This window comes from Marmota flaviventris, chromosome 3 (genome assembly GCF_047511675.1).
Source record: "Marmota flaviventris isolate mMarFla1 chromosome 3, mMarFla1.hap1, whole genome shotgun sequence".
In the NCBI taxonomy this organism is placed as follows: domain Eukaryota; kingdom Metazoa; phylum Chordata; class Mammalia; order Rodentia; family Sciuridae; genus Marmota; species Marmota flaviventris.
Window position 1 is genome coordinate 30,274,986 of NC_092500.1, and position 144,179 is coordinate 30,419,164.

At 37.9% G+C, this 144,179-nt stretch overlaps 2 protein-coding genes, 1 long non-coding RNA gene and 2 pseudogenes across 4 annotated transcripts; 2 read left to right on the plus strand and 3 right to left on the minus strand.

Moving 5' to 3' along the window:
* Positions 1 to 20,813: 20,813 nt before the first annotated feature.
* Positions 20,814 to 21,686, minus strand: LOC139705179 (uncharacterized). The gene is made up of 2 exons (XR_011707054.1): positions 21,255 to 21,686; positions 20,814 to 21,178 (listed from the first exon to the last, which is right to left on the minus strand). It is a non-coding gene; the product is annotated as an uncharacterized lncRNA (long non-coding RNA).
* Positions 21,687 to 21,700: 14 nt separating this feature from the next.
* Poc1b (POC1 centriolar protein B) lies at positions 21,701 to 107,524 on the plus strand. 2 transcript variants are annotated; one of them, XM_027955437.3, is made up of 12 exons: positions 21,701 to 21,799; positions 22,474 to 22,558; positions 43,518 to 43,689; positions 47,751 to 47,930; positions 62,820 to 62,927; positions 63,329 to 63,444; positions 64,945 to 65,078; positions 67,045 to 67,113; positions 67,889 to 68,041; positions 73,955 to 74,035; positions 102,063 to 102,281; positions 106,053 to 107,524. In XM_027955437.3, the coding sequence occupies exons 1-12, from the start codon at positions 21,785 to 21,787 to the stop codon at positions 106,155 to 106,157; spliced, it is 1,437 nt and encodes a 478-aa protein (XP_027811238.3). In that variant the 5' UTR covers positions 21,701 to 21,784; the 3' UTR covers positions 106,158 to 107,524. The 2 variants fall into 2 exon arrangements, with proteins under 2 accessions (XP_027811238.3, XP_027811313.3); XM_027955512.3 differs by lacking the exons at positions 21,701 to 21,799; positions 22,474 to 22,558 and adding an exon at positions 24,941 to 25,202.
* On the plus strand, positions 22,821 to 27,927 carry Galnt4 (polypeptide N-acetylgalactosaminyltransferase 4). The gene has a single exon (XM_027955335.3). It carries the CDS (start codon positions 23,138 to 23,140, stop codon positions 24,872 to 24,874), a length of 1,737 nt encoding a protein of 578 aa, XP_027811136.3. The 5' UTR covers positions 22,821 to 23,137; the 3' UTR covers positions 24,875 to 27,927.
* Positions 35,040 to 35,167, minus strand: LOC114088663 (U4 spliceosomal RNA; annotated as a pseudogene).
* On the minus strand, positions 55,208 to 56,288 carry LOC114088281 (nocturnin pseudogene; annotated as a pseudogene).
* Positions 107,525 to 144,179: the final 36,655 nt, after the last annotated feature.

Sequence of the window (144,179 nt, forward strand, 5' to 3'; positions counted from 1 at the left end):
AAGCTTGCTGAAGAACCATTTTAACATATGTGGGTGAGCTGTTGTTCTCGGTCCCCTCACCTTCCCAGCTCTATTTTCAGCACTTCTCTTCTCTGCATGGGCAGATGACTCAGACTTCTCCTTGCTTCCCGCCTTTCCCTCAAACTGCTTCTGATGTCATGGGGAATTTCCTGCAACCATCGATGGGAAAGAAGGAGACGCTGCCTGGTTCAAGGATGGGGCAACTCTGCCAGTCAGAGGGAAAATCTCCCTGTAGACAGAACCTTAGGCAACCTATCTGGTTGGCCATTTAACATGAAATGAGATCACCTGAGGTTTCCTGAAATACACAAGTGTGTATAGGCAGTGGCCAATGGCTGGTCAACTTATACATAACTTGGGAGATTGGTGCCAAGTTCACCTGAAGGGAAGTTATATGGTGCATTTCTAAGACAGGCTACAGTCTTTAAAGCTGGGTCCCATGTAAATGTCTCCCAGAGAACACTGCATAGAAGGCTAAATAAGGAGGTGGCCATGGCGACCTCTCCATGGGTTGCCAGTGAGTGTCCTTCCTTGGCTTCCGTGTCTTGAATATTTTTATCCCCTCAAAACTCATATGTTGAAATCTAATCACCAATGTGATATATTAGGAGGTGGGATCCTTGGGAAGTTATGAATAGAATTAGTGCTTTTATAAAATTAGCCCCAGAGAGATTGTCCCTTCTACCATGCAAGAACACAAGGCACCATCTATGAGCGATGGAAATAGTCTTTCTCCACACACAGAGTCTGATGGCACCTTGATCTTAGACTTCCTGGCCTCTAGAACTGTGAGAGATAAACTTTTGTTTATAAGCCACTTGGTTTGTGGTATTTTGTTACAGCAGTCCAAAGAGACTAAGACATTGGCCTTGTCTATGCTTGGGCAAATGGCCCATGTACAAAGAGGTCGTGGGAACCAGAATAGAAGCAGTATACTGGATCAAAAGCCTGGACTATTTTTCACCATGGCTGATCTAACCACCGCCACTGCTGAGTGCCCAAATTTTTAAAGTCAATACTGAGCCCTTATTTGGCACCATCTCCTAGGTACATCAGCCATTGAGGCCAATTATATTAGACTGCTTCATCATGAAAGGAGCAGTAATTTGTCTTCATGGGACTAAGTGCATATTCTGGAGAATAGCTTCCCTTTCCTGCCAGCAATATTATATGTGGTGGATTTCCTGCTTATTCACCCCATGGTATCACACACACATTTGCTACTGCTCAAGGAACTCATTCACAGCAGTAGTATTAGCTACACATCATGGAACTCATTGTCCTTACATCTCCTGGAAGCAGCTAGCTTGATGGAATGATGGAGTGACCCAGTGAAGGCTCACTTAGGGCACCTGCTGGGAAATAATCTCTTGAGAGGTTGGGCTGCTATCCTTGAAATGGTCAGATCAGGTGGCCAACACAAGGTACTGAATAGACAGCCGTAGGAGCCCAGGAGAGGACAAGAAGCTTCCCTCCCTATTTCCCTTAATAAGCCACATCAAGAATATTGCCCTCTTCCTGAAACATTGCATCTGGTAGACTTGAGATTCATCTGCCAAGTGGAGAGAAATGATTCCACTAGGAAACAGGAGAATATCCATGAAGCTTTCAGGCTATTCATGACATTGATTAAGAGCAGAGTATTGGTGTCTATATGACTGACAACCAGGTGACCTGGGATGGATATTCTTAGATGTGTTCTCTGCCCTTTCCTGTGTTCTCTGATGCATGCTCTGCGGCCTGGGACACCAACCTCTACAAAACCTGTGGTCTAAATTGCTTTTTCTTGTCTTCTGCAATGAGATCCTGGCAAGAGGACAGAGAGTAGAAAGAGGACAAGGCCAGAATTTTGATGCCCTCCTCCCCTCTCCTTCCTGCCTCTCCACGTTTAGGCAAAGGCTCCAACTGCTAGCCATGTTGGTTTCTTGGATAGTTCTTCAGGAACAGCACTCCCTCCCCTTGTCCCTGCAGACCTCCAGTTGTGAGGACTAATCCCTGAGTATATCCTCGGCTCTTTTTGGTTCCATTAACCCTGCCTACACCTCTGTAAATAATCCCCTCATGAGATTCTTTTCAGCTAAGCTCTTTTGAGGGTGCCATCTGTTTCCTGCTAAGACTTCAATGGATACAGGAGGGAAAATGGCTGGGAAAGAAGGGAGGGATGCTAGCTATTGTGAAGTGGGGAAAATCTTGAGGATATAAGGCTGGGTAATTTACAACAGACCTGAATGAGACACGGTTTTACAGGCTGAAATTGGCCAAGACAAAATAAATGATCTCTACTGGTCAGACATCATAATTATGTTTTAAAAAAAAACTACTGCCCCTAGTTCCTGTGGAACTGATTGGAATGCACCAAGATTAAGGATGCAGGACTTTCAGTGCTAAACCTGAGACAGTCCTGGGACCGGAATATTGGTTATTTCAATCTGTGACTATAATTAGGACCTCTGGGTCCTGTCTAGCTGCTGCTGCAGAAGGGACATTCTAGGTAAAAGAACACTGGTCTGGAACCATATGCCTCCTCTTCTTTATTCTCAGTCAATGGCAGACCTTACTTATCTCTCATGGAATTCTTTCTCGTTAGTTCTATAGGCAGTTTGAAAATCTCTCTTTACACAGTTAACAGGAATGATCTGCTAGGCATTCTTCTAAGAGCTTCACATTTTTAAAATTATCTATGTTTTAGGTACAAGGAAGCAGGGAATTAAATGACTTGAGTGAGTCTTCTTGGGTCACAAAGTAGCATACCACAGACCTAGGTCTTCAATCCACCTAGTCAGGCTTTCAGCCCCCTCACCTGTTCACCTTTGTATCCCTGGCACCCAGATCACAGCCTGGAAGGTAGTGAGTGCTTGGTCACTAAATATGTGCTTAAAATTATTACAAGAAGACAAATCCTGTCTTCCCAGTTTCTCCCTTTTCTGGTCTGTTTCCTTTTTTATGGACCCTGCCTAGGTTTTGTTAGGGCCTCTAAGCAAGCACAACCTTTGACCCACTGACTAAGCCAACAGCTTAAATCAGAGCAGAGAGCAGTCCTATGTAAGCGGGTTTAAGTCTAGGCTCTGTCAGTCTCTTTATAATACGCCTCAGAGTTGTGCTAAATGAGAGGTAAGAACCTTGGCCCATGGTAAATACTTAGGGTTAGCTTCGTTTACGTTGTTATTATTATAAAAACAAAAAACTGGTGTATATAAGTGCAGAGGCAAGTTCCCATTCCAGAAGGATCCCTTTACTCTTCCTGGTTCCATCCCCTAGCCAAGGGCTCTTTCCCTGAGTGGGGTTCACCAGCTGCCTGTTTTTCTTCTTTGGGGAAGGAAGGAGCGAAATCCTTGAGCGCCCTCTAGAGGTCAGAAATGCTCCTGACCTTCAAACCTTCCATGACCTCCCAAGACCCACAGGATATGTTCTGGCATCTTCTGTTTGTTCCTCCAAATGTTTGTCCCTCTTTCTGGGCTGTTTTCTGTTTATCACTCTGGATCCACTTTCCACATTTTTTCTACTCTGTTCTGGGCTCCAGGATGCTGACCTGTGGAGGCTGCATTGGTGAGCTCTTTCCCTCTCAATTCTTAAGAGTTTGATTTAAACCAGTAAAAGCCACCAGTACTAATCCAGAGGGAAGTTGGGATATTATTTCACCAAACTCCTTCCAGTCGGGCTACTAAGAGTAGGAAACCCCCCTCCACCCGGGAGGCCACATCTCATACCATGCAGAACCATGGGTTCTAAGATCCAGTTTCCTGGCGTTGGCTTTCCACATTGCCCCTTAAGAATGGAACTGGCTTCCTGCAATTCTCAGCACCTAGCTTCATTTCTCTTAATCCTGGCCACACCTTTGTAAATAGCCCCTTGATTAACCTCTCCTCAACTACCCTGTCTGCCTATGTTGCCTCATCCGGTTCCTGCCAGGTTCTACTGATACCCTGTTCAAACTCCTTGACTTAACAGTCTTATCTCTCCTCCACCTTCCAGTATCCTGTGCTCTAACAAACCAACTACTCACAGTTTCCACAGTATAATCACAGGATTATCTATGAAGTTTCCATCTGCAGGGCCTTACATGTTCCATGACCGATCCCTTTGCAACTCACCCTCAATGCAATATCAATCCTCTTTAGAGGCTTCAGGTTGAAGGTGGAGCTTGGTGGTAGAGCACTTGCCTATCACGTGCAAAACCCTGGGCTTGATCCTCAGCACCCACACAGGTAGGCTTCTGCTCAAAGCTCATGTCTTCTATCCAGTCCTTCCCAATCCTTGATAGACATTTTTTCCCCATTTCATTGACATCTATGTGATTTTATCCTATTAAGTAGCAGCCATGTGTTTGGGTTGGTTTTACCTTTTCTCTAAATGTCTATGGAGGATCTTGAGTAGTTTCATTATGTTCCATTGACTGGACTAATTAAAAATACAGGTCTAATTCAACCCCTATACAATGTTTCCTGGTCATAGGAATTTGCAGGTGTTCTTCTCAGCAAGAAACTGAGGATATATAGCAGCAAGGGCTATATTCAAACTGAATATGTTCTATGGTTCTCTCCCCTTCAAAAATAAGCAGGGAGCATATGTTTGCACCTACCACTGGCAGCCACTTTGCCCCAAGAAGAAAGTCAGTGAGAGGAAGGGACAAGCAAGGAGGGAGGTCAGAATAAAGAGGATCACTGGGAAACAGAGTTGTGCCCTGATCAAAGCTGTCATGCAAGTTTGAGATAAGTTCTTGGAATTATCAACTAAAAATATATGTAACACTGTTGGTGAATGAAAAAGCAACACTCATAGGGTACAATTAGAAAGAAACTTATTTTCTTCTGCCTATTCAAATTCACCTCCAGAGCTAGGACATTTTACCCTGCTACTGGATATAGTCTTGTTGGGGTACAAGCTCCATGCTCTCTCTGAGCTTTTGCTGATAATAAAAAAAGTCTTCAAATCACCTTTCATTAGAAAATTGTTTATTTCAGCAATTAAGGAATCCCTCTCAGTGTAAGTCAAGCTCCTGGAATTCTTTCAACATGAAAGCTTCTTCTCTCCCCCAGCTCCAGGCACAGGAAGCAACTGGTATGCTGCTTCCTGCTTGAAAGCCCTGTATGGATGTTTGAGTCCTTCCCATTAGAACTAGAGAACTGAGCACCTATTGTCTGAGGCCTCAGCAGAAATTGAGACAGAAGGGGCAAGAAGAGTTTCTCTGTAACATCCTAACCCACATAGGTACCTTACCCCTGCTTTAGAGATGGATCGTATGGAGAGGTTCAAGTACTGGTAGTGTTTTGATGCTGATGGCATCTATTCCTCTACTAAGCTATAAACATTGAAAGACTTTCTCTAAAACAGGGGTAAGGTACCTATGTGGGTTAGGATGTCCCCATCCCCACCCTCTCTCTCCACACTGAGTCAGCTAAACAAAACTGGAGAGTCATGGGCCAAATGCAACTGTTTAGGGAGGCAAATAACTAATTATATTGCTCACATTTCCATATGGAGTTGAAAAACCAGCCTCTACCTCAGAGCAAAGCCTGTCCTAATTGATCAGGGCACAACTCTGTCCAAGGAAGAGGGCGTGACCCTTGTCCTTGGAAAGATCCACAGAGCACTCCTTGACACATACCTACCCTGCTGAGTTGTTTATCTACAAATAACTGGAGAGATCTGCAGAGCCAGCTGTCCCTGACTCAGTCAGGCTAGGTGAGGACCCATAGCAACCCCCTAGCAACCACCAATCAGCATGAGACAGGGAAAATACCTGGGATGACAGATGACCCTCCCAGTAGTTTATGGTGGTTGATAACATGTTGGGAAACCATGTAGTTCAGCACATACACCCCTCGTGGCTTAAACCAATCAGTTCAAACAAATCCCTCTCTTGTACAACCCATCACCCCTACCCAACTTGCTTCCACCAGTGAATGTGCTAATCATCTTTTTAGAGTTGTTTTTTGATTTTCCTGTGGTGTGTGATGATTTGCTAAGAGATGCTATGATGTATGTGAAGTCCCTGCCTTCCCCAAAGAGTGTATAAAACTGCTGCAAACTCTGGGCTCGGGGCCTCTCAGCGTCACCAGCTGTTGTGTGTGCGCACGGAGGACCGAGCTAGCTCACAATAAACACTTCTTTGCTGCTTTCATCAATCTTGGTCTCTGGTGTTCTTTTGGGGGTCCCAAATTTGAGCATAACACTAGAAAGTTTGGAAAAAGGAATAATGTATGCTCATCTCAGCACCCCCTCCCCACCACCACCCTCTCTCTCCACATCTGTCTGCAAACAGGGAAGATCTGGTTTACTCTCTTAGCTGTAAGGTAAACTCTGCTTTTGTTGGGGCTGGACTGGGGAGGAGACTAGTTAATTCAGGAGCCTACTAGCAAGCTTATTTGATTGTTCACTTATTGAAAGTCCTTTATTGTTTCAACATTAATATCAAAGCTGATATTTTATCCCCAATCTGCTTGAAATCTATGTGATTCAAATGATTTTTCATTTGGATAGGAAAGAGTGGTCTTATTTTGAGGCTTACATGAACACCATCACAACTCACAAACATGATTTCCTGTTGAGAAACTGATGTGACTCCATTTTTGAAAAACCAGCCTGTACCTCAGAGCAGGGCCAAGGGTGTGTGTGGGGGGTGACCCTTGTTCTTGGAAAACCCATTCCTAGGCACATAGCTACCCTGCTGAGTCATTTGTCTGTACCAGATGGCCTTGACTCAGCAAATACAAGTTCCTGAAAAGACCAAAAGAATGCTTAAGACCTAATTTCAGACCTATCAGAGTGAGACAGGGAAAATATCTGAAATGCCAAGTGACCCTCCCAGTAGTTTCGGTGATTGATAACAAGATTAGGCAACCCTGCAAGTTTAGCATATTCACTCTTGCAACCCCTCAGGGCCTAACCAAACAGTTCAAATGTATCCACCACTTGAACTAACCAATCACCCTTACCCGACTTGTTCCCGCCAATGAATCTGCTAATCAATGTTAAGAGTTGTTGTTTGATATTCCCGCGGTGTGAAATGATTTGCTGTGTGATGTTGTGACACATAGAGTAACCCCTCAAAACCTATAAATCCTCACTGAACTAAGGGTTGGGGCTCACTCCTCGGGACCACTGAGTCAGAAACGGTTGTGAGTCCAGGCTCGAGCTTGCAATAAAGACTCTTGTGTGCTTGCATTGGGTTCGGCTCCTGGAGGTCTATTGGGGTCCCACAAATATGGCATTACACTGTCCCCTACCATGGCCCAAATAGTTTAAAGGGTCGTATTTGTTTGTTTGTTACAAAAAAAAGATAAGCTCATTTAAAGTTCATAAGCTCTTTTATAACATTGTAACTTAAAATTAGGGAGATTTTTAACTAAAGATCTGGATTTCCAATGTATCATGATCATTTCAATAATTTGCTAACACTAGGGCTGCATTTCTTGGTTTTTAAATAGTTTTTTGAGAAAAAGTAAAAAGTTTTATTGCTTTTCTAGCAAAGGAGAAACACAGAGGCTTCCTGTCCCGGAGGCTGTGAATCTGCCCACCAAGCAGGAACAGGGGGCTTTTAAAAAGGTGATTCAAAAGCTACATTCCACAAGTTCTCGGTCCTGAATTGTTAATTTGGAGAGATAGTCATTCTGAGATCTCCTGGTACCCTCCCCAAAGTCTGGATTACTTCCTTCCTATGGTGGGTGTGTAGTCAATGATAGATAACTCTGCATAAATAGGGAAGAAAGATGATCCTGTTTCCCCTGAGATTAGGGAGGGGGAAAGTTTGGGGAGGGGAAAAGAGAGAGAGAGAGGAAGAGAAAGAAATGTCCATTTTAAAAATAAATTGCTGTGGCAGAGCTGCAAGGGCTATATTTCAAGGCATAAAGTGTACCACCATCACATTTCCCTACTGTCAATTTCTACATTCCATTTCTATGGAAAATGGGTGATGACATCTCCAAGCTTTTTCCTGCTAAAAGAGAGCAAAGTTGGGGAAAGTAACCCAAAGTCTTTGAACTCTATCAGGTGGGGCATGGACAGTTAAGGGTATTCAGCGTCAGAGCAATCTAGAGGTTCACAGTGGCAGATGGCAGGTGATTGGACAAGGCATACATCAGGGATCATGCTAAGACAATAAAAACAAGACAACAAAGCATTTGGTTTTTCTTTTCTTTTTTGTGAACAATTAGCATAAAAGCAATTAGTATTTCATCTAATCTCTGAAAACTATAAAGACAGTCACTCATAATCATATCAGTAAAATAGGGCTGTGTTTCTTAAAGTAATAATTTCTAAGACTGACAAGCACCTGCCCCTTTAGATGAAGAAGGCACTTCCCTGCTTTGTCCCATTCCAATTAGCCATTATTTGCTGAATTTAGCAAATATAAATGCAAGATACCTAGTTTAAATTTGAAGTTCAGATAAACAGTGCTTTGTTATCATTTTTTAGTAAAAATATGTCCAGTAAAATTCATACAATTGAGTTAAGATACTGGTATTGTATATGAGAGTCCTACCTCACTAATTTTTGTTATCTACTTGGGCTTTGAATGTGGGTTTTCTACCTTTGTACCCATTTGTACTTATTTTTATATGTTCAATGTCTAATACACTTCTTGGCCCATTTGTGGAATGAATATATCAATGGAGCCTGAGGACTAAATATGTATTCCATACAGAATATCACTAGTTACACAAGATGAGTAAAAAGTAACAATTTCTTGCTGAGCACATCTTCAGCAAAGATTGCACATTTATGATTATTTGAGGGGCAGCCCTGAACTGGAATTGTGGAGCCTCAATTTGAAGTCTTGGGTCTATGGCTGACTTGCTGAATAGAGTTGTACAAGTCAAAAAGCCTTCTCCAACCTCTTGTTTCCTATGACTAACTGGAGGGAATTGAAATGCTTGTTCTCCAGGGAATTTACCAAAGCTAATGTTTTTTATTTAATAATCTTGTTCTGAATATTCATCATAGAAAAAGATTAGCATATGCAAAATTTGACAGTAGTATTAGCAGCTGGAAAAGTCAACTACTGATTATATAACTGATAATAAATTAGCTCATAGAGGAACAGGTTAATTTTCATATCCCCAGGCAATATTTCAAAAATTCCTGATCTAATTCAGAGAATGGAAGCCTTGAATTTTAGAAGAGTATGCAGTATGATACTTTTTGAGAAGTGCAAGATGGCATGGGGTACAGAATGGCGAGCCTGTCATCCCAGCACTCAGGATGCTGAGGCAGGAGGATCACTTGAGCCCAGGAGATCAAGACCAGCCTGGGCAACACAGCAAGATCCCATTTCAAAAAGAAGGAGAAGGAGGAGGAGAAGGAGGAGGAGGGGGAGGGGGAGGGGAGGGGGAGGGGGAGGAGGAGGGGGAGGGGGAGGAGGAGGAGGAGAAAGAAAGAAGAAGAAGAAAGAAAGAAAGAAAGAAAGGGAGGGAGGGAGGGAGGGAGGGAGGAAGGAGGGATAGGGAGAAAGAAGGACAGAAAAAGATGCCATCAAATATAAGCACTTTGATTTGATAACAGCTTCTTAGGAGAAAACTATACAAATGATCATATGCAATGCCTTCAAGAAACAAACAAACAAAAAAACCCACTATTTTTAAGAAGTATGTTTTCAGCTGGGTACAGTGACACACACCTATAATCCACGAGACTCAGGAAGCTAAAATAGAAGGATTGCAAATTTGAGACCAGCCTGGGCAGTTTAGCAAGATCCTGTCTCAAAATAAAAATTAAAAAGACCTTGAAGAATTGTAATGCAAAAAAAAAGTACATGTATAATGGCATAAATTGATGTGAACATACTTTATATACAGAGATACGAAAAATTATGCTCTATATGTGTAAGGCATTCCACTGTTGTCATGTATTAAAAAAAAAAAAAAGACCTTGGATGATGTGATTTAGTAGTAAAATGCCCATGGATTCAATCCCCAGTACCATTAATATATATATATATATATATATATATATATATATATATATATATATATGTGTGTGTGTGTGTGTGTGTGTGTGTGTGTGTGTTATAATGGAAAAAATCTTGGTATATGTGGTGAGTCGGAGAGAAGTGCCAATTACTTAAAACCTTATGGACACTGGGAGACCAACCCATGGTGAATCAACATTTATTGAGCATTTAACAAACGTTAACATATTTAACAATTTCAACAATATAACACATGTTAGCACAGTGCTTTCATCTAAATCAGGGAGTCTCGGCCTCTGCACTGTTGTCATCTGGGGTTGGACAGTTCCTTGCTGGGGAGCTGTCCTCTGCATCTCAGCATGGTTCAGCAGTATCAGTGATCTCTACCCACTGATGCCACAGCATCCATATCTCTAGTTGTGATAACCATGAATTTCTCTAGGCATTTCCAAATGTCCCAAGAGTTGGGGTGAGGTGAGGATTATTTCTAGTTAAGAACTCTGACCTGGATAATTCACAATACCCAGCAAAATAGAATCTCTGCAGGCTTCACTGTGTCAATACCACACTGTGGACTATGCAGGGAGATGCTTCCTTAGTCACTATTTTCTAATTTGCCTCCAGGGGACCCAACCAATGTAGCCTGTTCCCAGATGTCTCACTGGCTTGATCATAAAATAACTTCCGCTGCTTTTCCTGTGTCTCCTCTCTCCAAGAGACCCAGAGTGAGTCCCTTGGGCTGGGAAAGCCATGACATCAGAAGCCTGTTCTCTGACTGGCCTTCCTTCTCCTCCCTCTGATAAGAGTGTTTACCTAAACCTTAGGATGGGAGGCAGATGGAGGGATAAAGATATAACTTTTATTAAACATGATCTTCCAGGAAGGAGATTGTAATGATACCCATATTATCTCGATGGTGTTAAATTTATTTTAGGGAAGGAAATGGAATTTATTTTAGGGAAGGAAATGGAAATTTTCATGCTATTCTTCACGACTTTTCTTTTCTCAATTACTTACTCATCTAGACTTGAAAATGCACTTGTACAACAAACATAGCAAGTCCTTTATTAATCCCTTACATCTTGGTTGGAATGTTCCAATTCTGATCTTTAGTTATTTATCTGAGCCTGTGTGTTCTCAGCCTCTGAGTCAGGAATCAATGTGGCCACAGGGATAAAACACCCAGCAGCAGTATGCCAGAATCACCTGTGGTTCTTCTATGTTTCCTGGCTCCATTCCCCACCCCCACCCCAAAAAATAAAATAAAATAAAGATTATGACTCATCTCCTGCCTCATCCAGGGGTGAGTGGCCTCAACTGAGAACCAAAGGTTCAAGTATATTAATCTGAAAGTGTGTTGGCTTATAAAAATGGTTGAGGAACTGACAAACACCTTTCTTAATTTTTATGTAGGAGAGGTTTTGATATTGTCAAGTTAATAAAACACATTTATTTTTGCATACAATATTCAATGTAAATTGCTCCAAGCCTGTGTTAGAACATATAACTCACCAATTTCTCTTTGAAAGAGAATTTTACTTCTCTGCCAGACATGAGACTTTCTTTAGTTGACGAAACCTTAGAAAGCCACTGTGGGCACCACCTGCAGTCTTTTCCAGCTGCCAGTTTCCAAAAATGTTCTTGACAGTGACTTCCCTGTTTTCTGGAGTGAGGAAGGTAAGGACGTGGGAAGTGAGCCTCTAGCTGACCTACAATGGAGATGTGATATGAACCAAAAATAAACATTTTTATTTTAAGTCACTGAAATGTTTGGGTTTATTTGTCACAACAGCATAACTTAGGCCTTTGTGAGTGATGCAAAGAGTCAGAAATATCATTTAAATGTGTGAAACAGGACATGCCCAGCAATAACAGGGATGCATATTGAGTCAAACTGAACATTTTGGTTCACTAAGAGGTGTTTACACTTTTTAAAAATGTTTGAATACTTAAGTATCCAAACAAAACACATCTTGTGAGCTTGCTTCAGAACAGTGGGCTACCAATTAGTAATCAAGGATATAGAATAAAAATGTTTGTTTTTTACCAGAACCTGGGTATAATGACAATGATCCTGCTGTAAGATTATTGACTAAACTGCAGTGATTTTTATATTTAGTAAGATATCTAGGATGTCCAAGTTTGAAATATATTTCTAAAATACATCAGAAATGATTCCAATTTGTGGTTTTCCTTATATAGAAGAAACAAGTCTCAAAAGAACCTAGTTTCCTTCTGTGGAAATTCCAACTCTATTATACACAGTTAAGACTGAATTTTCAAAAACAACTCCCTAATATTTCTATGCAGAAACCTCTCTTCCTTTCATTTCTTCACGAAGTCACAAATTTGTATTGGGTCCTCACTATGTCTTAGATATTGTTCTGGCATCTACTGGATTTCTCAGTCCATTTTCTGTTGCTGATACTCTTACTACAGACTGAGGAATTAGAAAGAATAAAAGTTTATTTGGCTTTTAGTTCTGAAGGCTAGGAACTGTGGGTGGCTGCATTTGGCATCTTGTTGGTAGGAACCTGCAAAGCTCCTTAGCAGCACAAGGTGGAACATGGTGAGACGGAAATTTCTAGCTCAGCTCCCTCTTCTTCTGTAGAGCTAAGGCCTTCCTTATGGCCTCATTTAACCATAACTACCTGTCAAAGGCCCTACTCCAAATATTGTAGTTGAGTTAAATTTCTACCTTCTTAATACCTCACAATGGGGATTAAATTTCAATGAGAGTTTTAGTAAGGACATTCAAGCTATAGAGTGTATTAACAAGAAAATGCCTTTGAGAGAGCCTAATGAATGGGAGAAAATCTTTACCACATGCACCTCAGATAAAGCATTAATCTCCAGGATAAATAAAGAGTTCAAACAAACAAACAAGAAACAAATAAAATAATCAATAAATGGGCTAAGGAACTAAACAGACACTTCATAGAAGAAATACAATTGATCAACAAATATATGAAAAAATGTTCAACATCTCTAGCAATTAGAGAAATGCAAATCAAAACTACTCTAAGATTTCATCTCATTCTAGTCAGATGGCAATTATCAAGAATACAAGCAACAATAAATGTTGGTGAGGATGTGAGGGAAAAGGTACACTCGTATATTGCTGGTGGGACTGCAAATTGGTACAATCATATGGAAAGCAGTATGGAGAGTCCTCAGAAAACTGGAAATGGAAGCACCATTTGACCTAGCTGTTCCACTCTTTGGTTTATACCCAAATGACTTAAAAGCAGCATACTACAGTGATGCAGCCACATCAATGTTTATAGCAGCTCAACTCACAATAGCTAAACTATGGAAGCAACCTAGGTGCCTGTCAACAGATGAATGGACAAAGAAAATGTGGTACTTACACAAAATGGAACATTACTAAGCATTAAAGAAGAATAAAATTATGGCATTTGCTGGTAAACAGATGGAGCTGGAGAATATCATGCTAAGCGAGATAAACCAGTCCCCCCAAAACCAAAGGCTGAATATTTTCTCTGATATGTGGATACTAATTCACGATAAGGTGGGGGCATGGCTAGGGAAGAATAAAGGCACTTTGGATTAGGCAGAGGGGAATAAAGGGATGGGAGGAGTATGGGGGTAGAAAGGATAGTAGAATTAATCAGACATTAATGCCCTATGTGCATATATGACTACATGACTGGTGTGATCCTACATCATGTACAACCAGAAGAATGAGAAGTTGTATTCCATTTATGTATGATGTGTCAGAATGCATTCTACTGCCATGTATAATTAAATAGAACAAAATTTTTTAAAAGATAAAAAAATTAAAAAGAAGATAATGTCTTTGCCTTTATGAAGTTTATACCCCAATGATGATCTCTCACAAGTGACTCTCCATACTGCTTCTGACAGTAAGGCATATTTCCATGAGATTTACTGAAAGTTTCTTAGGCTTGTTACTGTAACAAATACCTGAAAAAATCAGCTCATAAAGAGAAAAGGGTTATTTTGGCTCACCAGTTTGGAAGTTCAGTCCTGTTGCTTTGGGGGCTGTGGCAAGGCAGCATATTATGGCTGGAAGTGCATAGTGGAGCAAACCTCTTACCTCATGGTCTGGAATTAAAGAGAGAGGAGACCAGGGATACTAGGTTTGAGGGCACCCTCCCAAGTGACTTAAGATGTTCTACTAGGCCCTAACTCTTAAGGTCCTCCCAATGGTGCCATGGGCTGGAAACAAAGCTATGAATACATGTGTCTCTGGGGGACATTATAGATCCAAACTATAGCCAGGAGTTTATACTCTGGTGTGAGATAGGTTGTTATTTGTGTTGGTTTCTTTAAAAAAAATTCTTCTTAAGTGTCAGAATCAGTGGTTCTTAATATAACTATCACCACTATCTAACTCCAGAATATTCTCTTCACCCCAACAAAGTACCTTTCTCATTAGTAGCCACTCCCCATTCTTTCCTTCCCCCAGTCTCAGACAAACAGTAATCTACTTTTTGTCTCTATGAATTTGCCTGTATTGAATATTGCATATGGAAGGAAACATACATTATGTCTGTTTTTTTTACTTAGCATAAGTTTTAAAGTTTCATCCGCATTGTACCATTCTTCATTCTTTTTATTATCAGATAATATTCCACTATATAGATGCACCAGACTTTGTTTATTCATAGTCATTTCATAGACTTTTGAGTTGTTTCCATTTTTGGCTACTTTGAGTAACACTGTTATGAACATTTATGTCCACATTTTTGTGTGGACTTATGTATTTAGTTATTATAGATACATACTTAGGAGTAGAATTGCTGGCTTAGATGGTAACTCTATTGTTTGAAAAATGTTTGAATACTTTAGTAGCCAACAAAAACATGTCTGTGGACTTATAGACTGTTCTGTAAAAAAGTTGAAAATAGAATGACCATAGGGTAATTTTATTTATTCCTAGGTAAAAGGTAACTGTAGCATTTTATATTCCTACCAGCAACTTAGAAGACTTTAGCTTCTTAACATCCTCATCAAATTATTATGATCTTTTTGATGATAGCTATTATAGTGGTTATGAAATAGTATCTTGTGGTTTTGATTTACATTTTCCTGGTGACTAATGATGTTGGGCATCTTTTTTGTATGTTTACTGAACCTTTATATATCTTCTTTGATGAAACAGCTATCCAAATCATTTTTGTCTATTTTTTTAGTTGAAAGGGACATGCATTTTAAGATAAATAAAGGTATAGTCTGATAGAGAATAAAATGGAAACTAATTTTAGAAAAGGAGTGAGAACTTGGTGAAGCAAATGAACTGAGTTATGCGAAGATTTTGAATATCACTGAAGATAAAGGGAATAGCAAGAGCTATAAAGAAAATTAATTGTGGGGCTGGGGCTGTAGCTCAGTGGCAGAGCACTTGCCTAGCATGGGTGAGGCCCTGGGTTTGATCCTCAGCACCACATAAAAATAAATAAAAATAAAGGCATTGTGTGTGTGTGTGTGTGTGTATAATTTTTTTAAAGGAAAATTAAATGTGGTAATGGAATAGGGAGTGGTTGAAAGGAGGAACCCCAGTATATAGGGTGGTCTAAGGAAGTCTCTTTGTGGACTGACATTTAGCAAAGACCTGCTAGCCATCATCAATTTCATTTTCACCACCATCTCTTTTATGCAGTCACTTGTAAAGTCCTAGGGTTGCTTCACATTAACTGATCTTCCAATGACAATCGTATGACTAGGAATCAAAGGGAAGACAGGCAAGTAAGCTTTCCTAGTAAGAAAAGAAAAGTTTCTAAAAGTGGAAGCCTTTTACAATTGCCAAAATACATGGAATTTGCTATGTAAACTGTGAATTACTATCATTTTATTTTTATGAGATAGTAATAGTCACAGCAACATTTTTCTAAAAAGGTTAAAAACTAAGCTCTAACCCTTAGAAGAGGAGTTACCAATTTTTTAGGATAGGTAAGATAACCATTTGCTAACAAGAATTATTGATTCAGGACCAAGGACAGCATCCTAGTTTTTTCTGCCCTCCCCCCATTTTAATTATTTCACACCTGCATAGATATCTCTTTCTTTACTTTTCTACTGCCACTGCTCCAATAATGCTAGACTCTTTCATTCCTCCAGTGTACTTCGTTGTACTGAGTTTGTCCCATAAATATCAGTTTTATTCATGTGCTATCGTCCCTTTCAATACCTCCCCTATTTTATGATAGTAAAATACACGTAACACTGCACTTACCATTTAACCATTTTATGAGTATACTTCCAAGACATTAAATATATTCACATTTTTACAACCACCACCATCTACTTACAAAATTTTTTCATCTTCACAATGAAGCTTCACAATGAAGCTTCATACCCATTAAGCAATAACCTTCATTCCCCCCATCCCCTGAAAAATACTATTCTAGTTTGTTTTTTTCTCCTCCCTGCTTTTGATTGGTATCCCAGGATGGTTCACCAGTAGCATAAGCATCTAGAACCGAGGTACTTGTACTTTTCATAACTTGTACTTGTTTTAAGTGCCAATCGTTGGATCCTTCTGAAACAGAAGTTCGGAGTAGAACCCAGAAATCTGTACTTTAATGGATTAAATACAATAATGTTGTTGCTATAGATACTTACATCATTCCTATGGACTTCCTGCTTTACATAGCTTAGTTTTTCCATTGATTGTTTTCATTGTTTCATGTAGTGAATCCTATCTCCCCAATTAGAATTCAAACTATTGGGGGCTGGGGTTGTGGCTCAGTGGTAGAGTACTTACCTAGCATGTGTGAGGCACCAAGTTCAATTCTCAGCACCACATATAAATAAAGATAAAAGTCCATAAACCACTAAAAAAATAAATAAAATAATTTAAACTATTGAGGACAATAATCATGTTTTTATTTCTTTTATAGGTCTTTTCAGTGAGTATGGAGTTTGCTATCAACACTGTAGGTCCTCAATCATTACAAAAAACATTTATTGTGCCTCTGCTGTAATCATAATCTGTCAGCGATTATTATGGCTGAAGAATGATACCAAAATGAATATATTGCACTTCTTGTCTTTGCCAATCTTTCTTCAATGAGAGCTGGTAGACACATAAGCATAACATAGATGTAATGCAGCAATACAAAATACTGCCAAGTAGAATACTAAGGAACACACTATAGGGACCCAAAGGAAGAAATATTAAGTTATGTTTTTATAATAGTGAAATATGTTCAAAGGAAGATAGTTTGAAGTAAGGGTATCTTTCCAAGTTCAGAGATAGGTTTCTTTGTGTGGTAGTTGGAGGGAGAGAGTAGCACAACATTCACAACTACAGGAACAGTTCTGGCAGTGCCTCCAAAGTATGGCTGTGCATTGTTAACTCTGATTGCTTAAGTACTGGCCCAGGGGAGATGTCTGGTTAGACAGGAATTAAGACTTGGTTTGAGGTATTTTAAAGTACACTTAAAGTGCATTTTAAAAGCACTTTAAATGCATGATATGTCCAGTGGTTCCCAAATATTGATGCATTTTATAATCATCTAGACATCTTGTTTAAAAACACAGGTTTCTAGTATTCACACCAGACTTTCTAAATCAAAATCTCTGGAGTGGGGCCCCCAAATCTGTAATTTTAGCAAGCTGCTCTAGTGATTCTTACATATTTGTTGACAGTAAGCAGGATAGACAGGCAGGGAGAGGTCTTGAAGCAAGAAAGCAAAGTAAAGGTTACTAAAATAATCTCAGACACAGAAGAAGAGTGCCTAAAGAGTGGCAAGAGCCACAAGAGCAGAAACATAGAAAGATTAAAAATGTACCATGAAGATTTAATCAATAGGATTTAGAGAAAGTTTTTTGGTTAAAATAAATCATGCCATTTGAAAAAATGTTATTGCTTTAATGATTCAAATCAATTCCCCTTCTGTGTACTTTTTTATACTTTGGAGCAATTGCACCAAGAAGAGAGTTCCATTTTTTATAACCAAGCTGCATAGTATGTTTAATCCAAGTGCCATACAATAATATGAACAGTAGGTGGCACTTTTGTGCTATGCCTGAATTTCTAATTGTAAAGACTACTAACCTGGGAAGGATCAGAGCTTAAAACTAGAAAGAGGATCCAGTAATTAAATTCAACTTCTGGTTTGAAGGAGGCCTGTAAAAGAGGGGCTAATTAAATGTCATTTTTCCTTATCTACTACATGACCTGCAATAATACCTTGTAGATTTTCAAATATTGATCTTGCCTATAGCTGTGCTCATATGAATGACAGGTTTGCAATTTTGTGAAGTCCCAAATAATTATTGTAGCAAGTGGAATTAAATTAATTCAAGTAAATTTGAGGTTAGAAAATACTTCAATTTTGATCACATTTCCAAATGTGCACTTCTGAGTTATTGCTGTTTGAAAACATGAGGAATGGCAGAAAAGAACAAAATCAAACATGAAAAAGAACTACAGGAGGAGAAAAAAAAATTGGAGTATTAAATGAGGACTGTGGAATGAAAATAAAGGATACATTCCTTTTATTTAAAAAAATATTATTAACACCTTGGCTAGTATACAAAACTTTTCATATTTACAATACACTTGCAATCATGCAAAAAGCACCATAAAAAAAAGAGTAGATTTGGGGGACAAATTGCTAAGTGTCTAAAATTGTCAATGCTGCCACTTCTTAGCTGTATGCTAAGTAACTTAATGTCTCTGCATATGAATTTTCTCACCTGTAAAATGAAAATTGTAATAACAGAACCTCTCCAGCGAGATAATTATGCAGATTAAATGTCAAAATGTATGAGATACTTAGAAAAGTATGTACCATGGACATCATAGGTATATGATAAACTTTTTAAGGTTAACTCTAAGTGATAGGACAATAAGTAATTCCTTCCTCCTCATCTGTTCAACTAAAAACATATGCTTTGCTTTGCTTTACTAATGAACTAAAAGACGATTTATTGTTATATACCACTGAGATCTTATGGTTGTTTGTTAGCATTATTGTAGCAGTAGATAACTGATATAACAGGGACTCAACAAAAAGCTGTTGAATAACTACAGTGGATATACAGATGTTTTACAATGAATATGTAAATATTCTTTCATATGTTCTATCTCTTCTTCATTATTTACTATCTTAAAAAGAAACATTTATTTTTTTTTAATTTAATAAAACATTTAGAGAAATACCTATACTTAAATTCCCCCCGCTCTTCTCTCTCTCTCTCTCAGATAATTTCAATTGTTTCTTCCTTTTTCTCTTACTTTGTTGTGCCCAGTGGTAAACATATCATGGCTGTGAGAAATCCTGAGGTCTTGATTACTCCTCAGTTTCCAGCATTGCTATTCTTTTATCATGGTGAAACATGCATGAAATATAACTTAACACTCTAATCATTTTAAGTGTATAATTTGCTAGCATTAAGCACACTTACAGTGTGCAAACATCTTCACTGTTTCAAAAATTTTATTATCCCAAACAGAAACCTACATCATTAAAAAAGTAACTCCTAATTCTTCTTTACTCCTAATCCTGGTAACCTCTATTCTATTTTTTTTTTTTTTTGCCTCTATGAAACCATATATTCTAGGGGAACTTATTAAATGGAATCATATATGTTCCTTGGTGTCTGGCTTATTTAACATGTTTTTAAGGTTCACCAATTGTGATAATATATATCAGAACTTCATTTTTATAGCTGAATAATATTCCCCATAAGTATATATCACATTTTGTTTACCCATTCATCTGTTGGATACTACTTAGCGATTTTTCCTTTGGTGTTATCATTTTAAAAGGCTGCCACAGACATTAGTTTACAAACTATTTGTTGGATCCCCTGCTTTGAATACTTATGGGATATACCTACCAGTGAAATTGCTGGATCATAAATAATTCTTTCACTGACTTTTTAATTGGGGGTTAAACCCAAGGGTTCTTTAATACTGAACTATATCCCCAGTTCTTTTTACATTTTTAAAATTTTGAGACAGGGTCTCACTAAGTCGCTGAAGCTGGTCAAACTTGTGATCTTTCTGCTTCAGTCTCCCAGTAGCTGGGATTACAGTTGTGCATAATATGATTAACTTTTTGAGGAACTTTCAAATTCAGTTTTCCACAGTTCTATGCTATTTTACATTCCTGACAGCGTCTAACCTTTTTAAGCATATCAGGTATTTTTTTTTTTTTAAACTAGACTGGAATAAGCAGCAATGCTTAGAGTCCTGCCAACTGACAGGTTGCTGATATCAAGTCACTTTTCTTTGCTTTTTTTCTTTTCTTCTTTTTCCTTTTTTTTTTTTTTTTTCTTCTTCTTCTTTTTTTTTTTTTTTGGTGCTGGTGATCAAACCCAGGGCCTTGTATATGCTACGCAAGTGTTCTCTGTATCAATGCTCTCGGCACATACCACATCATCTCTAAGATTAATGTTTCTTACCATTATAGCTGACACTAACACAGCAATCATCTAGGGAGCGTGTTACATGTGCAGAGCCCTAGATTTCACTCCATATATGCTCAATCAACATCTCTGACAATAGAGCCCCTATATCAGCATTACACATACTAAAATATGAGTGAGACTCATCAACCTGGACTGTTGAGTTTTTTAGGTCAGGGAAAATATTTCAGTCATACTTGTATCCCTCAAGGTTGAACATAACAGCAAATGTTTAACAAACATTCTTGAATTAAACTAGTACTGCATTGCAATCTAAAGCCATTTTCTACCTGTTTAATCGCTAAACTCAGTAACTACGCAACCAGTTAAGAGAACTGTAATTAAAGCATGTAGCATGCCTTTTGCTTACACAGAATATGTATCTTATCATGGTCTATCATGCCATTTTATTGCCAAGAATCTTTGTTCTATAATTTTCAGCTGTACCCTTCATCCTTTGAGGCAGGGTTTTTTAAAAAAAAAAAAGTATGTACTAAGAGCTATCTCCATATGGCCTATAAGATCAATATCTAAGAATAAAGTTTCAAATTTGCTAACATTGGTAACATTTTGTAACTGTGAACTGTGCCGACTTCATAATGTTGCTGAAGTACAAATGATACTATGTGTCAGAAAGCTTACTGTAGAAATTGTTATAGTTACTATGTGGTCTAGTAACTGGAACCAAAAACACGCTACTAAGTCTTTAAAGACTTTAAATATGTGTAATTTTATTATTCTAAACATACACAAACGAGCAGATGAGAATAGACACAAACAGCAGGAAAACATTTAAATGGATGAACATCACAGGTGTCCGGTTTCGGTATCTCTCGTAGGGCACTGCGGGTGGAGAAATGTGATTAAACAAATTCAAATCTGTCCTCCAGGGATTTAGATACTTGGACTATACTAATACCTAGCAAGCTGCTCCTCTTCATATCAAAGCTCCCTCTCCTGTCATAACAAGCTGTGGGGGAAGAGTTGGAAACCCGTGGGCGCGCGCGCGGTCTCTTTAACGTGTAATAGAACACTGATTGCATCGATAGAAGGCTCACAGCCCCTTTCCTTTTTCAGTCGCTCTCATTCCGGACCTGGTTACTATCCCCTTCCTAGCATCAAACCCGGGAGAACGCTAGCGTTAATAAACGTGGTTGGCTAATAAACGTTGGTTTTAGTGTGTGGCAGCACTCGGTCCCGGAGCGGCCCGCCCGGCGACAGGGCCCCCCCCCACCCCCGCAGTCCTCGGCGCGGACAGAGTCTCGGGGCTCGTCTGGCCACGCCTGGAGCGCGGGGTTTGATTGGGCCGCCGTTGTTGTAGTGACCGGGAGGCGCTGCCGCTCAAGGCAGACGGTTCCGGGCGCCGCACGGTCCCCCCCCTCCTCTCCTACCCCTTCCCCTCCCCCGATTCCCCACTCCGGCAGGAATCCGGAGCTAACTGCTACACCCATGGCCTCCGCTCCGGTAAGGACCGGCTGGCCGGCACTTCCCCCGAGTCGTCCCCGCGAGCTGCGGGGGCCAGGTCGGGAACGTGCCCACACCTGGCGGGAGATGGAGGCAGGTGTCAGCAGCCGGCTCTGCCGCTGGCCCCTCGCCCTGGGGCGTCGGCGTCTCGCTGCGGCTGGGCAGCGGGAATGCCGAGCTCCAGGGCGGGCTGCCGGACGCTCCTCCCCGCGTCCCCGAAGCTCTGGGCAGAGACCCGCCGGCCCATGGCCCCCTAGAATTCTCGGAGGGTCTCCGTGGAGCGCCTGCGTCAGAATCACCTGGGAGGTGTCGGAGAGCACTGGAGCCGGGGCGCCGACACGCACCTGCGGATTCCGCGCCGGAGGGCGGGGCCTGGGAACGCGCGTTTCGAATGAGCCTTCAGGTGGTCCTCCCTCGGATGCTCTCCAGTCTGGGAAGCGCGGATGGAGGATTTTGCCAGCTTTGCCGGGGCAGCCGGCGCCCAGCGTCTCCCGGTCGGGGTGCTGGGTGCCGCAGTCCGAGCGAAGGCTGCTGCCGAGCGTTCCTATTCTGCGGTCCGCCCTCTACGCGGCGGTTCCCGATCCGACCCCCCCGGGAGGGGCAGCCTAGGTTCCCCGACCCCCAGAGTTTCCGATTGACACGTGCTTTCTGAACTTGACAACTTTCCTTCCTAGGAGGACCCCGTTCTGGAGCGTTATTTTAAAGGCCACAAAGCTGCAATCACCTCTGTGAACTTCAGCCCCAACGGCAAACAACTTGGTAAGTTTTCTTTTCTTCTTTTTTTTTTTTTTCTTTTTTCTTTTCGTGATGAAACAACAGTTCAGTTGGCCATGAACTTTTCCCTTTGTCCAGACTGGCCCCCAGGAGAACCACTGAGAACCTGTATGGGGGATAAGAAGGGCCGGAGATTGGGGAGCCTGGGGCAGCAGGGGACTCTTTGGTCACCCCACCCGGGTCGGGCCAAGAGCCGCCTGCTGGCTGGGCCTAGCAGACGACTTTCGCAAAGTAACCACCAGGAGGAGTGAGTGGGAAGGGGAGGGGTTTGTCCTCGGCCCGGAGAGGGTGGGGTGTTGGCTGGAGAGTTTGTGAAAAGTTCTGAGAGCAGCAGGAGGAAGTGGGAAAGAAGAGTTGCGCTGTGCCGGAGGCTAAGGACCCAAGGGTCTCAGGTGGCCTCTGGGAAACTCTCGGTGGCTGGAAAGAAGCCGAGCGCCTGCATGAAAAGAAGGACCTGCTGGGAAACTCACCCCTACCTGAGCCGGGCATTCAAGTTGCGGGTTTCGCAGCGCTTCTGCGTGGTGGCTTGGTGGCCGGGTCTACGTCCTAGCCTGGAGGATCCGGATGGCTGTGAGGTGGACGTGGGCAGGCAAGAGCTGCCTGCTGCTGGCGCTCTTAACAGTGGCTTATATCCTGGTGGAGCTCTCGGTCACTACCTTCCACGCTTCCTCAGGAGCCGGCCTTGCCAGGCAACGGGGGTCTAGAAGGCACTCAAACTTTGCGGAAAAGACTGAGGATTTGTCTCGACCTCTTTATGAAAAGCCTCCTGCAGATTCCCATGCCCTTGGGGAGTGGGGAAGAGCCAGCAAACTCCAGCTCAATGAGGATGAACTGAAGAAGCAAGAAGAACTCATTGAGAGATATGCTATCAATATTTATCTCAGTGACAGGATCTCTCTGCATCGCCACATAGAGGATAAAAGAATGTATGAGTGTAAATCCAAGAAGTTCAACTATAGGAAGCTTCCCACCACTTCTGTTATCATCGCTTTCTATAATGAAGCCTGGTCGACTTTGCTTCGCACCATTCACAGTGTTTTAGAAACTTCCCCTGCAGTCCTTTTGAAGGAGATCATCTTGGTTGATGACTTGAGTGACAGAGTGTATTTGAAGGCACAACTTGAAACTTACATCAGCAAGCTTGATAGAGTTCGCTTGATTAGAACCAATAAGCGAGAGGGACTGGTTAGGGCACGCCTAATTGGGGCCACTTTTGCCACTGGGCAGGTCCTCACTTTCTTGGATTGTCACTGCGAGTGTAATTCTGGTTGGCTGGAACCACTTTTGGAAAGGATTGATACAGATGAAACAGCAATTGTTTGTCCTGTTATAGACACTATTGATTGGAATACTTTTGAATTCTATATGCAGACGGGGGAGCCCATGATTGGTGGGTTTGACTGGCGTTTAACTTTTCAGTGGCATTCTGTCCCCAAGCATGAAAGGGACAGGCGGCAATCAAGAATTGATCCCATCAGATCACCCACCATGGCCGGAGGACTATTTGCTGTCAGCAAGAAATATTTTCAGTACCTAGGAACATATGACACTGGAATGGAAGTGTGGGGAGGTGAAAACCTCGAGCTGTCATTTAGGGTGTGGCAGTGTGGTGGTAAATTGGAGATCCACCCGTGTTCTCACGTGGGCCATGTGTTCCCTAAGCGGGCACCATATGCTCGCCCCAATTTCCTACAGAATACTGCCCGGGCAGCGGAAGTGTGGATGGATGAATACAAAGAACATTTCTACAATCGAAACCCTCCAGCACGGAAAGAAGCTTATGGAGATATTTCTGAAAGAAAATTACTACGAGAACGACTTAGATGCAAGAGCTTTGACTGGTATTTGAAAAATGTGTTTTCTAATTTACACATACCAGAGGATAGAGCAGGGTGGCATGGGGCTATTCGCAGTATAGGCATCTCCTCGGAATGTTTAGATTATAATTCTCCTGACAACAATCCAACAGGTGCTAACCTTTCATTGTTTGGATGCCATGGTCAAGGAGGCAATCAATTCTTTGAATATACTTCAAACAAAGAAATACGGTTTAATTCTGTGACTGAGTTATGTGCCGAGGTTCCTGAGCAAAAAAACTATGTAGGAATGCAAAATTGTCCTAAAGATGGGTTCCCTGTTCCAGTAAACATTATTTGGCATTTTAAAGACGATGGAACCATTTTTCATCCACACTCAGGACTATGTCTTAGTGCTTATCGGACACCTGAGGGCCTACCTAAGGTACAAATGAGGACTTGTGATGCCCTAGATAATAATCAGCTTTGGCGTTTTGAAAAATAGAAGAGCACAACAGCACTTTTATCTTGAGCTGACAGTAGCCTCAGTGAAGATTGTATTTTATCAGAAGTCACCCAACAGACATCTGTGAGAGCACTAGAAATTCTGTGGCTCATTTTGGGGTATTACACTAAAACTGAGTACACAGAGTGCTGCTGTTTAATATTTCAAAGTGCCTTACTTATGAGTTGTTTTACTTAAGGGATTTGTCTATATGGTCTCTTCTCCTTAAATTGACTGTGAATTGAGATATACACAACACTTAAGTGCCAGACTTAACATTACAGAATGTAAAAGTCCAAGCAAAATTGGGTATGATTTATGTTGATGGGTAAGTTCACTGCACATTGCATTTTTTCCCCTAAAAACTCATAAATGTGCAGTTTGAGCTATTGCTATTTTGATTGCATAAAATTTTAATTTCTTTCAGCCAGCACGTTAAATTTTAGATTTTGTTTATTGTTTAAACTAATTTTCCTTTAGTCAAGTAGAAATCAAAGAAAGTTGATCATAAGAAGAAAAAGGTCTAGTTTAGATATATTGTCATTGGAAGAGGGCATCAGAATGTGAATTTGGAAGTCTTTTTAGCATACAGCATCTCAGAAAACTGTACCCACATCTGAATGAAAGGGGAGATATTTACATTCCACTATTTGTAAACTTGAGCTGTTGGACTTAACTGACCTATACCTCGAATCATTAGTTTTGTAAGCTGTCCTTTCTGTGAATTTATTTGTGAGTCTAGGGTGTTTTCTGATTGCACTTCCTTAAGTTATGAATGTACTAGAAAGGGACTCATTCAGAATACTGTGTTCCCCTTTGTTAATGCTTAATCATGTAAAGCAAACACAGTTGAGGCCTCTCTGAAATTAAACCCGAGTGTGTTTACTGAAATGTGTGAAACTGAAAGCAAGCCAGGTTCTGCAAAAGCCTCTACGATTTCTTGCTGATCTGAAAGTTTAAGAATTTGTCTTAAGATCACAGGTTAAAAAGACTGTCTTGGCAATTATGAATATTGCCTTCTCTCTCATTTTCAGTACCCAGCAGCCTGGCACTTAGGTATCTTTTAGTAAGTGAGTAAATGAGTGACCGAATGAATGAATGGCTCAGCCAACGCATGTAACTGTGATCAAGTCATTTAACACGCTTGGGCTTCAGTTTCCTCATCTGTGAGTACTGAACTGGAGCTTGATGATCCCTTCCAGCTCTGAGATGTTGATTGTATATTCTCCCTTTCTCAGACTCAGTCACTGTGCAATTTCTACAATACTTTTTATGTCTTCGCTTAACATAGGTAATGTTGAACAGTTGAGCAATGTTCAGTCCAGGAGTGAGCCTGGACAAAAGAAAAAATTTTTAAAGTGAACTGAACGCCCCTGAAAATAGTATATTTTTGTGGATGTAAAGTTGTTGTAGTTTGAGTTTGTAGTCATTTCATTTTGACAGTTGTTGAGCCAATTTTGTTTTTAAATCTTTTAAGGTCTAAATGTAATCTTTTACCTAATAACAAACATTTTCCAAACTAAATTACTTCAGAATTAAACATTCATTTGTAAAAGTATTTTTCATTGATTTTGTACCAGTGTTATATCTAGACATCACAGACAGAATTTAGAATTAAATCTAAATTTACTTCGCTTTGGCCTAGAATTATTAAAAAAAAAAAAAATGCATGATGTTCCATAGAGAATTAATCCACAATATTCATAGATGATGTTGTTTTTAGTGTTTGATGACTTGTCAAGTAGGAACTTTGCAAAATCTGAATTTAAGAAAATTATTTAGGATGAGCATATAAAAAATTATAATTGTTGTGTAATTGTGACTATTTTGTTTCTCTTTTGCCTGTTAAAGTGAAAATGTGTTGATAGTTTCTGTGCATTATCCATCAATCTTAAACTTAATCAAAAAATTGTCTAGATCCCATGTGCAATGTGTTCCACCTTGGGTTTAATTTAAGAAGAATTTATAATCTCTGAATTTTTCGAGTTTCTCCCTAAACCTACCCTCTCCCCTTGCCCAGTCTCTTTTTAAAAATAATTTTCTTTTTTTTAAACTTATTTAAAATTTTTTCTCTTTTTATTTTGTGTGGTTCTTTTTAGCATCCTATGATATGGGAGAACTAAAATGGTTATATTCTGGAAGTACTTATTGAAATTATTTTATTTCAGTATACTGATGCTCATATCAAAAGGGAGAAAGAGTATTTTACTTAATTCTTTGTTTACCTTTTACCCTAAATTGTTGAGTGTAACCAGTGATCTTTTGGTAGGAAAATTTGGGCTGATCCTTTATTTATACCAATAATTCAAAATAGTTAGCCTGTTCATTCCTCAAAATATTATATGTAACAGAGAAGTAAGACTTTGATTTTTTATATGTTGGCATGTTTCAATTTAATTCCAAAAATACACTCTAATACTACATATAAAATACATTTTGATTCCCTAATTCTAATTTATTGGTACCAAAGCATTCTCACTATAGAGAATTTAAGAGTTGACTTTTAAGTTAATTTACATACATAGTAATAGTATTATGAAACTACTTAGTGGGCAAGGAATTTCCACTTTAAATGTTCACTCTATTAGTGACCAATTCTAGGAATAGATTGGCTAAATAAGCTTTTTCAGCAGTCATTTTTATTTTTAAGAAAATGATAATGTAGTCCTTGGAAGGATCTCTGTAACTCAAAATAACTTGTTTGTAAAAGAAAATTTGTTTACTCACCCAGTAGTAGGCTTTTGCATATACATTTTTGTTAGTAAATCAGAATTTTCTAGGTTAAAGATAAGAGATTTATTTCTAAGTATAAAATCTTAGTTGTTTGGGGGACTCAATTATAATTAATAAAATATTTAGTTTTGACTTTTCTATTTGAATGGCTGTTTGAATAATATTTTTTGAATGAGCACAGATAATGTTGAAGTTCAGATTAATCTCTTTTGAACGATGAATTTTTTTTCTGTGTGATGAGAAGTTTTCATCCTTTTTTCCTTTGTTAAATGGTATTTGTAATGTTGATTAAGACATAAAATAAAACGTGTGCCTAATTATTTTTGCAAATGGATTCTGATGACTTTAGTTTATGATATTACTGCTCCTGTGTACACATTTATGATGACAAGAGAGGTAAGTTAAGCTGTTAGTTTTTTTACTTATCTGAAAATGCAGACAGAATATTAAAATTCAAGGTTCCTTTTTTTTTTTTTTTCCCAAGATGTCATTAACCAGTAAGTATTTTGAAGTGGTTTTAGTACTCTTATTGCATTAACTCTTCATGAACAAACTAGAAACAATCTAAAGATCTTTAAGACCCTGTGGGGCAACTGTATAAGGAAACAAATGGTAAATGGGCCCCTGGGCATAGGACCACTAATTTCTTCATCTCTCTCTCTTTTTTTTTTAACTTTAGAATGAGTTTTAATTCGTTTGTTTTTCTTACATGCATTTATAGGAGTACTAATTTCAAAACCCTGGTTTGAAAAGACAAATGTCTGCCTAAATCACATAACCTCACACTTTCCCTGTTCATAAGTACAATTCCCTTCGCCCAGTAGGATCTCTCTTTCTTTTTAGTGATTCCTGGCTAACACCTTTGCCTGTCCCTAGCGAGACAATAACTAAGAATGGCTGTTGTAAGAACTCTGCTTTTATCAGATGTCTTCATATTCTAGATATGTATAGGTACAATAAACATTTTCACTTTGTTTTTATACACTTAGAAGTATTGTAAGTAGGTGTGGTAACCCTGCTTTCTTACTAAGTGACTCTTGCAACCCTATGCAAATTACCTCTCTCTGTGTTTCAGTTCCATGAAAAAAGACTGGAAAATCAAAAGAGATAATCTATTTGTGGTGTTCATGGCTTAGCGGAGGGAGAAATAAAGAACAATTGCTAGTGGGAATGTTTTTTTTTTTTGTTGTTGTTGTTGTTTTAATGGGAGTCAATGACACTGTTCTGGAATTAGTGATAGTAGGTGCACAGCTTTGTGCAAAACACTGAACCAAAAATACTTTGTTTATTTTTGTAAAAATACTTTGTTATTTATTTATTTATTTATTTATTTATACTGGGGATTGAACTCAGAGGTACTTAATCACTGAGCTACCTCCCCAGTCCTTTTTAATTTTATTTAGAGACAGGGTCTTGCTGAGTTACTTAGGGCCTTGCTAAGTTGCCAAGGCTGGCTTTGAACATACAATTCTCCTGCCTGAGCCTCCCAAGCCACTGGAATTATAGGCATGTGCCACTGCACCTCGCTGAATTATATAGTTTACAAGGGTAAATTTGATGGTGTGCAAATTATATTTCAATTTTTAAAAATTCTTCAGGAAAATAAAAAAGATGCTGAGAAGTTTCTTGTGTCCCAAAAGAAATTTTTCTCTTCATGTTTTACTTTATTTATTGTTTTTCTTTTTTTGATTTACATTTTTCTACCAAGGATTGAACCCAGGGGGCACTTAACACCGAACCACATCCCAAGTCCTTTTTATTTTTTATTTTGAGATAGGTTCTCACTAAGTTGCTGAGGGTCTCACTAGGTTTATGAGGCTGGCTTTGAACTTGTGATCTTTCTGCCTCAGTCTCCCAAGTCGCTGGGATTATAGGCATGTGCCACCATGCGTGACTAGCATGTTTAGAACAGCCAGTGGGCTTTATTATTAATAATACTTGAATCAGTTTGTAGTTTTCAGAATTAAGAAAGTTTGATATGTGTGTGTACTCTTCAGCTTAGTTTTAAGTGGAGCATGGAATCAATTTATTGGAGTTTTTCCTAAAATTTCTCAGAAACTTCAGTCAAAATGTTTGGACAGGAGAGAGAATATTATAAAAGGTGAAGTGAGTTCCTGAATTGTGTAGTTGTTCATGACATAATGAAAGAATAGAGAAGTCTTTCTGATTTGCTAATAATTGGGTACACTTTTTTCCCTTGGTACCAAGCCCTCACCGAGAGATTAAGCACTGCAAGCTGGTGATGTCCTCCTCAGCTGTCTGGTCACTATTCTTGCTCATTTATTCACATTTATCTTATCCTTTTCAAAAGAGGTGAAGGGTTTTTTTTTTTTTTTTTTCTTCTCTATTTAGTTCTCCTTTACTAAGTTACTGCTACTGGGTACCAGACACTATTCTCTACTACTGGGTATACATACAGAGGTGAACAAAACAGATGTGCTTCCTAAAATGATATGTAGAGTTCATGGTTCAGTCATGCAGGCAAATATTAGCAAACAAATCTGTAAATCCATGTATTAAGTGCAATTTGATGGAACAAAAAAAAATCAAACAATCAAATGTTGTGAAGTAAAGAGAAAAAGGATGTATTGAGGAGTTAATACAGTGAAGACATACTTAAATGATTTAGGTCAAGGACTAATTCTCTGCAGAAGTTAGGTTTAACTGAAGACTTGAAGACTGAAGGAAGAGTAGCATAAGCAAAGACCAAGGGTAGAAAAGAGCTTATCCTAGATCAAGGAAGAAAAAGGATGCCAGAAAGATGCAGAGCCTGATGAAGGAAAAGAGAGATGAATTGCAGAGGCAGCTTGGGCAGGGCCACGGAGGCTGCAATGGGTTAAATGGTGGCCCTCCAAATGATGTATGCATATCCCAATCCCTGGGACCTGTGATGTGAGTTTATTTGGGAAAAATATTTATTTGGCACTTGTAATTAAGGATCTTGATGAGAGTATCCTGAATTATGTGGTAGACCCTAAATTCAATGGACAAGTGCTGTTAAAAGAGAACCACAGAGGAGATAAGGGAGGCCAAGTGAAGCCAGCCAGGAGATAGTGATGCAGCCACAGAGCCACCATTGCCTGGAGGCACCAGAAGCTGGAAGAGGGAGGGGAATCTACTCTAGGGCTGTTGGAGGGAGTGCCTCTCTGCTAACACCTTCACTTTGGACTTCCAGAGAAGAATAAATTTCTGTTGATTTAAACCTCTAAATTTGTTATGGCAGCTATAGGACACTGGGACATATTTGAGAATTTTATTCTGAGAGTTGTGGGAATTGTTGAAGTGTTTTAAGTAAGGGAATGACAGGATCTCATTTAGACCTCAGAAAGGGCACCCTGGCTACTATGTAGAGACTGAACTATTAGTAGAGAAATCTTCTAGGAACTTTATAGTAATATCAACAAGAGGTAACAGTGATTCATACTAGCTTGGTGGCCCTCAAATTAGAATAGTTGTCTTGGGGCAAGAGAGAAATTTGGGGGTTCTAAGCATTGTTGTAGTTTAGATATGAGGTGTCCCTCAAAAACTCATGTGAGACAATTCAAGAAAGATTAGAGGTGAAATGATTGTGTTACAAGAGTATTAAACTAATCAGTGCATTAATCCCCTCATAGGGATTACCTGGGTGGTAACTGTAGGCTGGTAGGGTGTGACTAGAAGAGGGAGGTTACTGAGGGTGTACCTATGGGGTATATATTTTGTCCCTGGTGAGTGAAACTCTCTCTGCTTCCAGATTGTCACATCCTGAACTACTTCCCCCCACCAGGCACTTCTGTCATGATGTTCTGCTTCACCTTAGGCCTTAGAGCAATGAAGCATGCAGTGTATGAACCTCTAAAATTGAGGTTCTCCTCTAAAATTGTTCTTTCAGGTCTTTTGATCATAGTGGTAAAAAAACTGACTAAAACAAGCATATAGATGGTATTTAAAGTCATGGGAAGGGATGAGATCACTCAAGAAAAAAATAGAACATTAACAGCAAATGGCCCATGTCTAAGTCCTAAATAGATACAACCTTCAGATCAGAAAAGGAGATAGCAAGAGAATCTAAAAAAATAATCAGATAGGAGGGAAAAACATTTCACAGGATCTTTGAAAGTCAAAGTCTAGAGTGGGGTAGAAATGCGGAAGAAATTAGTTATTAGAGAGTGGGGCAGGAAATTTATAGAGAATTGCACACACTTTGCCTTGTAGAAGATCTTTGCGAAATGACTGATTGTGAGTTTACAGTGTTTCCAATCTGTCAAATGAGAAGTGTTCAGCAAATTCTTATTGGAACAGTCTGTCTCAGAAAAAGTAGAGTGATTAGGATTTTGCCAGGGGAATTTGAAGAAGAGAAAATCAAGGGACTGAAGGTATGTGTAAGAGATGGGCTGTAAAGTCAATAGTGAGATGAATGAAGTTGGTGAGAAGGGAGCCTTGAAGGAGAATACAGGTCTTTGGATTGGAATTCTAGGTAATATAGAAGCTATGGAAAAGGAAAGCAAGTTGTAATTGGGAGTTTTGATTAGTGATTTGCAAAGTTTTGATTAGTGATTTGTTCAGGTGCTGCTGGTGACAAGGTAAGGTTGCTGAGTAGGCATGAAATAAAAGTCTCTGGAGAGATAATGTTTCTCTGTTCCAACTGTTCACCACCCCACCTTTTGCTCCTTGTCCTTCATGCCTCCCCCTAAAATACCCCTGATCACTGTAGCTACATTAGGTATTCCACTCCCACACAAAATTCTCATTATGACTTCCTGCTTTATCTTCCAGTTCCCTTGATACAATTTAAAAATTTAAATTGAATACTTCAAAGTAACTAAAAAAGAGGACTTTTAATGTTCCTAACACAAAGAAATAATATATTTGAGTTGATAGATATGCCAATGACCCTGATCTGATCATTGCACATTGTATACATGTCTGCAAGTATTTACAATTATATGTGTCAATTTTAAAAGTATATTTTGAAAAAATAAAATAAAATTATATATTTATAATTTATATTTATATATTTCCCTACTTATATATGATCTATTTGCCTGGTTCTCCACTTGAATCTTAGCTCCTCATTTGGAGATTTGATACTGAGCATTATGCCCTTCCCCCACATGTCAAAAAAGTCAGATATCTGTTGAAAGAACTAATAATGCTAGCAGATGGAACAGAGAGAAAGACTGTGAACTGAAGTAGGTGAAATGTGGAAGAGAAAATTATTGTTGCTTGAGAGAGGTTCAGGAAACTTGATGTCCCCAAGCAGAGTCAGAGTCAAGATGTGAATAGCTAAGAAAGAGGAGGAACTTTCAGAGAGGAATATGTTGGCTATAAGGGAGATCATCCACGTGGGGTTCCTCTGGTGCAGTGGTAGCTTTGGGGAAGAACAGAAAACATGCTAAGGGAATATGGGAGTGCAAGTTTGCACAATGATTATGACCACAGAGACAGAAAACTCAAACTTCTGTCCATAACTGGGGGAAATGGAGTGTGGAACATGGTGACCCCTGCCTCTCCTTGGCCTCTTGGAAAGTGTGGGATCTTGGGTTTCATAGGCTGGGGAGGGACATGATGAAAAGGAAGAAATGGGAGAAACAACTGTTTATGGAGATATGGTCATCACTTTTTATGGATGCGGAAATTGAAAATTTAGTAATTTGTCCAAAATTATATAGAATAACAAGTAGAGGTGGGTTATGATTCTAGAGTCTGATTCTAGAGTCATACTCTTCTCTTTCCCAGAGAGCCACATTCAAGTTTAAACAAACATTAAAAGATTTTCACATGGTTTGCAGAATCTGAGCTGGACTTTGAAAGTTTCCATTTAAAATATATAATTTTAATATTGACTTTGTCACTTTTTCCCCTTTTCTCCTTCAAGTTTCATCATCATTGACTCAATCTCTGCTTTACCATGTGGGATGTTTGTAGAAAGAATGATGGTAAAGAACAAGTCAATCTCTCCTTTTTTTCACTTAATAGCAGCAGAGTCAGATTTGGGATTTTAAAAGTTATTTTCCCTACTGTGAAACCATACTGAAAGTTTCCTGAAATTCTCTTTCTTTATGGTTCTTGAAGGTAGCCTATCTGTGTAATAGCTTTGTTGAGCTTCTGTTTTAGCTTTAATAATTACATTCAGGTGCTAAAGAAAATCACACAGTGAGAAGCAATCTCAAAGTATTTCAGTCAGATGTTGTGCTTCTATGACCAAAAGACCTGGCAAGAACAATCAGAGGAAAAGTTTATTTGGGGGCTCACAGTTTCAGAGGTCTCAGTCCATAAGTGACTGGCTCCATTCCTCAGGATTTGAGGTGGAGCTGAACATCAAGGCAGAAGGATGTGGTGGAGGGAAGCAGCTCACATGATGATCAGTTAGCAGAAAAAGACTCCACTCACCAGGTACCAAATGTAAACTCCAAAGGTTCACCCCCAATGCCATACCCTACCTGCCTTCAGTTACCACTCATTTCACTTTCAAGCCTTCTTACACTGTTTCACACAAGAGCTTTTAGGGGCTACCGCACATCCAAACCATAACACAGAGTGCAGTATTTCTCATATTTCAATGTGCATCAGAAGTAAGAAACTTGTCAAAAATTTATATTCCTGGTTTTCACTTGGAAGAATGTCTGACTTTCCTAGAAATGCACATTGTTAACAAGGTCCTCAGTAATTCTAGTTAAGATAATCCATAAATCCTCTGTACTTTGAGAAGTATTGGCTTCTTGGGTGAAAGCCCAGGCTTTGGAGTCTGATAGGAGTGGGTTGAAAGTTGAGCTCTACCACTCCCCATCTAAAGATACTTAACCTCACTAAGATCCTTTCTTTATCTATAAATAGGAATAATGATATTTACCTGCCTTGTTGTGAGGATTAAATAAAAGAATGCACATGAAGTATTTAAAAGTACCAGGCCTATAATAATAACTCAGTGAAGTTCTGTATGCGAGTCTGCAAAGACATGTGGAACTTGAATAAATTAAATTCATTTTCTCTAGATTGTCATTACTAAAGATTATTTTTAGAGTGCCCGCGGTTTCCTTTAATCCTACTTAACACTAGCAAGCTAATTATAAAGTTATTAGCTAGAAAGAAAACATGCATTTTATTTCCTCATTCAGGGTACATTAATTATAAATTAATGTCACCACTAAATTGTTATACAGTACATGGATAGCACAAACTAATTCTGACAGTATTAGAGTGTTAAAGTAGTTCAGATTGGAGTATTGTCATTTTATTGTGCAACCCTCTTTCTTAGTTCTATCTTGGTTTATAAAGGTGTTTGCCTGGGGATTACATTTTATTTTTCTTAAAGTGTTTATAGAGATCTCCTTTCCACTAATTTCCTTAGAATTCCTCATGTATTTGTCCCTGCAAAAGGCAGTCCAGCATCTCTTTTGTGACCCAAAGACCAGCAGGAAGCTGGAAATGCACCAGAAAGTATACGCCTCTAAACTAGAAAGCTGAGTTTAATTCCAGTAGTGGATTTTATAGTAGGATGTAATGGGAAAAGTTTTCAATTAGCAATAGTCATGCCTGGGATAAACCTCATTGGCTACGATACTGCCACTGCACAAAGCTTATAGTAGCACGTAATGGAAAAATAAAACATATAAGAAGACTTCTGATATCCTAGAAACACCCAAGGATTTCTCTCATATTTCTCTCATATTTCAATGTGCATCAGAAGTAAGAAGTTATGTGTGGTTCAGAGTCTGATTCTAGAGTCTGACGGTAGTGGAATTATCAGGATTCTATTGAATGAAAAGGCCTGAGAAGGAATATAATTCAAATTTGTGAAGTTACGTAAAGTACTTCATTATGGACATGAACCTTTTCAGCAAATTCTAATGTATATGCTCTTGGACTCAGCCCCAGCAATAATTCTTCTAGGAACTTGTCATAATGATATATTTATACATTGGAAATCACACTTGCACATTGCAGCATCATTTGTAAAAAGCTCAAGATTGCAAACAACCTAAGTAAGGCGAACTGGTTAAATAATTTAAGGCATAGCTATACCTAGAACACTATACAGCTATTAGGAGGAGTGAGTCAGATTTATGCCTCCAGCCATGGCAGTAATTGGTATATGAAACAACTGTAAAACTAGGCAAAATACATGAGACAGCTGTTTTCAGGCATTGAGCTTCAGAAAGTACAAAATGATGATCCTTGCAAGAAGACGAACATACCAGGTGAGTCTCTGGATCACCTTGACTTTTTTTTAGGGGGACACTTTTCCAGCAACACAGTAGAGAAAATAAAACTGAAGCAGTGACAGCCTAGCTGAGCTGAGGAGGCAGACTTCAGAGTTCTAGGACAACTGATGAGGCTGAAAATTGTGTGGCAGGATTCCTGAGAACCAGCCACAGAAGTATGTATGTGAGCACACACATGTATGCCCATGTGTGTAGGGAAGGAAGCCTTCACAGTCTTCAAATCACTCATCATCCCAGATGCTCTTAAAGGACCTACTACCTCTTTAACTCTCTCATGTTAGGCACCAAACCACAGCATGAGTTTTGGTAGGTACAAATCACTTAGTAGTAAAATGGTGTTATGTTTCTAGTTTCATTGAAAATTGTTATTAAAAAATACACATATGTAAAAGTACTTATATAGGGAGAAAATGATAAAGAAAATGGACAAAATGTAAAACATGGCAAAATCTAGGTAGGAATTGTGTGGAAGTTTTTTGTACTACCTTGTAATTTTTATTATGTATGCTTGAAATTATCAAAATTATCAAAATAAAAAATTTACCAAAAATAGAGGAAGAACAGAATAAGGGAGTTGTACTAACGAAACGTGATCTCCAAAATATAAGTGGCACTAAGCAGGCAGAGGGAGGGGAGAATTGAAAGGCTAAATACAAAAGAGCAAGTACAGTTTACTGTCATTTGTGTAAAAAGTACATAAGAATGGACACACCCATTCTTTTAAGCTCAGAGAGATTCCCAAGGAAATGGTAATGCCAAAATGGTAATGTGGGTTGCCTCTCAGGTGATGACCATGGAGTGGAAAGGGGTTTTATTAAGTACGCTTTTGTAATACTGGAGTTCTGTATCAGGTGCATGTTTTACCATTTGAAAAGACAAATTATTTAACAAAACTCACAGAAACTGAAGGCAGTACTATTTCTTTTTTAGAAAATAGTACTCCAGACAGAGCAAACTTCTAAGTAATTGCAGTTGGTTTCATTTAAATCAAGGAATGAGAGAGCTAGGGTTAACTAAATTTATTGCTATTCAAGATAACACAAAGCCACTAGGCTTTGGGGACAGCATGAATAGAATCATGGTTCTCATTAGTATGTTCTGTGTTGTCACTTCCAGCACCAAAGCAGTAGACCAGGAGAGCATGTGCTTTGTTCTTTCAGATGTCCTAATAAGGATTTTTTGAAATAATGCACTATTGTTTCAAGAATGTATAAGCATATACAAAGAAAATATAAAGTTTTTTTTTTTTTAGATTGGTAGGTTTTCTTGCTAATCTTTTTCTTAACTTCCTTCTTTTGACATTTTATCTCAAAATAGACCAGTTGGGTGATGAATGCTACAAGCTTTGACATTTTAAGTTATGTGGTAATGTTTATATAGGGTGTGGTTCCATGGAAACATGAAAGGAAATGCCACGTTGACACGGTACACCATTGACATAAGAAATCAAATACCTTTTATCATAATGGTATTGAGTTTGGTAGGGTAATTCTTTTATAAGAGAGAAGGTTAAGGAACTAAGTAGGAAAATTCAGCATTGGTCCTTCATAATTTTTAGTTAGAATGCTTCATGGAGTTCTTATATATTAGTAGTCTTTTTTTTTTTCCCCCTTCAGTGTTTCTGTAATTTAGAAGAAAATATAGTGTTCCCTGGGCTACACTTTTGTAACTGGGACATTTTTGTTTCAGGTGTATCATATTTAGTAGGTCTCTGAAATGCCACCTTACCTAAGTCTAATTCTATAGTTTGTCCTTTTAATTACCATACTGTACAGTCAAAACCTCTCTCTGAGCTCCAGGTGGGTATATCCATCTTCCTACTTGATGTTTCTACTTGTATGTCTGGTTGACATCTCAAACTCACTATGTCTAAAACTCTTGATTTTTACACCATCCCGCTTCATTCCAGACCCCTTTCTCTTCTGGCCCTTCCTATTTCATTAAATGGCTTTAGGATTTTTCTGGGTGTTCCTTCCAAAAGCCTGGCACTTTTGCTGCTTCTCTTTTTCTCTCCCTCACTACTAATTTGATAACAAGCCCCTAGACTCTACTTCTACAATGTGTCTTGCTTTTAACTACCTCTCCCATTTCTATGTCCTCAAACTTAGTTTGGACTCTATTATGATTTGGATATGTAGTGTCCCCCAAAAGCTCTTTTGTTACTGCAGTAATGTTTGGAGATGAAATGATTGGATTGTGAGAGCTGTAACCTGATCAGTATGTTCTAGTTCAAATGGACTACCTGGGTGCTAACTGTAGGCAGGTGGGGTGTGGCTGGAGGAGGTGGGTCAGGGGGGAGGAGGGGGGGCATGCCTTGGAAGGGTGCGTTTTCTCTGCAGCCGCCTCTCTTTTCTCTCTCTGCTTCCTGAACAGAACAGCTTCCCTCCACCATGCCCTTCCACTGTGATGTTCTGCCTTACCTTGGGCCCAGAGCAATGAAGTCAGCTCCCTATGGACTAAATCTCTGAAACTGTGAGCCAAAATAAACTTTTCTTCCTATAAGTAGTTCTCGTCAGGTATTTCTTACAGTCAGAGTAACACAAACCTGATTAACACAGATTGCTACCTTACACTGACTAGATTATTGTAAAACCTCTGAATTGATTTCCTCCTTCAGTTCTGTCTCCCTATTCTCACTATATTCTCCACATAATAGCTAGAGTGATCATTTTTATATCTTTTCTAACTCTTTTTTTGAAAAATAAATATGTGCCCAAAACTTGCACAAATCATAAGTATATAGCTGGATAAATTTTCACAGTGTGACATGCCCATTTAACAATACCTGAAACAAGAAAATAGCATTACCAATATTGCCATGCATTAGCTTTGTGTTACTATGATAAGCAACTTTTAAGGAGGATAAATTTATTTTGGCTCATAAGCTTCAGAGGTTTTCGTCCATGGTTGGTTGACCCTGTCACTTTCAGACTTGTGGTGAGGCAGCATTTCGTGGTGGGAACTGCTCACCTTGTGGCTGCTGGGAAGCAAAGAGAGACAGGAAGGGGTTGAGGTCCTAATATCTCCTCAAGGTCATATCCAGATAACCTAACTTTCTTCTCCTAGGCTCCACATCTTAAAAGTCCCACCACTGCACTATAGTACCACAGGCTGGTGCCCAAGCCTTTAACATGTGGGCCTTTAGGGGACACTTATCCAAACTGCAACATTATAGAAGTCCAAATAATCTCTATATTTACTTCTGACTTCATAGGTTAGTTTTGCTTCTTCTTAAACATCATGCAAATGAAATTTAATCATACGGGAGTTATACAGCATGAATGTAGGCAGTTTGTTTTGATGGACTAGTTTTGATCTGTTTTGAATAGTGCTGCCACCGATGTTATTGTGCATGCCTTTTGCCAAACATGAATTTCTGCTGCATATGTATCTAGAAATGTAACTGTTGAGTCATATGAGAGTACTAGTCATTCTGCATCCCCACCAAGGTTTGAGGATCACTTTCTCATTAAACTAGGAATAAAATAGCTACTTTTGATCTTTTTCACTGTGACCATTCTGAGTGAGCATGTAGCAATATATCATTGTGATCTTGTGTTTTATTGATCACTAGTGGAATTGAGCACCTTTTCATATGTTTATTGGCTGTTTGGATAGCCTCTTTTTATGAAGGCCTGTTTTAAGCCCTTTGCCTATTTTTCAATTGGATAATGTACTTTTTTGTAGATTGGTAGATTCTGTCTAACCACACTTTATTATATATGTTGGATGAATATATCATCTCTACTCTGTGGCTTTCTTTTTCACTTGGTTAGTAGTTCTTTCAATGAATAATTTTAGTTATTTTAGTATACTACAAATTGTTATTTTCTTCACTATGATTAGTAATTTTCATGTTCTTCTTAAGCAGTCTTTGCCTAATCTAAGGTCATGAAGATAACTTGTTCTCTTCTAAAATTTATTGTTTTACCTACCACATTTTTTTAAGAGACAGAGAGAGAGAGAGAGAGAAAGAACTTCAATATTTATTTTTCAGTTTTCGGCAGACAGAACATCTTTGTTTGTATGTGGTGCTGGGGATTGAACCCGGGCCGCACGCATGCCAGCTGAGCGCGCTACCACTTGAGCCACATCCCCAGCCCAACCTACCACATTTTGATCTATAATCTGCCTAGAGCTGATTTTTTGTATATAATATGCAAAGTTAAATTCTGTATGTAATTTTTATTTATAATATAAAGTCAAGATTCATTTTCTTCTTAAAATCTAGTTTACCCCACATGATTTTTTGAAAAGACTCTCTCTTCCTAATAACAGAATGAAAATATTTTCAAACCGTATCATACAATGGTTTCCCATTGCACTTAGAATAAAATAATTCACTTTCTCATTAAACTTAGAATAAAATAGCTACTTCCCTCCCACTATTCTCTCCCCTTCCTTTCCACCATGGTACTCTGGCCTCCTTACCATTCCTCATTCTCCCAAGTTCATTATTGTCTTCAGTTTTCCACATGGGATCATTCTTCATTTCACTCAGCTCTTGACAGAGATGTACTTTCCTTAGAAAGGACCACTTAAATCACCTCATCCACTATTCAAGACTAAATAATACATAAAAGTCCTCTGTATGTGTATGATATTAGCGATGTCTCCCATACTATATTGCGATTCTTTGCTTGTGTATATCTTGTTGCTGCATGATGCTTAAAACTCAGTAGGGCACTAAGCATGACACATATGATAACTCATTGTTTCCCTGTTTTGTCTACATTAGTCCCAGATAATTTAGACCCTGGTTTGAATATTTTATAATTTGGCTGAGCTATAATGGAACATCAACTTTTTGTGTTTTTTTTTAAAAGGTTGCTAAGTGGCATTGTAGTTTAAAATTTATAAATTCATGTTAACTGTTTACATGGAAATAAGTTTAAGCTAAGTCCATGTGAATTTTACATGTTGGCTAACAAACTTATAGGGCTTTAGTAGCCTTATAAAGCCAGGCCCTGTTTCTCCTCTAATAGTGATGCTAATTGTATTTCAAGTTTACAAAGTTATATCCTTTCTCAGCATTCTATAGACTTAGTGATTCTCATTGTCTGATTCCTATTATTGGGATTTTTGGGGGATTATATGCATATCATATATAGATCTGTCTTTCATTTGTTTATTTGCTCATTCCTTGCCTAAGGCATTTATTTTCACCATTGATCACATTCATTTTCCTTCTCATAAGAGCTTTTTAATTTTTTTAATACGTGTGTGTTTGTGTAGTTCAGAAACAAACCAATGCAGAATATATACATCATGTATTTTTAAAAATTTGTTCTAATTGGTTATACATGACAGAATGCATTTTGATACATCATACATAAATGGAGTTTAACTTCTCATTCTTCTGGTTGTACATGATGTAGAATGACACAGGTCATGTAATCATATATGCACATAGGGTAATAATGTCCTATTCATTCTACTATCATTCCTATCCCTATATCCCCTCCCTCTGTGTAGCCCAAAGTATCTAAAATTCTTCCCTAGCCTCCCCCCTCCCTTATTGTGAATTAGCATCTGCATATCAGTGAAAACATTTGGCCTTTGGTTCTTTGGGATTGGCTTATTGCGCTTAGCATGATATTCTCCAGTTCCTACCATTTACCAGCAACTGCCATAATTTCATTCTTCCTTAAGGCTTAGTAATATTCCACTGTGTATATATACCATAATTTCTTTATCTATTCATCCGTTGAAGGGCATCTAGGTTGGTTCCACAATTTAGCTATTGTGAATTGTGTTGCTATAAACATTGATGTTGCTGTGTCACTATAGTATGCTGATTTTAAGTCCTTTGGTTATAAACCAAGGAGTGAAATAGTGGGGTCAAATGGTGGTTCCATTCCAAGTTTTCTGAGGAATCTCCATATTGCTTTTCTTAGTGGTTGCACCAATTTGATGTCCCACCAGCAATGTATGAGTGTACTGTTTTCCCCACATTCTCACCAACATTTATTATTGCTTATGTTCTTGATAATTACCCTTCTGACTGGAGCGAGATGGAATCTCAGTGTAGTTTTTTTTTTTTAATTCCCATTTATTTATTTAAAACTTATACATTTATTAAAATGTTACATGTTCCATGCCCATCCTATGCTACTCAAGGGGATTAAACATATTACTTGCCAACATGAATAATAATAATAATAGTAATAATAATAAAAACCTGTACAAATGGAGAATCAAATCTAAATGGAATTCAGAACATCAAAAGAACACACCCAACTAAGAGCAGGAAGACATAGAACTTGATAAATTCTATGTTGAACAATTATGCTAAATGAGTGTTTTTTCTCTAGAAGATAAGGATTGGGCTAGAATTCAAGATTACTGCATTTTAAATCAAAATTTCAACTTGTTAGGGAAATTCATGGTTATAATTAGAGTATTAGCTTGATTTTGAAACATTTCAGTCTGGCCTGATTCAGAACTTTATTTTTTTTCTTTTTTTTTTATTCTATTTTTTTTATTAGTTTCACATGACAGTACAATGATCTTGACAATTCATATATTTGAATCAAATGGGGTATAATTTCTTATTTTTCTGATTGTACAGGTTGCAGAATCACATTGGTCATACAGTCACCCATATACATACAGCAATAATAATGTCTATTTTATTCTGCTGCCCTTCCTATCCCCCCTTCCCCTCCCCTCCCCTCCCATCACATCTCTCTACCCAATCTAATCAGTGTAGTTTTGATTTGCATTTCTCTAATTGCTAGAGATATTGAACATTTTTTCATATATTTGTTGATCAATTGTATTTCTTCTTCTGAATTTATTAGAGCTAATATCTGACACCTGATTCTTTATTAAATATGAAATGTCATAAAATTTCAGAGTAAAGAAGACTTTTAACATCACCTTGTCCAGATATAAAAGCTTTCTGGATTGATTGACAGAAATAGGATACAGTTGGTAGATTAAAGTATTGCATCTATGATTAATTTTTTAAACTGACAGTTGTTCTATGGGTAGGCAAGAATAGGTCCTTATTCTTAGGACAACACAAAACCATTGAGGAATCAAGGTGTCATTATTTACATAACTTACTCCCAAATAGTTCATGAAAAAATTTATATGGGTTTTTTTGTCTGTGTGTGCATGTAAGTGTTCATGTACAAGGAGAAAGGGAAAAAGTATAAGCCAAATGGGGTAAAAATTAACAGAAGTATTTGGATAAAGGGCTTTTTTTATGTTACTTGCTATTCTTGTAAACTGTGTGTGACATTATTTCCAAATAATTAGTTTTTTAAATTATCTCATCTCGCCCTCTCAGAAACAAAACAAAACAAACAAACAACAACAAAAACCATATGCAGCCCTCATCAGGAAGATCAGGTAGCTTCCCAGTTACTCAGAGGGTAAGAGACAGAGCTGACCCTCAGTATTGAGCACTCTGTTCTGTTGTGCTGTCTTCCTCTAGTAAATAGTTTCTAAGCTCTTATTTAATCCTGGGCACAGTTATTCTGTTGTGTGGTAACACAGGACACAGCCAGTTTTGCATAATCATGATGTAGCTTTGAGTATCTTTAAAAAATAATTTTGCTGTTACCTGGTCAGCTCTGCAGCCTGCCGCCCCACTGTTACCAGGACACCTTGTTATTAGATGTGCCTCCCATTGTAATGAGACCTGCCTATGTTTGCATTTTAACAAACAGTGGTTTTGTTCTTCTGTTTCTTGATAGTTACTGCTTCTTGGGATACGTTTCTCATGCTATGGAATTTGAAGCCGCAAGCTAGAGCTTTCAGATATGTGGGTCATAAGGATGTTGTAACCAGTGTGCAGTTTTCTCCCCTTGGAAACCTACTCGCATCTGCCTCAAGGGACAGAACCGTGAGACTTTGGATTCCTGATAAGTAAGAGAAACAAATGCTTGATATACTTTGGATTTAGGAATGTGAAAGAAGGCTGGAACCTGGCTGCTCCCAGTGCACTCTTTGGGAAGGCCTCCACTCCCAGCTACTTGCACTGAATCTGGTCACATACCAGGTGTGCTGCCCTGGTTGCAAAGTCAAACTATTTCATACAAGTTTTTCCTCTTTAGTTCATGTCTTCTTTTTGAAAATTGTTTCTAATATGGAAATATGCATAATATGTTTCAAGTGTTTTGCGGGGGATGGTGGTTGTTAGCAGTCTCTTTGTAACTCTGATGTAAGTTTTCGATTATCTCCCCAGAAAGCTACACATTAGCGTATGTCAGAAGTTCATGTTTTCTGAACTTCCTAACGCCCATTCATGAACCCTTCAGGGGCTCTTGAATCTCTGTGCCAGGACTATTCTTTAATCAGTATCATTTATTTTGGGGCTCCAGAATTTTTTAATTAAAAAACATTTCTAACAAAAGTGTCAATTGTGTTTGCTAAGGTCATATCCTGTTATGCCGAATCTCTCTGTAAGAAACTTTTCAAGCCATAGCTGATTGCCCAGTTATTTTAAACAATTATGAAGCCATGATTTTTTTTTAAGTTTCAAGTTTTTGAGTTTGAAAATTTTCAAAAATACAGGAAAAAATAAATAGCATAACTTTCCCACTATACTTATCAGCCAGCTTCAATAGTTATTTGCCAAGCTTGTTTCATCTCCCCCCACTTTATTTCTGAAGGATTTTTAGAACAAATCTCACACATCATATCACTTCCCTCCATAAATATGTTAGAGGGTAAGAATTTGAGGACTTTCCTTGACCCTTTTGTGGTAGAATTTGATTTGTAGCATGTGACTGAACAGGCCTAGGTATTACCAAATGAAGGAAAGCTCACAGGGCTTTCCCTTACCAGTGGGCACATTTTTCTGCCACCACCTAAGGGAAACACCATGCTGAGAAATCTGATGGTAGTAAAAACTACCAAAGAGAAGTGACATGATGCAATGATAATGTGGATGATACTGTAGAAGAGGGAGAGACTGGCTTGGAGTCCTAAAGGAGAAGCATGTTCCAAATCCTTAACTTTGGGGATTTAGGACTAGTTTAATTGTTGCTATTTGGTTTTTTTTGTTTTGTTTTGTTTTTGTTTGTTTGTTTGTTTTACTATGTTGGGGATTGAACCCAGGGCCTTATATACACCTTGCTCTACCACAGAGCTATATCCCTGATGCCTTTTCTTATTCTTCTTTATTTAAATCTCCAGTACAGCATAGCCTCAATTTCCTATTGCTGATTCAAGGAAAACTAAACAAACTGTATATAGATAAATGAGATAAAAGCACACTGAATCATTAGTTTGTAATACCTGATCTAAGTACAGATATTATGTTTGTGTAGATGTCTGGTTGCTCTTTCTAAATGATGTGTTGCAGTAGGGTTAGAGTAATGGTGGATCATGGCAACAAGAAGAAAGCTGATGTATCAGTGATCAGTTGTCTATATCTGCATAACAATCCCTAAAGCCTAGTAGCTTAATATACTAGAACTACCATTTCTCACAATTTCATTGGTTGTTGGGTGGTTCTTCTGCCCCATTTGGAGTATGTTGAGATTACTCACACAGCTTTGTTAACCTGGAAATAGGGTTAGGTGGGTCTAAGGCCTCCCTCATGGGCCTCAGGCCTTTGGGCTTGGTGCTGCTTTTGGCCTGGGTGCCTTGGGTTCTCCCCCTCCAGTAGGAGGACCTCAAATTTATTATAAATGACAGGTGAGTTTCTAGAGAATAAAGGGAGAAGCTGCAGACTTTTCAAGGTAGGCCTGAAGTACACAGTGTCACCTCTGCCCTATTCTCTTGCTCATAGTAAGTCATAACTCCAGCCCAGATTTACAGGGAGGAAAAACAGCTGTGATCACAGCACTTCTATCTTTGTTTCTCATTTGCCTACTGTTGAGACAAGATGCAGTGGTCAGGTCAGCCTGCAGCATAGAGGAGGGCCTTCAGAAAGAGGCCCTTCAAGAAGGACGGCCAGCAGATGGGCTGCTGGAGTAGGGGGAGATTTTGATGGTACTAGCTGGCCATCTCATGACTTCCCATCATTGCAGATGCCAAGTCTTGTCTTTGTTATCCCCAGGATTTATGCTTGAATTCAGGCCAAACTATACTTTCGATTTCTGTTCATGGAAATCTACTTGAGACTTCACTGAACTAGTCTCTGAATGCTCCCTCTTTTTTTTTTTTTTTTTTTTTTTCAGTTATAGATGGACACAATACCTTTATTTTATTTTATTTATTTTTATGTGGTGCTGAGGATTGAACCCAGGGCCTCACACATGTGAGACAAGCACACTACCACTGAGCCACAACCCCAGCCCTCCCTCCTAATTTTTGTTTATACTGATTTCAGTTACTCCTGATGGATTATCAGATGTTGGGTGATAGAGATTAATAATTAAGTCACCTTTGCCTTCTATAGGGCACTAGACAAGCAGGCCAGGTTAAATCTAAGAACCTTTAAGTATTGATTCTTCCCAGTGGAATTCAACAAAAGTATTGAGTTCTTTTCAATGTCCCACATTGTGCTAGGTGCTGGTCTTAAAGAGATAAATAGATCATCATTTTTGTCCTCAAAAAACCTACTGCTTAGTAAACAGAAACAGGTCGATTTTTTAGAAGTCTCCATATAGTGTAGGTATAATAGTTACAGCAGATGGGGAGCAACTGAACTTGTGCAGCTTGGTCAAGGAGGTCTGGGGACAGGGAACGAGTCTTGCCTGAGAAGGCGGAGGTGTGTTTGAAGCACTGTGACCATTCTGAGTACAAAGTTCAGTGCAATGGTAGGATGCCTTGCCAAAGAGCTCGGTGTTTCATTTTATGATGGAGGAAGCCAGTGACATGTTTACACAGGGATTTATTTGCTTGGAGTGGCACTTTTAGCAAGGTAATAAGCACAGTATGTAGGTGACTGGAGGAGGATAGAAGATTAGAGCAGAGAGGCCAGTTAAGAGGCTTTTGCAATAATCTAGATGAAGGGTGTTGAGGATATATATGTACCTGAAGGCAAGCAGGGCCAGGATAGAAAGCAGAGGGTATTCAGAGGATATTTAGGATGTGGTAATTAACAATAATATTTATTGACTTACTGGGTATAGAAGGAAGTGGGGAGTGGCAGGAGTTGAGAGTGACTTCCAGGCCTCTGGCTTGGAGATAGGCGGATGTTGCTCTAATCAGCCAAGGTAGAAAAATACAGGGTGAAGTTCAGACGATGGGACATCAGGGTGAACATTTGAAAATTCGAGACAGATGTATATGTCTGACTAAATTCTGTTGCCCGATCTTTTTCAAACAGTTATGAAAATATTCCCATCATGTATCATTAATACAAATATGATTTTCTTTTTTTATTGGTTGTTCAAAACATACAAAGCTCTTGACATATCATATTTCATACATTAGATTCAAATGGGTTATGAACTCCCATTTTTAACCCCAAATACAGATTGCAGAATCACATCGGTTACACATCCACATTTTTGATTTTCTAAAAGGAAAAATTGTTAAGTCCTGGATATAGTGTCATCTGAAGATGGCTTGAGAATTTAGGAACACTGACACAAAGTATTATTTCCCAAACCTATAACTCCAACACTATGTAGCCTGATCCTTTTTAACTATTTTTATGCTTCTTTTCAAATGCCTCAAAATACTTCTTCCATTTATTATCTTTTTGCCTCCCTAGACCAGAAGAAAAAATCTGAAATTTCAGAGTGTTGATGTAGATTTTTGCTGTTATCCTTTTGTTTTGCTCATGCATGTAAGATTGTTCCTACAAGGTAAGCAAGTCCTTAGGTATATACTGGGACTGCAAGTTGTGTTACCTCATCAATATTAGATAATATTTATGAAGAATACAGCACAACATTACTTTCTCATACTTCTGTTATGTTTTTTACAAGAGTTAATCTGTTATTATATGTTTCAAAGTCTATGCACCGATTAAATATTTATTATAATTAAGTTGAATGAGTTATTAATATTAAATGGTCTCTTTCTAGAAAAGGGAAATCTTCAGAATTTAGAGCTCATACAGCTCCAGTTAGAAGTGTGGACTTTTCATCTGATGGCCAGTTTCTAGTTACAGCTTCTGAAGATAAATCCATCAAAGTATGGAACATGTTCCGCCAGCGCTTCTTATATTCCTTGTACCGACATACACACTGGGTACGCTGTGCCAAGTAAGTACAAAAAGTTTCATATAAGACTTCCACTCCCCACCTTTTTCTGCTGCAGCCCATGTTTGCTTCTTAACCTTGAGAAAGAGGATTGAAGATATATTCATTCAGTCACTCAGCAAATATTTACTGTGTGACAGCTATGTGCTGAGACCAATAGAAAACAAAGCACTCAAAATCACTTGCTCTCTGGGGCTGGGGATTTGGCTCAAGCGGTAGCACACTCACCTGGCATGCGTGTGGCCTGGGTTCGATCCTCAGCACCACATACAAACAAAGATGTAAAGATGTTGTGTCCGCCGAAAACTAAAAAATAAATATTAAAAATTCTCTCTCTCTCTTTAAGAAAAAAAAATCACTTGCTCTCATGGAACTTCATTCTAGACAGACAATTAAAATATTAGGACAATAGACACTGTATGTCAGATGGTGGTAAATAATATAGAGGGAAACAGAGCTGGGATGGAAGTGGGTGTGAAGTTTTAAATAGGTGTTCAGTGGTGGCCTCACAAAGCTAGGGGAAGGGAGGGGATGAAGCCTGAAGAATTTTGTGAAAGGAAGGGGGAACCTGGTGTTTGTTGGAGGAAAATCAAGGAGCTGGGAGCATGGAACTGGAGTAGGAAAGCCCTGCACAAGGACAGCTCTGACATGTACCTTAGTGAGAAGAGATGCCACTGTAGCATATTCCTTTCTCAGACTTCTACTTTCATGGGATGGGATCATCCTGACTGCTTCGTGGATAACAGACTGTCAAAAGAAGAGAGATGTTGTTAGGGAACTGTTGCAGTCCAAGTCCCTACCTGAATCCTTGCGGGGATAGTGGAGATTATGAGAAGTGGCTGGTTTGTAAATAGTTTGAAGTTACAACCAACAGTACTTGCTATGACATTAATGTGACAGAGGCAAGAAGGACTCCAGGATCTTTGGCAACAGTCTGATGGTAAACAAATGCTACTGTAGGCATTATTGTTAGCTGTCTGCTAATGGCCATGAAGCCCTTCCTGTGCATAAGGTACACTGCCAAAGTATTTCACACACCCATCTCATTTCCTTATCAGAACTTCCTGGGCAGGAAGGGCTCTTTTATTTACCCCACTTTGCAGATGAGGAAAGTGAGTTTCAAAGTTAAATTTTGTAATCATCTAGTTGAAAATAATAGAAACCCAGATAAATTCAGTTTCTCTTCCCAAGGTGGTTAATTAATTGGCTAATGTGTTTGATAATCTCAGAGTGGGGAAGGAAAGACTAGAACCAGGGACTTTGTCTCCTGTCTCTTGGCCTCTCCATATGGAGGCTTCATTCTGTCAATCACATCAGTACTGAGGCCACAGCTAGCTCCAAATCCTCATAGCTTTGTAAGTAGAGAAGAAAAAGCCCATCCTCTGTGCTTCTGCTAGAAAAGGGCCCTGGTGACTGGGCTCAGGTGACGTGTTGTGCCCATCCCTCCACCTGGCAGTGAGATGCTGAGGTTTCCTCAATTCATCTCCAATGCCTGACTGGGCCAGTTTCCTTGGCCAGAAGCAGTGTCGTACCCACTGTAAACTCTGGGTGTTGGGATAAAGGACAGTCTTCACAGAAGGGGTGCTTCACAGACATGGTCACTGGGAGTGTGGGGGGAGGAATTCACCCTTCACCCTCCCTGCTTGTGCCTGCTGTGTGAAATAGCATGCCAAGTGTCCCCAGGTAGGAAGCAGTAGAGTGGGAGTCCAAGTCCAGCTGGCTATCTGTTCTTACAGCCTATACTCTCCTCTGTTGTTTTGGTCTCAATGGGACATTGTTGCTCAGGAGGTGTTGATTATAACTTAGGATAATGAGCTGAGATAGAAAAGCATACTGTTTGTCAATAGATTTTTTTTTCCCTAAAGATCTCACCCACTTTTGGGCTCTGGCAATCTCAGTGTTATTTTTATATATAACGTATAGCGTGTGGTTAAGAACATGGATTCTGGACCTCAATATATAAGTCAAAACCCAAGCCTACCACTTATCAGCCATGTGACCTTTGGGGAAGTCACCTAACTTCTTAGTGTCTCAGTTTTCTTCCCTCTAAATTAGGATGATGATAACAGTAACCTACCACATAGGTTGTTAAAATATTTAAATGAGTAAATATAGAGATAGCACCTAGAATAGTGCCTCCCACATGCTGGTCACTACACAACTCTTAGCCATCTCTCTCATCACTATCACTGGACATCTTCCTGAGTTTTTAAAGACATTATGTAACTTGAGTTGATCATGACTCAAGTGCCCAAGTGTCCCTCACCAGAGTTCTTGGCAATAAGGAAAAACATTGAATATTGACTTAACTAAGCAAACAGAATGTTTCATTTACACTCTAATAATAGGTGCTATTTATCAAGTATATTCCTTCCAGAAAGAATGAAGGTGGTTTAGTTTATGATAACTCTCAGATAATATATATATCAGTCATTGGAAGAAATGGGGAAATGAAGCAGCCTCCCTGGAGGAATGTACTTTGATAAATAATTTGCTTAAATTTAATGATTAAGGATTTCATCTTTTTGACCACTTTATATATGTGCCCTACAGCATTCTTGAATTCTTTCTTATATGTTTATTATAATCTTTCTTCTTGACTCCTCTTATTGTAGTTAGAACAGGACAGTACAGATGAATGACTAGTTGGCCCAAGTGACCACTCAGGCCCCCAGACTATTTATTCATCTTCCTGTGAGAATTTAACCTTGATGAAATCATCCTAATCCAGGACTTTCTTCTAAAAATCTACAAGACTTAAAGTCCTTTTTTCAGACTGCATCCAGAGGTGAGAAAACTCAGCAGGAACTGAGTCATGCTTAATAAATTTAGCAGACTCTGAAACAAACCAGATGCCAGTTTACTTATTTAATGATAGTGGTAACTGCAAGAGGGCCTAGAACTTTTGCATGCCTTAATTAGGGCCTTCTTACTTTGCCAACAGAGTCAGAATGTAATCAGAGGTTGTTTAATGAGGCCTGGAACTATAAAGCAAGAGGAGTTTGTTGAAAAAATCTTGATGGATATTTTCCTCATGTTCAAAAGTGAGATGGGCCCACCTTTCCCCCACACCTGCTAGGATGATGCATGACTGTTTCTGCTGGTCAGGTACAATCCAGTGGCCAGAAGGGAGACCTGCCCACTGACTCTGCCTCCTGCTGTTGCTGGACACCTCCTGTCTGTGGATATAGTATCTTCCATGGATTCAGTATCACTGTCATGTGATCCTGGCCACTTAGCTAACCTCTCTAGGCCTTAGTCTGCTCCTTTATAAAATAGGTATGAGGAGGTACTTTCATCATGTAGTCATTTTTGAAGATTAAAGTTAATGAAGAGTCAATTAATGTTAACTATTAGCTGCTCTCATGTTTCAGTTCTTCCTGATAGAGATTTTGTAGTTCCTTGTAGGTGGTATTCAAGTCATTTCACACATTTGCACCTAGTTTTGGTAATTTGCTACTGTCAGTAGCTACTATCACCTGTTGAATGCACTTTATGTATTTGACTGCCAGAGGGTAACTTTATTAGTAAGTAGTTGGATCTGCAATTTCTGCTATTTAATTGGAGTTCATAGTCATTTAAATGTATGTAACTATGATTAGACATAAGTCTACCATCTTACTGTTTTCTATTCCATTTGGTTTTTGTTTCTTTATCTTCCTTTTGTACTGAGTATTTCTTTGTATCCCATTTTATCTCCTCTACTGACTTTTTAGCTTTTTTCTTTGTCCTATTTTTGTGTTCTGTGGTAACCTCTAGAGGTTATAGTATGCTTTCTTATCACAGTCTACTCTTAAATTAATTTTGTGATATTTTATATATAATATTTCAAAAAATATATTCACCAGAAAACAAGTCTGCCAGCCCCTTGAGCTTGGATTTCCTGGCCTCCAGAGCTGTGAGAAATAAATTTACATTATTCATAAGGCCTAGTGGTATTTTGTTATACAGCCCAAATGGGCTAAGACTTTGTTCTATTCTCTTCCGCTTTGTATTATCTTTTTTTGTGAGGGCAACAGTCATGTTTACTGTAATGTATATGTATCTTTTTATTCTGCTGCTCTAAGATCTTTTGTTTTTAGCAATTTGACCACGATGGACCTAGGAATTATTTTATTGCAGTTTATTGAACTATTTGGATCTAAAAATTGTTATTTTTCCATCATATTTGGAAATATTTTTGTTATTTTATTCATATATTTTTCTTCCTTAATTTGTTACCACTTTTTGAGATTCCAAATTCGCATATTTGGACCACTCGTCATCATCCCATAGTTTATTGAGACTTGTTCATTTTTTCAAACTTTTTTTTTTCCCTGTGCTTAGTTTGCATAGTTTCTTTCACCTCTCTTCAAGTTCACCGGTCCTTTCTTATGTAGTGTTCAGGCTGCTGTTAAGCTTATTCATTCATTTCTCTGGTGAGGTTCCCAATTTATTCATTCATGATGCCCATCTTTTCCCTTAAATTCTTGTACATATTTGCAAAAATTATTTTACATCCTCATCTGCTAATTCTAACATCTATGTAGTTTAGTTTCCAAGTGAAAATTTCCTTCTTTGTATGTCCTGTGATTTTTTTATTGTGTTCCCAAACATTGTTAAATGTTTGAGAATACATATTCTGCTGTCATTGTCTAAAAAGTATTGTTTTGTTATGATAAGGAACTAACTTTCTGTTGACCCAGCTAGATTCTGCTGAAAAACTGAGCTTTTGTAGAAAGGATTTAGAGTAGCTTTTATTTGTGGGGTATAGTGCCATTGAACTTTCTAGGGTCTCAACTGAATGCCTCGTGGTCAGCAAACTGTGGATAGAACTTGAGCATCAGAGCTGAGATGTAGTTCTTCCATACAGCACTTGCCTAACATGCATGAGGCCTTGAGTGTGATCACCAGCACCATGATAGAGAAAAGAATGAATGAATTTGGGAGTTTTGAATTCTGATTTCTGTTTCGCTGCCCAGTAAGACTGCTATTTTCTTGGGCTCTACTTCCATGTACCATAGTTTGGAAAGTACTCCCAAGGAAGAAATCTGGTATGAAATGGATTTTATGGTCATTTCACACATTTCTTGTCTTTCAAGATTCCCAGCTCTAAATCTCTTTCCTAGTGCTTAAAAATAGTTGCTTCATGTATTTTGCCCAGTTGTATGATTTTTATCATTGAGGAGCAAGTCTGATAACCATTACTCTCCCCACCATGGCCAGAACTGGAAGTTCTCTTAAAGGAAATTCTCTTAAAGGAATCTAAGGAGCTAATTTCAAGTTTACATGGATGTACTATATAAGCGTGTAAGAATAGCCATGAAAAATATTGACAAGAACAAAAATTTAAAAGAAACTTGTCCAACCAGCTCTTGAAACATACTATAAAATTATAGTAATTAAAATATGGTCATAATGGTATAGAATTTAAAAAAATAGGTCATGGAAAGCTCAGAAGCAGACTCATGTATATATGGGAACTTGTTTTAGATAAAGATGACATTTCTAATTAGTGGGAAAGTCTACAAACTATTTAATATGTTTGTTTTGTTTTGTTTTGTTTCAGTGCTGGGGATTGAACCTGAGCTTTGCACATGCTAGGCAAGCTCTCTACCACTGAGCTACATCCCCAACCCTTAATATGTAATGAAGATAACTAGATTTCTATTTGGAAAAATATAAAGTTGGGTGTTTATTTCATACCATGTATTTTACAAAATTGTATATGAATTAAACAGGCAAACATTAAAAATTGGCTAAGTGATACCACTCCCAGGGAATGTTCAGGGTATCTAAATGAATGTAGAGGATCAGCAGAGTCATTTCTTCATTTAGTATAAAGATTTTAAATGTGTGCCATGGGCTTACATAATTAAATTTCTGTGTCTGTTTGTGTGTCCAGTACTTACCCTCCTCCTCCTCTTCCTCCTCCTCCTCCTCTTCTTCTTCTAGCTTTAAAAGGCCATTTATTAATCTTAAATATTTACAATTCATACAATAAAATATTTACCAGTTTATTACTGATGGATTATGTTGTTTGGAAGAGGATTCACCTGTTACCTTTATCACTTTTATTTCTGATGGTTGAGAATTGCAGGTTATTTTTAACTTCTTACAGTCTTCTTTGTAGATGTTTTAAACCACAGTCATCTGGCCTTCTTAGAAAATTTCTATGACAGCCCAATTACAGGCTTTCTATAAAATTTTCCATCTCTGGCTGAGGGTGGTGATGCCTGTAATCCCAGCAGCTCAGGAGGCTGAGGCAACAAGTTTGAGGCTAGCCTGGGCAACTCAGCAAGACCCTGTCTCAAAACAAAAAAAAGAAAAAGGGCTAAGATGTAGCTCAGTGGTAAAGCACTTGAGCTCAATCCCCACTATCAAAAAAACAAAACAAAAAACAACCTTCACATCTTTGAAAAGAAGTTCCTTGCTTTTGTTAGCCACTGCCACATAACAGCTCCTAAATAATTATTGTGAAAAGCACATTCCAACACAAGTGATGATGACATGAGTAACTTTCAAATGTATGCCAGTATTATCCCAATGGAAAAAGTACAATACATGGCAATGATTATATAATGGAAAACTAACTAGAATTTCTTCAAGAAACATGATAATGGGAAACATGGAGGCAGAGTGAGGAGTATTTATGAAGAATTTCTCAGAGTTCTGATATGTAGACTTAAATAACAAAACCCCCTCCAGGCTGAACAGCTGCTTTGTACACATTGTTAGACAACCAGATGAAAACTTTTTAAAGCTTTAAGAAAATTACTATAAATTACTTTATAGCTTGTGTTTTGCATGGTTCAAAAATGCTCATAATGCTATAATTTAGTTTTACATGAAGATATAAGAATAATAAATATTGCCATGCATACCTTGGTGACATTTGAAAAACTCACAAATAACTTGAAATGCGATCTAGGGAAATTTTTCTACATACTTAATGTTAACTACGGAGGACTCAAGCAAGTCCACAGGTTTTTAAACTGTCGGCAAACTGAAAAAGCTTCAAAATAAGCCCAGCTGAATGCCCTTAAATGGCAGATTGAAAAATGTAATTATAAGGGAGGGAGAATAATATAAGCTAAAACTGGAATGCAAACATCTTTTTCGATACAGGTTTTCTTTGAAAAGGTTTGTGAACTAACAGGATCCTTTCCCAAGGGCATGTTGGAAATGCAGGAAGGGACATGACAGAACCTGGGAACCCTTCCTTAGGCAACTTCCTATATTTCAGTTTCCTGACACACCCCTGGGTAAGACTCCTGTGATTAAAAAGACTAGATCAGCTTTTAGAAAAGCCTGCCAGGTTCCTCATTAAAGCTGAAATTATACACTTGAGAAAGGTGGTCTGAGGGGTAATTGAATGATGGAAGCCAGTTGGGTCACTGTTCTTCATTGAGAGCCGACTGCAGGCTCAGAGCATGTTCGGAATACCTTATGTAATCCAGGGCGTGCCTGCATTCCCCCCAGGTCCAGATCTTCAGGTCATGTACAGAGGCACTTAGCAGCTTGTAGGTGCCATTCAGATTGAGGATGGGAGAAGCAAAGTGTTTGTAGACCTTTTTGGTTGGCTCTGTGTTGAAATCCCCATAAACTATCAGGGGAATCTTGGCACCTTGGGTGATGTTCTGCAGGTTATGGAGAAGGTCACAGCCCTGAGTGGATTGAAACCGCTCCCAGGCAGTGCATGCTTTACAGTAGGTGACAACAATGCAGAACTGTCCTCCTGATTTCCTTGCACTCTAGGGTCTGAGCAATGGTCACCTGATTGGTTTTTAGCATTGTGGCTGTCAGCCTGATTGGCACTGTTGACAAGTTTGAATCGGTTTTGGAGAAAAAATAAGGCACATCCATCTGGTCCATTGTTGTATTTGACATCTAGACAAGGTGACTAGGGCTTCAGGAAAAAGGTACCTTGATAGCCCAGTCAACTGAGGAGCAGATGAAAGTGTCAAAACAGTGGTCTACCTCTTGTAGGCACAGTATATCGGGCTGGTAAGCAAGGATTTCCTCCAGTCTAAGATAGTTCCTCTCTTCCCACTTGAGAGCTTCAGCAGGGCATTGTACAAAGTTGTCCTTGCCTTCTCCAAGAGCTTGGGTGAGGATGTTCCATTGCATGACCCTAATGGGTGAGTGGTTATTGGGGCAATCTGTCCTCAGATCCACAAAGTCCCTCTGGAACTGGGAAGATAAGTACAGCCCTGCTCCTAGCTCTTTAGGATCAATGGGCTCCAGATGTTCTGAGTCAGGTGACACCAAATACTCTAGGTGCTGAGAAGCAGTGCTGCTGTTCAGTGTCTTGGCGAGAGCACTGTAGAGTCTGCTTGTGCCTTTTCCCATGGGGCATGCTCTCTGGGAACACGACCTCTCAGCACCAAGGGTCTTGGGAGCGGGACAATCTCGGGCAGGGGAACCCCAGTACTTTCTATGAAGTTATTATACGTGGCTACAGAGACAGTAGCCATTAGTGCCAGAAGAAATGAATAGTTGAGTTTTCTGGACTAACCATTGTTTATGACCATGTATCTTAATTTAAATTAATATTTAAAAATAGTTGTCCTACTGGGAAATATACTCGCACTTTTAAAATATATATTAGTGTTGGGCTGGGGATGTGGCTTAAGCGGTAACACGTTCACCTGGCATGCATGGGGCGCTGGGTTCAATCCTCAGCACCACATAAAATAAAATAAAGATGTTGTGTCCACCAAAAACTGAAAAATAAATATTAAAAACTTCTCTCTTTCTCTCTCTCTCCCTCTTTAAAATATATGTGTATATATATATATGTATGTATGTATATATGTGTATATATATATATGTAGTTTAAAAAAATTTTTTTTGAAATTTATTTGTAAAAATATCGGAGTTTTGTTGCAGTCATTCCTCAACTAGGAATTTATACTGAATAAGTCCTTTTTTGTATTGAAAGTTATTGTTGTCAGTGTAATTTCAGAAATTAGAAAGAACCAATTTGCCAAATTAAAAAACCAATTAAAGATATTTAGATTATTATGTAGCCATTAAAGTAGTGGTATATAGAAGTTATGGCATGAAAAAATGTTTACATGAGGAGCACAATTCAGAATTTATGATTATAGTATAAAAGACTATACATGAGCAAAAGATAAGGTTCTGATCATTCATAAAATATTAAGTGTGATTGGATTTGGGTGATGAGATTCTGAACTTTTAGCCTTTTTAATATTTACCAGTTTTTTTAAAAATGATTTTTCTTTAATGATGAAGACATTTATGATTTTAAATATATGTACAGGTACAAAATTTATCTTCTTTTAGTTGCATTAGAACTGTTCTCAAAGTTTAAATTACTGTAGCCCTATATATTTTAAGTGGTGTATATTGTGATATACATGTTTCTTTATGATGTCCTTAGAGAAAAACAAGTAGAAATTAATGATGAGAGAACTTTTCCAACATTATTGCTTATCCTGCACTAATTTTAGGGGGAAGGAGATGGGCTTTTGATTTTCATTCGGTAGTATTACAAGTGAGCTTTTGACCTTCTGAATTACAAAGATTTTTTTTATTATGGTAAATATATATAGATGCTTCTCTGTTTTTGATGGAATTACATCCCAATAACCCAACATAAGCTGAAAACATTAAGATGAATATATCTCTAATACATCTAACCTACTGCACACTCTAGCATCATAGCACAATATGTTGTAGATTGTCAGTTGTTCCCCTGGTCACTGCATCGATGCCTAGGAGCTGCAGTGAACTGCTGCTGCCCAGCATAGAGACAATTTGTACCTCATATTTCTAGCCTGGAAAGAGGTCAAAATTTGAAGAATCATTTCTACTGAATGCATGGCCTTCACACTATTGTATAGTTGAAAATCATAAATCCAGCCATCATAAGTCAAGGACCATCTATATAACCATTACCATTTACCATTTTAACCATTTTTATGCATACAGTTCTATGGCATTAAGTGTATTCACATTGTTGTATCCAACAAATTAAAAATATTTTAAACATTAGCTTTCATTGGCTATATATAATATTAAATTAGTCTCTATTCTTTTAAAATAATTTTTAATTCCCTAAATACTTACCAAGGAACTTTTCAGTGCCAGACACTGTGTTGGGATATAACTATGAATGAAGCAGGTATGGCCTCTCTCATCTTCTGTTGAGGGAAGCAAACAGAACACTCAGTGGCGAATGTGATGTAAATGTGAATCTGGGCCACTGTGAGACCACATCCTGGAGAGCTAACCTATTTGGGGCAGGTGCTAGTACTGAGGAAGGCTTCTGAGGAAGTGACACTGAAGGATATATAAAATCCTATTGTGTATTTTAAACTATGTAAAGAATGGGGAACAGGGTTTGAGACACTAGGAACAGCATGTGAGGACCTAAGAGAAGATGGCACAGTGCCAGGAAGAGTAGGGCAATGAAGATGAGACAAGAGGCCGGTCCAGGAGGACCTACTGCAAGTCATGGGAAGGATGTCAGACTTTTGCTCAAGGCAGATATGAAACCATTGAAGGGTTTAAGCAGAAAAGTGACCCAGTTTTAGATTTAAAGATCACTTTTGTTGCTGTGGAGATCAGAAGACTGAAGGGCCACTTATGGTAAAAGGAGTCAAGACCTGATAATGGATTGGGATGTGGGGAATTGGAAGGAAAAGAAGAAACAAGCAGAACTCCTCCTAGGTTTCTGAATTGAGAAACCCATTCACTGAGAAAGAGAATGCTGAAGGAGCAGAGGGGTAGGAAGATTAGGACTGATTGGCTAGTTCAGTGTTGGAAGCACCTGCAGGATACCTGAGAGGAGATGCCCAGGGGTCACTTGTACTCATGGCTAGAGATCCCAAGAAAGAAGTCTTTGCACATAAACAGTAAATGACCCAACAACCTATTAGCATGTTTCGTGGTACATTTGTTCTTTTTATATTATTTTCATTTGCTTTTTTGTCCCTTAGCTGTTGTAGGAATTAATCCTGTTAACTACATTCAACAGATGGTTTCTCTTCTAATACTGACCAACACTTAAAAAAAAAAAAATCACTTTGTTGATTGCCTTGAATTTCACCTTCCATAAGTAAACACCAAATTCTGTTAAAGCAGACTTTGAGACTGCCAAATTTTTTAATGCATATATGAAAATTTTAGGTCTGAATACAATCCAGACTCCCTCATTATGCCTATATATTTGTGAGTTTCACAAGATTTCATGGTCGGCTGGTTGTAGTTCTAGCCCTAGAATTCAGGACTCTGCTTACTGGGCCATCTTATTTTACTACCTTTGACTGTTTCTCTTCCTATTGAAAATCTGTTGGCTTCGGAGTTCCTCATGCTCATGATTTGTTTCTTATGAGACATGGAACAGTAACTGCCTTGTTTCATCTTAGAATCCTGAAGCCTGGAAATATGTTTTCATAGAAAATTTATTTTAATGATAATAAATTTCCAAAGCAGAATTGGGACTGTAGCTCAGTGTTAAGAGCTCTTGTCTATGCACATAGGCAATATTTTATATGCTGTTTCAGGAACCTCATAGACTCCAAGTTAAAGAACTTGTGTTATATAATTTGGGCTACTCTCAAGGACATGTGAACCAGTTTTTCTAGAAAAAAGTACAAGATTGTCCTCATTCTCTTGAAGGATTACTTCAGTTGACTTCACAGGTGCCTTTCAGACAGTCCCTGTCTGCTGATCCATTAGTCACCATTGACTAATATCCATGTTGGTGACACACTCTCAGGAAGTTTTAAAGGCGTCTGGGTGGTACTGAATTGGATAGTCAGAAATCTGCTAATTCTTAATAGAAATTTTATATCTTAAATTTTATATCTTAACATTCTTGAAATTAGCAGCTCTATGAGAGGCCTGGTTTTTGTTGTTGCTGTTTTTTTTATGCTAATCTATTTTTGATGTCTCAGATTACAAATAAAAGGGAAGAGGAGATAGAAACCACCATTTTTACTTTCAACCCCTCCAAAGGTTAAGAAACAGATGCAGGAATTGTAGTATATAGAGAAGGGCAAAGGCCTTAACCCTGACACTCGCTGTGGGTGTATTATGTTGAACATGGAAACTCACTCCCTCTGGTACGGGTTTCTCTCAGCCTCCACCTCCACTCATCTCATTCTCATCTCTGTCTCTGGGTTGGATCAAACCCAGGGATGCTTTACCATTGAGCCACATCCCCAGCCCTTTTTTATTTTTTATTTTGAGACAGGGTCTTGCTAAGTTGCTCAGGGCCTTGCTAAGTTGCTGAGGCTGGCTTTGAATTCATTATCCTCCTGCCTCAGCCTCACAAACTGCTGGGATTACAAGGGTGCACCACCATGCCTGGCCCCCACTTATCTCTTTGTGTGTGGAAATTACTCCCAGACTTTGAACCCTTCTGCTCAGAATGATTTTTAGCTAATCAAGATCACCTGCTTTTCCTTATTCACAAGTTTCTTTAAAATTCTGTTTCTTCAGAGAAGCTTCTGTTGACAAATTACAAATTTTTTTTGGTATTTTTGGGTTTTTTTTGTGGGTTTTGTTTGTTTGTTTGTTTGTTTGTTTTCTTGTTTTTAAACTGGGGATTGATCCTAGTTCTGAACCACTTTCCCAAGTTCTTTTTATTTTTCATTTTGAGATAGGGTCTCATTAAGTTGTTTAGGTCCTCGCTAAGTTGCTGAGGCTGGCTTTGAACTTGTGATCCTCCTGCCTCAGCCTCCTAAATTGCTGAGATTACAGGCATGCGCCACCATGCCTGGCTTGGTACATTTCTTGTATCACTATCTAAATTATATCTTTTATATGTCCTCCTACCTCCCTAGAATGAAAGCTTCATGTGAGCAGGGAGCTTATTAATCTTATTTACAACTGTATTTCTGTTATCCAGGGTCCTGCCTGTGCTGGCTACTGGCAGGTGCATAGTAAGTCTTTGAATGACTCAGTGAATGAATATCTCCCCCCTAAAACTCCTCAAGGACAGGAACCATGCTTGTTCTCCTTACAGCCTGTGGCAGCACACATGCACTTTTATTAAAGTATGGTTTGGGCCCTCTTAAGCTCACTGCCTTACCATATCCATCTACTTTAGAACAATCTGTGGTTTCCACAGAAGCCACCTGGAACTTTCAGTGTTCTAGATAATTTGGGAAGTTGAAAACACTTTTTTTTTTTTTTTTTGTCAGAGACTTTAGCAAATTAGTTCTGAAGTTGGGCTATGGAAACAGCCTGGTTCAAACCTGGTTCAAACTCTCCTTACTGACCACATGACTGGCAGTTCCCTAAACTTCATGTGCCAAGTTTATTCAAATGTAAATCAAGACAAGCAATAGCACCTTGTTTTATAGGATTATTTTGAAAATTAAATTAGTTGCTATAGGTAAAATATTAAGAACCATTCTAGAATGCCCATGTGCTCAATAAATGTGAGTAGGATAATAATGTGATGATAGAGGTAGGATATGCTCTGAAATTTCTGTACTTTGTTATTATATGATCATTCCATTTTATTAGACATTTTTCTTTATTGTTTTCTCAAAATGGCATCATTTAGAAATATTTTCATGATTCAACTATTCACATTGTCATTTTTTTAAAAAGAAGAAACAATTTGATTCCTGCATTAGTTATTTTTAGTTATCATGCTAAGTTTATTTTCATGTGGCTACTGAGTAGATTTTTCTTCCCCAGAGTTTCTATAAGTTTCCTCTAGTTAGTGCATTTCTGTAATATTATTCTCTATATTTCTTTTATTTTTATTTTCTTATACTTTTTCTGGAGAAAAAGATTAATAAAATACTATCAGTTATAAAATCAGATGGATTTTATACAGCATGGAAGATTAACTTACAAGACTATTTTCATGAATTTTGAAAGATTATTTCACATAGACCTTAATTATATTTCTTTTTTTTTTTTTCCTTCTTCTTACATGGTGAATCATAAATGCCAGATTCAAAGTTTCTCTCAGGAAGAATTATTTTTAGGTCAACCTTAAGAGTGGGATGGGGGTGTTGGTGCAAAAAGAAACTTCCAATTATGTTCCACACCCTTAATTAATGACTTACAATAATCTGGACTCTGGGTGTAGAAGGAAACTATAAAGGAAATTGAAATGTGATCAGCCTATGACTTAAATCTGTTTTTTGTTTTTGGTATTGCTGAATGTTAAAAGTAAACATACCTATTCATAGTTTCCTAATAGTCAAAAATTTCTTTCATTTTCTGTTTGGCCCTCTTTAAAAAAAAAAAAAAAAAAGGGTCTGAGAAGAACAGACAGCTGAAAAGCAGTAAGCAGTGGAGGAGGTGTCTGAGATCTTCCTCGTGTTTGCTAATAGAGCCTGTGGGGATAGGTTTGTCCATGAAGGAGCTTCTCTCCTGTCTACACGAGTTGTCCTACTTTCAGTCCACTGGAGCTCTCTGGCCTCCCCACATCCTGGAAGTTATAGGATTGAGGAGTTAGTTTCTTTTTTGGTTGATATCACTTAATTTAATTCTCACCAATCCCTTTCTTACAAAAAGCTTTGCTAAAGATTGGTAGGATGAGTAGAAAAGGCTCTCTTGAGTCATATGGATAACAATGAAAAATGACAGAAAAAGAAGAAAGAAATACAGTACTTTAAAAATACAAGGTAGTTGGCTTGGAAGGTGTGCAGAGTTGAATAAAAAACTAAATACCATAAAACTAAATTATTTGAGTAAAAGAATAAAAAGAAAATTGGTTAGTCTACATAGCATATTTTGACCTTTCAAGGTTTGTTAATATTGTTCATCATATGATATTTGGTTAGAAAGATGCTGGTTGCAAAACTTGGCCCATGGTGCGGTAAAAGTAGCCTGGTGTGCCATATGTACAGCGTGACTTGGTAACTGTTGGGAACTTTTTACAAACAGAATCTTATTTCCTCTGCTTTCTAGATTTTCACCTGATGGAAGATTAATTGTATCATGCAGTGAGGATAAAACTATTAAAATATGGGATACCACAAATAAGCAGTGTGTTAATAACCTCTCAGATTCTGTAGGGTAAGTCCCTTCCTTTGTACATGTTTGTATGGGTCAGTTTGCTAAGGAGACATGTCATTGTAGCATTTTTAAAAAGAAATGAGGATAGGGAAGGGAAATATAGAAGCTCATTAGATTAGACAAAGGAGAATAAAGGGAAGGGAGGAGTAATGGGAATAGGAAAGATAATAGAATTAATTGGACATAACGTTTCTATACTCATATGAATACACAACCAGTGAAACTCCACATTATGTTCAACCACAAGAATGGGATCAAAATTGTAACGGGTTGCACCCCATCATGTACGTATAATATGTCAAAATATGCCCTACTTCATGTATATCTAAAAACAACAAATAAAAAAAAGAAATAAGAGTAAAGAAATCAAAATATTGGTCCATCTTAATCTTTCCTCTTAGATTTGCAAATTTCGTGGACTTTAATCCTAATGGTACATGCATAGCTTCAGCAGGTTCTGATCATAGTGTAAGGATCTGGGATATCAGAGTGAACAAGTTACTCCAGCATTATCAAGGTAAGTCAGCTAACAAAAGCATCAGGTTCTGAATGCTGCACTGGAAGCACCCATTCCCCTCTTTGGTATAGTTTGGCTCTCTACATGGGGGTCAGGGGCTGCCTTTGAATTGCGTAGTAGCTCCCATCAATAGTAGAAGCAAGAGGGAAGAGGAAGGTAAAGGGATTTTAAAAAACAATGTTAGGGCTATTTAAAAAGAAGAAGTTACTGTTTGGTTTTCAAACTCTAGTTAGCTACTTTGTGTGAGAAGTCAGGTTTAGAAATTGACATTGAATTCTGAATCTCAAAAGAGTTATATGAGTCCAACTAGATATCATAACTGGTAGAAAACAATTTCCTACTGTGCCTATGTATTGAAACTAAAAGAGAAGTGAGTTAGTTTTCTTGGCTTATATTAGAATTATATAAATCCACAGTGTTATTGCACCTGAGTATAATAATAGCTATTGCTTACTCATTGTTCACTATGTAGCAGACTCTGTGCTAAGTCCTCACAGTATTCCTAATAGGTATCATATTTCCTCCATTTTTAAGGTAAGGAAATTGAGTCTTAAAGACAGTAACTTTCTTAAATAATTGCTAGAACTGTCTTAGATCTTTCTGCTGACAAAGTGCAAGGAAGAACCAAGTTTTGATCACTGCATTGTACTGCCTCCTATTGGAAGGATGGTATCTAGAAATGAATTCTCAGACTCGGTGGCAGGATTTTGCCTTTCACATATATCTCTACACTCTGTACCCTTAATCCCAACCCCCTAATTGGTTATTAAATTTAATTTGAGGCTAGGTTATATACCTTATATGAGCTGTTTGCAATTAACTCTTAATTATATAGGTGATATAGCCAAAGACTATACAGTTATGTGGTCAATAAGATTATCTTTATAACTCACTTCTCGTTTAGTTTCAATACATAGGCACAGTAGGAAATCGTTTTCTACCAGTTATATATGATATCTAGTTGGACTCATATAACTCTTTTGAGATTCAGAATTCAATGTCAATTTCTATACCTGACTTCTCACACAAAGTTATTCTGTCTCATTAACTGGAAGCTTAATGTTGGGTATGGTCAAAATATTTATCTTAGGTATAAAAAATGTTGGTGTTATGGGAAAATGGCCTGTAATTGATTCTTGTTTTCAAACTAAAATTGCTATAAGGTAAAAAGGGCTTTCTTTTGCCTTGTAACACACACAGAATTATGTATGTTATAGTCCATATGTATAATTATTATAAAGAAAAATAAATTGTATTGAAATGCAGCTATGGGGCTGGGGATGTGGCTCAAGCGGTAGCACGCTCTCCTGGCATGCGTGCGGCCCAGGTTCAATCCTCAGCACCACATACAAACAAACATGTTGTGTCCGCCGAAAACTAAAAAATAAATATTAAAAAATTAAAAAAAAGAAATGCAACTATGAAGATATTAAAGATCATATGACATAATAAAAAAATAATTGTTCCCTTAATTTTTTGCTTTGATTTTCTACAAATTAGTTCACAGCTGTGGAGTTAATAGTATATCATTCCATCCTTCGGGTAACTATCTGATCACTGCCTCTTCAGATGGTACACTTAAGATTCTGGATCTCTTAGAAGGAAGACTCATATATACACTTCAAGGACATACGGTATTATTAAGATTTTTGCTTTTTAAATAATATGTATTTTAAAATCTTGATCCATTTTATTATATGCCTTTATTGTTTTTCTAGGTTGTAGCATACTTTGCCATTATCACCAAACCAAAAAAAAAAAAAAAAAAATTATTTCCAAGACTATGTTTTTTTGCTCTAGAAATAACTCTTAGAAACACCATTTATTGTAATTCTTGTCAAAATCAATATCTTTCAATGACCATTAAGTAAATGGCACTGTCTTCATCAGTATGTGGTACACTGTGACTAGTTAAATGCTGGTGGGTAAGTTTATTTATTACTTCCGATCTTTCTATCATGTGGAGCCTGTTTCACTAGCTTTAATAGCCTCCCACACCCCTTGCTTCCTCTGATTGGTGAGTTCAGCAGGAGAACCCTGGTAAGGTAGCCTAGCAGTTTCACTCTCCAGCCTTAGTAGTGAGCCTGACTTCACTGTTTTTCTGTGATACTTCTTAGGAGAGAGTTGTCCTTATCCAGTGTTGCCTGTGACTCAGTCAAACCTGGCTCATTGTGGGCATCAGTTCTAGAAAGCCTTACATAAAAACCACATTCTCTTTCTATAAGCTTTTGTTAGTTTTTTTTTTTTCTTTCCTTTTTAAAAAGGTAATATTTTTCCTCCCATATGCCTCATTTCTTTCTTATTTCTCAATGTGCTTAGAACCAAGTAGGGAAGAGGAATTAAGAATTTTTTAAAGTATATAAAGTATTCCTCCTTTATAGGTAAATATTCAGACTTCTCTGATTTTTTAATAACATTCTCTCTCTCTCTCTCTCTCTCTCTCTCTCTCTCTTTTTAATTATACTAGATACTTCCTTTTAACCAAGTATAGGCTGTTTAGGTAAAAAAATAGAGTGAACTTTATGGGGTTCTTTCCACCATTGTATTTCCTGCCTTGCTTTGCTTTATCGTTTGTTCTGTTAAGGGGAAGCGTAAGTAGACTAACCAGCTCAGATATATGCATACATATAAACTTAAGCTGAATAAACACAACCCATAAAAGTGGACAAGGACTTAAATATTCATGAAAGAAGTACAAAATAATGAAAAAGATAAACTATTTCAGAGAAAAACACTATACATGAAGATGGAATTTTTCATATTCTGAAGATGAGGGTGTTGATGAAGCTTTAATATTCTTAAGTCTGGAATGGTCTATTGAAAAATACCAAATGTTTGTCCCCCAAACTTGTCTTATATAGGTTAAAGGCATATTAAAATGAACAGAACATATTAATATTTGAGAGGAGAAAATAATCCCTCTTATCTTGACTGAAGACTGACCTGGAGGCCATGCATCTGACAGCTATGCTGAATGCGGTGCTGAATGCATCCCTCACCTGTGAATCCCTTATTCCTCACCTAGGTGGTGGCAGTAACTGCCACACTGGCTTCCAGTCATTCACTCTTGCTCCAGTTCTTCATTATCACAGTTGTGCTATTGATTTTCACAGTCACATCTCTCCTATCTATGCCCTGCTTTTAGTAGCTCACAACTGCCTACTTCAGAAAGGAGAACTCATTTCCCATTGTGTTCAGGAAATGACCTTTATTTATGTAGGCTCCTTCCCATCACCTACAGATTTATCATTCAATTTCTGCTAAGTATTCAGTTAGTTGACTACAGAATATAAAGGCAGAAGATCTTAGCAGAAATTCTGATTAACTTACACATGTACAAACTTGTCTTTAAAGGAGATTATTTTTATTTTTTACTAATTGTTAGCATTCCTTTTTTGTTTAGTATTATTTAATTGGGTTTTAATTGAGTTGGTTCTTTGTCTTTCTTCTGTAAGCATTAGTTTCTAGAAACTAGATATGTTCTGTCAGACTTACTGCATAAGTACTCTATATAAATTATGATGAAAAATTGGTACTCACAGTCTTCTTTGCCCTCAGGAAGCGTTACCAGTGTTTCTTTTGTCTCCCTTTATGTCTCAGGGACCTGTATTTACTGTTTCATTTTCCAGAAGTGGAGAGCAATTTACATCAGGAGGTGCAGACACACAGGTTTGTACATCTTTCCACTCTCTCTTTGATGGGATAGAGGAATTTGATTTGAATAAAGCAATCTTTGACCTCAATTGGGATTTTTATGGCCAGCTAGTTTGTGTATGTTAAGATGATTAGCCATGGGTTTATATTTCAATTTAGTGACAGGAAGTCTGCTATCTCATAGCTGAAACAGTTCCAATTATAATAGTTTTTGGAATTCAGCAGTTATTTTCTTTTGCTGATTTCACACTTAATTATGCATGTAACTGACACGGAATGTGTAGTTTTATGGTATAGTGCTTTTGCTTGGATTATTTCCAAATCTTTTTCTATATATCTTGTTTTTGTGGAAAACAAATGTTAAGCTTCTTGAGGGTGATAAGTATTAATCATTTATGAAGCTTATTTGCATTTATTTGAAATGGCCAAAATTATTTATAGTCAGATTTATTAAATAAAGTAGATGATCTAATCAAAAGCATGGTTTGGACTTTTGGGAAAACAAGAGAATTTTAAGTTAATATAATATTATCTTATTATGAATTTTAAGGCAGACATGAAAGCAACTTGAAATACTAAATTTCTCTCCCCACTATGTCTAAAAAAGTATTGAGAAACAGTAACACTGCTGAAATATACATGCATGTGAGTGTGTATATGGAGATAGATATATATCCTTTTTGACTAATTTGAGGGACAATTCTGTATATTTGGCTTCTTATAAATAAGTCATTTATGTTGTTTATACATTGCAAGCAAATAACTACCAACATTATTGACTTTTTTATAGGTCTTATTGTGGAGGACTAACTTTGATGAATTGCATTGTAAAGATATTAATAAAAGAAATCTCAAAAGACTGCATTTTGATTCACCACCACACCTGCTTGATATTTACCCAAGAACACCACATACTCATGAAAGAAAATTAGAGACTGTTGAAGTGAGTATTTTGTGCATATTTGTCCTACAGTTTGGAGCTTTTACTCAAGTAGGTGTTTGAAATTATATTTAGTTATATAAAACCTAGTCCTGCCCTAAAATAGCACCACTTTGAGAAAGCCTATTGTTTTTACTAATAAAACTATATGCATGTGGTAGTGTGTAATAATGTGAAAGCCTTTTATATTCACTTCGTGAAGGCCTTGAAATAAAGCTAAAAATTGTGTGACAATAATAGAAGATAAGAAATGAAATCTAAGGCCTCAGGTGACTGTGTGGTCTGGCTGGCCTCATATTCGAGACATTTTTAGGGAGGTCATCATATGATGTATGTCATGGGACTGGGAATAAAGGGTACAAATTTTCTTAACAGTTGTTGAAATAGGTACCTTAAAACCCTTCTATAGTTAAAAAAAAAGAAAGAAAGAAAAGAAAATCTTATGACCAGAAAAAGAAGAGAGTTAAGCATAAGCCTAATAACTAAAACCATTTTATTACTTGCCTACATATATTTTTGGGTATATAATTATTTAACTCTAGTTTTGTGTGTTTGTTTTGTTTTTCTCAATACTGGGGGTTGAAATCAGGGCCTTGCACATGCTAGGCAAACACTCTACCTGCCACTGAACTTCACCTGAGCCCTTTACCTTAGAGTTTTGTTTATGTGTTCCCTTAGGTCATATAGATTTACATATGCTCTCTTCAAAGAGAAATTCTTTGCTGGATATTTAGCTGGTGTTAGCCTGCTGATTGCCATTTTGTATAATTCTTCTTAATCTCTTTTCTTTCCCAAGAGCTGGTATCAGAAATCACTATTGCCTGTTTATCTTTTTATCTGATTCTTTTTCTTTTTTAAAACCATTTAAGAGATTTTCTTTGCATTTAGAGTGGGTATTTTGAGTTCTGAAAGTTGTTCCTGAGTGGCAATGCACAGTAGCCTGTCACTATTTCAGGCTGTGTTCTCAAGTCTGTGGTCTTCCACATCAATTTCTTCTTCCTCCTCTTCTCCCACTTCTTCCTCTTCTACTTCTTCCTCTTCCTCTCTTCTTCTCTTCCTCCTCCTCCTCCTCCTTCTCCTCCTCCTCCTTCTCCTCCTTCTTCTTCATCTTCCCTCCTCCTTCTCCTCTTCTACTTCTTCCTCTTTCTCTCTTCCTCTTCTTCTTCCTCCTCCTCATCCTTCTTCTCTTTCTCCTTCTCTTCCTCTTCCTCCCTCCCCCTTCCCTCTTCCTTCTCCTCTTCTTTTTCTTTTTAATATTTTTAAATTGTAGATGGACAGAATAACTTTATTTTATTCATCTATTTTTATGAGGTACAGAGGATCAAACCCAGTGCCTCACTTGTGCTATGTAGGCATTCTACCACTGAGCCACAACCCCAGCCTCATCAATTGCTTTTTTAAATTTTGATTTCCTTAGTCTTGATCCTCTCTGTTACCTCAGGCATTTCTGTTGGCCTCAGTTGTACAAGTGTATCTATGTTTTTTTCTTTCATAATTTTTAAACTATTTTTAAAATTTTGTTTAATCCATCCGTATCTTTGGATTTCTGTCATAGTTTTTCCTTGATTGTATTGATTTTCAATTATTTGCTATAATTTTCTTCCTCTTTTTCTTCTGACAGTCTTTCTGTTCTTCTAAAGAATTAGCCATTGTGCTTCATTACTTTTTTTTTTTAAAGAGAGAGAGACAGAGACAGAGAGAATTTTTTAATATTTATTTATTTTTTTACTTTTCGGTGGACACAACATCTTTATTTTATTTTTTATGTGGTGCTGAGGATCAAACCCAGCACCCTGCGCATGCCAGGCAAGCGTGCTACCGCTTGAGCCACATCCCCAGCCCTTCATTACTTCTTTATGCTACTTCTTATATCATTTTTTTCTTCTGTTTTTTGAAAGAAAGAATATAATTTGCTTGTTGTTCATCTCAGTTTTTATTCAATGTCTTCAGCTGTAGGTATATTTATTGATCCCTGCAATTACGTATGTTTATATAAAATAAAGGCGAGCTATATTTTAATTTAACTTGAGTATCCTTATGTTACTAAGGCTGATTGTATTAACTTTTGATATCTTAGCATTTCTGTGGCTTGGCTGGGCATGATCAGGAAAGAGATACCCTATTCCCCTATCATCTACTTAGCCACCTCACCAGAGTGGTGAGGCCGGGCCTAGATCTCCTCATTCCTATTCAATATTTTCAATGCACAGTGCTATCTCAACATAGAGATGCAGGCCATTTTCTCTGTGATTTACTGGCAGCCCATGTCCATTTAAGAAAGCTAGACTTTCTTTAAAATGTCAATAAGTTGTCTGAGTAGCTCTGACCTGACTGTACAGCCAGAAAGCTGAAAAATCCACCTGGGTTGTTTAGTATTTCGAGGTCAGGACGACCCAGGCCATGCAAAGCCTCTCTCAACTGTATTTTTCAAATGTAAACTTAAAAATTCTATTAAGAACTGACTTTTCATTCTGGAATTAGAGTTCACTTGTACTACAGAAAGACCATTGTGATTGAGGGGTGTTTGTTATTGTTCTTTTTGTTTTACCTTAAGGAAGTCAACCTTATATATATAGTTTAAATTATCTTCAAACTCTCATTACTGCTTGAATTTAAGTACATGGCTTAGTTTTGTAAATCCTATGATATGAATTGCCAAGAAACTAGTAAGAGTCTGCATATGAACATCTAATTGTTCAGGGTTTTTTGTTTGTGTTTGTGTTTTTGATAAAAATTTCATAATAAAGCAGAGGATAATAATTATATTATATAATTATATTATCAGAAAATTATTAATTGCCAAATTGTTGTTTTTTCTTTTATTTTGTGGTTTTCTATTTATTTATTTATTTATTTTCCTTTTCACTGTGTGTGTGAGGATAGGGGGTTGGGGGGATGGTACTGGGGATTGAACCCAGGGCAGTCTGCCCTGAGCCCATCCAAAGCCTTTTTAAATTTTTATTTTATTTTATTTTTGAAATAGAGTCCCAAGCCTTCTGAGTAGTTAAGATTACAGGCATGCACTACTGCCCAACTCAAATTGTTTTTTTAAACACTTTACTTCAAATTAAGGCATATGGAAATCTCCAGAGCCAAAAATCTATTTAATTTAAAACTTTCACTTAGAATGAAAGAGTATGAATCAGGATAGAAATTGTGCAGTGTCAATTTATGATTAATAAACTATAGTGCTTGTAGAAGGTCAAGGTTTTTACTATGAGGTACTTCCTCTTTTCATGTGATTTAATTTTTTTTTAATTTTATTTTTTAGTTGCAGTTGGACACAACATCTTTATTTCACTTATTTATTTTTATGTGGTGTTGAGGATCAAACCTAGGGTCTGATTTAATTTTTTTGAGCAATTCCAATTTCAAATGGTTAGATCAAATTGTATTTTCATTGGTAAACATCTTACTATTTACACTAGGTGGCAGTAGATAGAAGAGAATAAAATGTCTGAAAGCAATCTCTGGACAACTAAACTAAGACTGAAAAGAAAATAAGTCACCTCCAGGTTGTTTGTCTTTGCCTTTGATGCAGACTCAGTTTACAGCTGGAGGCTTGGTTGCTTTCTGCTTTATGGAACAGCCAGAAAGAAGCAGAGTGCCGGCTGGCTGGACAGTAGTCCCTCATGTTCATCCTACACAGATTTTTCCCTCCTTTACTGTAACAAGGCAATTACTGGACACATGCAACTCCATGCCTAGCACCGTTTGGCTGGATAATTATAAAATGTTCTGTTTCTGAAACGACATGTATACCCATCAAGACTGATAAGTGTCTTAAAAATCATTCTAGTCTTCTAACTGCCAGCTCAGCCTTCCTTGCAGCAGTGTGGGACTACTACAGTAGTGTCTCCGCTGCTATATCAACTTATTCTTTATATTCTACACATCTCTCACAGATTAACCTTTCTAAAGTACACTTTAGATGTCAACTTTTTCTGCTTTGCCAAATCCCTTCACCCTTTATAATTTGACCCTTGCCAACCTCTCTAATTGTCTCTTTTTTCTACCCCGTGCAAAAAGTACTGTCAGCTTTCTGCCACTGTGCTGAGAAATGCTCTTTAACTCATCTCTCTGGTTTTGCCTTCTAAGCCTTTTTAAGGCCGCATTCAGCCACATTTCCTCCATCGGAAGCAGCTCTCACTGTCTAAGCACTTGGGCAACAGATTCTTCTGGGAGGTTCTTTAGTGCCTTCCTGTTAGAACCATTCATTTGACATAAAGTTCTGCATCTGTCTTTCCCTTTGTATACTTCTTTGTATTAATGTTGTTTGAATTTTTGTTTGTTTTTGGTCTGTTTGGATTTTGAAATAACTTTCCTCAAAGGTAGTCATCATTGTAGGTAATCATTCCCTTGTTTTTCTTTGTATTTTTTCTATATATGTTTAAAATATGTTGTTCACCTATAAATGTTTTTGGACTTCATATCGATGAAATCATATTGAATATTTATTTCTGTAATTTGCTTTTTCATTTAATATTAAGATTTTTAGATTTATGTATATGAATTCTGAATTTATATTTTCAGATGTTGTACAGAGTTTTTTCATTCATTTTTTGCTGTGCAGTCTTGCAGTTAGTTTGCCACAATAGTAATCCCCATAATGTATTTTACTATTAACAGACATTTGAGGTATTTCTAGTTTTTGGGGTTTAAAACATTTAAACAATGTTAAAAACAAAGTTGATATCATTGAATATTCTAGTTTTTGTAATCTGATAGGTGTTAACTCGTATTTTCCTTTAATTTTACTATTCTTTAATTTTCTCATTACTAATATTTCTGAGCATCTCTTCATATGCTGATTAACTGTTATGTTTTTACTTCTATCGTATTTTTTTCTTGGGGTATAGCCATTTTTCACATTGATTTGTAGATTTGTGTATTTTAGATATTTATCCTTTTTCCATTTTAGACATCATAATATCTCCTCCTTTATTATCTGATTGTTAACTTTGTGGTATCCACTATTAAACAGAAATCCTGATTTTTTTATATAATCACATCCATTTTTTTCTTTATGGTTTTGCTTTTTCAGTTTTTAAGATGATTTTCTCAGCCTGTGTTTACAAAAATATCTTTTTACTTGTTTTATAGCTTTAGTATAACAATTAGTTTTCTGATTTATTCACTGCCTGCCTTTATAGTAGTATTACTTAGGGATTCATACAGTGACCTGTTTTTCTCAAGTATAAATCCTCTGTCCTCTCTTATGTTCCCAATTGTCTCTCACTAAATTTATTTCCCATATATATTTCTAAACTCTTTATAGCATGGCTTTGTGTTTATTTGACTCTTCTTTAATGTCAATATAAGTTTTATTCATTTTTCCCCATAAGGTCTTATATTTTTATATATTTATTCTGATATATTTTAAAATGTTTATGTTATCATAAATGGTGTCTTTTTAAATGTCATGTTTTCTAACTGTATGCTTGAATGCAGAAATGCAACTGATCTTTGTATCATGATTTGGGGACTAGTGGTTTTGTAAAATTCTCTTACTAGTTTCAATGATTTAGCAATAGATTCTTTTGGGATTTCTTCCTAGGTAGTAATTGTATCTATCAGTGAAAATTTATTTAATCTTTTTAAATTCTTGTATCTTAATATTTTATTTCATTTCTTATCATAATGAACAGACTAGGATTTTTTCTGCATCTTTTTGAGGTGGGTCATTTTATTTTACTTCTAATATTCCCTTATAGGTGAATTACATTGATTTCTAATGTAAAAATTACCTTGTGTTCCTGAGATAAATTCAACTTTTTTATAGTCTTTTTAAATGGATAGATTTGGTAGACTACTATTTTGCAAACGTTGTATGTATCCAGTTTCTGTACAAATAGCATCCAGTTTCTTGTGGTATCAAAAAAAAAATTATATTAACTTTTTTATGTATATGCACAGATTAATCCAAAGCTTGAGGTAATCGATTTGCAGATTTCTACTCCTCCTGTTGTGGACATCCTTTCTTTTGATTCTACCACAGTAAGTTTTTCGTTTATTTGTCTGTTTGTTTTACAGTTATGTGGAATTTAATCATTTGACACAATCTGTATCCTTAAAAAGTATGTAAGGGAGAGTATAAAATGTGGGCTAAGTAGCTTAACATTTTAGCCTAGAAAAATTTTGTACAAAAAGTCACATGTACAATGTATCTCAGCAGCCACAAGGGGGAGAAGTGCCAATTTTCAGAATAGCTGTTACTTCAAAGGCCTTGTGCTCTGTCTAGTTAGTTACCTATTAAGGAACCATGTAGTTACCTATTACTGCATAGTAATAGGTAACTGCATAGTTACCTATTAAGGTGACATTTCATACCTATTAAGGTGACATTTCACTTGCTGTGGCAGAACATATCCCCCACTTTGTTTCCAGATGTGCTAAACTTACTTCTAGACTTCTCCTTAGAAGCTATAGGACTAGCACAGTCATTTTATTTTATTAATCTCTTGATGTATTATCCAGAAACTAAATATATATAATTCTTGGAGCTTATTCATTTTGTCCAAAGTCTCAAAAGATTGAAAGTTTGAGCCTTTCAACTTAGAAGTTAGCTTAATCTTTTTTGAGGCAAATCATTGCCACAGTCAATCCAGCTAATTAGTACAAAACTAGTGTTGAGAACAAATGGGAAAAGCAGCATGGCCTTTGGTGACACTGCTGTTATGATGTCAGTGTTGTTAAATATTTGGGATAAATTTTCAGTGTGTGGCCAAAAGAGGAAACAAGACTAAACAAGTAAACAAAACAGAAATTCCTGACACTATAGCATGGCAAACTCTCCAGTAGATCTCAAGAATGGTCATTTCTGTAGAGGAATTCTTTGGATTACCAATCCACTTTATAGACTCTATCTTATAATACCAGAAAACATTCTAATCATTCAAGGGTCTTCTAAGTACTCTTGCAGCTTTGCAGGTCCTCAGGTCCCGGGAAATGCAGATGTTCTTGATAGGCAGTGTGCTAGGGAGGTGGGCAAAACTGCCACCCAGAAATAAGGAGTGCCAAAGTCAACTAGTCTACATCTTAGTACCCTAACCCAGGGAATGTGGTATATGTGAGACTTTGAGAAGACTAGTTGGAATAACAAGCAAATGACAAGTTTAGCAGTTCTCTTATAAAACAGAGTGTGATTATCCACAGAAGGGATAATATTACCGTACATATGTGAAATTATAATTTCACTGAAAGACGCATAAATTGACAAGTGAGATTAATTTTTTAAATGTTTGCCTTCCCATTAATGTAGTAGAAGTAATTCTTGATCTGTAGTGTTCTATATCCATTGACTGTTTTTCTTTTGCTTCTGAAAAACAAATCAGACATATCTATAAAAGAGGTTTTTTTTCTACTTTCACATGGAGCACAATTGTACTAAATATTTTTGGCATAAACTTTGTATGTGATTTAATTTAAAAATCCAGAGAAATATTGGAAACAAAAAACAAACAACAATAAAAACAGTGTTTATAGATAGTTTTTGTTGTTGTGATTACTATTTCTTTTGAGGATTTGTTTGGTTTTTGTAGACTGGAAAATTTTCCTTAGAAGTTCATTTCATTAAGATAGGACATAAAAAGGTAATCTTTAGCTGGACCTGGAGGCACACACCTATGACCCCCAGCTACTCAGGAGGCCAAAGCCAAAGGATCACAAGACCAAGGCCAGACTGGGTGACTTAGCAAGACCCTGTCTCAAAATAAAAGATAAAATGAGTAGGGATGTAGCTGGGTGGCAGAGTACTTGCCTAGCATATACAGGGTCCTAGGTTCAATCCCAGCACACACCCCCCCCCCCACACACACACACACAAATTGTACTGGGGCATTTAGCATTAGCATTGATTTGGCTTCATGGAATATCCCAGGCTCCTTCTTTATTCTCTCCCAAAATGGATGAATATGAAGTAGTTTTGGTTTTGGTTTTGGTTTTTGATTTTTTGTTTATTTTTATGCTGCTGGGGATTAAGCACACAGCTACAATTCTGGTCCAAGAAGAAGTTGTGGCGATTCTTTTTTAACTTACTGTAAATTATTTTGAAATACTCTAGGACTATTGCAATTTGTTAGCTTTGGGTAAATTGCTTTCTAAGTTTTAATGTATTAATTTTAATAGTTTGTCATACAAATGAACAAAATGAAGTTGATAATCTTACTCTTCCTTTGATTGTCAAAGCACCAGACTATTCTTAGAGAGCTGACACAGTGTTCTTATCTCTATCCTGGTAGCTGTGCAGAGTGTGAATGTAATGTATATACTTTTCTTTAGAATTAGGAATAGTATTTCAGGTCCAATTGACTATTTACAATACATTGAAGTCCTACATTATAGAATGAAAAATTCAGTGATCTACAATGCATTGTTATTCCATTATCAAAATAAAAACTTACTGCATGAAGACATTACCTGAGATGCTAAGGAGGGTGTTAAGATGGTTGCCTGAACTCAAGAAGCATGCAACCTAGCCAGGTAGAAATAATCATGTAGGAAATAAGTCACTTTCAAGACACTTGGTGCCAACAGTACATGATTGTCAGAGAATGATTGCTGTGGGAATATTCAGAAGAGGTCATTATTGGACTAAAGGAAATGGGAGGACTTTTATAGAAGAAAATTGTGGTGAGTCCCTGACCTGACTCATTCATTAAAAGTAGATGCCTCCAAAGAAAATGAAAATATGTACCATGGTCATAAAAGTGTGTCAGTCCAGTTTGGGGTCTTTATGTTGCTACCTCAAGAGATGGCAGATGTGGTAAAACCCAGGAAGGATACCCACTCATGTACACCTACACTTCTCAATAAATATTTATTAAGTAACAGTTCTGTTCTTTAAAGAAAGGAACAAAACAAAGATACCTGCCCTAGAGTTCTAGTCAGGAAAGAAGCAGTTTACTAATTAAAAAATAAATAAGCAAACAAACTTTATAATATAGTGGACCAGAAAAACATAAAGGTAAAAAACGTACTAAAGGCAGATGGGAAGAGGATTGCAGTTTCAGATGCATGGGCAGGCCAGGATGTATATGACAGGTGACATTTAAGTAAAGAACTACAGGCATGAAGAGAGTGAGTAGAGTGGGTATCTAGGAACAGCACTCCAGGTGAGTGGGAACAATAATAGAAGGCCAGACCTAGAGTGATATAGGAGCTACCAGAGGGTTTTCTGTAGAAGAGAAACATATTTGACTTATAACTTAATAGGAGAATAGGAGCTACCAGAGGGTTTTCTGTAGAAGAGAAACATATTTTACTTATAACTTAACAGGTTCACTACGGCTGCTGTGTGAGAACAGGAGGCTGCAGGTGGTGATGGAGGGATAGGTGACTCATTAAGAAGTTAATAGAATAATCAGACAAGAAGCCGAAGCAGCTTGACCCAAAGTGGTTGCAGAGAGGAGGTGATGATAAAGGATCTGATTCGGGATATATTTTGAAGGCAGAGCCAAGAGGATTTCCTGACAGATTGGTTGTCGGTTGTGGGATTCCCTATCTCCTTTCCCCAAGGACAGCAAGGTGTGGCCCTAAGTAATCTCAGGGTAGCTGAGAATATCTCCTGGCTCTGCTTCCTTTTGGCAAAGGGGCTTCTGGGAGAGAAAGAATCCTAGTTTTCCTGTCCTCAGTTGTAGGATCAGGAAAAGCAATCAACTAAGTCAGTGCAAGAGACATTCTGCCTTTTCCGTGACTTCGGGATATACACCCCTTCCTAAATGACATTTAGATTTACATTTTTCAGCAAAATTTCTATTTTGGAAAGATTTTGGAAGTGGCCTATTTTTTAGGGAGAAAAGGTCATTCACATTCATGGAGATCTTTGTGTGGTATATGCTGCCTGAAAAATATTGATGTATTGACAAACTGTATGGACATACAAAGAGTAGACTTGCAGATACAGAGAGAATACGTTCATGGATGTTGTGGCAACAGTGCATCCTGGTTACCAGACAACATTGCGTAACTAGTTCAGTTATTTCAGTTCCTAACTGCTTATGTAAGCAAAGATTTGGAAATACTTACTTGAAAGAACACAGTGTATGCAAACTTAAATGTCTCAAAACTAAAATTTATAACTTTAAAAGTATAAAATGGCATATGCAATTTATCGTCCCTAGATTTCCTCTTTATTTTTCTAGGAAAGTTCATAAAAATCATGCTATACAAACCTCCTGAATTATATACTTTTCCATATGCTAACTTTCCTGAATTTACATATAGACATTTAAATTTGAGGTAGATAAGATTCTTTTTAAAGTTTTTAAACATTGCAACAGCTTATAAGGCTACACTGATTTATAAATTTAGTGCACAATGAATTCTAAAACTAAGTATGTTTGTAACTCTGTGGCTGCTTAGTAAGCTTTGGGAAACAGGCATTTTTATGGTATCTTCAAGCATTGGGTCAGTGATCCTGCACTATCTTTCTCCTGCCCCTGTTACTGTGTGGGTTAGGCATTTGTAAGATCCAGGCCTTTGGACTCACTAGTTGGTGCCTCCCTTAATTTATCCTCTTTCACTAAGAGAATGTTAGTCTTATAACTTCAAATGAGAGTAAATATGCCATTAATTTTTTATGCATTAGTTCAAAAAGTTAAATGTTATGTACTAAGATACTTGACGGGATAAAGGAATTCTTAGAAGATTTAAGAAATAGTCTAAAAATATGGCCTTTTGAAATTGAAAGATGTGAAGTAATTGTCAAAGGCATTTAAAAATTAGGATATACATGACATTAACAGAAGTAAGTAAGGAAAAATAAATTTCATAGCTCTCCTGCCATTTGGAAATAGAAAACACATTTAATATTTCCTCAGGTACAATCTTTAAGATAGATGAAATAAAATATTAGGGATGGGGAAGAAACTATTTCCAAATTGGTTAGATCCTTGCTTTTGAAGCACATATATTATAAAAACTACCAACAGTTGTGAATGCAAGGCTGACCTTTAAAAAAAAAGTGCTTGAAATTTCAACAATAACAACTAAAATTGTCAAATTCATTAAAGGAACATGGCACCTTTTTTCAAAGAGATGTGTGTAGCTGAGGCTAGCTGTAAAATTTATAAAGTTAGTGATACTGAAACAGAAATAAGTAATGGGTCAGAGGCTTTCTTCTTTTTTTCTCCAAATTAAATGTGCTCTTTAATAAAAGTGATGACAATAACTAAGTCCTAAATGTTTAATTAAGATTCACTGAAACATTTACTAATTTGAGTTTCTTTCCCTTTAAGTTTCAGAGTCACAGGGAAAGAAAACTTAATGAATTTACCAAAAATTTTATATGAATTCAATTTTTAAAAATTATCTAGTTAACAAATACTTTATGTAGTGGGACTGGTCCTCATTCCTGCTGACAAAAGTGATTTAGAAGTTAAACTTCTCTATATGAAATGTGTTCTTTTAAAAAAAAAAAAAAAGGAAACTATCCAAAAGGATTTTATAAACATGTTATTTGGAAGTCCAACAGAATAAATACTTTTTTCAATTTCCTTTAGAAAATTAGCACACATCTGGGAACTGGAGGTGTTGAAGTTTCGGGTATTATTTCTGCCTTCCAACTTCCTGAGACACTATATTTCTAAACTGTAACTCTTGACTGCCTCAGCAATAGTGAGGGTTCCAGGCCTGGGAATCTAAGCCACATCCCGGGTTCCCACAGCTGAGACTGAGGCATGCTGAAAATGCCCGACAGCTCTCAGCCCACACATCCAGCAACAACTGGTTCCTTCCTCTTCCTGTGGAAGAGCAACATCCTCTGAGATGAGAAGAAATGCAACCTGAGGAATGCAAGAACAGCAGTGAGCTTTTCACACAGGAAATTATGAGGGTGGCACTCTGGAAAGTGCTGTCTCCCGGACCATCAGCGCAAGAGCTTCCTGCTGACCCAGAGCACAGTTCACTAGGGAGTCAAATGCCATTTGGGGGCTGTTGGAGTTTCAGGAAAAGGTGTGAACTTAGCTTTCAGCTCTTGTGTTCTTCTCTGCCCGTCTGGTTTTTAATTGTTTGGTACTGTGTAGACTGTGAAGCGGATTGGCTGCTCCTTTTTCATTTGGCCACTTGAGAGTAAATTAAATTATCTGGTAGAAATACTCCGCAAGTCTACTAAACAAACTTTCAGTCAGTTCTTTGTGCTTTATGAAGTCAAGTTATGTAAAATATATTAGGGCTTCAGAGAAATTAAAACTTTATCATCTTGGTTAATTGACTCTTAAGGCCCAGTGCTGGTCCTTGCCTCAGCCCTTCTGTCTTTTTCAATTTCCTTTCTTCTGCTTTCTAAGACAGTCAGACATCAGTAGAAGCCATCATACTATGAAAACATCATACATTCTCAAACACAAATAAAACTATGTTAAAATTTTAACAAAATTTAGGTTGACTCAAAGTGACTTTTATATTTAATGAATGTTGTAAAATAACTGAATTTCCTATTTTTTCCTAATTCCAACAGTGTTTTGCTTTTCTTTCACTTAAGATGATGTGACCATTAGAAAACTCAGGTTTTATAATCGTATGTACTCTTTTTTATTAGAGCTTTATGGTTATACATAGCAGTTGGGAATCATATACTTTTAAAGCTTTTCTGAACCACTGCAGAATTTTGGTGTAGGTTTCAGTGTTTATGATGACAAAATTCTTTTGCTTTTTATGTATTTCTTTGGAGTATTTTGCTAGAGCACATAAGAGTTCCTTGTTTGTTTTAAATTGAAGAGGAGATGAAGAAGGAATGCCAGGCATTTCCTTTTCCTTTTCAGAATGTCTTTTTAATGAACATTCCTCTTTCCTCCTTGTGAACAAACCATTTCAGTTCAGCAAGGGCCTTCCAACCTTTCTGTTTAGTTTCCTGGCCCCAGGGAGGTACTTGTTTCATGCATTTACTATCTCTTCTCCCTGTTTTTACAGACTTCTAAGCTTATTACTTGTTAGTAAGTAATAGTAACAGATGGAATAGTATATACCTCATTCTTTGTTTAATGACAACTAAATGCATTGTGAAATTGACTCTGGACTAGTGGAAAAAATGTTTTGCAGGACCTTATCCAAATAAGTGGCAAAAAAGTTAATATAGATGGAAGAGTAGTATCATATTAAATTTCCTTATTTTCATAATCATACCATGATTATGTAAGGGAATAGTCTGGTCTTGAGCACATACCCACTGTAGTATCTGAGGTTAATGGGCATGGTGTCTGCAACTTCTCGAAAGATTCAGAAAAAAAAAAAATTACCTAGATAGGCAATTATTTCAAAATCAAAAATTAAAGAAAACAAAAAAACTGTATTTCCCTATGTCACAGGTAAAAATACCCCATACATATGAAAATACATACCATCATATGAAAAAAAAGTATATAACAATTTTGTAAAGAGAAAGTGTGTTTATTCATTCAGTGGAATTCCTCTACTAACCCGGGCATTGGAATTTGTCCAAATTCATCTAACCAATAAGTAACAGTGCTGGGTTTTGAACTCTATTTGGTTTTGGAATATGTGCTTTTAACTACTGTATATTATGTTTCTGAGGAAGTAACTTCCTTAATTCTACAAAGAATAAATGCTAATTTTAAAAATGAGAACACATACATGTATTCTCTCACAAAATGAAAAAAAAAATGTATTGTCAGGAGACAACCATTATTAACTTTTGAAATGTAGTCTTCCAGGAAGAGGTGGGGGTTATTAGAGTCCAGAAACTAGGACAAGAGGCCTTGTCCTCTAGTCCCACAAACTCAGACTCTATGGAACTGAAACCAAATGTACAAGGGGCAGCAGCCAGGTAATGCTGGAATAACCAGGGTGTTAAGACCTGCTGCAGGAAGGGGCTGAGGGAAACAGCAATCAGACAGGGAGAAGCGAGTCTCCCCTCTCTTCTCTGGCCTCTGGTCTCCATCTCATGCCTCCCATTGGCAGATTCTGATAGGAAATCAAATGACGGGAGAAAACTCTAGTTTTCAGAGTCCTAGTCTCTGTGATACAGAACAGAGACTGGTAGAGTAGATTTGGAGTCAAGAGACATATTCTGTATTACAGGTAGGCATTTTTTTTAAAAAGCTTTATAAGGCAAACTCCACTTTAGAATGAGCAAATAAATATTGATTCCTACTAGTACCACATGAAATTTTCTATTTCCTACACTTTTAAATATACTAGGCATTGTATTTAATTTTTATTATTAAGTGTACTTTAATAAAAGTTTTAAAAGCTTAGTAAGAAATATTATCAAGTGAATCCCATTTTTTTTAGTTACTTGGAGATTTTAACTTTTCTCATTTTCCTATTGCATTGTGCATTTAAAGATTTGATCTTCATGTCATTTTAATTCAAAGCATTAACCGTTGGCCATATTCTACAAATATGTTTTTCTCTTTTGTCATTTCTATTTGAATTTTGTTTCTGAACATTGATAGATTTATCTGCATTAACTATTTGAAAACAATATATTTTGTTTATATTTTATGATTTATTTAGATTCTATGCAAAGAAAGTCCCTTCCTAAATCCCAAACATACCTTTAGCTATTCTTTTTACTTTTAACAATAAAATCTTTTTAAAAAAGAGAGAGAGAGAGAGAGAATTTTAATATTTATTTTTTAGTTTTTGGTGGACACAACATCTTTATTTTATTTTTATGTGATGCTGAGGATCGAACCCAGCGCCCCGCACATGCCAGGCGAGCGTGCTACCCCTTGAGCCACATCCCCAGCCCACAATAAAATCTTAAATTCCAATGTGAATTACCTTTATTAAACATTATATACTATTGGAGACTGTCTGCCATCTTATTATTCTGTTTGTCCTTGATCCATTCTTAGACATTGTTAATTGTTGTAGCTTTAGAATATTTCTTTAAAATATGCAGTTTTGCCTTCAATTTTAAAATATTTTTGCCCTTTATATATCTATGTGAACTTGAGAAATATTCCATTCTCAAAAAACATTCCATTGAAATATTGATTGGCTTGTCATTAGACTTATAAAATAATTTAAGGATAACTGCCCACTTTACCATCTTGAGTTGCTCATCCAGGAATGTAGCATATAGATCAGTCTTTTTAAGTTTTACTGCATCAGATTTAGGAACGTTCTCATCACATACCTGTGGTTCCCATAGAAATAGCCACCATTTTTCATATTCTGCTTAGCATTTTACCTCCTCACTTGAACATGCATGCAGATTCTCTCACTCTATAATTTAGCCTTCAAAAGGTTGGGCACCCTTCCAAGAAGTGAGGAAGTAAGGAAGGCAAGCAAGGCCTGGATCTGACTAGCATCAAGGCTAACTGACGGTCCTCACCAAACAGGTAAAGATACCCAGTCTGCATACATGCCTTGTCACTTGCCCTTGTCAATGTGGTTTAACCCAAGTAAATATTTCTTCACTATAGTACAGTGGCTAAAGAGGCATGCACAGTATAGGAGAAAAAGAAAAAAAAAGAAGGAGTGCTAAGGACTTCTAGTGAGGAGACAAGTGGGGAAATCAGCCCCAGAGTCAACGCTAGTAAGTAATTTGTCTTGAGGCAACTTTGAGATTTTACATTTTGCCTACTCCCATTTGCCAAGTAGGTAAGCCCTAGACATGCACTATATGTTAGCGGGCACAGATCTTTAGCATAGTGTTAAAATTCTCATTAAAAAAAAAAAAAAGACAACTGTGTTTAAAATATTGTCTCTTATTGATTATCCAAAAGATGTGCCACTTGGCATGTTTCTTACAGGTACTCGAGCCAGATACATGGATATAGCTTCCTGGTATGAATAATTATTTCATTGATCACATCTTTAATCTATATCATAATGATAAAATGACTTTACCTCTGTTGGCAGGCTTATTTGTTACTCTTCTATTAGTTCCCCTGGCTTCTCACCCCTGTCCATCACTAATTTAATTAATTAATTTATTTATTTATTGCGCATGACAATACAATGGTCTTTTTTTTAAAAAAAAAGAAAAAAGAAAGAGTGGGAGAGAGAGAGAATTTTTTAATATTTATTTTTTAGTTCTCGGCGGACACAACATCTTTGTTTGTATGTGGTGCTGAGGATCGAACCCGGGCCGCATGCATGCCAGGCGAGCGCGCTACCGCTTGAGCCACATCCCAGCCCAATACAATGGTCTTGACATCATACATTTGAATCAAATAGGGTATAATTTCTCATTTTTCCAAGTGTACAGGTGGCAGAATCACATTGGTTATACAGACACGTATATACATACAGCAATACTAGTGTCTATTTTATTCTGCTGCCCTTCCTATCCCCCTTCCTCTCCCCTCCCCTCCCATTACTTCTCTCTACCCAATCTAATGTGACACATTTTTTTTTCCCTCACATCATCATACATGTATTTTGTATAACAATGAGGGTCTCTTTCCATCTTCCATGCAATTCCCCTTCTCCCTCCCATTCCCTCCCACCTCTCTTCCCCATCTAGTGGTAATCTTCTTCTCATGCTCTTCCTCCCTACCCCATTTTGAGTCTTCTCCTTAAATCAGAGAAGACATTCGGCGTTTCATTTTTGTTTGTTCAGTTTTTAGAAGAGGAAATTCTATGTGGCAGGAACGTGTGTGTATTTAAGTTTTATTTGGTGGTGTTATTGCTGTAAGTTCTGGTGGGTGCAGGTATATTTCCTGTATGGAGTAGATGAAAATATTAGTTTACATCACATTTAGTTAGTGTGATTTTTATAAAGTTAACCCTATTTTCCATTGGTTTTTATTTTTAAACAGAGGTATGTTTTCTTGGTAAATATCCCCAGCTTATTGTTTTGGAAATCTTGTGGGCAGGACTCAAAAGCATGCCTAAACCCATAATATTTTGGTTGTTTTTGTTTTGGGTTTTTTTCCCCTAGTGATTTGAAGTGCTTTTACAATTATGTAACTGTTTGCAGAATTCAGGCTATTTATTCCAGCCTTTATCTCCTGGCTGTTACTATTGGTCAGAGCATGAGTGGCCATTTTTCCAATGGACTCAGGCTCCATGTTCACAGCTTCTCAGTCTCAGTTTGCATGTCTTGGACTGATTATGTGGCAGAACTGTGTGTGTTACGGTGTAATGCCTTGTCCTATTTGGAACTTTGAAAGAAATTTTGTAGTTCACTTGGGCAGTTCTTCTATTTGAAACTTCAGGTTCAGTGAAATGAATTTTTAACCTACTTTTCCCATTCTCTAAGGGTAATATTGTTATAAAATTTAAACTTATTTTAAATCCAGCATCAGGCAAAGTGCCATGATATTCTAAATTTAGAAATATACATTCTGAAGATAATGATTTAATAAAATTTCCGAATGTTACATAATTAAAATAATTCATTATTTTTTAAATAGAATTGTAAATTTTTTATTAAGATCAAGGGAAGACAATTGTGTGCTTTGGAATATCAGTTGAAATCTGAGAAATTTAAGAAATGTGCTCTTCCTGTTTTGTACTTTTAGAAAATTCTATATAATTTTTGTACATTTGAGTAGCTGATAAAATTACTAAAAGAAATTTAAGATGTTAACACAATTTTAATTTTATTTTGTTCTTTCCTTTTATAGAAATTATTTCTATAAAGTGCTTTGTGAATTACAACAGTAATAAATACATGGCTGTTTATACATTTGTGGCACTGATGTATTAAGGGTCCTAGCCTTCTCAACTCGCCTGTGGGAAAAGTAATCTATGTCTCATATACAATTCAATGACATAAGAAAATTTAAGCATATGATTGTCTCTAAAAATATTTTTTAATTGAGTATGTGGACAGGCTTACCACATAGAATAGGGGAAAAAGTTTTAATTTTAAAATAAACTGTTACTCATAACAAGTGTATTTGAAACTGTTGATTTAGAGAACAGATATTATGAATATTTAATTGTTAAGATCTGTTTATCTCTGCTAAGTGCTATGATTATTTTTATGTATTTATTAGTCAAAGGAAATGACAGTCACAGGTTTTACATCCCTATGACCATGTTTGTGAATATATTTGCTTATTTTTAGTTTCTACTTTAGCACTCTTTCCAGGCGGTTCTCTTGGCAACAGTAATATTGCTTCTGCCTGTCGTGCGTTTTGTGCTTAATTGCTCTTTCGTTCTATCTCCCCACTACTACCCATTATATCTTTCATACAATGGCTCTTGCTATTCTGTCCAACCATTAACTCAGGTAATTTTTTTTACTGTATTTTTAGTCAATTTTCCCTGAATGTAAGGAAAAATGGCAATTTTTAAGGATTTAAACATTTTTTTAAAGGGGGAAAAAAGGATGTACTAAAAATTTGTATATCCTCTCTTGCCGCCATTCTTTCCTGAACTGTTTTCCACCCCAGGGGAGGAGATTTGTATTTGACCACAATAGCTGGCATTTGCTTATTTCCTCTGTTTCTTATATACCTAGCACAAAAGAATCTAGAGTACTCATAGACTGCTACATGGAGATTGGGGCCAACCAGCTGGTTAGACTGGAAAGACTGTACATAGGGAATCAATTACTCTTCTGCCCATTACACTTTCGACCCCAAATAGTGTATCTTGGCAAAATTAGAAATACACTCAGAATGCTACCAAGAGATGAGCTGGGTTTCTGTAGGAGCAAAGCTCAGGACATGGACTTTGTGGTGTCAGCATCATGAAGGAAAGTGACTCAGCCTAAGTCAGGGGCCAGCTCAGTGGACACTGCTCACTTGTGAAAAACGAACATGCCAGACTCTAGGTCAGAGTGGGGGTGGGGAGACTGTGAGTGGGCTAATGTAATTTGCAAAAGCCATCATGAAGGCTCATCTGGTATATCGAGAATATAAATTGAAGGACTGACTAATAATCACTAGAGTGCATCAGGTGGGCTCAGAAAAAGGTTCCCTGTGAGAGGGGATAAGCTGAGATCTAAAACCTTGCTACTCCAAATGTGACCTGTGGACAGTTTGCTAAAGCACCACTTGGAAACTTAGTAAAAAATGTAGATTTTCAAGTCCCACACCCGACCCAACCACAAGATACCTGCATTTTGTAAGATCCCCAGGTGATTCATGTATATTAAAGTTAGAAGAAGTGCTAATCTCAAGCTTCCATAGTGTTGAAATAAGAGGATTAGAAAGTTCTCATTAGAGAAGACAGGCATGCAAAGACTGTACTGCTTGGCATGGTCTAGGAATTGGGCCCAGGGATGGACAGGACATTATAGTGAGCCAGCCTGGAAAAGCTTGTAGCGACCAGACATACAGGCCTTTTAACCATTTGGTTCTTTTCAGCTTGAAAATATCTTCCCAGCAACAAAATAGACTAGTGGAAACCAGTTCAGAATTAAAGTCAGTAGTCCAGACAAAAACTGAAGATAACTGGAATTAGGATTATTTTAGTGGAGATCAAGAGAATGGAATTCATTTAACAGATATATAAGTGGTATAATAAGATCTATAATGAGTTGGAGGAAAAGGAGGATTATTAAGGATAATTCTTAAATTTCTACCTTGGACAATGATGTGCCATTCACATCAATGTAGGTGGTTTCCAAAATTTCCCATCGTGAGTTTCAATTTCAAACTCATGTTGAGTTTGATATGTCTTTGAAATATCCAGGAATACATAGCAGGTATGTCACAATGCACACATATCTGGAGCTTAAGGGAAAGATCTAGACTGAAAAAAAAAAAAAAAAGTGAGAGTATTCTGCAGGTATGTGGTAATGAAAGCACCAGGCTTAGATGAGATTGAGAGTACAGGGTAAGAAAGAGGATTTAGCAACATAAATGATATATGTCTCATGAAATAGATACAATTAACCTCAATCTGACTGTACATTGTACACATGCATTGAAATGCTACACAAATGTGTGCATTTGCTATGTGTCATCTAAAAATATGTATATTAATAAAATTATTTTTAAAAAAATATTTAGGATTGGACCTGGAGGAATTTAAATAAAACAGTATGATGAAACAGGATAAGTTTTCAAAGGAGTCAGAGAAAGGATAGGAGGAAGCTGGGAAACCAGAGAGCATGGTGTCATGGCAGCCAAGGGAGAAGGAATGGTAAAAGTCAACATGACTCAAAGTCCAGAGAAGGATTGAAAAACTCTTGTTGAATTTAGCCAAGATTATTAGTAACTTTTTGTTTGGTTGTTTGTTTCTGGGACAGTACTAGAGATTGAACTCAGGAGCATTCTACTTATGAGCTATATCCCCAGCTGTTTATTTTGTTTTGAGACAGGGACTCTTTAAGTTGTCCAAGCTTGCTGTGAACTTGTGATCCTCCTTCTTCAGCCTTGGGAATAGCTGGGCTTATAGGCAAGTGTCCCCAGCATTAGCTATTGGTAATCTTAAAAAAAAAAAAGAAGAAAGGAAAATTTTTTTTTTTACTTTTTACTTTCAAGTGAACACAATATCTTTATTTTATTTCTATGTGGTACTGAGGATCAAATCCAGTGCCTCATGCTTGCTAAATGAGCACTCTACCACCGAGCTAAAAACCCTGCCCTATTGGTAACCTTTTGAAGGGAGAAGGGGTGAGCTAAGGAATCAGCTAGAATAAATAAATCCAGTAATAGTGATATGTGCTTAAATTGCTATGAGACCAATTAGTGGAGTAATTAAATAAGGAAAAGGTGTGATGTGTTTGGGGGTACATGCATGAGCCCTGGAGAATAGGGTGAGGGACAGAAAGCATCCCAGACCTCACTGGTCTGGTACAAAAGCTGATTCTGTAAGAATTTGCCTGTAATGAGGGGAACAGAAAGCATTCAGAAAGTGCAAAGACAAAGAGAGGGGAATGAACGCAGAGAACCGTGGACATTTCCTGTTGGCCCCAGCACTCAGTGGAGTTAATGAATAGCAAGAGATGAGACAGGAGAGAGAAGATGAGGATGAAACATGAATATCTTGAATGCCATTTGAAGGTGTTTGGATTCACCTTAAGAACTTTGGGAAAACCTGAGAAGGATTTTAAACCAGGAACATGACAAGGAAATTTGGATTTCTGAACAATTACTCTAGTGAAAAAGAAGGGTTTGAAGGAAGGAGACCAGAGAAGTAGAGAATTAGAATATTGTGGTAATAATCTAGATACAAAGTAGTAAGTGCCTGATCTAGAATAACATAGGAAATGAGATAATGAAGAGAAAGTTCATAAGTTGTTTTCTGATTACACATGGGAGGAGAAGTAAGAGTCTAGAAGATGCCCCAAATTTGGGGCTGCTAGTAGATAAAGGCACAATTTGCTAACACAGAAGAGACAAGGTGAGCCGGGCATAGTGGCACACACCTGTAATGCCAGCAGATTGGGAGGCTCAGGCAGGGGGATCACAAGTTCAAAGCCAACCTCAGCAATTTAACAAGAACCCTGTCTGTAAATAAAATATATTTTTAAAAAGGCTAAGAATGTGGTTTAGTGGTTAAGCACCTCTGAGTTCAGTTTCAGGTACCCCCAAAAAAGAAAGAAAGTGACAGAGAAAAAGACTAGGCTTGGATATGAGCTTCTAGTTGGACATTAGAGAGTTAAGAATCTTTATATGATCAGTCAGGTCATTGGGTCCCAAATGATGACCCCTAAACTCCACAGTAAATGAGATGATTATGATAAACATTATTTTCATCTTATTTATCAGGAAGATCATTAGATGACTGCTTATTTGAATAATACTGATAACTTGATAAATTGTGGGACTGAAATATGAAATAGAAAGAAATTCCTTATGTTTACCGGCTGTGCATAATGAACATGCTTTGGTTGTGTCGTGACTTCCTCGTTGAAACTTCCTGCTTACTCATCTGAGTTTGAGCATGAAGATAAATTGTCATAATTCTATAGCTTTCATGTTCGAATTCTTTCTGACTCCTGGCATCTGTGAAAAGTATTCTTTGAGGTTTATATTTAGTATTTAAATGTCATTTTTCCCTGAGCTGTTTTCCCCCATGGTAATTGTTAAGAAAATAGTCTTTTTTAAAAATAGCCAAAGTCATTATTTTTATTGTCTTTGGTTTCACCAGCAAAATAAGAAAGGAAAAGAACACATCCTTTTACATACAAAAAGCTTTTGAGGCAGGAGAATCCCAAGTTCAAGGCCAACCTAAGCAACTTAGACATGGTCTCAAAATAGAATGTAAAGGTCTAGGGATGTAGTTTAGTAGGAGAGTACTTGCATAGTATGTTTGAGGCCCTGTGTTCATTATCCAGTACCCCCACCCCCTTCAAACATACACATAAAGTATGGAGGGAAAATTTCTCTCTATTAAGGAGCATAGTGTTATTATTTGATTTTCAGTTATATGATGATACTCTACTCATAAGCCATTTAAGAATTCTGTTTTTTTCTGGAGACTTTTATGCCATAGTTTTTCAACTGTGTCCTGTTATATGATCTTTAGTCTTTATCAAAGGATTAAACATTTGAGATAAAATTTATATATCTAACTGCTCAATGTTAGATTGACTTTCTTTGCAATTATCAGAAAATCATTTTTCATTCATTAAGATGATGGAACCAAAATTTCTATATAAATATTTGAATTTTGCCTGCTAAGTTTCTTTTTCCAAAGTGTTATAAACATTTTTTTTAGTTAGCTGCCTGGAAATTGAAATCATTTACTCTTTTTCAAATTACATTTGAAAAATGTCTGGGTTTTTTGTTGTTGTTGTTTGGGGTTTGTTAACAGCAGTTTTCATTTTAAACATATACTTAGAATACTATTTATGACTCAGAATTTATTAAGTATAGTTCTTCTATTTAATTAAATTCCTATCTGCCTTTAAATAGCTTAGTATTTAATTCAAGAAACTGAATATATATATATAAATAAAATGTATTTTGACCTGCCAATGTGGTAGGTGTTTTTTATATATACAGTAGAGAAATTTTAAGTGTGTGCTAAGGCACATGGAAGACTGATTTATTTGCACACGATACTGAGATTTTTTTTTTTTTTTCCAAGAACAGCTCTCAAATCTCAAAGTGAAGATCCAAATGTGAAGTTTACTAATGCACTACTGAAGTTTAAATCTGTGGCACAATCATTGTAAACATGGGTTTTGTCTGTTTCCCAAAATTGATTTTTGCCTTCTGATCTGTAATTACTGGAAAACTATTCCCATTTTTGCCAAACTTAATTTCTGAGTTTTGGTACATAAGTCATTATTCAAATTTAAAATGACTCTAATTTTAATGCCAACAAAATTGGTTGTAGTCAAATTTCAAAGTAATAATAATAATTTGCCCCCCCTTTTAAAAATACATATATATATATATATATATATATATATATATATATATATATGAAAGATTTTTAAAATGTGGAACCTAATAGATATAGAAACATCTTTAAAGCAAGAGTTTTATTTACTACACTGTGTAAGCCTTATGTAGATACTTAGCATGTCATCAGCATGTCTGAAGTTATGACTCTCAACAGGTCAGAGTATTTTGACTTTCAGTGCAGGGGAAGGAGGACAAGATGTGATGATACTGATGATGATGATGATGGGTAATGAAATGCCAATTGTAGATTAAATCATTACCTACCTTCTGACAACAATCATGCAATGTAACCCAATATTATTATCTCCATTTTACAAAAAGGAAACTGAAGCTTAGGTCAAGTAATGGGTCCCAGGTCGTACTCTTAATACATCAAAGAGAAAGGGTTTAAGCAAAGTCTGAGTGACTTGATGTCCCATTTATACAACCTTCATATTATATAATGTCACAGATAATACAGATAATCATGCTATCTATACAGATAATCATAGCATAAATGCAAGTAAGAATTAATATTTGCTTTAACAAGCAAAATTGAATTGTAATAGAGATTTGGAGGAGGGGTAAATTTCATCTATTTTATAAAGATGAAGAAAGACATCATTGTTTTATAGATATAAATTGAAGTCAACTAAGATAATATAAAGTGTGTATAATGAATCCACATAGAAAGCTTTGGCTCTCTGGATTTTAAATGACTTAATGAATAATAGACAGAAGACTGACTCGATACCAAGCTGTGAATGCACTTTACTGTTACTCCATAACCACAGTTATCATTAATCCTGCTAGAATGTTCACATTATGCATGATGATGAACAGAACAATAAACAAATGTTATGTTTGTCCTCTAAAGGATGATCTATACAGCTTGCCAGCTTTTTGAATGTATCTTTGTTAAGTAATTGGATAAATTTATGCCTTAAAGCTGCCTCTTTGTAGTATTAAAATAAGTACAAGAAGGAAGTTGAAGTCTTAAGCAAGCAAAGCATGATTTGCTTTCTCCAAATAATTTTTAAAAATTAAATCATGACCTTTAACACACAGCTCTCTTCTTTTGAACTTGGCACTTGAAGAGTTTTGAGGAACAGAAAATAGGACCTTTAAGAAAGGCTAAGGAATAATACTAAAGAATAAGCAAGCATGGAAAATAATTTTCAAAAATGTATTCTAAGTAACTCTTCTGATTGTGTGGTAAGTTTATGTCTCATAAAAATGAAGACAGGTGGATGGTGGAGAGAAAGAACATCCCCTCCCTCCTGTGATTGTCCTTTAGTACCTCTACCTCCTGCACATTCTGCTCAAGGTAGGAAAATTCTGGGTTAATAGGGTAGCCTGGCTTGGGCAAGCTCTTAAGTGATCGGTTGGTTCTGTTTACGAGGCTAAAAGTTCAGGGGTCTGAAGTCATTCATTCTTCAGTCAGAAAGCCTTTTCAATGAGAGCTGGGTGCAGTGTTGCTGCCTGTAATTCTAGCAACTCAGGAGATTGAGCAGGAGGATCATAAGTTTGAGGCCAGCCACTAGCAAATTAGTGAAGCCCTAAGCAACTTAGTGAGATCCTGTCACAAAATAAAAAGGACTGGGATGTGGCTCAGTGTTTAAGTGTCTCTGAGTTCAATCCCCAGGTACGAAAGGAAAAAATTAAAAAGCCTTTGCAGCAACACAGCACCCTTTTGAAATACAAATTTTGAGCCATGTGTGGTGGGACAAACCTGTAATCTCAGCTGAGGAGGCTGAGGATCTCAAGTTCGAGGTCAGCCTAGGCAACTTAGTGAGATTTTGTCTCAAAATAAAAAGGGCTGGAAATGTACCTCAGTGGTAAAGTGCTCCTAGGTTCAATTCCTAGTACCAAAAAAAAAAAAAAACAAAACACAAAAAACCTGACAGTTATGGAGGACATTCTTTGACTATTCACTTGGTTGACTTTCTAGCATAAAAAGCTGGTGATAGAATGTTAGATTTTGCAGCACATATATTGAAATTGAGAAGTAGAAGATACCAGAGTGTCAGGATAACATGGAATTTATCAAGTAGTCAATGTTTTTGGAGCTGTTTTTATAGATAGGCTTGGCATCATAAAATTGTTACTTCTTAGAAGTCTATAAATTTGAGAAAATACCAATAAGCATCCCAGTAATATGTTTAATGAAACTTAAAACTTAAAAAGTTAATTGTATAACTTACTTGACAAAGTAAAGAACAACGACCAAAAAAAAAATATATATATATATATATATCCAGGGTAGTTCTGAAGGTTGAAGACTCCTTAAGCTCCAGGTATGATATTGCAAAGAGAAAGTAAGAATCCATGACTGAAGGCATGTAACAGAACCACACAGGTATGGACAGTTGCTGTGTGGAAGGTGACTGCAGATCCGTAGAGAAGGACCAAATGCACTGTTCCTTGATTGTTGCTGTGACAATCATCCATTTAAAAATAATAATAAATTAAAATTCTATTCTTTGCGGTACTTTTAGCCAGAAGCAAAAAAATCAATATCTGATAGGTTAAAGCCTTAAATGTGAAAAGTAATACTTTAAAGTCTCAAAAAAAAAAAAAAAAAAAAAAAAAAAAGACAATGTGAATTCTGGGTATGCAAAGGTTTCTTTTAAAAGAAATACAAATTACACAAATCATAAAGGAAATGTTTGATAAGTTTGGCTACATTAAAAACAAAACTTATACTTTAAAAACTCATAAATAACAGTGAAAACAAACCACAGAGGAGGGAATGTATCATACACATAAAGAACAAGTATCAGTGTCCAGAATATATAGAGAACTCTCAAATTAGAAATGAGAGAAATAGAGCAATTGAAACATGGGTGGGAGATTTAAGTAGGCAATTTACAGAATAATTACCAATATTCACATAAAATATGTTCAAGTTACTGGTAATCTAAGAAATGCACAATGAAATTCAAGCCATTAGGTGGGGTTTTCTGCCCATAATTTTTGTAAAATTTAATGTGTAATACTCAATTATTTCTGACTTTGTAGATAAAAGTGACTTCTGCTAGTGGAAGGTTACCTTGGGTTTATACTTCTCTCCAAATACTATGTTATTAATATTTTTTTGTATGTGGATGGCTCAGCTCATGCAGGACAGTCAATTGAATTCAGTTCAACAAATGCTGTTGAGCAATACTTATAAAAACTATAATTTAGCTATTCCACACTAGCAAGAAGTCTCATACCAAGACATTTACAAAAGTGCTCACTATAGCAGTCATTGTTAATTAACAGTAGAAGGGATAGTTTGTGGAATATTCAGAAGAATACTATTTTGGCAATATAAGTAAGTAAACTAGAATCCTATGCATCACCGTGGGACAAATCTAACAATGTTGATTAAAAGAAAATACCAAAAGGTTCTACTATAATATGATTTTATGTAAAGTTCTAATGAAAGCAAAATCAGCTCCTTAGGTGTAGACTCAAAAAGACATTCAGTTGAATTTCCTGATCTGATGTTTGTGTTTTTCTCACAATATCCCTGACAAGTGACTATCCCTAGGCTATTAGAATCATCCATGATGAGAAACTCACTTTGAGTAGAAGGGTCAAGACCACTCTTAGATAGACTCGTCAGCCTTTTGTCTGTTTTGTTCTCTACTTACAGAATGAAAGCAAATCTAGAAATGTTGATTGTAAACAAAACTGATATATTCTAATTCGTTTATTAAAGATATATCTGAAGTTCAAGTCACTGGTTGTCTTTACAAGTGAAATGCTTTCTTTTGCCTTCACATTTGTTGGAAAAATCATTGTGTTATTCCACCAGAAGCCATCAAATATGCTGTTAGCAGTCAAAAATCACGAAGTGATCTGTAGTTAGGTAATAGATGCATGCATTGCTCTGTCATTGTGCTCCAAGCCATTAAGGATAGGAATTACTAGCAGAGAGTAGCATTGGCTTTACCTTGGGTTTATACTTCTCTCCAAATACTATGTTATTAATATTTTTTTTGTATGTGGATGGCTCAGCTCATACAGGACAGTCAATTGAATTCAGTTCAACAAATGCTGTGAACTGAACTGTCTCATATACTATGCTAGACACCTGAGAACAAAGATAATAAAGTTATGACTCTGTCCCTCAAAAGGGGTTCACAATCTGCTAGGAACTACCAACATGTAGACAGCAAGAAGTGACAAACGTTCTACTCATGGCATGAACAAAGTGAAGTGGCACCAGTGATTAATTCTGACTTACCGGTCCAGACAGTGGGTGGGTGGGAAGATTAGAAGAAAGAGAGGAGAAAAAGGAATAAATATATAATGGGTGAATTTTGAGAATACAGAGAAATAATTGAGTACCACAATATGTTGAATGTTCCTTTGCTAATTACATAAGTAATAATAGTTTGGACTGCAAATCTTCACTGCATCCCAGTCATCAATTGTCTGTTTTGCTTGCTCAGCAGTGACAGAGAGTGGCAGGTGCTGGGAGGGAATCTAGCTCTGCTCTATCTTGGTTCTCTCCCACAGTATAGAATCCTTTGAGGGCAGGCAAGATACCACACTCACAAGTACAACTGGTAGGTGCTCCCTGTGAAGTAGGTGCTCAGTGAACGTGTACTCAAAAAGAGAAAAAAAATGAATACTAGCAACTTTAAAATAGGACCGACTCATTTGCTGGAATTCTGTCAGCCCAAAGTGTTAAACACCAGTAACTTTTTTATGAGTGTAGTGATATCACTATAGTATAGTGATATAGTGGCATAATTTTATTAGAATAGTGAAACTTCCCCAAGTCATGCCTCTCACTCTTCCCCTGTACAAACAATGCAAAGGCAGGGTTAGTTGGTGGGAAAGAATCTGCTTACATGCAGGTCTCAGTACCTTTGAGAGACAGAAAGGCAAATATGTCGGCTGACTGATACTGTCAGTTGGAGATCTGGTACTGGTTTTCTCAGTCTTTACTGTTCTCTATCTTTTGTTCATCTCCATAAGTCATTTGATAGCAATGTATTTGCTGGCTGATCCCAAACAAGAAGTTTATTGTTTACGCTGTTAGAACTCTTTAATCGTTTAGACAGTCTATGGTCTTAAGTCATTTGCCCCCATTTTCATTTTGCCCTTTCTTCACTAACCACCTTGACTACAAACCACCAGAGATTAAAGATTGATTTGTTAATTAGGTTGAGTCCTTTTCCCACGAAGGGCTGGAGCTGTGATTTCAGTATGACCCATGATATTTGTAGCCATGCATGTATGTACTTAGGTATATTGTGATATGTGTTAAAAAGTAAATAAAACTCTTTGGTTATAGAGAATTTGGTTTTCATCTGTGAGAACAGTGATAAAAACCTGCATGTAAAAGACTTTCAAGTTTCTTTTAAGTACTAGACATGATACTAGCTCCAAGGGATATAGTGGTGAGAGTAGTAGACATGGTACATCCTACTATAAAAGACAGTAAACAAAGAACAGATATATAAATGTAAATTCTGATCGATCGGTTACTGAGGAAATCATCAGGATGCCCAGCTAGCAAACAGAAAGTCCAGCTTTATTAGAGTAGACAAGATGACTTTTCTGAAAATGTGACAGTTATGCTGAAATATGGAGGCTACAAAGGGCTCAGCCACGCTAGGGTAGCAGAGATGTTCATTGTAGACAGAGCAGAAGCAAGGAAGAAAGAAAAGTTTGTTCTTTCAGCAGAAATTATTTACTCTGGGGTGAGAACGTGTGTGCATGGGCAACCATATATTGTCCCTAGTGAATGAGGTGCTTTTCCAGGATCAGGAATGCAGGCTATGATCATGAGAGAGGAATTCCTAGTGAGTCCTTTGTGTTTCTATACTTACCTTTACATTGCTATTGCTTTCATCCCAGTCTTTGCTGCCAGCCCAGGGGCTGGGGGCCCATGTACATAAACATAAGGGCTGTATGTCTCTTCCCAGATCCACTGCTCAGGGTATGAATAGATGGTAGGTCATAGATGCTTGTGAGTACAGATAATGAATAGCATTAAACGTCCTCTACAGTAGCTTATTCTTGCATAACCCTTTAATTCATACCCTAAAAGTCATTCTCTCTCAGGTATTTTAGATTAATAGTCTAACAAAAAATTGTCAAGCATATCCCAGCGATGGACAACTTAGGAGAACAGAGCACAGCTCATTCAAGACTAAAATAGTTTTTCAAGACAAATGTAACGGGGCTTGGTGGCTCAGGTTTGTAATCCCAGCAACTTGAGAAGCTAAGGAAGGAGGATCACAAGTTCGAGCCCAACCAGCCTCAGCAATTTACCAAAGACCTAAAGCAACTTAGTGAAACTCTTTCTCAAAATAAAAAATAAAAACAACTGGGGATATAGCTCAGTGGTAAAGTATCCCTGGGATTTAATCCCCAGTACCAAAAAGTAATTAATTAATTAAAATAAAATATAGAAGTTCATAAATCTCTGTGGGAGAAAATTAAACAAGTTCCCAAGTAACTGATGGCTCTAGAGTATAAGCTTCAGGAAACAGGGTCTTGCATAATGTTATCCACTGTGGGCTCCTCCCACTATAATCGTGCCTGGCAGAGAAATATTTGTTGAGTGAACAAGTGAAGAAGACCCTGAAGAGATACTCTTAGCCAACTGGGAGTACAAAAATGTGTTTTATACATATTTTTTTAAAAATTGGAATGAAGAATAATGGTTTGGGGCCAAGGGTGTAGCTCAGTGGTAGAGTACTTGTTACGCATGCACAGGGCCCTGGGTTCAATCCCTAATGTAGTAATAATAATAATAGAATAGTAGATTTTTAATTTTTCATCATTTTAAACAAATGGTAAATTATAAGACTATGACAAAGGGAAGTTTGAAGGTTATCATCTTCCTAAAAAGTGGTAGGGAGGATCATGGGAAACAGTGGCTTTGTTCCCAAAGTCCCAGTGTATAATGTACTTTAGCATCTCTTAGATTTGTAATTTGTTATGTTTCATCCAAGGTTTGTACCTGTGAAGCCTTGGACAAGCTAGTTATCCTCAGTATCTGTTTCCTAATTTGTAAAATGGGAATAGTAATCTGGAGGTCCAAAGGAACTCAGCTTTGCTAGGAAGGTAGAGAAGGCCAACTTACCTGGCAGGATTACTGGGAAGGACCAGATCAGCTAATATGTGCAAAGCATTTATAACAATGCAGAGCATACAGTGAGCTTCAGATGTCAATCACTGTCATTACAAGTATTCTGCATGTCTGAAACAACCTCTTTTGGGAACCCCATATCCCAAAGGATAGCCAGACACATAAAATATATTTTTGAAAATTCAGTGTGTTATATATTTGGATTTTTTTAATGGCTTTAATGAGATAACTTGTATGCTATAAAATTCATCCTTTTAAAGTTTACAAATCAATGGTTTTTGGTATATTCACAAAGTTGTGCTCCCTTCACCACTATCTAATTTTAGACTATTTTGTCACCCCCAAAGAGAATTTTAGAACATTTTCATCACCTCCATACCCATTACCAAGCTCTCCCCATTCTCTCTCCCCATCAGCCCCTGGCCACCACTAATCTTAGTCTGTCTTCATATATTTGTCTATTTTGAAATTTTACATAAATGGAATTCTACTAAATGTGGCTTTTTTTTTTCAAGATTAATCCTGCTATAACATGTATTAGTACTTCATTTCTTTTTGTGGGCAAATAATAATCCATACTAAGGATCTTAATTGTGTATTCATTATCATAGCATTTGGAGCATGGGGGTTGTTTACATTTTCTTAGATATTATGAACAATGCTGCTATACATGCATATACAAGTTTTGTGTGGATGTATGTTTTTACTGCTCTTGGATGTATACCTAAGAGCGGAATTGCTAGATAATATGGTAATTCTGTGTTTTAACATTTTGAAGAACTTTTTTCAACTGCTTCCCTAAGTCCCCCCAGCAATGTATGAAGGGTCCAATTTCTCTACATTCTAACTAACACGTGTTATTGCCTTTTTAATTTTAGTCATCCTATTAGGCATGAAATGGTATCTCATTGTAGTGTGTGTGTGTGTGTGTGTGTGTGTGTGTGGTGCAGGACTTTGTGCATGTGAGGCAAGCACTCTACCAACTGAGCTATATCCCCAGCCCTCATTGTAGTTTTGATTTGCATTTCCATTATGGCTAATGATATTGGTCATATTCTTAGGTGTTTATTGGTCATTTGTAAATCTTCTTTGGAGAAATGTCTATTCTCATCTTTTGCCCATTTTAAATTAGGTTATATGCTTTTTCATTGAGTTTTAAGAGTTCTTTATATGTCTGCATGGGAGTCCTTTATCAAATATATGATATGTAAATACTTTCTTTCATTCTGTGGGGTTTTTTAAAATCTTAATGGTAGGTTTTAATCACATGAATTTTTTAAATTTTGATAAAGTCCAATTAATTTTTTCTTTTATCATTTGTGCTTTGGTATTGTAAATAAGAAGCCCTTGTCTAGTCTAACATCAGGAAAATCACCTCTTATGTTTTCTTCCAAAAGTTTTATAGTTTTCGCTCCTTTGTTTAAGCTTATGGCCTATTTTAAGTTAGTTTAGTATATGATCTGAGGTAGGAACTAAATTCACTTTTTTGAAGGTGAATATCCAGTTTTCCTGCACTGTTTGTTGAAAAGGCTATTCTTTCCCCCATTAAACTGTTTTGGCAACCTTGTTAAAAATCAGTTGAACATAAACTAATGGGCTTATTTCTGGACTCTGGATTTTGTTCTGTTGATCTATATGTCTTCCTTTATATCAGTGTCATGCTGTTATTTATTTATTTAGCCAGTGCCAAGGATGAAATCCAAGACCTCACACATTCTAGGCAAGTTCTCTATACAGAGCTACATCCCCAGCTCCACATTGTCTTAATTACTATAATTTTGTAGTAAGTTTTGCAATTTGTAATTATAAGTCATACACCTTTTTTCTTCAGTGTTATTTTTGCTGGTCAGTGTTCTTTGCATTTCCATATGGATTTTAGAATTAGCTTAATTTTTATGTTTTGATCAATGAACTTAGGGTATAAAATGTCTTTCCATTTAATTGGAGCTTTAATTTCTTTAAGCAATGGTTTGCAATTTTTTTATTATTAGTTGTTCAAAACATTACATAGCTCTTGACATATCATATTTCATACATTTGATTCAAGTGGGTTATGAACTCCCATTTTTCCCCGTATACAGATTGCAGAATCACATCAGTTACACATCCACGTTTTTACATACTGACATACTAGTGTCTGTTTTATTCTGCTGCCTTTCCTATCCTCTACTATCCCCCCTGATGGTTTGCAATTTTAAGTGTTCAAGTCTTACACTTCTTTTACTAAATTTATTCCTAAGTATTTTACTTTTTGCCAGTATTATAGATGGAATTATTTTTGTAATTTTATGTTCAGATTGTTCATTGCCATATGGTTGAAAAAATTTTTTTGCTGTTTTTTATTTTATTGAGTAATATATACATGACATGAAAGTTACCATTTTTTTTAAGTGTACAATTCACTGGCAGTAAACACATTCATAACTTCACGATGTTGTGTAACCATCATCGCTGGTTCCAGAACCTTTTATCATTCCAAACAGAAATTATGTACAATGAAGCAATAATTTTCAGTATCCTTTCCCCAGCTCCTAGTAACCTACACCCTATTCTCCATTTCTTATCAATCTACCCATTTCAGATACCTCATAAGTGGAATTATACAATGTCTGTCCTTTGTGTCTGGCTTATTCCTCTTAGCATAATGTTGTCAATGTTTATCCATGTTGTAGTGTATATCAGAATTCCATTCATTTTTCTGTGGCAGAATAATGTTCTAAGTTACATTTCCTTATACATTTATCTGTTGATGGATAATGTGGGTTGTTTTTACCTGGGGGTTAGTGTGAGTAAGGCTGCTGTGCATAAAGGAGTACAGTGTCCATTTGAGTCTCTGTTCTCAGTTCTTTGGGGTATATGCTTAGGAATGAAATTGCTGGATCCTTTGGTAATTCTGTGAATAATTTTTTAAGGAACTGCCAAACTATTTTCCACAGCAACTTCAGCATTTAACATTCTACCAGCAATGAATGAGAGTTTCAATTTCAACTTCTCCAAATCTTTACCAGTGCTTGCTTACTTACTTTCTTTGTTTTTTTCCTAGATGTGAATAGTTTGTTTTTACTTATTTGTATTTTTAATCTTATGTATTTCACAGGGATTGAATCCAGAAATAAACCCATTCATTTATGATCAATTAATTGAACCCAGGGGCACTCTACCAGTGAGCTATATTCTCAGCCCTTTTTGTTTTTTATTTTTAGGGAGGGTCTTACTAAATTGCCTAGGCTGGCTTCAAACTTGCAATCCTCCTGCCTCAGCCTCCTGAGTATCTGGGGTTATAGGCATTTACCACAGCGCCCAGCTGAATGTTTTTAAATTAAGAATTAAACAGCATCCACCAATCTTTTTTTCTCCCACTATGGTACTGGAGACTGAACCGAGGGACTCATGCTGGCAAGCACTCTACTACTGAGCTGCATTCCAAGTTTGCAGCAGTTTTGTTTTTTTTTTTTTTTTTAATGGCATAACACTTGATCTTTCAGACAGACATATGTATGGTGTCTTTCAATGACAAGGAAAGATGTGATATTTCTGTTCACTGTTAGCATTGTATCCTTGTTGTAGTTTCTTTAATTTATTATATTTGAGGATAAATTATTAAACCTAAGTTTGGAAATTTTAGAGGAAGAATATTTAAAACTTTTGTATACAGATATCATTTTAAAGTTTGGAAAACATAACTCTTCCTATCTTTTCTATGACATTAAAGATAACGGAAAATAGTGGTCGAAATCTGCCAGATAAGGGTGAAGATATCTGTGGATATTTCTTGAATCCTTCCTTAATGTCAGCAGACTGTTCAGCAATAGCCGTGAAAAATAAAACAGAAGAATTTAGTGACTTTCCCTCCGAGAGCCAAAGAAGCATACCGCTTGCTGTGACAGACGCTTTAGAACACATCATGGAACAGCTCAATGTCTTGACACAGGTGGGTTGGCATGCTTTGCCTCAGAGGTAAGATACACCAAGCAATCCTGGTCAGAGCAGATTGCAAAACCAATGGAATAGCAGCTCTGGAGGCTGAGGCAGGAGGATCACGAGTTTAAAGCCAGCCTCAATAATATCAAGATGCTAAGCAACTCAGGGATATCCTGTCTCTAAATAAAATACAAAAGAGGGCTGAGGATGTGGCTCAGTGGTTGAGTGCCCCCGAGTTGAATGCCTGCTACCCGCCTTCCGCAAAAAAAAAAAAAAAAATGGAACATGAGGAAATTTTTACTAACAAGCATACCCAAGGTAGCAATCATGTAACAAGTAAGATCATGTGGAGAAGCTCAGAGATCATGTGCATGAATGCATACACACATGTATACATAAACATACTAAGCCAGAAAAGCAGTGTGTGTTATTAAGAACAATAACAGTACTTCAGGCTATGAGCCTATGAGTGTGTTTGGTTTTAGGCAGTAATCTTTTGCCCTTAGAATTTGTGATGCAGTATGTTCACGTTGAGCCACTCATAAAGAAATATTTAGGGCCATAAGAAAAATGAATTGGAACAAACATTTATGGTTAATATGAAATATTGCCAGTTTACAGTTTTTCACTCTGAAAACATTCTGTCTGTCCTATGGGGCAGTCTCTCATTCCAAAGCTACTTATTTGAATACAGTTTTTCTTTCCAGGGTGTTAGCTTTGCATTCCCATTTTGGAATCTTAACCAGTATTTTCAGGCTAATTCATCTTTACAGAAAAGGAATACAGAGGGCCTTAAATGATGTTACCAAAGTCTTTCAACCCTTTATCAAGAACCATAGATGTGATATAAGGAGAACCTAATGGATATACCAGAGGTTTCCTACAGCTCTGCTAATACCATGTTTCTTTTGGAGAAGGCTTCTGTTGTTCCTCCTTGATATGTACAATATCTGTTGCAATATTTGTCAGAGTGGACACTGTCCCAAGTTATAAGAGAGACTAAAGTATGAACTAGAGAAATGTCAATTAGAGAGATGTTCAGAATAAGTATTTCAAGTTGAAATAACTCTTTCATAGAAATTACCTGAGTCTATTCTCAAATCTGGCCAAGCATTCTGTTACTGGGGCTGCTATCATAGGTCTTACTTCCAGACTGGAATGGGACCCTGGCATCAGTCATATAAGCACCCGATATGATCCTCTCTTACAGCCAATGTGTAGAACCACTAATTAAATGAGTATTTCAGTCCTGTGTATACCATCTCAGGGGCTTTGAAATTAAGAAGCATATCTGTAGGTTCAGAGTCGTGACAGACTCTGGGAAAGAGTCATGTGAAAACTTGGGAGTCATTGTAGGATTTGCTCAATGAAAATCATATTATGAATGTAATGCACTCCACTATTTTCATGTATGTAAGAAATAAATTAAAAAAAAGAAAAAAATTCTGACAAAACTATCCATTTTGAAGTTTCAAAAAAATCATATTAAAATCACCCATTTTCATTTCATAATATTAGGAAAGAGGTGACTTTCTCTGTATTTATCAGACATTTCTTTCCTTTCAAAAGCCATTGCCCTCTCAGCTTTGTTGCAAATTTAGTTATAATTGGTTTGTTTCCCACATTACCATGACTTCCCTATCTAAACTATCATCAGTGTCAGATGAGCATTAGGATCTCTCCAAAATGAATCTTTCCATTCCCATTTCATGACCCATTTCTCCTTTTACTTGATTCAAAGTAAAATGAATCATTTTAAGCATTATTAAATTTCTCTATGATTTTTAATTTTGAAGGGCTTTATTCCTTCTACATATGAAAGAAATTAAAATTAGATGGCACATTTGCAAAAGGGCAACAGTGAATTTGTGGGCAAGTAGCAAGTAAAATAAATATCCTTTAGGGCTGGGGATATAGCTCAACAGTAGAGCATTTGCTTAGCATGTGCAAGGACCTGAGTTTCCCAGCACTACAAAATAAATAAGCAAACAAACAAACAAACAAGCTTTGATTCACTTTAATTACAGGTGACTTAACACCACCTAAGGTTCAGGGCGTTTATAACTGAACTATAATTAGAAATAAATAAAAATGAAATTATAGGTTATATAGCAGATAGAGTTTACCAGTGTTAAAAGATGTCAATAGCATGCATAAAGTATCTGGCAAATTGTTTAGCACATAGTACACACTCAAGAAATAGGTGAAAGTATTATCAGCATCATTATTTTTAGTTAATTGCACCTGTTCTGTGGAATATGAAAGCAAAAGGTTTAAATAATGATATACTGATAACCTTCAAAGTATGATTAGAAATCAACTTTTTCCATGAAATTTGTTGACTAAAATAACCAAGCATTTATCCTGCTTTTCCTATGTGAGCTCTACGACTGGGTAACCAATTAGCAGATGATGAAACTGACTCTTATTATAAATTATTTATAAATTTTTTTTTTCTTGCCACATTAGGGATTGAGCCCGGTGGCATTCTACCTCTGAGCTACATCCTCAGAACTTTTGTATTTTTTATTTTGAGATAGGGCTCACTAAGTTGCCGAGGCTAATAAACTTTTTAAGTGATAGAATTACAGTATTACCATTTACATTACCCACAAATTAATAGATCTAGGCATTGAATTGTTACTATAGCATAATTGAAAGGGAAACAACCAAACATTTTTAACATGTCCTCTAAAAAAAGAATAAACTACCACACGAAGTCTTAGCAAGAAATCTACCCTGATCAAGCCTTAGGATCCAGCTGCCGATTTTTAGAATATACAGAGGATGGAAGAACAGGCTGAACACACAATCTCTAAAATCCAGACTTGGTGGAAACTTCACACGTTAGAGTGTACGAGCTTGTCAGCAGACAAACTGTCAAGAAAAGAAAGGGAGAAAGTGGGTACCTGCCGATTGAAAGTCATGTATCAGATCTTGAAAAGGAGAAATTACACTGTCTAGAAGTGTGTATCAGGGAAATAAAACCATAAGGAAATGCATAACAGTGATTATGAAGGTCAAGGGTAGTGGCTGTTACAGAGGGAGGGAGGGGTGGTGATTGTAGGAGGCTCACGGAAGGCACTCTGGGGTAGCTGGCAAAGTTCTAGTTATTGAGTAATAGCTATGAGGGCATTGTTTAATATGCATTCATTTAGTGACACATGTGTTTTATGTGGTTTCCTGAATAGTCTATTTTAACTTCTAAGGAAGTTTTTTTAATATAAAAAAAAGATTGAAAATAGTCAATATCACAGAGAAATTAGATGTCCTAAGTGTAACCTACACATGTATGTCTGTTCTAAATGGAACATATGCATCATTCCCCAAAGGAGGAGAGATAGCCAAGGCCCAGGTCCTGCATGCCCAGCACTTGCCTACCCACTGCACACATGTGTCTTTACTCAATGCTTCCAGCCACGCTGTGAGCTTCTGTTGTACTGTGTGAGAGACTGATGGCAATCATGGTACTTTCAAAGTCTTCCAGTTGTCCATCTCTCTGGGGTGTGATGAGTATGATGCATCATGGATTGGATCATGACAGAATGATGCGAAATGATGTTTGAAAAGCACCTACTTGGACCAGGCATGTGTCACCCCCACCATTCCCCATGCTACCATGTAGCCCGTGACTCTACTTGGAATGCTGCATGGGGCCTCCTCCCTGGCTTTGAGGCTTTAGAAAAGGATCTCCTGTGCAGAGGTCATCACCGTCCTCCTATCTCCAGGTTACCCTCCAGGTTACCGTTGGGCATTGATTATTCTGTCCTCCCTTTTGTAGACAGTTTCCATTTTGGAGCAGCGACTGACTTTGACAGAGGATAAGCTGAAGGACTGCCTTGAAAATCAACACAAGCTTATCAGTGTCGTCCAACAGAAAAGCTGAATAGGAATGTGTGAGCAAGGCACAATCAGCGGACGCGTCCTCAGGAAGGCCGTGCAGGGTGCTCGGCACAACACACCATGCACTGATTATCATGGCATTCTTCAAAGGGTGAGCAACAGAACAAAAGGCAAAAAGGCATATTTAAGGACTAATTTAAACACACAAATCAATGTCAAGGACTAATTTAAATCACTACTAGTTATGATTGCAGTAATAAAGTGGAAGCATCCAAGTGACTCTGTATTTTCCCACATGTTATTTTAAATGTCAGTTTTCATTTATAGTACAAATCCTGCCAGGAAAATAACCAAATCTCTGAATTTCATTGCTAAATCATCTCAGATTGACCATGTTCAGGCAACTCCTTAAAGTAATGAATGTATTTCTTTAGTGAACATTCTTGAGGTGAAATGATTCACTTGCCTCTAAAACAGCGTCCTAAATGGAGAGAATGAATTATTGATCTGACTTGCATTTCTTTCAGTTAAAAAGAAGAATCCTCAATGTCTTGAAAAGATGATCTAATAAAAATTCCCAGGCCACAGAATTTCCACAGCAAGAATACACTTATTTTTGTTAGCAATAGCACATATATGACATAGACAGTAGTGGGTTTTTATTTGATGTATGATGGACATTGTATTTCATTTGGCCAACCTAAGGAAAATGAAGAGTTAAAGCACCTATCACAGGTAAATGCAATGAATGGTTTGGATTGTACTGAACCTATGGTCACGATTCACAAAGATCATGTTAGTGTGATTTCAACATACTAAAAGCCAAAGATGCAACAGCTGTATTTAAAAATATAGACACATATAGCAAGTGAATAGTAAGTCCTTTTTTATATAAAAAAATTTGCATCATCATCTATTTTTTAATGAATTGTGATTTGAAATAAAATGAAAATGAGCCAGGCATTCTAAAAGATCTTGAGTACCATTTAAGAATCCTGTTTTATCTTAAAATGGAAATTAAAATGAAAAAAAGCAGGCAAATCGGTTGTAGCTGGCTTTTCTGTTAACCTGCATTAAGAGCTAAGGTGGGAGAAGGCAGATCACATATGTAAGATCTATAAGATGGGGGAGATGCTATCTGGGTTTTGGGAAGGAAGAAAAAATGAAGCCCTATTTATGTGCAAGCCTATTTTTAGAAGCTTTCCTCAATCGTACCTATGAGCAGGTTTTATTTTTTACCATCTCATTGTGTGTTGTGCCTTTTGATCCTCTAGACATTCTCAAGAGCTTACAAAGACCAAGTGACATTGTATTTTTATAACTTTATTGAGAAGACTAAGGAATGAAATGTCATACAATTTTTGTTTACTCTTTTTTATGCTTCAAATAATAAAGATGTTTTTTCTAAAAAAAAAAAAATAATTCATTTTTTTTTCTTAATATTTAAAACCCAGAAGTAACTAGTTTGCTGATCATATAGCCCACTCAGGCTTCAGTGAACATAATAATCTGTGGGAGAGCTTGTCCACACCATTTCCTGGGCCTTACCTTGAGTTTATGACCTCCCAGGTCGGAGGCTCCTCCACTCACATCTCTCACAAGCTCATCTGTGGTACTGCTGCTCTTGGGCCGAGGTCCACACTGTAGGAATCACAGGATTATTCATTATTTAAAGAATCTTTAGCCACTTCTTACCACATACTTTTACAGTCATCACAGAACTTTATAATCATGATGCAAATGAAAATACCTGAAACTTTTTCAAGAGGGTCATTGTATACCGCCCCCCATACCCCTTTCTCCTAGCTTTTGAGGATTCTCCTTGATCTTTGTCACACCCCAGATGTTCTTTCCTAACTTGAATATCCAACTGTCTGGTTAATGTCTCTACTTAGAAGCCTAATATACATCTCTAAATATGTCCAAAATTAATTCTGCTGCCTCAGCCACCAGCATCAGCAGCACTTCCTGTCCTAGTCTTCCCCATCTCAAAAAAAAAAAAAAAGGCAACCTTCTTTCCAGTTGCTCAAGCTGAAGACCTGGAGACATCCTTGAACACCCCACTCTCAAAACCCACAGTTCATTCCTTCGAATCTTCTCAGAAGCTATGAAATGCGCAACCACTTCTCACCATTCCCTCTTCCCACCATGGTCCAAGCCATCATCATCTCTTGCCTGGCTGACCACAGGTGCCTCCTAGCTGGTCTCCCTCTGCCACCCTTGCATGGCAGGCCAGAGTGGTTCTTGAAAAGCCTGGGTCAAAGCCTGTGGTTCTATGGCTCCCCATCACAGAACCATGGTTCAGGACGTCCCACCTCACTTGGAGTAAATGGCTCCAATCTCATCTGTCTACACATCATCTGTCTCCCTACCCCTGCCCTGCTCTTAGATCTTCCCTGCAGGTCACTCTCACTCATTGCCCTCTGGTCATAGGGACCTCCTTATTGCCCTCTACCTGACATTGTCAACACTGCTCTCTTCCTTTTCAGAGGTGCCCTCCCCGACTCCCCTGTGAGAAGTGATAACCCATCTGCTAGCTGGGTGATGGCAGGTATATTATGAAGCAGGGCTAGTGGCACTTAGGCAGCAGGGACAGGATGTTCCATCCCTGTGTGTAATTCTCTGCCATGCCTCCTGTCTCTACACTGTCTCACTCATTCTCCCCGAGACTGCTGCCCAGGGCATCCCACCCAACCCCTTTCCCAGCCAGAAGATGGCTGCTCTCGGTCAATGGTCAATGACTGCTTAGTCAGACCCTGGTGCTTTCACTTGTCAGAAGAGCCAGCCTGATTTCCTCATCTGTGAAATAAGAATAAAGGACATCTCAGAAAAAAAAAAAAAAAAAAAGAAGTGATAACCCTCCACACACACCAACAGAATATAACCCAATCCAGTAGAGTTTCTCAAAGCCTGTCTTCCTAGCTACTGCAGATAGGATTTGTTTTTCATGCACATAAATATTTCTCTTGGACTTAGGTTGCAAAGTAGATGTTAAAGGTTTCACAGGCCTTTTTAAAAAGATAACTTCTCATTAGTCTGTTAAAAGATAAACCAGGCACATTAAAAAATGTTCAGAAAGAGACATGCAGTGGGAAAGAGCCTCTGAAAGGTGTGACTGTTTTTAAATTAACATGTAATTTTTAAATTAACATGTAATTGTACATATTTTATGGGGTTCAGTGATAATTCAATATGAATATACATTGTATGATGTTAAATCAGGGTAATTAATACATCTTTTACCTTAAGCATTTACTATTTCTTTCGAGCAGACAGCAATTCAAGAATGAGGTATTGTCAAACTACAAGTTGTCTGGGCTTCACCAAGGAGCACAAGGGGACACTTACAAGATAAATGAGGAAACAAATGGAAAATATTTGATTAAAGTGGAATAGTAATTGTGAAGTGCCTGGTTAGCAGTTAGAGGGTAGTTTGATTAATTAAGCTTAAATTGGGTTTCCCTGCATGATCCTCTACTCAGAGTTGGGGTTCCCCTCTCAGTTGTTTATCAGAGACTCTCAGGGTGCTAGAGCTGCCTTAGTTGAGTGGCATGCCAACTAATAATTTTAACACACCAAAATTTAGTTTGCATCTCATTTACAAATGGATTATTTATTATGTTACTCTAGAACATTGTTTTTTAAAATGATACAAAAGAAAATAGGAAGTTCAATTAGTGAACTTGGTGAAACATAATCTGAGGAAAGACTTTTATTTGCTCAATAATTATTGTTTACAGTACACTTAAAAACTACACAGTAAAGAAGGTAAATTTATGTTTTACCTTCCTAATTATACAAGATTATTTACATGATGGTATCTCTAGATTTTACCAAGGATTTGGAATTTAATGATAAATGAGTTACTGGTTGCCTTCAGAGACACAACCAGGCTCTTGTCTGTGGGAAGAACTCAAATCCAGCTGCTAAGTTGTTTTGCTGGAGTCAGTGATTTTTAAAATTTTTATTTTTGAGTTAACTCCTGATATTTAAAAATTGGGGATTTAGATCTCTGGCTTGTCTTGGAAAATCAAAAGATCTACAAATGTTGGGCCTGCATTCTTCCATAGCGTCAATGTCCAAGAGCTGCAGAGAGAATTCTCCTTGTGGGGCAGACATACCCCTCTCCTGCTGTCTTCACCCCTCTCCACTGCTTGTCATTACTCATGATCCTTTAGATATTAGGGTCTTTTGCATAATGTTCTCAGGCTGTCACCTTCTGTCCTCAGACATACCTTTCAGAGGCTCTTTCTCACTGCATGCCTCTTTCTGAACATTCTTTACCTCCTGTCCCATCATGGTGCATCCTACTCTTGGCTCTGCTGAACTTTTCATCATTATTGGGATAAAACATGTCATCCCTCTGCCCACCTCCGCTCACAGTGAGCATATTGTTCTGTCACCCAACCTATTTCTTCTCTGCCTGGAAAACCCCTCTTTTCCCCTTAAAAGGTACCTAGTGTGTCACTGCGTGCTTTTCCCGCCATGCTTCCGTGGTTTTCTATGCACATCTCTGCTATAACATAGATTGCAATACAGCTCCAGTTCTTCCTCTTCTACTCTAACTTAAACTCAAAAGGCAGGCACAGTCACCTTTAGATTACCACCTCCGCCCAGCATAGTGCCTGTTTCACAGGAGGAGCTCAACCAAATGTTGCATAAAAGAACATTTTCATTTTTTCAAGTGTTTTTAAAACATGGCTCTTCAGTTCATTTAGACCCCAAAGCAGTTAAAACTAGGATGAGCAGACTTGATGAGCCTGAGTAAAAATCTAGTTGTGTGATATTTGGACTGAGTGGGCATTACCGTGGCCTGGTATTTGTTGTGTAGCTCAGTAGCTCCCTGCATAATCCTTGAAACCAAAAAAACTTAGGTGCAAATTCTGCCTATGCATTGTCTGGTACTATGACCTTTAGGGAAGGCATTCACAAAGCTTAGTTTCTTTAATGATAAAAAGTAAAAATAATCATGTGAATGATTTGTGAAATGATCATCTCAATAGCTGTCACAGAGTAAACGATGGATAAATTGTGGCTATCATTGCAATTTATTAATCGTTTTGTGTGTCTGGACTGCATTACTAAGTAAAATGATTTCAATTATAACTGTGAATGGCATGCAGACGCTAGTATTAAGTAGTAGCAGATGAAAGGGTGATATTTAATACAAAATTAATCTTACATTAAAAATTTTTCAGCAAAAGGGATAATTACATGATAGAAATTAGTTTTTCATACACAGAAAACCTCAGGGTTCTGGCCAAATGCAGGCCATTGAGCAACTTCTGAGGATTCCACCCAAGAATACTAATGCCATGATTATCCTAAACAAAGGCTAGGCAAGCAGGGGAAGTGTGTGGGAGGAGAGTGGAATGTGAATCAAGTAAGTGTCACTTTAAGAAAAAGACTTGCACAGAACTCACACACTCCTGGCCCTATGACCATTTGGAGAACAAATATAATTTGCTTTACTGCCTTTTCTCTAAAGACAAAACAGCCTGAATCCTCACTTACTGTTTCATTCATGTATGGAGCACACTTGGAGATTCTTATATGCATCTAAGAGGATTGGAAGATAAACCATCTGTCCCTGGATAGAAATATTTAGCTGCGGAGAGAAAAAAGTGATTTGAATATGTGGGGGTGATTGACCAATAATTGTGATTAAGCCATGAGCAAATTTAATAATTAAAACAGATGAGTCTATAATAGATTTTTAGGTGAAATGGTACCACAAATACATTATAGGTTTCATTTTTGCCTCATGGCTTAGAATCGGTGAGCAGGTCAAGAGGTGTTAGACTTCAGGCACCAGAGGATTTATGAATGCACATTGACTCCAGGAACACAGTGTAATTGCCAGGTTGTCTTCCATAAGCCCCAACTGTGACTCAGCCAGGTAACACAATTGGAGCCTGGGCTTACTAGGAAAATAGGTCAATGTCTTGCCAAGAGGCCGAGGTTAATGAGGAGGGTGTAGGGGAGGGTGTGTGCACCGCTATTTTTTTTCACTGTAAAGTACAACAGTTGTATTTTCCTGTGGGTCAAATCTCAAACATGTAAACACAGCATATCAAATTAAATAGGATACTGCCAGAGCAAAAATGGATTAACAAGCATCTCTCTAAAAATGTAGAGTGATTATTAAAATGTAGAATGATTATAATAAAATATAAGAAGGCTACAATAAGAAATGTGGGAAAATAATGGACTCTGAAAATGTTAACGTTAATCATTAATCAAAAGTCCACAAAAACCTTGTTTCACTTTGAAAGTGACTAAAAGCATGGGTACTTTAGAAATGGGTCATTCAGGTTATCACTGAAGTTTTTAAAGTATATTGCCACAAATGGGAAGATAAAAAAAAAATTTGAAAAACTAATTTAATAAAAAGGTGATTTATGTTATTCCAAGAATTTGTAGTGACTTTCAAGTGGTAGCTAAATATGTACCTTTCATCGAGTCTTACGTTGACAGGAGATGAATGTGTCAGAATGCCTTTAGTGGAGCTGCTTTAACGTAAGTTCTTATTCTTTAGCATAATACTGAATCCTTCTGAAGACTCCTGGTTTGCAATAAAAAGTATGAGTAGACAAATTTATAGAAAAGCACTGTGGGCATCTTGAAAACCTAGAAGCCATCTGTAAACAGGAGGCTGTTTGCTCTTTTCTCATTTTTTGTGCGATAGCATCTAAGAGTTATCATTAAGAAAATTAATCATCTGTGTCTTCCCTCTTATACTTTCATTGCCCTGGAACTAAGACATGGCAGGATTGAAGAGGCATCTATTGATTTTTTTTTTTAATTATTTCAAAACTATATATAGTGTTTAACAAAGTAATGCATGTAAAAACTTTTGCAAAATACAAAGAAGAAAAATAAGCATGTTTCACTTTTAGATGAGACACATTCGTGCCTTGCTTTAGAAATCACTACTGCCAGGTACAGGGGCACACATACCTGTCATCCCAGCTACTGGAAGGAGGCTGAGGCAGGAGGATCCCAAGTGTGAGTCCAACCTGGGAAATTTAGTGAGACCCTGTCTCAAAATTTAAAAAGAAAGAATGAAAGAAAGAAAAGGGTCAGGGATGCAGCTTGGTGGTAGAGTGCCTGACACCTGACATACTGGAGGCCCTGGGCTCTATCCTCAGAAAGAAAGGAGGGAGGGACAAAGAGAGGGATGAGGGAAGGAGGGAGGGAGAGAGGAAGAAGCCAGGATTGCATGCCAGGGGTACCCCCTGCAGCCAGGAGAAAGAGACACCTCCACAGGGCAAGGATTTGTGACTCTGGAAGCTAGGTAAGAGGAGCAGCCCAAGGTTGGGGAAAAGGACTTCTTCTGGCTTGGGGATACTTTTGTGACTCTTAATTCTAATGAAACACTATCCCTACCTCAGGTTGTTTCCTCTGCTTAATCCTCTGAGGAAATCCCTTTGCTTTTCAGAGATAAAAAAACGTTAGTAGAACAAAGAGAAAGGGAAGCTCCTGGCCTCTTGCTATAGAATTTCACTGAAGCCTTTCCAAGCCCCAGGATAGAGCCCGAAGGCTCTGCTGTTTATTCCTACACCTGGATTGAATATCAAGGTCTGTGAGATGAATCATTTAGCAACCTGTGTTCTTACAGGGGGCTGCTTCTTCAGAACCCTAATAACATCTATGTCAAAGGCAAAAATCACAGGAGAAGTTCAAAGTTGTTAAATCCCCTCTCTGCAGCGCTTTCAGCAAGTGAGTCAGAATCTGGTATCTGGTGATGTTGATGATTCTTTGTCTGAGGAGATTAAAGAGGAGGAGGAAAAGAATAAACTGCTTGAGGTGGCAGTTCTCACTCAAGGGAACACCTGTCTGAGACTTTCATCATTTTCGTTTTTATTTTCAGCTTAAACTGAGTGATTAAGGCAGAAGACGCAGGATTTGATATGGATCCAGATGTGGTCATAAAAATATATATAAAAGGAGCTAAGGCCTAGGAGGATCCTGACTTAGTTGTTTCCAATACAGTACATACTTATCCAAGAGAGCACATCAAAGCTTAGCTAGCTCAGTCCCAGGGGCATTTTGGAATCCACAAGAGAAATAATTATCCTGTCAATGTGAAAAAGAAGAGATGATCAAACCCTAGACTGCATTTATTCACCATTAATATAAGCATTAGATGGTTTAGACTCATTAAAATAATTCGGTTGCTGCTTTAGCTGGAGTGACAAACTGATTCTAACTAGACAAGTTTTGTTTGGCCTCTGCAGTATTTCATTTTGCTTTGGTTTTCAAATTAGATTCTAAATTTTGAAAATCAAACAATTTCACCTGAAAATCTAGATTTCTAAAACATTGGAGGATCCGTCATCATGTATCATATTTTATATATTATTACATATTGGGCATCCAATTTCACATGGCCACTGCCTACAGTCCCCCCGAGCCTGCTTGTCTTTGTGGCCCTGCCCTGCAGTGTTGAGTCAGTGACTGAATAGTGGGACTGGAGCATCCCAAAGGCACAGATCTCATCATCTTGCAGATTTGAGAAAGACTCAAGGAGACTTACCTCTTATTTTAACCTCCTTTTTTTTATTTTGAGGAAATGGAAATACAGTGATGGGTTTGTGCAGAACCTAGGCTGCAGGTACCAACTCTCACTCTCTGGCCAGTCTGCTCTCCATGCTGCCTCCCTTAGTCCATATTTTATTTCAAAATTCTAAATCTATTTCAAAAACCACAGAGCCTTAAGTAATCAAATGGAAAAAGAAAAATCACCTACGTGCAATATGATTAGAACGGTGTTAATGCATCAAGAACGTCTTTGGGTAGTGGCCTTAGGGAATCCTTTTCTTCTATTTTCCAAACATTAATTAATAATTATGCATTAACTTTTATGATAAAATAGAACTTTATTTTTTAAAGTCCCAAACTCACTGTAGGCTGCTACAGACTTTGCCCAGTCATGACAGTCCCACTTCCCTCTGCCAGATCTGTACTTCTCTGCCACCCTTGTGGCTCAGATTGGCCATATGCCTGCACCCGGGCTGAAACAGAAGGGGAAGTCTTCTGGTGGCTCAAGAAGATTTCCAGGACTTTCAGTCTTAAACATAGTTGTGTGAAAATGCCAAGCAGAATTCTGGAGGCAGAGTTACAGATTCTAACCTCAAGTGAAGAACAAAACATGAAACTTGTACCCATTTCTAGATACCTCATTAAACTTTATCCCTATGATTTAAGAAATTATTCTGTTTTCTATGACTTGCAGCCCTCCCCCCAAAAAAGAATATACATAAGAATATCTACATTTTCATTCAGATAATACACTTAATTACATTATCGGAAGTTTGGAAGTTTCCTTTCATTCTGTTTCTAGTACTCCCTCTGTAACTTGAAATCAGAGTCGGTACTTTTGATTATTTTATCCAAGGAGGAAGGCTAGTGAAGAGATCAGTAGATGACCACATCATATCCCTCCAAGAACACACCGGTAGTCATCCATTTTCATAAGTCTGGTCCTAACAATTCTTGAGTTCCATAAGTCTGATTAGGAAAGGAAGACTTTACTCTGATCATTCACAAAACGGAAAGATATATGCCTGATTTCAAAGAAGTTTTCCGTTCAGTTTGTCATTTACTCTGCTTCATTGGTCATGCTGATTATTGGGGCTAAAGAGGTGATACAGAAATTTAGAGAGCATGGGAGAGAGAGAGAGAGAGAGAGAGAGAAGGTGCAGACACTGGTAACCACCTTAAGACCCTGGTCTAAAGGTTGGAGACCTTCATCATGAAGAAGAGAAGATGCAGAGAATATGAGAACTATTAGTTAGATTCAAGGATTCAAGGGTTCAAGGATCAGGGGTCCATTTGGTGTACTTCGGGTGAAGGAGAAAGTTTTAGAAGAATATACATAAAAATAAGGAAGGCAAGATCTTGATTGTGGCAACCCAGGAACAGCGATGGAAACTTGTGGGAAAGTTGTGCGTTGTGGTCTAAGGGGGCCCAACTGAGCCTGGAACTCAGATCCAACACCAGAAGCCACTGAAAATTATTACAGAGTCCATCAAAAATACAGGTCACCTGGTTACCACTCCATATGCTCAGCAGCCGAACTCTGCTCCTCATGCTGCGTCACCAGGCTCTTTTTGCCCCTGCTGTGCTAACGTGCCTTTCTAACTGACCTCTCTCCATTTTTCCAGACCGAATTCTTGAGAGAAAGAATCTCATAATGAATTTAGTCATCATCATCCCTCGTAAGGCAAACACTTGTGCTGAGTGTCCCCATAGGCAACAGCCCACATCGAGCAGGAAGGAGTACACGGAACATGGCCACTTAGGGACAAGGACCTGCGTGGCATCCCACCTGCTCAACTGTAAAATTCCTGTACAGGAAATAGTTGACGTAGGTATTTGAAAGGCTGCCATGTAGAAACTCTGGAAATGGAAAAATACTGTTTCAGTAGGCAGAAGGAGGGTAGAGGTTATAGAAATGTAGACTTTAACCAAACCTAATGAAGACATTCAAGCATTTAGTAATATCTGAAAGCAGACTGGACCTCTTTAGAGGTCAAGGGCAGTTCATTCCTGTAGATGATTTGGGAGAAGGCTAGATTGCCACCTGGCAGGGAAATTATGATGTGGAAGAAAAGATATAATATTTGTGATCAGTACACAATGGAATATTACTCAGCAATAAAGGAGAATAAAATCATGGCATTTGCAGGTAAATGGATGGACTTAGAGAAGATAATGCTAAGTGAAGTTAGCCAATCCCAAATAATCAAATGTTGTTGTTTTCTTTGATATAAGGAGGCTGATTGATAGTGGGATAGGGAGAGGGAGCATGGGAGGAATAGACTAACTCTAGATAGGGCAGAGGGGTTGAAGGGGAAGGGAGCGAGCATGGGGTTATTAATGATGGTGGAATGTGATGATCATTATTGTCCAAAGTACAGGTATGAAGACACAAATTGGTGTGAATATACTGTGTATAAAACCAGAGATATGAAAAATTGTGCTCTATATGTGTAAGAAGAATTGTAATGCCTTCCACTGTCATATATAAATTTTTAAAAAAAGAATATTTGTGATCATCTTCTATCTCTGGGAGCCTGAGACTTACATCTTCTCAACTGGTAAAGGTAGAAGGAATTCTAGGACCAGAGGAGACTCACAAGTTGACGATGGCACAGAAGAATTTTGAACCTCAAGAAACTCCAAGAGATGTCAGGGTCTGACTCTTCCCTGAGGCAGAGGTTTGTTCGAAGGTAGGCTTCGAGGGTCACTAGCACTTCAGAGGGACTTGCGAACGTTTCAAACCCGATTCCTCTCTAGGGTTAATTGAAGAGAGTAGCAATTCCCAGTGTTTGTCACTGTTTGAATGAAGGTGTCAAACACCCCATATCTTCATGAGAGAGAGAGAGAGAGAACATGCCTTCTCACATAATTTATCAAATGAATGAGACAGTAACCTAATAACCAGCGCTGACGGTTTCAAGAAGGGCAATCGGATAGTTACAAGGAATAATTAGTTACACTCATCAGCAGTGGCTTGGATCTTCTCCTCTGGGGCAGGGCTTTGAGGGAATGAAAGAAAGTGAAAAACAAGAAGAGAAAGAAGGAGAGAAAGGACCCTAAGTGGACATCTGCTCTAGGACAGGAACTGGTGCTTTTTAAGGTTTCCTATAGTAAGCAACTGAGCTCTAAGAATCTCACATCTACTTTGGGTGATGGATGAGTGATGACCCATGTTCAGGGACCACTGTGGTCCTGTGAGAGCACCATACATGTGACATTGACACTAACCATCTCACAGGAAAAGAGGGAACATTCGACTTGTATTAATTTCCGTTTATTGTTTACATTCGATCAACCTAAAGCTCCAATGTTGATCTAAAGTTGTTGTTTTCTTACAGTGTGGCTGACCCATGCAAAGTTACTTATAAATATTTGAATTCACCAGTGCCATTTGGAAATTACTGCAAGTGTCTTTATGGTGCATCATTCAGTTCTTAGCACTTTGAAAGGACCTGTTGAGAAGGATTTAACTATAAAAGTATGAGGCAAAAGTTTTAAAGAAAAGAATCTCTGGACCAGGTATGGTGGTGTATACCTGTAATCCCAGCAACTAAAGAGGCTAAGGAAGGAGGATCACAAATAAGAGGCCAGCCTCCACAACCTAGCAGCATGCTCAGCAACTTAGTGAGACCCTGTCTTAAAATAAAAAAGGGACTATGCAGCTCAGTGGGAAAAGTTCCCCTGGGTTCAACCCCCAGTAATACAAAAAAAAAAAAAAAAAAAAAAAGAATGAGAGAGGGAGAAGAAAAAAGAAAGATAAGAAAATAACCTTTGGAATGCAAGTTCCAGTGAAGGAATTGGTGAGTAATCTTTGTTCATTTCATAAGTGTCCTGAATGTAGGTCAAAGTAACCAGTGTGCTACACAGCCAGGGCTTACAGGAAATCTGGGTGGGGTTAAAGAAAAAGAAAAGGCCAGTTATGGGAAAACACCAGAATTTAAAATATTTTTATATATTTTATATATAACATATAAATAACTTAGTACACTGGTATTCTTCATTTTTATTTTATTTTTTTGCAATGCTAGGGATTGAACCTAGGGCCTCACACATGGCAGGCAAATGTCCTACTCCTGAGCTCCATGTCATCCCAGTGTACTGCCCTTTGTGTCCTCTCCTTGGTACTCTGCCCACACCTCTGCCCTCATCCTCTATATTCCCACAGAAGAGGAAGGGACTCTGCTCAGGGGCCCTTCCTTGCTCCAGGACAGACAACCAGTGAGACAGAAAAGAGCATGATGCCCGGCCAGTTTCAGTGTCATCTGGTGGAAGACATTCTGATCACCACTGCCCTCGGATCGCCACTCCACCTCTCCCCGTTATGTAGCCACCATGTTTGGAGGGAACCTAGAAGCCATCGGGAGGAGCCCAGATGAGCGCAAGCCAGCAGGGTAGTCCTGTTTCCCTTGAGGCTGTGGTCTTTTGAGGAGTCCTCTGACCAGAGTGGGTGCAATACAAACACTTTTCCCCCCTGGCTGTGAAGGGTGAAGCCTTAGACACTGTCATTGCTCACAGCATCCTGAAATCTCAATAGGGAAGTCGCTCCGTAAACAGAGCTGACACTGAAAGGAGACTCAAACAGGGGCCCCTGGCAGAGTCCACCGGAGGCCTGATCCCCTTTAAGTTGGTTCCCTTGCCTGTGCTATATGATCCCTGCAGCCTTCTGGGGGATGTAACCCTGGAGAACAAAAGTGTCACTGGGAGTTATGTGACAGGTGTTAACTGGGGAAAGTGTCCCATGGTCAAAAAGTACTGAATAAAGCAAAATAAAACAGGCTATTTCAGAGCCATTTATAAACTAATGTGTGTTACAGATTCCCCCCTAGGAGGTACCATGGGAAGTATTAGACAGACTTAGTCAATCCAAGAACCACCTCAGTACTTTTGTTTTTGTTTTCATTTGTTTTCTGGTGACACATTAGTATTTTGAGGAACACAGTTTTGGAAGCTATACTGAATCATTATCAGGTATTTTACATCTTAGTGTGCAAAGCATCAAGACAGAAAAGATAGTACACGGTGGGCATGGAATGTGAGAGAGAAATAAGGCCAAGAAGCAGAATTTCCTCTCTCTCAGATCTACTAGAGAGTTCTGGAACCCAGAGGCCTGGTTTAAAGGGCTGTTTGTCACGCTGGCTGTGAACCAAATCACCTCTGGGACTTCCAGGAGCTCAGCCACATTCTAGTTCAGCAAGTCTGCAGGATCACACAAAGTATATGAATACACATATATCAGATGTAGATAAATAAGTTATCTATATAATACACCTATCTATATCATATATTTATTGATATCTACTATCTATAGACATAGATATTTGCAATTTGTTTTATGGTGGTCATGAGTACCATAAAACAAATTGCAAATATCTATGGTCGTTTTAGTCATCTAATGATTCTTCCAAGAAACACATGAAAGTTCTCTATTTTTCACTCTTTATTTTGAAATAATCTCAAGCAAACAAAAAATATTTAAAATATGATACAAAGAACCATCATATACCTTTTACCCAGGTTCCCCAATTGTTAACATTCTGCCATGTTTGCTCTATTATAATCTACCTATCTACCTACCTATGTATTATTCCTCTTCCAGAAATAATTGAAGGTTGGAGACTTTGAAAGACTCTAGACCTTTCCTAAAAAACAAGGGCATTCTCCTACATAACTACAGTTCAGCCATCAAAAGCAGGAAACTGACATTTACAGTATCACCATCTAATGTCACCATCTAATCCACACGTCCATTCAGATTCACCTGTTGTTCCAACATGTACAGGAAAAAAAATTTTGTTGTTGTTTTTGGATCTAATCCAAGATCATGTGTTGCATTTACTTTTGATTTCTCTTCAACCTGAAATGATTCATCAATCTTTCTTTGACTTCTATGACCTCAATATTTTTGTCCGTGCCAGTTATTTTGTTTAGAAATCTCCCTCAGTTTGGGTTTGTGTGAAGTTTCTTTATGATCGATATGTGTATTTGTCCAGGAATCATAGAGAATCTGTGCCATGTTCCTCTTGGGTGTTATATCAGAGAACATATAATGTCGATTTGTTCCCTTATTGCTGATTTTCACTTTGATCTCTGGTCAGAGTCAGGCAGGTATACGTAACACAATAAACTAAAGGTTAAATGCCACCATTCCAAATATGAAAGTTGTTTTTCTCCAGCCCTGCACAAGAAGATGAAAAAAAAAAATAGAGGGTGAAAAGAACAGTCCAAGAAAGAACCTTACTGTGGGCAACCAGATTTTCTCAATTTAATAATTTCCTTGTTTATGAAGAGGAAGAAAAATATGATTTTTTTCTGATATAATAGAAAAGAGTGTGCTATGGTCAACACATTCAGGAAATATCGAGTTTGCTGTTAAACAGATTATAAAACATGTTTATGCAATATCAAACCATGGGTTTACTCTAAGTCATGTCCACTTCTTACTCAGATATCCATACACATGAATCAATTTTAACCTCCAAATTTATCTGGTGTAATCCAAACATTAATAGTGCATAAGCAGCAAGTGGATCCAAGAAATGCCAATGTAATGCTAGAAATCTGAATTCTGGAGAAGCTGATTCAAAGGGAAGTGGCACATTATGGAAACAAGGCAGATGGTCTTCTGCAGAACACTCAGAATCCCTGTGGGATGGGCAGTGCCAGAGACTATACAGCAGGGACCTGGGGCATCAATCTGGTTATAGGAGAGATGGCCAAAAACTGTCTAAAAACTATATCATAGATGGCATACCATTGAAATGTAAATAATATATAACATTCCAATAAAAGTAGCAAAATTCTCTAAATATAATTTTACCTCCACTTACAGACCACTAAGACATTGAATATCATTGTTTTACTTGCAGTAAATGGGCTAAACCGGTCTGGTCAGCAGACAATCATGAGGTTCTTTCTGGTAACTTTTGGTAGGTTCCTCTACTAGGCCAGTAGGTGTTATTTGATCTAAACCACTTGGATGTGTCATGATCCACACAAGTCTCAGATCAGATAGGTCCAACATATGAAGGTTGTCGGCAAACAGGTGGGCACAGGCACACATTATGATTCTAGACAGTTCCCTCTCCTGCTGTGTAAGCACCTTACAGGAAAGACACAGCCAGAGGCAGACTAGTTCATGTACTCCAGCAGGATTTTGTAGGCAATATGAGTTGGATCAAGCAAGGAGTGGAGGCACCCAGACCTAAGAGACCCCAGACCTGAGTGGGTACGGGCTGTTGAAATTAGCCAGTCTGTGCCCTTGCCCACGAAAAGGCAGTGGAGTCCTATCTCATCATTGCTAACTCACCCAGAAAAGATTTCTAATATTTCTTTTGTGTGTGCATGTGTGTGGTACCAGGGATTCAACTCAGAGGCATTCTGCCACTGAGCACCACCCCTAGTCTCCTTTAAAAAAAAAAAAAAATGATATAGGGTCCCGCTAAATTGTCCAGACTGGCCTTGAACTTCTCATCTTCCTGCCTCAGCCTCCCAAGTAGCCAGGATTACAGGCATGCATCACTGCACTTGGCCTGTTTCTAATATTTCTTGATGCTAACTAACTACTCTCAGGTGTTGATTTACGTAAGAGTATTCCATATGCAAAATAGTCAAGTGTAAGAAGTTGATTTCTATTTTTGTCACTTTATACGCTAATTAATTACACCTTGAGTTGTTGATTAGAGTTAATGCCTACCCATTATTTATTTATTTATTTATTTATTTATTATTTATTGGTTCCAGAAATGTAACCCAGAGGCCCTCAACCACTGAGCCACAGCCCTAGCCCTATCTTTATGGTTTTTGTTGTTGGTGGTGGTTTAATTTTAAGATAGAGTCTCTAAGAAGCTGACTTTGAACTGTGATCTTCCTGCCTCAGCCTCCTGAGCTGCTGAGATTACAGGCGAGGGTCACCAAGCTCAGCAATGCCTATACTTTATAACCAGGTGTTCTACAGCATTTTAAAATAAATAATCACACAGGTAAAATATGGAATTATTTTTGCCAAGGTGGTTTTAGCAGTAATGGTGTGGCACCTTGGCATTACCAGGGCATTACCAGATAGGCAGTGCACAAGGCATGTCACAGCACATCTGAGGGTCACTGAAACCTAATGAAACCTGCAGCACAGAACACTGAGCAGGTTTATAATGTTGTTTTCTCGTAACAGATTTCTCATTCTGCTTATTATAGAAAAATCAAAAAATATAATTAATAGAAAGAATGGACAATCTATAATCCATCCTGACAAAATTAGCTGTTTTAAACATGTGGATACTTATGAATAAATATAAATGTACATTTTTTTTTTAAACAAACACAGGGACTTTTTCTTCCAAATGTATGACCAATAGCTTTCAATATCAATGTGTATACTAAATACAATGGAAAGGTTGCACTGGTTAATAAATTGATTAGCCAAATGTTTCTAATTCTTGCTTTTACAAAATGTCCTGCCAGTGAACAGGACAAAGTTCCTTAATTATTTCTTTAAGAAAAATTCCCCAATGCTGTGTTGCCAAGTGAAAGTTCTTGCATCTTTTTCTTTCCTTCTTCTTTCCTTGTCCTTAGGTAATACCTGATCGACTCCTTCGGACTTCCCAGTAATCACATCACATTTCCCCAGTGGATTCAGTCTTCCATTTTTTCCAGCTTCCCACGCTCAGCTGACGGCATTGCTTCATATTTTTGTGAGAAAAATTGACGTCAATGGAAATTTCCACAATCACCACCAGGGCTCCTGCCCACCTTCCAGTGTCTGCCACTGTACACCCTGCCTCCCTCCTCTGGAGGTGGAAGGAACTGGCTTCCCCCTTCTCCCTGGCTCCAATTCATCTCCCTTGCTTATCCAAGGACATTGCTCCAGAAAGTCTCTTTTCTCTTCTCCAAACTATCACTTTTTTCGTCTCTTTCCTGTGGATCATTCTCAGTAGCATAGAACAACTCTTTTTTTCCCATCTTTATAAATAAATAGATAGGACCCTTCACTTGGCCCCCTTTCCACTTTGAGCTACAGGTTCATTTCTCTTTTTTTGCAACAAAACTAGGAGTCTTCATTTGCTATTTCCGCTTCCTCCCGCTCTTTGTTACACACATTCCAATCAGATGGTCACCTGTTTTTGTAGAGGTCACCAATGACCTCCTAGTTCCTATAGCTAACAGATGACCTTCAGTCTGATCTTGAAGAGTCAATCAGCAGGGGCTGGGGCTGGGGCTGGGGCTCAGTGGTAGTGTACTTTCCCAGCATGTGTGAGGTACTGTTCAATTCTCAGCACTGCATATAAATAAATAAAATAAAGGTCTATCAACAACTAAAGCAATGTTAAAAAAAATAGATGGGTTAAAGGAATAGAACTGTACATTCAGAATAAAACCCTCACATTTGTTAAAAAAAAAAAAAAGAGTCAATCAGCAGCAGACATAGGGCTTTCAATTCTTCTTCCTTGATTTTTTTTTTTTTTTTTCACTAAGCAGCCTAACACCATGAGTTTGTGGTTGTCCTTCTCAGCATTCCTTGCTGGCTCCTCCTCAACTCCATGGCTTTAACTCCAGAGCACCCCCGGGGAGGTTTTGACACCATTTCACTGTTTAAGCTATGTATTTTAGTTATCTCCTCTGGGTTCATGACTTTAATATCATAGATGTGTTGACATACTCTCCAGGCCAGCCTCCTTCTCTGCCATTCTTTTTCCTACATTCGTATGTATTTAGGTGGAACCACTGTATACATAGTTTTAAACCCTATTTACATTTTTTGATACAAACATAATTTAGACTTTGAATCCATACCCCACTCTCCAAATAGCTTTTCAAAAATACATGTTACTTCTTGCTGACGCTGAATGAGAGTAAATTTTTGCATCTTCTTCACAAAACTTGGTCTTATGAGATTTGTTCTGTATATAATCTAACTAATATTATGTTTGAATTTGATCTTGAAATCTTTGTTAGCTGACTTTACTTTCTGGGCATCTTTCCAAATTCCCCTGTCACGTTAATCCCTTATCAATATACACATGCATCTCCTTCTCTGCTAACAAAGGCAAGGATTCAAGGAATGAAAAACCTCTCTTTCTCAAAAAACTGCCAGTTTCCCAAATTCGAGAAGACAGCTTGTTAAAAATAAGCAATCCTAATGGCTTGAATTAGGATCTGTCAATCGGCCAAATGTGAACACAAGCTAGTATTGGCTGCTAGATACCTACAGGGCTATCATAAGAGTTGCTGCCACCTGCCATCAACTGGTTGTGTATTCCATGATTCCAAGGGATACTATTTACATAGGCTACCCCCTGGAGTTGTTCAATGTGGCAGTCCCCAGAAATGTCTGACTGGATTAATTCAATTTTAGGAATCTTTTCTAAGATTATTTTCTTTCTCTGACTCTGTTCTTCTCCCTCCTGGTTTATTAAGCATTTGTCTAAGGAAAACAGACTATTGTGATAGTCAAATTTTAAAAATTCTCCTTTTTGTTCTCCTCTGTGGTGAACAAAGAGGGGGACACAAGGAAGTCATTTGGTCCAGTGAAATGTCTAAATATATCTCTCAAATGAGTTTGCTGACAGTTTTGCAGAGAAAGCTTGGAAGGAAAGCAAACAGCTGAGCTCTGAAATCTGTCACATCTTTGGCGGGACAGTCAGCATCAAGTACACCCCTTCAGACACTTATGCCTCGCCTACTTCATGTAATCATTCTCTCAGCTTGCACACTTGAACTCCATACTGCATATGATGGCCTTATGTATTTAAATCCGATCTTTTCTCATGACTAGAAGAATTTTTCAAATATTTTTTAAACTTGAGAACCTCATTCTTGCAAGCAAGGAACATAACAAACCCTTACACAAAATGTTAACAAATAAGTCAAGGCTGAGAATTGAACAGTACCTCACACATGCTCTTAGGCCTCTTGGAAACAGAACCTGAAAACTTGGCACCTCTTCACTTTCCTCCAGCTTCACCCCAGCCTCTGTTAGGTTCTCCTGGAGATGAGAGGGAGGCTCTGGCCTAAGTTGCAAAGTTTTAGGGAAGAGGGAGCCAAATAAACAACAACAACAAAACAAACAAACAAATAAAAAAAACACCTCAGGTGAAAATAAAGAATTCTGCGCTATTTTAAACAATCAGAATGAAATATTAAAATGTCAAATAAAATGCAGTATTGGAACTAGTATCTTGCTGAGCCAGATGAGAGCCTGAAAAATTTCAGTAATGCTGATTTTGTCTTGGGATAATTTTGTCTTGGGATAATATTCTTTATTTTGATTGTTGAGTTTTGGTGTCCCTTCAAATTCTGGGCTCACTGTAGGTGCCTCACCCTCCTTACCCTAGTCCTGGCCCTCACGGTGTCCTCTACATTTATCACCTTACATTGCTATATAAATGATTATTGCTCATTTTTCATTCCTTCTTAGAATGTATGGTCCCAGAGTGAAAGGACCATGTCAGACTCATCTTTATATCTCAAACACACTAAGCATGTAACAGGCATTTAATACACTCTTTAAGAATATAAATGGATCAGACTAGAAGCCATTAAATGTGGATCCAGTCAGCTGACTCAACCTCCACCTAGCCATGTGACCTTTGGCAGATTAAAGTTCTGACTTTTGCTTGCTCATCTGTGAAATGAGACTGGGAAATCTTCAATGCCTTTTTTCTCTCTATGGAATTCATACATCTATAAAAGTTCCCTGCCTGGTGGTTGATGGTATCAACAAGGCTCAAGTGCAAGGTGCTGGTATTTTGCAACAGATCAGAGAACTGCATACAATAAAAGTATGCAGTTATCTGTAAAATGCACTCTTGGCCAGATAATTGCTTTGAACTTATGTTTTTGCTGGGACTGTACTTCAAAAGCCATTTAGGGGATAATCTCACTAGTAATCCTGTCCTGATTGAGAAATTCAGGCATTGTCCTTTAATTATCTAAACATATGTTAAGAAATACCATCATTGCTTGGAATTTCATTTGTGTTGGTCTATTGTCTTCAAAGGTGGGAAAAGGCCATTGAAATCTGGGAAAGCATTTCAGGCTTTCCCAACATCCCTTGTATATGGAAGAGGGAGAGGAGAAGTCAGACAAGTGTGGAGCATTCCTTGCAGGTACAAAAACAGGTGTCCATGGAGCACCCACTCTCCACCTATGTGTGGCTCTCCATGGGAACAGCAGCATAGGAGACAGTTTCCGTCATTAGTGAGTTTTCAAGATGCTGCCAGAGGCAAAAAGATGAGTAAAGAGGCACCACAAGTAGGTTATATAGTCAGCTTCCAAGATGGTGGGGATAAGGAGTAGCATAGGAGAAATGAAATTACCTTCAGGTGTCCACCGTGTGAGGACTGGAGAATCTTCTCTTGAGGGTTCCCCCCCCCCCCCCCCCCCCCCCCCGGTAACAAGGATTGAACCCAGGGGTGCTTAACTGCTAAGCCACATTCCCAACCTTTCTTTTTTATTTTTTATTTTGAGATAGGGTCTCATTAAGTTGCTTAGGGCCTCACTAAGTTGCTGAAGCTGGCTTTGAACTCACCATCCTTCTGTCTTAGCCTCCTGAGTTACTGAGAATACAGGCATGCCACTGTGCCTGGCTTGAATAATATTTGGAGTTAATTATTAATATCTCAGACTAAAGAGGACACAGAGGCTTAGAGTACAAGTCACTCAGAAAGTACTATTTGCTTTCCCAAAGTATTTGCATCCAAGTTCTTTTAAGATGTTTGAAACTGATCACTCGACTGGGGTGCTGTGAAACTTAACCAAATAACGAAATATTGCTTGCCCCTTTTCATCCTCAGTGACGCAGCCTTGGGTTTAAATGGCTTTTATTTAACCATCTCATCAGGGTTGTTTGCTTATTAGGATACTGCCAGGGTTTGGCAATACTAGCTGAAGAAATTGAAAACAAGTCAATAATTTCATTTTCACACTAAAATATTATTTAGGCCCTTCCTTTGGGTCATTAGAAGCAAAGCCCCCACATCCTTTATTTGGTAATTCTAAAAGCTTTGGGCCCAAGGACCACAGTTCCCCACGTAGCTTTATGCTCCAAGGTTTTCTTAGTTCCAGAGGCAGGCTGGAGCCTGGCTGTTTCCATTAAGGAGGGCGCAGGTGGAAAGTTGCCTTCTGTTATTTTAAATCCATAACCTTGAAATGACAGCTTTGGAGTAGCAAAGCCTGAAAAACTTGCTCAGTGCTTTTTTTCTGTTTGAATTTACCCTGTGGTTGTTGTTCTATCTCTCCTCCCGCTCTGCACCCCTGACCCCAGGCGGTGGGAGATTGGGATTTATCCAGGCATGAAAGATGGCAATTTGGCAGCCTTGGAATGTGGAGGTCTGTTTAACTAGGGGCCAAATATCCACCCTCCACCTCAATCTCAAGGATTCAACCTTCTCATTGTGAAGCATAGGACTCGACAAATCTCTCAAAGTCATGAGGCATTGGCCTCTTGCCCAGTAAGTATTTCCCCCTGCAAAGTCAGATAAAAATAAGGAAAGATCACTAATCACCCAGCATTGGCAACTTTTGAGGTAACAACCACTTTAATATAAACTACCAACCACATCAATTTAAAATCTTTTTTTTTTTTTTTTTTGTACAGGGAATTGAACCCAGGGGCACTTAAACACTAAGCTACACTCCCAGCCCCTTTTATTTTTTATTTGTAGAACAGGGTCTCATTGAGTTGCTTAGGGTCTCACTAAATTGCTGAGGCTGTCTCAAACTTTTGATCCTCCTGCTTCAGCTTCCCAAATCACTGGTATTATAAGCATGTGCCACCATGACCAGCTAAAGATCTTAATTTTAAAAAATGATTAATTTGTTTCTTTAAGATGGCTAGAACTTCCATTCCATACTTGCATAGTGACATCTTGAAATTATTCAATAAATTTATTTATTTATTTGTTTGTTTGTTTATTTATTTATTTATTTGGTGGGGCGTGCTGGGGATTGAACTCAGGGGCATTAGACCACAGAGCCATATCCCCAGCCCTATTTGTATTTTATTTGGAGACAAGGTCTCACTGAGTTGCTTAGTACCTTGCTAAGTTGCTGAGGCTAGCTTTGAACTTGCAATCCTCCTGCCTTAGCCTCCTGAGCTTCTGGGATTACAGGCATGTGCCACTGCACTTAGCCCAATGAAATCTTAATGGAAATAGTGGTACACATTTTTTTGAATACAAAATTTAAGTTATCACAACAAGGCTAAGAATATGAAATAGTAGAAATATGGTATGTGATGGGGACTTGTGGGATTTCTGAATGCATGCTTCAAATGACTGCTTCACATAGGACTTGCATGTTGTCTTGGGTCCATCCTGACAGCTGATAAAAGGTGTGCAGCTGAGAGCATGGCTTCTCAGAGTCTCACTGGCACTGGTGGCCAGTGCGGCTAGGAGATGAGCAGTGACGTTGGTAATGCATTTCCCAGGATGATGAAACATACTCTTTAAAAGTTGCTGACAACTATAATAGATCCATGGGGAAGAAGGCAAAATAAGTAAAAAAAAAAAAAAAAAAAAGTCCCTGAAAGAGCTTCCAATCCAATCGGAGGAAAAGAACCCAAATTTAGAGAACTTCTCATCAAGAGAAAATTACTCACATGCCCAAGCATAACATGGGACAAAGACCTATCTCATCTGTTTCTAGCCAATACGACCTACCCCAAGTACCCTCTTTGCCTGCCCAACTTTCCTCTACCTGCCCAACTTTTACTCTTCCCAGAAAATTCAGCTTTTCCAGGAAGCCTCCTGACTCCCCAGAAGATGAATCCATTCCTCTTATCATATTTATTAGGATGTCTTTCCATGTGAACTGTGACCTCCATCAGAGCAGTGACTACAGGTGACTCATTGGTGTGGCCCCAACACCAAGCCCAATGTCAGGCACAAGTACAAGCACAGTCATAGTGAACAAATCAATCCACAAATAACTGCGGAGGGTTTGCAATGACAAGAAGTGACTGTAAGGTCATCAGGCAAAGCTTCAGATGAGTGGAGTTTAGAGTAAGGTTGGAAGGAAGTGGAATTAATTGGATTGGTAGGAAGAAGATCAAGTACATCATTTATGGGAAATGTAAGTAGCTGCTTGGATCTGGCTTGCACAGAACATCCTACAGGGGATTAATGAGAAATGGAATTAATAAAAGAGGAAGGAGAGTAGCTGAGCACTGAAAGTGTATTGAATTCTGGATTTGATAGGCAGACCATGTAATTCTTTCTACTACTGTAGATGAGATGGTGAGCCCATGCCAGCAGCACCATGACCCAATTCTCACCAGAAAGTCTATATTCAGCTTATTTAAATCCCACTGTGCTTTCAATTTAACACAGTATTTCCTTCATTCCCTGTCTGAAATCTGTACACATGGATGTGGGTTACTTCCACGAACTACAGTAAACCTCCTCCCACAGAAGTCCAAGCCAACTCTGGGTTTTCCTTAAGGCTGCAACTTCCTTATCTCCAAGTGACTTTAATCTCACATTTATTTTGAGTTGAGCATCGTTTTCATGCATTCATGTGTAATGAAAAGCTTTTTCTTGAGTCCTACAAGCACAGCAGCACCATCAGGAAGAGGAAATGAGCAGAGTCCTTAACCAGAACATGCTGTACCTTTTTAAACATTAACCATTGTTCAGGTCTGTGGACCTGGCTGGAAAGGCAATAGTGGGTATTTGGAATGATATGCCAAAAGTCCTACCTATGGAAAATTTTAGAGTTTCCTTCTCTGCACTGTTCCCAAAGTTGTATTTTTTTTAAATATAAGTATAGCTAAATTGACATATCTCTTATCTGAAAATAGCTCTATCTATCTGACCCATCTCATGATCAGAAAAGCAGTCTTTCTGTCTGACAGCATTTGAGCTGGAATGATATCACACCATTAGAACATCACTATAGAAGGAGTTTCTGTCCTAGAAGGAACTTTGTGTTACTGATTAGAAGGAAATTGATAGTCTCTTTCCTGGCATAGCCTAGACATATATGAAGTATCACTGATTTTTTAGTTTGTGGCAAAAATTTTGTTGCTCTCTTGATTTTGTTTTTCCATAAATATGAACCACAGAGAATGGATTTAAATAATTCTATCAAAAATTTAATGTCTGCAATCATAATCATTATTATCATTTCTTTATCATATTATTATTATAATGTTATTTTGTTTCTTACTAAAGTGTCAAGTACAGTTCAAAGGACTTTTGTACATTAGCTCATAGGATCTAATACTTACTTCTATTATAGCACTTCTCAAGGTGACTCAAAATACATTGTATAAACATCTGTTTCACAGGGCCTATATCTCATTCATTTAGTTATCTCAACAATTTATATCTGTCAGGTGCTCCATAAATATGTTATATAAATAGAAACAACTTGAGATAACAAAATCATAGCATTTCCAGGATCTTAAATAAAGTTTACAGTGGTAGAACTATTGACTCAGAGTTATTTCTAATAGCAAAATCTAGACACAAAATAAATTCCAACTATAGGGGAATAGTTTGGCATAAGCAACAATATAACTACTCAATGTGATACTAGTTTGAAGCTAACAATGAAGGTTTTTAAAGAGAAAATTTGTAACCTTGAAAGACCTTGTAACAATGTTTTCTAATAATATATTGTATATACAGTTTGTTTGCAACCATGTGTGATAGCTTTCTGTGGCTGTGACAAAACATCTGAGAAAAACAACCTAAAGGAGAAAAGATTTATTTTAACCCATGGTTTCAGTCTATGGTCACTTGGCCCCATTGCTATAGGCCTATGATGAGGCAGACATGATGATAAGGAGCTTCTGGCAAAGGAGAACTACTCAACTCATGGCTGCCAAGAAGCAGAGAGAAAGGATATGGGGCGGGGGGTGGGGGGGGAGTAAGAGACTATATAAAAAAAATATGCCTGCTGGGAGCCATTAGCCAAGTAGGTATGACAATTTCCTTGCCAGCGTACCCCATGTTGCTTAGTGGAAGGACTCGTGGAAATAGGACATTTTGCAGTGACATTGCATCTAAGGTGACCTTGCTCAAGGACCAGGGCGGATCCGGGTTTAGGGTGTTCCCGGTTTAGGATGATCCGGGTTTAGGGAGTTCCCGGTTTAGGACTATCCAGGTTTAGGGTGGTTCCAGGTTTAAGGTTATTCCTGCTGGGAATAGGGCGTATCCTGCTGCCTGAGTTCCCCTTGAGTTCTCACGGGATTCAGACAGTATTTTTTGGGAGACAGAAGCTCAGTGGGGGTGGATTTGGGCAGAGAACGTGGATTTCCCCAGAACTTGATTGTAGATGGCTGGTGTGAGTTTGGGAATAAAGAGTTGCTGTTTGAATCTACAAGCTGTGTGGTGGCTCGTGATTTTGTGCCCAGCCAGACTGCGGCATATGCCCTTCAAAGGCCTGTCCCCAGTGACCTTCTTCTTTCAGATAGACCCAACTTCCAAAAGGTTGCACCAGCTCCTACTAGTGCTTCAGGCAGCAACCAAGCCTTTAGCACCTGGAATATATATAGAGGATATAACAGATACAAACCATAGCATTCTACCCCTGGCCCTCAAAGGCTCATGTCCACTTTATAATGCAAAATTCATTGAATACATCTCCAAGAGTCCCCAAAGTGTCAACAGTTCAAGGATTGCCAAAAAGTCCAAGTCCAAAGTTTCTTCTGAGACTCAAGGCAAACCCTTAACTGTGATCCTTTATAAAACCAAAAACCAAGTTATATACTTCCAACATTCAATAGCACAGGGTAAACATTCCCATTATAAAAGGAAGGAATAGGAGGATACCAAGGAAGGACTGGATAGAAAACAGCAGGGCAAAGATTAAATCTTGTATTTCCCTGCCCAACATCCAGGGCATATGGTGGTGAGATGTGATCTTCAAAAGTCTTAGGCAGCCCCATCTCTATGGCCTTGCAGGCCACAGCTCACTTGGCCACTCTCTTCAGTTGCTTCTTCTCGTTGCCTGCAGCTTTCCTTGGCAGACATTTTGCATTCCAGTCATCTCTGACTTCCTGGGGTCTCCATGGGAGCTTTGACTTTACTTCCACATCTTTATGTCCTACCCTCTTGGGGGAAGCCCACAGAGACTCTAATTCTGCCTACAGAGATTCCAAATCTCCCACACACTGCCTTGTCACCCAGGCCTTCCTTTGAAACTCTGCATAGAATCTCCTGTAACCCCACAACTCAAACCGGCCTCATGTGGACAATGCTAAGGTCTGTTGCCAATGTGAACAGTATCTAGGTCTTCTTGGACCATGGCTGCAGCAACCTCTGAGTACTTAGGTGGTTGAGCATAGTAAAACAAATCCTGGGGAAACAAATTCCTAGGGAGCTCTGAGGGAGCAGGTAACCTGCGAGTTCTCTTCTCAAAGAATCTCTTTTAAATGAGTTTACACTTTTACTCCCTTAAGACTGCAAAAGGGTGGGTTCTGGAAAATTCCTGGAATGCCCTCAAAGTATTTTTGCTATTGACACAGTGCAAAGTACTTGGCTTCCTTTTACGGGTGCTAATCTCTTCAGCAACTACATGCTCCTTGACTGCAACTTTAAATATGCTTCTTTTTTTCTTTCTTTTTCTGACCAAACTGCAAATTTTTCAAATCTTTTGACATTGCTTTTTGCTCATGATTTGCATTGTAAACTGGTAAAAAGCAGTCAGCAATATCCATGCCACCTCTTGAATGCTGTGCTGCCTTGAAATGTCATCCGCCCTGTAAACTAGTCCATCACCTTTAAAACCAGTCCTGCACAAAATCTCAGGACATGGACAAAATGTAGACAAGTTCTTTGTCAAAATGTAACATATGTGGCCTCTAGTACAATTCCCAAAAGAGTCCTCCTTTCCCTCTGAAACCTCATCCACACGGTCATTAGTGTTTATATTCCTATCAGGATTGTGATCTTTTGAGTTTCCACCAGAATTGCCCATTAAGCTTTGCTTGCAGCATTTTAAACTTTTTCTAGCTTCTAAAAATTTCCAAATTCTTCTGCAAACCAGTTCCAAAGGCTAATGAACCACATGGTTATATATATTCATAATAATGGCCCCACACCTTGGCCCTTTTTTTTTTTTTTTTTTTTTTTTTTTTTTGTGGTAGTCAGCCTTCTGTCACTGCAACAAAATATCTGAGAAGAACAACTTACAGGAGAATTTATTTTTGCTTATAGCTTCAGAGGTCTCAGTTCATGGACACTTGGCCCTCTTGCTGTGGGCCTATGGTGAGGCAGAATCATGGTGGGGAGTACATGGCAGAACAGAATTGCTTACCTTATGACTGTGGGGATAAGCAGAGAGAGAAAGAGAGGAAGGGACTGGGGATGAAACTATACCCTTCAAAGGCCCAATCCTCACAACTTACTTCCTTTAGCCAGACTCACTTCCTAAAGGTTGCACCATCTCCTAACAGCCCCCCAGGCTGGCCACCCAGCCTTCAGCACATTGTCTTTGGGGGACATTTCAGATTCAAACCACAACACTATAAAATAGAAGGAATATTATTCATAGAGATGGGAATATAACCTGAGGGGGAAAATATACCCAAATTTGATAGTGGTTAAAGAGAAGACTTTTTTTTCTTCTTTTTCCTCCTTTCCAAATTTTCCATTATTCTTTTATATTGAAAACGTAAGCATAATTTCAAAAGAAAACAGCTATGTTAAAAGCCTTATCCTTGGTTAATGAGATCATGGGTGATATTTATGTATTTAGCTGGAACTCTCTTTCAAAATTTTCCATCACAACATGTATACCTATTTTATTAAAAGATTTTCAAAAGGGCTGGTAGCTCAGGGGAGGAGTGCATGCTTAGCATGCATAGGCCCTAGGTTCAATATGCAGGACTGAAAAAAAGAAAAGAAAAGAAAAAAACACAAAATTTTCTAAAATAGCAGAGCAAAGAACATTTGGCAGTAGAACCATTAAAATTCACATCTTGGACTGGGATGTGGCTCAATGGTGGAGCATTAGCCTAGCATGGATGGCATTCTAAGTTCAATCCCCAGCACTACAATAAATAAATAAATAAATAAATAAATTTAATGTCTTCCCCCCCACCCTACCCTCATGGTTTAGAAGATCCTTTGAGTCAAATATAGAAAGTTCTGTATGGAATTGCTCAAGATCTTGCTTGGTCCAAATGATGGATTATTTGACAGGTATCATTGTTAGGTTACGAGGCAGACAGACTGTGAATAATTAAAGTAACAATAAAGTGTAGTTATTTAATTCTAATTAAATTTATAGGAGGCAGAAGCTTTCTTACATCTGTTTGTTGTAAGCTGTACAATCCAGGCCACACTGTTAGACCTAACAGCTAAATTTGATCTACTTAGAATAACAGTAAAACATTTAGCATGAAGGCAGCTGTCAAAAGTCTCCACTCAGGGTTCCCTATGGAACTTTTCTAGCTTTTTCACCTCCTGACCACCTCTGAAGTGAAGGGCACTCCTGTTTGCCCTGCCTGGTCACTTGCTTTTCCCTCTGCTTCTGTCTCTCCACCACTTTTAGACTTCATAGGCGCCTTGCTTCTTGCTTGGTTGTTTCCCACAATTCTCCTGAGATCCATTGGCATCCTTTACTGCAGGGCCTCCTGTGAGCAGACAGTTCCTGTCTTGTTTAAACAATCCTCTTTAAGTGTCTACTTTGCATAGCTCCTGGGTTCAATTAACCTTAATTTTTCTGGCAAGAGATCCACCCAGATAATTTCTAGTGGGATAAAATTGAACTTTTCCACTGAATAATAACAGAATAATAAGAAGTGTATACCCTAAAAGAGCATTAAGTTCTTGATTCTGCACAAAACAGAGAAGATTATTTGCAAACTTTAGGATTAATAATCAATGAATTAGAAGAATTCCTGATCCTACCAGAAATGCTAATCTCGTGAGAACAGAGAGAACCATTTAGGAAAAGAGCTAACTTGCCAGGCTGTGTCTGGTCCCAGTGTCCTGGCTCTGAGAGCAAGGAAGGGGGAGGGGGAAGAACACTCACTGGGCACCCACTGCATTCCAGACATTGGGCAAGGGGCTCTCACATTCTTCAGGAAGTTAATTCTCCCTGCAATCCCTCAAGGCAGCATTACGATTAGCCCTTGTGTTTCCTGATGGAAAATGTAAAGATCAGTGAGATTAAGTGGACTGACCTGGGCCACACAGGCAGGAAATGGCACACCTGGAAGTGAGGACTTGAACTCGGGACTTTATGAGTCCAAAGTCTTTCATGGTCTTTCATTACAGCAGTTGCTGAGCTTCGTTAGATAGCTGACAGCAACATCTCAGGCTATAAAAGGTCAAAAAATAAGGTCCAGGTTATTTCTCAGAGGTTGGTTCCTGCTCTCATAGCCTTCCGGATTCCACCCCCTCCTCTCATACACCTGGGAGGAAAAGGTTTGTCATCCCTGATTGATTCCAGGAAGTCATAAGGTTAAGAATCAGAATTTATGGCCACTGCCTTATTCCTAACTAGCTGAGCCCCTATTGTGTGAGTAGGGACTGGCCCCCTGAGTAGAAGGGGCTTGAGGACCAATGGCACTGTTCTCTATCCCTAACTGTGTCTCTATTGGAAATTCCATCATTAAAAATCATTCCTGAGCACCCACTTTTCCCTCTTCAAAATAGCCTGTTGAAACACATAAACCCTTTAAAAGGCAATACTGGAAACTTCTTTTTCACCCAGCAACTTGGCAGAAGACAGTTGGATGACCATAGCCCAGGTGTTTGGGTGGGGAACCAAGGGAGTGAGTTCTAGAAGAGAGATTCTCCATGTTACCTTGCCTCTCACCTTGTATTGAGGCCTAACTTAACGATTCAAATTTCCTCTTGATAAAATACAATAATAATGAGACATCAGGAACAGGAGCATAAACCGACCATAAATTGAAACCTGAAATGAACCCAAATTATTGGTTTTGTAGAACCATGAGCCAAACCAACCTGGGCACTTATTACTAAATAATAGAATACTCAGATTTCACAGAAAACTTGTGAAGCTGGCACTGAAGGCTTCCATATCTCCACGTCCAATCTGCCTATCGCTAACCTCTTATGAGTGTATGTACATTTGACACCACTAAAGAACCCAAACTGACACACTATTAAAGATGACAGCCCATACTTTATTCAGGTTTCCTTAGTGTCCTTTTCTGTTCCAGGATCCCATCCAGGATTGCACATTACACTCAATTGTCAGGCCCTTAAAGCGCCTCAGGACTGTGACAGTTTTTCAGACCTCCTTTGTTTGGGGTGACCTTGAGGAACCCTGGTGAGGTAATTGGTAGAATGTTTTTCCATATGGGTTTATCAGATGTTTTTCCTCACAGTTAGACAGGGGTTATAGGTTTTTGGAAGGACAACTACAGAGGAAAAGTGACCTTCTAATCACATCCTATCAAGCGTATATTCTTATCACTGTTGATTTAACATTTATTTAAAAAAAAAAAAATCACGGGAGCAAACCAGTCTGAGCCAGAACTGGATCTGTACATTTTCTCCAATAATTGAACTGGCACAAAATCAGATTGCCCAACTATCTTGAAACAAACCGGGTTTCATTTAGTCCAAGTCCCTGGTTGTAAGGTTGATTCAAACTCCTTTACCGAAAACATTTGGAGTTCCTTAGAGAAAAACGGCTGTCTTAAATATAGAATGTAGTTAGGAGGACATGTATGAAGAATTTTACTGAACCGAGAGGGAACGAATGCTCAGTCATTACACAATACCAGCTGTGGAACCCTGCTTGTTCAACCTACAGGCCCCAAATCCCCGGAAGACAATCTTAGCAATGAACCAGGCTTTCACATTTCCTGCCTCCCCTGAATTCATAACATTTCCAAACGGCTGGGCTGCTCCTAGGAGCCTGCACCATTCATTACCTTGTAGGGAAAGCACTGGCAGAATTGCTTTCCATTTGTTGCATAAGAACATCATCTTCATTTCAGTGATTTAACCCTGATTAAATTTAGCTGTCAGCCTTTAAAGTTTTCTAAGAAGCATTCCAACTCAGAGGGAAGAAGCATGCCAGCAGGTTCTCTGAATCCTTTCCCTCCTACCTTCACACAAGTTCCTTTCCAAGCAGCTGGGCCAGACGTCATTGAGAGAGCAGTTCTTAGCCAGGCCTGGAGGTGCCTGGTATGAATGGATCCTCCCACGCTTGCAGCCCCACTGGGGAAAGTGATGGGGGCTCCCTGGACCGCCTGCCACTTTTACACCCTTCTAGTTTAAATTGCTTCCTTTACTTTCTTGTTTCCCAGGTAAATGCAGCCCATAGTATTTTGTCTTATATTTTATTTTTATGTTTCCATTTTAGGGAGGCTGTTTTCTATTTTTGCTTTTTGGCTAAACCACCTTGTATTTTTCCCCGTCTTCCTATTCTCTCTCTCTCCTACCCCCAGTCCTTTCACTGAATGTTCAGTTTTAAACGTTGAGACTGAAAGAGCCGTTTCCCTAATGAGTGTCTTTTTGTGTGCTTTCCGCTGTCCTCCAGCCACTGGAATGAGTGCAGGGAAAAAAGGACAGGAGCTGGCATGTGGTTGGGCAGCCTTCCTGGAAAGGGCTGAACAGTCCCATCGAAGGGAGGCACACACAGTTCTGCAGGCCTTCTATCACATCCTTTTGAATTTGTTCTTTTAACAACTCCACGGGACTTATTGATGCAAATTTTGCATTACAGGTTTTTATTATTGTTGTTGTTAACTCAGGTGTGCTTTGCCACGGAGCCACATCCCCAGCTCTATTTATTTATTTATTTTTAAATTTTGCGACAGGGTCTCGCTAAATTGATTAGGACTTCTCTATATTGCTGAGGCTGGCCTTGAACTTGTGATCCTCCTATTTCAGTCCCTGGGATTACAGGCATGTGCCACCATGCCCAGCAAGGTTTTCATCTCATGCTGTCTGTGTGCTCACTTTCTGGAAAATCAAGCTTAACAACTGAATGACCTAAACAGAAGTTCCAGGAATCCTTGAAGTGTACTATGGCCATTACAGACAACACTGTCTTCCACTCAATACGTATCCAAAAAGAATTTATAAGATAACAGTTTGTAATCAGGTCCAGGCTTGGTTGGTTATTAGGGCCTATCTTAGATGTTACACAATCACCAACTACTTTGATCTTCTGTGTCCTAGTCAGGATACCCAGCTGGATAAATAACATTTGTCCAAACACAGCTTTCTGAACAAATGGTAAAAATTGACAATGTCCTTCGTTTCTAGAAGCATAGCATAGGTGCTTCAGATCAATAGGGTTAATCTTGTGGGAAAACCCATACAAGACCTTTTTATAAAATGGAGCTTTTGTGCTTACAAATTCAGATTTGAAAACAAGCAGGAATTTTCTTGGGGCTAAAAATGTTTCCTTCAGAGCTAATGGATTGTTAACATTCAGTGTGGTTTATTGAGCTGTTAAAAAAAGAAGAAAAGGGGGAAAAAAACAATGAAAACAAAAGTAATAAAAACCTGAATTATCCCCATCAGCTTATTACAGCAGTTAACTTCCCGCTTATGAGTTTTTCAACGATGACTCCCCTGAAAGCTTGAGATAAATACACTATTATGAAACAGATAATCGTTCTCCAAGTTTGCTCTTATCAGAACAGGCCCAGGTGGAATTGGAGGCTTCTACTGGAATATGGCCAGTTTTTAGTCCTTTGGAAATGTTTCCTAGGATCAAATAGATAACCTCTTAATTGAGTTTGTGAGTACAAGTTGGTCAAGATTCTACTCTACATTCTCTACTCAAATTCTCAGAAAATATTCCTCTGTACATTTACAGGCAAATACCAAAAGACCCATTGTAACTTCCCTTTGGTTGGGAGAGGTAATGTAGAAGCCAGTCTTTCTTTGATGATTAAGATATATCATGTGACTTTAAGTAGACCTTTTACCCACTAGCTAGTTCCTCTGCTCTGTAGTGTATAAAATAGGGATTCAAATTAAAGTTTGACCCTACAGAATGGCAATTATTAAGAATACAAATAACAATAAATGTTGGTGAGCATATGGGGCAAAAAGTACAATCATACATTGCAAATTGGTGCAACCAATCTGGAAAGCAGTATGAAGATTTCTCAGAAAATTTGGAATGGGACCACCATTTGACCCAGTTATCCCACTCCTATGTTATACCCAAAGGACTTAAAATCAGTATACTACAGTGACACAGCCACATTAATGTTTATAGCAACTCAATTCACAATAGCTAAGCTATGGAACCAACCTAGGTGACCTTCAACAGATACGTGGATAAAGAAAATATGATACGTATACACAACGGAACACTACTCAGCCATAAAGAAGAATAAAATTATGGCATTTGCCAGTAAATGGATGGAACTGGAGACTATCCTGCTAAGTGAAATAAACCAATTCCCCAACAAAACAAAGGCCAAATGTTCTCTCTGATGTGCAGATGCTAACACACAGTAAGAGGGAGGAGGGAAGGGAGGGAAGAATAGAAATTCAGTGGATTAGACAAAGGAGAATGAAGGAATGGAATAGAAAAGACGATAGAATGAGTTGGACATAACTTTCCTATGTTCATATATGAATACATGACCAGTGAAACTCCATACCACATACAACCACAAGAATGGGAAGTTATACTTCATGTATGTATAATATGTCAAAACACACTCTACTGTCATGTATATCTAAAAATAACAAAGTTTGACTCTAATATGAAAATGAATAGGAAAGAGGATTCTGCAATCAGATAGTCCTGGTTTCAAGCCCTAGTTTCACCAGTAATTTTTCTCTTACAAATAATAATCTCTGAAAAATGATGGTAGAAAATGTCAGGCATGTGTAGTTTCTACAGGTATGCGTATGTCTATTTGTTTCCTAATCAAAATATTATGGGGACTGGGGATGTAGCTCAGGGTAGAGAACTTGCTTAGTGTGCACAAGGCCCTGGGTTTGATCCCTAACATTGTAAAAAATTACAAAATGCAAAATATGATAACTAATACCAATCAAATTCATAGCAGCAGAGCACTTAATTATAGATGAAAAAGATGGAGAAGAAGTAAGTGGAAAGAGCTTCTAGTTATACTAAGGCAGCTGAGTGCATTTGAACCAGTCATTTGAGTCTTTTTTCTCCTCCGTCAAATGAGGATAATACCTACTCAGTCCTTCTCACGGGACCAGATAAGATTATGTGCAGGAAGGGGCTTTTCGCAATCACAGAGTATTGCACAAATGCAAGCTATTCATTAAAAATTCCAGGTGAGAAGAGGAAAAAAAATACTGAAGTCCACAGAAATGAATGTTTCCATAAAAGATATTCTTTCTGTGAACTTACTTGAAATTCGCAATTTCCTGATTTGATTTTTCCTTGTCTGAAGCATGTGTCTAGTTGCTATTGTATACAAACAAACATTTCTACCTGGAAAGTAAGAATATCAGAATCCCCTGCCCGTGGGTTAGGCCCAGGCTCAACCTGTGGGATGAGCAGATCTATAATCATGATCTTTCGGTCTCCCTTGCTTGGAATGGAAGCTCCTCGAAGGTGAGGACTTTGCCTGCTTAGGTTACCAGTGCCTGGCACAAGAGATGGTGCCCGCCCTTTAATAAGCATTCAATAAATGTTTGTTGAGTGAAAATATACACAGGTGGCTTCCCCATCAGAAAGCTAGAGTGGTGCTCACAGCAAAAACAAAGAAGAGGAAGAAGAAGGAATGTCAAAGATGGAGGAAAATTCTAACGAATGCTTCGGGGACATCCTCTCCTGTGTGTGCCTTCCCTTTCTCTCATTTATTCCCCAAACTCCATGGGGAGAGGGCTGGAGATTGCTGATTTAGGATACTTTTCAAAGCAAAACTGAAAATAACTTCCAAAGACGGTGACATTCTAGGAATACAAAGTAGTACAACCTTGAGCTGCTGCTTAAAATGAAAGTAAAATACATTCTAATTTTTTTTTTTTGGTTGCTTTGACAAAGACGGTAATTTTACTTGACTTTAAAAACTGCTGCCCCAAACAAAAAAACTGCCACCTAATTGAAGGGATGAGGATCTTCAGGAACATGTAGAAACCTCATGGAGGGTTAAGATCTGAAATTTTCCCATGCAGTGATTTTTATTTTTTTTAAATGTCTGTTGGTCTGACTGCAGTGGTTGATTCTCCATCATAATTGGTTCTATAAATACTGTGCAACTTTGTCACTGCCTCTTACAAGACTTATTGAAACTTACCTACCTAGGCCAACATCACTGATATTGTTCCAGAATATGTGTCTCATTATAATTGAATTGGCAGAACCAGGAAATCTGGCTATTACAACTGAATTAATCCCAGGAAAATTAGCTCAGGGGTTCCTTTTTCTTCCCAGGTTTGTGCGGCCACCCCTCTGTAAAGGATGCGGTAAAGCCAACATTTGAGAGACAAATGGCTGGAGAAAAATTGAGTCTGGTGCATTAGTTAATCTTTGACTCCTCTCCCCACCCCTGAATTTTGACCTTTAGCTTGCACATTGGAGCCAGAAGCATGTGAGAAGAGAATTCTGGAATGTGAGTAACAGAAGCAGACTCTGGGTGTGAAAAAAAAAAAAAAAAAAAAAGAAGCAGACTCTGGATATGTTAAGCAAACAAAAGTATTGAAAGGATCTAGAGTCACTCACAGAGCAGAAGAAGAAGCTAAAGAGTCTGCTTTATAAAAGTACAAGAGAGGGGCTCAGTGGTAGAGCATTTCGCTAGCAAGTGTGAGGCACTGGGTTCGATTCTCAGCACTATATATGAATATATGAATAAAATCAAGGTCTATCAATGTCTAAGAAATTTTTTTTAAAAAAAATGTACAAGAGAAGCTAGGAATTTAGGTTTGGAGAGCAATGCAGTTCCTTTCCTACCAGAGTAAATGAGTTCCAACCATTCTTAGGTTTGGCTCACTTTGACATGAAAATTCCAGGTCAAGAGTATCTGATAGGCTATCTATAGTTAGGCATCTAGCGTCCCTTTGTCCAAGATAGTGGAAAGCACTGTGATGGACAGTGGCTTTCCTAGGGGTAAAAGTGGGTCCCCAATGAAAAATCAAGTCTTTCTTTCCTCAGCCTGTTGTGGCATGGTGGCTGCCTGGAGGCAGGGGAAAATGAGGCTCTGTGCTGAAGAAAGAGGCATGGAGGTGGGAGATACTGTCTTCCAGTTCTACCTCTTACCTTCCTTCTCCTCCAACTGCTAATGAGCATATAAAGGTATTTCACTCTGGGGAGAAGAACCAGAAAATCTGTCTCATTCTCCCCAAGAACAATCTTGGATGTGTGCACAGCTTAGAATTTTGGAGATGCAGAGGTAGAAGGGGTTAAAGGTGTGGTGTGGGTAATGAGAGAAGGGTGGTTATCATGGCCTCCTTCTGAGCAACACCTGGTTTTAATTTTCACCCAGGACAGCATGCTTTTGACTTAAGGAGAGAAACTTGATTTCTGCTGATATACCTTGTTTGTGAGTTTTTTTAAGTGTGAAGGTAAAGCAAAGACATGAGAAGAGCAGACACTATTTCTTTCATTCCTTTTTCTAGAACTGACTTCTCTAAGTTTTTTATTACATCATGTAGTATAACTAATTTAACATGTTCTTTTATCAACTGCACAAACAAAAGATATACAAAGGCAGCAGAGGAGCAGAGAAAAGTTGTTGGGCAGACCCTGCTCCCCCGGGCAGTGAACTCATTTGCTCATTTGGGTGCTTCCTGACTCTCAGATCCTGGATTTATTCTGCCCCCCCATGTTCCCATATAAATGACATCTTAGGTGATTACAAACCAACAAATCATAACACATCCAGGATTTCCAAATGCATCTTAGAGTGGAACAAAATGACAACCCTCATTAGGGAAGAAATATCTTCCAATTAAATGTCACACTTGTGCAGATTCTAGTTTAGAAACATCTAATTCTGTTGTTGTTTTAGAATATATATACGGGTTTGTTTCTCTCTCAAACCTATCTGTAACATTCCTAATTTGGTATAATTATATAATCAGTAAAAAGTTAATAACTGATTCAACCTGGTACAGTGGCACACACTTGCCATCCCTTTGGCTCAGGAGGCTGAAGCCGGAGGATCCCAAGTTCAAAGCTAGCCTCAGCAATTTTGCAAGGCCCTAAGCAACTTACTGAGACACTGACTCCAAAAAAGAAAACAAACAAACAACAACAACAAAAAAGGCTGAGAATGTAATATCTCTGTGGTAAAGTGCCCCTAGTGCCAAAAAAAAAAAAAAATTGAATAATTATGTAAGAGCAACTTAGTATGTTTTTTTTTTCTTTTCCTTAAAAAAAAAAAAAAAAAATCCCCCTTTCAGTTCCAATCACCTAATCTAGCACGCAGATTTCCCTCATGCCTCTATCTGTAAGCCACCAAAGCAGAATGGACCTGACACTCACCAGACCCCTGTTATATGTCAAGAATTATGACAACTGTCTTTGCATATGTTATTTCATTAACACCTGTGGTATCTTCAGTGGACATATGTGTAACCCAAGACTCAGAGAGGTTAAAAAATGTACCCAAGGTCACAAAGCTAGTAATTAGTGTGTT

Excerpts from the sequence above, each read along its gene's own strand:
- Galnt4 (XM_027955335.3), top strand. The coding sequence starts at position 23,138 with ATGGCTGTGAGGTGGACGTGGGCAGGCAAGAGCTGCCTGCTGCTGGCG.
- Poc1b (XM_027955437.3), top strand. Across the intron at positions 65,079-67,044 it reads ATACACTTCAAGGACATACG|GGACCTGTATTTACTGTTTC; the intron begins GTATTATTAAGA and ends TTTATGTCTCAG. Across the intron at positions 68,042-73,954 it reads GAAAATTAGAGACTGTTGAA|ATTAATCCAAAGCTTGAGGT; the intron begins GTGAGTATTTTG and ends GTATATGCACAG.